We start from the raw sequence: 144,179 nt of genomic DNA, 5'->3' as shown, positions 1-144,179 counted from the left end.
AGAGTTGGTTTTGTGTTGGCATATTCTTCTAATTTCTCTTTGCTGTGGAAGCATCTAGTTTCGTTCTCGTATACAAATGAAATCTTTGCTGGGTAGAGTATTCTTGGTTGACAGTTGTTCTCTTTCAGTACTTGAAAGATTTTGTTCCACTCTCTTCTTGCCTGGAGCGTCTGTTCTGAGAAGTCGGCAGTGATTCTGATGGTCCTGCCCCTAAATGTAAGCTTCTCTTTGGTTCGTGCTAACCTTAGGATTCTTTCTTTGTATTCATTGGAGGGTAGCTTGATTACCACGTGTCTTGGGGAGGATCGTTTTGGGTCCACCCTGTGGGGAGTCCTCTGGCCTTCCTGAATTTGGATTGGGCTCATGTTCCAGGTATTTTGGAAGTTCTCCTGCATAGTTTCCTCAAGTACTGGTTGTATGCCTGTCTCTCTTTCCACTCCTTCTGGGAGCCCCATTATTCTGATATTTGACTTCTTGATGTTGTCGTTCATCTCTTGGATCGTCTTGGTTGCCTTGTGTAGTTGTGACTCTAGTTGGTTAATAATCTGCCTGTTTTCATTCTGGGAATCTTCCAAGTCCGATATCCTGTCTTCTGCTGCTGTAATTCTGTTGGCTAAGCTCTCAACTTTGTTCTTCAAGTCTAGGATCTCGTTTTTGAGCGATTTTGTTTCTGTGATTATGTGGTCTTTAAAATCTTTGAGCTCGTCCCATCGCTTTTCATTGTCTCTGAAGAGTTTTATAATTATTTTTCTGAACTCCTTATCAGAGACGTCTTCAATTTCTTCATCTGTAATCTCTGCGATTGACCAGGCTTTATGGTGGCTTTTTGGGGCGGAGCAAGCTGTGTCTACGTCACTAACTCTCTTATTTCTTCCCATATTTGTGGCCCAAGGTGTTGCTGGATTCTCACCCTAGTCTAGTGTTTGTTTTTGAGAGACCCAGGCACCAGCTTGCTGAGGGGTCTCCAAGCGCTATCCTGTAGAGATCCGAGCGTGCAGGCGTGGAGTAGCAGGGTGCGGGAATTTTCAAGGCACTTTTGGTGCGTCTCCAGTACACTGGACCACAGGGCGCCACTTCCAAGGCCCAGCAGATTCAAAGCGCACTCTCAGCTCGTCCCCTACACGTATGCGACCACAGGACGTGGGGGAATGAAGGCACTCTGTGTGCGCCCCCTTTGCGCAGGAACACAGGGCACAGAGGATTCTAGGTGCTTTTTCAGTGTGTCCCCAGTGTCAGGGACTGCAGGGCATGGAGGTTCCAGGCGCTCTCTGGGAACGCCTCCTGCACGCGGGTCCGCAGTGCCCTCCTGGTGTGTTTTCCAAGCACAGGACTGTAGGGCGTGGGTTGTTCCAGGTGCTCTCTAGAAGCGCCTCCTGCGCAGGTCCGCCCACCCCAGCAGCACGGGACCGCCCACCCGAGTGCAGGGGAACGCCTGCCCCAGCTCTTGCACAGGACTGCCCAGCCCAGAGGCACACCCGGGTCCGCACAGTCCAGAGGTGTGGGTTCCTGTGGGTCAGTACTGCCTAGCTGTGTGCCAGTCTGCAAGGCACGAGGGAGTATTCAGTGTGCCTTCTGCCTTTCTCCTCAGCGCACAGGACCGCTGTGCGTCAACTCCAAGACAGTTTTGGCAGTTTTAAGGCACTTGCCTTGTGTCCCCAGAGGCTGGAGTCGCCCGGGGGTGTGGGGGGGCGGAGGGGTGGGGAGATGAGTACCAAGGATGTTCAGGGTCTGTGCCTGCCGCTGGAGAGTTAACTCCCGGAGCCTCCGACCCACTGCTGCCCCTACCCAGCTCCCTCAAACCTCAAGTTCTTGCAGTCTGCCTCTGCCTCTGGTGAGGACTTTCACCGTGGGTGCTGCTCCTGGCGGCTGCGGAGGGTCAGGGTCTGTGGCGGGTATGGCGGCTGCCGGAGGTTTCTGTGGCTGCTGTGTCTCCTGCGGCTGCAGGGGTGGCTCCCAGCGCGGCTCCCAGCGGCTGTGACTCAGCAGGTCTGGAGTGGAACACCGTCTTCCCTGCCTTGTCTCGTTTGTTTTCCTGGTTGCTCTTCCGAATTTTGTGGATTTTTTTGGCTCCACACTGTCCTGGTAACTTCACGCTCCTCTCCCTGCAGGTCTATGCTGCTCCACTTACGCTTTTGTCGCGTTCTATCCCTGTCTGTGAGCTCCCTCACATCCATCTTCCTATGTCGGCCATCTTGCGAGTCTCTGCAGATGGTATATTAGTGCTTTTATTTGACCGGGAAGATGCTCTTCTGACTCTGCCCTCAGACCGGAGAGGGTCTTCCCAATAAGTAGATGGACTTGTCTGGACTAGGGGATGTTGGACTCTATGCTTGGCAAATTCTTGCAGGGAGGGAACTTGAACTAAACTTGAACTATGGTTATGCAGTGGGGTGGAGGAACCCACCATGGGGGGATGGTAGGGGGAAGAATCCCAGATTCTATGTAATTACAACACAATGTAATTAATGAATAAATTTAATCAAAAAAATAAAAAATAAAACATAAAAAGCTTCACTAGTTCAGATCCACCTTTCTGCACGTGACTTGGAAAAGTGGAGGATTTTCAAGTTCTTGCAACCTGCATCAGTATGGGAGACCTACAAGAAGCTCCAGGATCCAGACTTCAAAACAGCTCAGCTTCAGTCACTATGACCATTTGGGAATGAAAAAGCAGGTGCTAGGAAGCCCTGTACCTCCTTAAAACTGCTGGCTATGCCTTATAAATAAAAATGAATCTTAAAAAAAGAATAGTAGGTTTACACTAGACAACATAAAATTATACTGTAGGTTGGGGAATCCTTGGCTTCCTATTGTCAAAAAAAGAAGCAAAAACCAAAACAAACAAACAAGCAAACAAAAAAATAATACTATGTAAACAAAGCAAAACTCTAATATCATCAGAAAGTTAAGTATTTACCACAAGAATTCCTAAACCTTATTTAGAGTGTCAAGATTTGCAGCTTTTAGTTTCGCTTCAGTAAGATTCACCAATCCCCACAGACGTATACAAGAAGTAGAGATCAAATGTGACATGAATGATACCTCTCCCATACTCAATCCTGTTCCTCAACTGCTCTGTGAGACAAGGAATCTTACCATAAAATCCAATTCCTCTCTTGGATGTCCTAGACGGCTTTTAGTCATGCTCTTGTGTGAGAACTGTTTAGGTAGGGGAACACTTGAAAATGGATCCCAACTCCATGCTACTGCATAGGTTGCTTTCTACCTAGGCAAGTGTTACACTGCTGAGGAAAACAAGTACAAGTAGCTTGCAGAGATTTGGGCCTGGCTAATGCCAAATCTGTATTACCTATACCGGCATGCCAGGAAAATTTCTGATTTTTTTTTCATGATTAGTGAAGAATACAGAGGATTCCCAGCAGGCATGCATCACTCTGGTCTCTATATGGCAGGCAGCATTGTGACTGGCCTGGGAAAGAGGAACTGCTGAGTGCATTTTGACAAGGAAGGAATGACTTCTGGGGTCTTCCACCCTCCAGACCACTGAACTTGCAGGTAGGTGAGGGAACCAATATAGAGTGGTTTAGGAGTGGGGAAAACAGTAGGGCACTTCTGCATAAGGCCAAGGCACTGACACACATGGGGGATTCAGGCTGGGTTAAATGGCATTGTCCACCACCTGCTGGCACTCCCAAAAGCTGTGGCTGGGGAATATGACTGGCTAGGCTAGGTCACAGTGCCCATCTGCTTGTAGTGCAGGAGTTGCTACACATCTGGCTCAACTACAGAACACAGCAGAATGCAAGGAAATCAGATCTGGGGCTAGATTCTATAGGGAACATATGGGCTTACCTCTGTGGGACTACAGCACCTGCAGCTTGGGGGCAGTGAAGGGCCAAGCCAGGCTGGACCACATAAATCATCTTAAAGGAATCTAAATGACTCTTGTGGGAGCTGGGACTGGGAGATGCTACAAAAAGCCATTCTGCATCACTTACCAGTACATGTAAGGGCCAGCACTAAGAGCAGATGATGGCAACCAGGGTACACATAAGATCTGGAGCTGCGAGCTGGCCTGGAAGTGGAACTTAGGGAATGTTCCTTTTCAACTGCAGATCCCACTTGAGAGCACAAGTGTCAGGGTTGAGGGCAGGCCAGGTCAGGTAAGTCTGCAGCATTTGTCAGCATTTGTGTCTGCCTATGTCTGGGGAGAGGTCAGGCTGGCCAGGCCACAGATCCTGCCGCAACACACAGGAGCCAGTACAGAGTATGGGTCATCCAGCTGGGCTGGCTACAACACCTGCCAGTGGGAGCTGAGACTATGGAGGGGCCATGCCTGGCTGAATTGAAGCAACCACAATCTTGGCTAACACAAAAGATCCAGGCCTAGTAGAGTAACTCTCAGGACTCCTCATCTGGATTGTAACTCTCACTGGTAAACATGGCAACCAGGGCTGTGGGTGGACCATGCTGGGCAAGGCCCCATCATCCATCAACATGCACTGACTGGGTTTGGGCAGGCTGAACTGGGCTACACTCCATCAGTCACTGATCCTCAGGAGAGACAGAATGGTATGGGACAGGCAGAGCTAGGCTACAGCGCCTGCTGAGTCACATGAAAGCTTGGTTTGGGAGTGGACCAGGCTGTGTTAGGCTGTAGTACCCATTACTATGAACCAGAATGGATTCAGGTCAGTTGGGTTAAGCCAAAGTGCCCACTAGTGAGAGCCAGGACTGAGTCTAACCATGCCAGTCTGGGTAGCAACACCTGCCAACACATGAAAGAACTATTGCTAGAGCAGGCCTGGCAGGGTAACATGGGAAACACCCCTGCTGGGCACAGATCCTGCTGGTGAGCACAAGATCTGGTGCGAGAAACAGGCTAGACCAGGATGGGCTGAAGCACAGATTGGCATACATGTGAGCCGGGACAGTGGGTGGCAAGACAGGGTGCAAGCCAAGTTGGGTTGGACTGCAATACCTGCCAGCTCACGTGAAGGCTGAGTATGGGCTAGGTTGCTACACTGTCAGTGGGATCTTGGGCTGGGGATCGGCAGGCTGAGCCAGGTTGTAGCACTTGCTGGTGAATGCTGAAATTTGGGGCAGGCCATTTCAGACTGGACTACAGCACCTGATGGCACACAAAATTCCAGGGTCTGGGAGCAAGTCCAGTGGGGAAATTCAGGGCCTCCCTTGCTTACCTGCTGCCTCAGCTGAAGAGTGTGAGAACTGGGACTGTGGGTGATCCCATCCGGAATTGGGCTGGGCAGAGTTGGACTGCTACACAAGCTAACATGTGCCTGTACTGTTTATGAGTTGTGTTAGGCTGAACTGCAAAACCTTCCGGATGGCATATGATTCGGTGCTGTGAACATCCCTGGCTTAGGAACTATGGCCACTCACCTGCTAGGCTATATCTATTGCTGGTGAGCACAAGAACCAGGGCTGGAAGTGGGCCAGGCTGGACAAGACAGTGGTGACATTTGGAGCATGTCAGGGCTGGGTCTTTAACTGTGGCAGGCTGAGCTAAGCCACAGCATCCACAGGTGTTCATGACAACCAGATATGTTGTGGACTGAGCAGAGCTAGGCTGTAGCAGAAGATGGCAAAAACCAGGGCTGGGAGCTGTCCTTGTTGGGGTCTTTGGGGGAACTGATCAAGCAGTTGCATGCACTGCTGTATGTGTTGGTTGCAATAAGCGACATAGCACACCTGACCTTCACTGAAAGTCAAGAATCAAGAATGAGTTACTCCAAGTGAGGTTTCTTAGAGTACTCCAAAGAAACTACTAGATTCAGAAGCAGGCCTCAAGGAAAATCACAGGATATGTGGTGCAACTTTGGGGAACATGTGTTGGGACTGTGCTGCTTCAGTTGTTGATGCCTGTATGGTTGACAACATGTCCAGATGCATGCCTGTGTCATGACAGTAAGTTGCTCTAGGCCAGTAGTGGATATCAAATGACTCATCTGAGCATGGCAAACAGAACGGGTTGGACAATTCTGGCCAAGCATTGCAACATGTTCCTAGGTTTGTGGATGCAATAGGTGGACCTTGTCAACCATCAGACCTTGGACAGAATTTCCACTGGAGTAAAGAAAGCAACAATTTCTCAAAAGTATCAAAACAACAAAAATAACATCCTTGAGACATTCTTCCCAAATGTGGTTCTCTAAGGCATCATCAAAGACTGATCCCCATTCCTAACATCTCATGTAGTCTGACATCAAGGAATAAAACCTGCTGCTCACTCCACTGCAGACTCAGGACAAAACAAACAAACAAACAAGCAACACTGAAGCATATGTCACACACACATTCCTCCATACCTCAGTCTCTCACCCTAAGCAGAACTCTAATAAATGGACATGGATCCCTCCCAATGATGAACACTATTAAAAGGAAAATTAAAAAATGAGAAAGAAAATATAAATTTGATTTGGTGGTGTTCTGGTTTCTTGAGGCTTACTTGAAGAGGAATATCAGAGGGAAAATAAATGTCTATACTAAATGCCAATTTCACAGAAACCATGAGAAAAAGGGAAAGAAAGCTGTGGGGTTACTGGCATGTATGCCCTTCTCTGAAAATCATCATTCACCTCGTACAAGGCTGAGGATTCAATTCATAGGAGAGAGCTGAGAGGAGGGGAGTTCTGGGGTGGGAGCACTGAGGAGCAGAAGAACAGATTCTGAATCTCCACTGAAGCCTGAGGCACTAGATTGCTTGGTGTCTAGGATGCCTGTGCAGCAGAAGGGAGAAACAAAAAAGCCAACCAAACACACAGGGAATGATTTTCCACACTCCTCCAGCACTGATGCAGACTCAGAAGGCAAAGCTACCCCAAATCAGTGCAAGTAAACCTCTTCTTTCCTCAGAATCTCTAGAGTGTAGGCCCTGGCTGAGGATCTCATTGCACTTGGCAGCCATGTTTTTATAACCTATCTCAATTGAATTCTAACTAGACAGCATGGGTCAAACTGAGAGTCAATCAGCATCTTTTCTCAGGAACAGATGTCATTAAGCATTCCTACAAACAGAGATGGGGAACTGGATACATTAGCTGTCTCACAGAAATCAGTAATTACCGTCCTATTGCTGCCACTCAGGTTTTGGACAACTTCCTCTCTTATCATCAAAATAGACAAATGCAATGCAAGCCTCATTACTGTTCCAGATGCAAGACTACAGGAGAAATCAGATGGACAGCTACTCACAGATACAGGAGCACCAGGCTTGTAGCCACCAGAACCCAGGTTTCTAAGGAAAAGTCTGACATCAGGTCCGTTGCCACTCACTACTGCAGCTCTCTCCTCTGAGTGTTCTCTGCAGCTGTGTGTGCTGCTCTTTGCTGGGCTGTGCGTGCACAGCTACCCTGCCCTGTAAGCTGTGATCCAGTCAAGGTGACTGGAATATTTATGTACTGAGAAATTAGGTGTGGCTGGAACTGCAAGAGTAGATGATTTACTTTTGCCCTGCTTGCCATCTGGGCTCGCTCCAATTTGGCAGTTGGCAAAGAATCTTAGACACCCCTTGGTTATCTCTTAGGCTCATATTCTGTGTTATATCAATTCTAAAAAAAAATAATAAATGTTATTGATTTCCTAGTTACATCAGAAACACAAGTGAAACTATGATAGCAAATCTCCTCAAACTACCACTGTCTCTACAGCTTACCACATTTAAATAATCTGAAATTCACACAAACAACCTACACCAAGGCATCTTACTCATGAAGCTTCCTCTGACTGCCAAGAGATAGGAGTAGACCTTCTGCTACTCCTCCCTCAAATCCCAAAGCACACAGAAACCCTACTGGTAGCATCTTTCTTCACCAAACTCCTCAAACACACCAAGCACTCTCTCCTCCAGATATCATCAGACCCATACATTCATTTGTGTCACTGTCCTTATTGCCCTCCAGCATCACCATCACCTCCACCTGTGCTTTCATTACCACATCACAAGCATCTCAAAGCCATGCCCTGGTTCTCAATCTCTGTTATACCTCTAGTGTCTAGCACAGTGGGTGTCATCAGGTTGGTTGAGTCAGGTAATATTGCTAGACCCTTTATAACCATTCTCAGTGACTCTGTGGAGAACATTGCATCTTCCTGGATTATTACCACAGCAAGAGGAGCTATCAGGGCCTCAGTCCCCATGACTAACATGGTGGGTGATCCACTAGGATTCTGTTGCCACAGAGTTCCTGAAGTGTGGGGCAGATGGAATCTTTGCTGCCTTTGGGCTACATTAATTCAGGCTGTGTTCTGTGTACTCAGAGCCCAGCAATAGATTAATTAGATTTCATTCACTTGGATTCTCTATCTACAGGAAGCTCATGTACACCAAGAATGGGTGTGAAGTAAAAACACAAGAGAACAGGCCAAATATCCACATGGATCTCTACTACCTTGGCCATCAACGTTGTGGTAGATGTCACCGTAGGTAGCATAGACTACACCCAGAGTTTTAAAAAGATAACTCTGTATTTCTTCTTTGGGACTGAAGGGATAGAAAAACATACCATCCAACTTTCTAGTCAGTAGGAGGCATATTTAATGGATGGTTTCCATACCTTAATCTGATATGGAAACCAGCCCACAAAGGCTGGGAGAAGGCATAGGATGTCCCTTCTGTCCTCCTTGCACTGCTCTGAAGCCATTGAGCAGAGTCAAGTAGGACTTTATCATTAGTGCACATGTTCTAGCTCCTCCTGCAATGTCTCTCTAATAATAGACAACTCTTGCGCCTCTCCACAGCACTGCATGGCTTACAAAATATCTCACACCTTTCTTAATCAATCCTCATGGCAGCCCTAGGAGATAAGCAGTAGTGATAATGTGCTGGTTCCCACCTTTGCGGAAAGTCATGCAATTGTGTCAGAGGACATGGGTGTGAAATGAGCATTGCTCTCGGTTAGCAAGGCTATGAGGGATTCTTGGCTGCGTGGCAAATCCCGGAAGAATGTGTCTGGTCACCTCATTGCTGCCTCACCCCATTGTATGGATACTCAATCACCTGTCTGATATTTCATTGAATTCTCCTGAGGCTGGTGGTGTTGTTTTTCTGCAAATTTGAAATGATTCTTGTAACTGCTTTAACACCTGAAACTAATCAATCAGATTATGGTAAAAGCGTCTTTAACAACTTAAGTCAATGATACTCAGCTAAAAGCATACAATAATGTAATTGAGCCACAATGTTCCCCAACATCCTGTTACGTGCCAATCTTTGACCTGGAGCTTGCCATAATATAAGGATTGTTTTCCTCAAGAAATGTCTTGATGATATATTGGAACAGATGGCAATAATTGAGGTACAAAGAGTTTGTTTATTTGCAGGTTTCAACTGTTACAACACATGAAATGACACATTTTGGCTTCTCACCACGGAAAGCACAAAGCATATGGTGCATCTTATAAAGGGAGACTAATGTGAAACTTCAAAGAACAATGGCTTAAAAGTTGAAACTTATATTTGTACTTATATATAGGGGAAGAAAATAGTTTAAAAAGATAAAAAGATGTTTCTTGTAAAAGCCTTCTATTCATAGCAAGGCTTAGTTGCCCTGATCCTTTCCACTGCCGTTTAGCAACAACAACAAAAAAAGCAAAACAAAAACAAAAAACAATTGAACCAGTACTAGATCAGGTGATTTAAAATTTAATAAAGAATTTGTGATATACGTCTTTATAAATTCCTTTCATTTATGAGCTTTCTTTTTAATTTAGTATTTTTGATATTTTAAGTAATATTAGTTTAGGTTTAGTGAAAATTGATTTTGGATATAAGCAAACCACCTGTCACTAAATAACCACATGTGCTGCGAACCGTGGACTCTCTGGCTTCAGCTGGATGGCTGCAGGTTTAAATGAGTAATAGCTTACTGAAAATATTTTCCCTGAAGCAAAACAATAATGATGGTTTTTAGGATTATTTTTGTAATCATCCTTTTATAATGAAGTAAAAATGAAACAATTGAATGTTGTGCAAAAGCTCATGATGATTTGTGTATAAGTCATGGAGGGAACTTTCTTGAGTTGTCCAATATGAGCATCATGTCGTAGCAGTCCAAGTCGCCACCTCTTCTTGTCTTTTAGCTAATCCATGCATCTTTTGCAAGCTCTGAAGTCAGCTGGAGATGGTCTCCGGCACACTTTGTCATTGTGGAATCAAACAAATAGAAGAGAGACTTTCCCAAGCAGTTAAAACAAGAAGCCGTCGGCCAAAGAGGTAGCAAGCTAACACCCAGGCTGCTCTGTGTGGCGCCAGAGGCTTGTACACTGGGCATTTTGGCCTGTGGCCTGTGGCAATGGTGGCAGTAGGCAGCTGTGGGAGCTAACAACTCTGTGTGAGAGGTCCCAGACACATCTGAGGATGCCGCTTCACCACCCTCAGCCTCTCCCCGCTGGGCTCCATGCTGGGTGCTGAGGCAGGGAAAGGAACTCGCCTTGGGCACCATGAGAGCAGCCTTAGCTTTGTCAACACTGTCCTCCACCTCCGCAAGTCATGGGCCTCCCTCAATGTTAGTGGGCGAATCTGCAGGGGAGCAGTGGAGGCTGCTGCCCTCCAGCCTTGCTCCTACCCAGGGTTTGTACCCACTGTTGCATTGGAACTCCACTTTTTCTCTATTTCTCTATTTCTCTATTTCTCTATTTCTTTCTTCCTTTCTTTCTTTCTTGCTTGCTTTCTCTTCATGGTTAGCTGGTGGGAGCAGGTATCAGTAAGGGAAGACTTCTGGCACAAGACAGCATCAGCTCCTCTGGCTCCATCATATCTACAAGAGGACACTTCTGGATTCTGCTGAGGAAATTCAAATTGGTGTCCTGGGGGAGTAGAACATTGGGAAGACATTCTTGATCAACAAATTCATGCATGACATTTTAGACATCATATATCAGGCAATACCTGGCATTGTTTTTTCTTTCTTTTTTTTTTTTTTAAATCAGAAACAATGTATTTGGAGGATAGAAAAGCCAGGCTAATGTGTGGAATACTGTGGGTCAGGCACATGTTCATAGCCTCATTCCCAGTGACATCCTTGATTCTTTTGCAGGTATAGTAGTTCACAATATTACAAATGTTAATGGCTTCCAGCAAACTCCAAAATGGGTTGATAATATCAGAACAGAAAGAGGAAATGATGATATCATCATGCTAGCACAAATTAAAACAGATCTTGTTGACAAGAAGCAAGTGTCTACTGAGGAGGGAAAGAGGAAAGCCAATGAGCTAAATGCCATGTTTATTTAAACTAGTGAGAAAGCAAAATAAATGTAAAGAAGCTCTTCTGACTTGTGGCAACAGCTTTGCCTGAAATAGAAAATACACAGGACAGAATGAGGAAAGATATGATTGACATAAACCTGGAAAAGCCTCAGGACAGCCAGTCAGCAAATGCTGTTCCTGCTAATGCCGGCCACACCTTCACTTTACCCTGCTCCCAAAGCCCACCAATTTGTCCCGCTTCCTCTCATTGGCTGCAATGTGAATATTGATTTGACCCTCTCTGCTTCGGTAATAACATATGACAGCTCCTCATTGCGACCTGTCTCATGGAGATGATATCTTAGCATCACAGTTACTAAAGTCAGTGTCTTCATTATTTGTATTTTACAAAAAGACAAAAGGTTCAGCATAGTCCAGTGAAAAATTAGATACCTTTTCTTAATTTTTTTCCTTTTTTAATATGATCATGTACTACAAAGCCATGGAAATTTCAGCAGTAGTATCAGTATGGCTTGTTTAAGAAGCAATATGCTCACAGCAGCACTTGGCCTACCTCCTTGAGCTCTTCATGCTTTCCTCACCTTTACTTAGTCATCCCAGCCTGGCATTATGAAGGCCATCCTCTGGTCAACCTCCAGATAGGGCATGCACTGTGTAATGTCCTTCCTTTGCTTCAGTCCCTGCAATAGCTCACAACACCCACAGTTATATTTTGAATGCATTCAGCATTGCAAGACCACACTTGATCTGTCCAATGACTTACTAGTGTTGTTTCAGTCCACCTAGCCATGTGCAGACCATATTTGAAGCAAATGGCATCTTTTGCTTCCTTTCAAGTTGCCCAGAAGTTATAAGTAGATGTTTCCTTGCATGTGTTGGGTTTCGCCAGGCCATAGTGACCCAGTGCATGTACAACACAGTGGATTCCTATCTACATCTAAGGAATTGACCATGGCATCCTCTCCCTAGGAAATCTTATCAACTACCTCAGTATATAGATGGAGAGAGGGCCCCACTTGCAAACAATCACAGTTCCAACAGAAAATTCACAGTGACTGTCAATCCATGTAACTGAAAGATTAGAATGTATGACAAAGTAATCCCCTACCCACAGAGCCTATATCCCTTTGGGGTACCTGTTTGAGTTCAGCTATTCCACACCCAATCCATCTCCTTGCTAATGCATCTGGGAAGGCAGCAGAAGATGGTTCAAGTTTACAGGCCCTTGCAACCATGTAGGTAAACTATTTGAAGCTTGTGGCTATGGAGCTTCATCTGCCTCAATCCCAGCTGTTGCAGCCATTTGGAGAGGGAAGCAGACAACGGAAGGTCTCTATTTCGCCTTCTAATTCTACCTTTTAACTAAAAAATTAAAAATACCCAAGCCTGAGTGCACAGAAATATGAGAAAGAAAAGATTACACAGGGAAACGAATCTTAGAAATACACAGGCAATAAGGAAGCAGTCAAAATACAGGCCAGGCTCTGAATCTTGGGTTTTTGTAGTAAAAACACAGCACTGGGACTGTCAGAAACAGACCCGAATTCTGCAGGACTCACCACAATGTCCCTGCGCTTAGTAGGCACAATGTGACATGTCTCATACTTGTAAGCATTTGCATCAGAGATTAGAAAATCTATACAGGTGAAATTCACACACCATAAATCGAACATTTTAGGGGCTAGCATTGTGGTATAAGAGATTAAGTCACTATTTATAATACTGGCTTCCCACAGAAACACCTGTTCAACTCCCACTGCTACATTTCTGAACAAGCACCCCAGTGAAACACCTGAAAAATGCGACGCATGTGCTTAGGTCCATGATACACAGATGGGAAACCTGGATGGAATTTCAGGTTCCTGGATTTGGCCAAAGTCCTGGATGCTGAGGTCATTTGGGAAGGGAAAATGGTATATAAACTCTCTCTCTCTCTCCCTCTCTCTTTCTCTCTTTCTCACTCCCCTAACTCCATACTTCAAATAAAAAAAACCCCACAATTTTGAATTAATCATAAAAGTACCAACCACTGGAACTTATAAACCTCACATTTTTGGACAACCAAACTCTCAATCTCATTTCATATATGCACATCACTCCAAGAGAAAGTCCTGTTCCACTAAATGCTTTCCTCGCGTTCCTTCTCTCACTTCCTGGAAAGTAATACTGTGTGCTCTGTTCTGACAAGTCGGCCCATTCTGGACAGTTCACATGAAGATCAAACAACATGTGGACTAAGATGGCATAATATGTCAATAGTCATGCGTATGAATCGTAATAATGGTTACATGGTGTTACAGATTATGTATATATCATTTATTTTCCTTCTCATTAATTTATGAATATTTCAGGTGTCCTAACTTTTGACTGTTTCAGAATTGATTGAGGTGAGCCTGAGCATGTATTTTACAGTTAGACTTTTCCATTCTCTTCAGAATATCACCAAATATAGCATTTTTTGGATTACGTGGTATCTCTAGGCCTAATCATTTGAGAAAATAAAAACCATTTCCACATCAGTTGCTCCTCTTTACATTGTCACGGGCAAAAATGGACACCATTCAGATCAGATCAGCTCTGGATGTTGCAGTCACTGGGGAACAAACTAGTGCATGAGAATCATGTGTCTGAGAATCATGTGTCTGAGAATCAAGATGACAGAAAAGGATAAGAAAAGATTTAAACAGATGGAGAAATATTAGAAAGAAGCAGGAAGGGCACATTTCAGGAAATCAGAGAAAACAGACTGATGGTAGAGAGGTACCTGGAGACTGAATGACAACAGAAAGCAACAGAGACAATGATGTGCTCATATAGTGATCAGATACCCTAGCAGCAGTCAGTGAAAGGCAATCTGAACTTCACAGGCAGCCAGAGCTTCACCAGCAACAAAGTTCCACCCAAACTTTTTCTGGAGAGATCCCTGATCAAATAGCCATCAGATGCAGAACTTCACGTGTGGCACAACAGGCAACATTTTGTACACAATGGGAAAAGCTATGAGAATTGCAAAGACAACATTAAGCTATGCATCCATTTAGCTGGGAGGGAATACATTGATCTCTGTGCATTGCACTGATTCCACATCAAAAATAACACCGACTTTGACATCTTATGTTCAAACAAGACCAGCACCAACAACAGCCTAGTTCTTTATGACACCTTGTGACTCCCTATTCCTGGGACATACCCCAAGTGGAAGTGGGAGAAAGGTTGTATAGACAATGGTGCAGCATGAACAGGGGATCATAGAAGGTAGAGTGGTGAGCCTGGAGCGAGGGCTACAGAGACCATGGTGGAAGTCTAACGTGAACCCAGATGTGAAACTCACTGGAGGGAGTGGTGCAAGTGACAGGAAACAAAGAAACATAAATCAATTGCAATAAGTGAAACCGAACTTTAGAACAATGAGTGAAACAGCTTAGAATCCTGCCCGAAAAGGAGAAAAATCAGCTAACCAAAATTAAAATGACCAAAAACAAAATATGAAACAAAGGCACAACAAATGTTATTGAAGACTCCCCTACAAAGTGGACAAAGCATTTGTCAAACTCAGAGGTAACTGAGAGGTACATTGAGAAAAATGGGGAAAACAGAATTCAGAAAACTCATTACAAAGCTTCTTATTAACAAGGAAAAGAATATAAAGGAGTTCAAACAATTTAAGGAGTATATCACACATGAAATAGAAACACTGAAACTAAATCAAGCAGAATTATTGAAGGTGAAAGATGCAATAGAGCAAATTAAAGATTCACTGGAAGAATCTTGATTGAATTTGAACTGTAATACTGCATCAAGGTGGAGGAATCTACCAGGGGGGAGGGGATGGGGGAGGGGTGGGAGGATTCCCAGAGCCTATGAAACTGTCACATAATGCAAAATAATTAATACAAAAAAAGAAACTCCACCCTGCATCCTATTGGCAAATCAGACTATAGGGATATTCAAAGGCAATCAAACCTACAGGACCGCTATGGTCATGACCACATCAGTCTCCTGATTCTGCCCATGGAGTGAGTGCAACAACACTGTGAAGGAAGTGTGGCAGATATTACCACGGTGTATGGACCCTTGGAAGTGGCCTCCCGAGTGGACAGACTGCCAGAGTACTGTGACTCCCAGGAGGATGGCGCCTGGCTTTGCAGTGACCAATTTGTTTCCCACCTATACAAATTTCACTTTCCCAGGATGATAATCCTGTTCAATCTGTATCTGCCCAGCCCTGGAATGCTTGGGTATTGTGCACCAGTAGGGGTGGATGCTCTGCTATATCAGCTTTTGCATTTATTGATAAGGTTGTGATAAGAAACTTTATCTATAGCAATGATGCTTTGGGGGTTTGGGAAGAGGGTGTATCGGTTAATTGTAGTGCTAATGTTATTCATGATCCTGCTTATGTATGTATGCAATCCCCATTTATGTTTATTGTTTCTACGGTTTTGGACCAGTTGGATTTTTCAAGGTTTATTGTTTGCATGCCAGTGGGCAGGACTAGTGGGTCTTAGTTTATTGTTGGTTATTATTGTCATCTGGGCACCCACAGCTCCTAATTCGCTCATGACACCAACAACATCAGCAGTAATTGCTTGTTCGGGCAGTGCTAGTGCTTCACAACAGAGAACCCCCAGAAGTATGGCTGAGCATGCTGGACCGATAGTCAAAGATGGGTAAGTATCTGATAAGGCTTTACCAACCTAAGACAGGCACCGCATTCACAGCCACGTGGTTAGCCCATGACGGGTAAGGAGAGCCCTAACTCGGAACACCTAAGACAGGCGCGGTCCCTTGCTTATTAAAACAAAAAAGGGGAGATGTCGGGAGCACTGCATGTATGCCCTAAGATGGCGCTGAGACCTCTCCTCCCCATGGAGCTTGGCAGTACACAGGTCTCAGGAAGTGCCTTCTGATTGGCCCGTGGCTGTATGCTGGGCGCGTGTGCTATGTGTGATCAGAGCTATGATTGGCATGCCTGCCGCGTGCATCGGTGACCTTTAAGCTGATTGGACTAGGATTGTATTTAGCAGTGGGGGTTCCAGGAAGAAACAGGACAGGACAGGAAGAAGACAGAGACGGAGATGGACGGATGGACGGACTGAGACAGACAGGGTACGACTGGGACGGGCTGATGGACAGAAGAAGACTAGGGGCGATGAGGAGACTGGGGAGTGAAACAGAGAGAAACGGAAGAAAAACGGGAAGTAGTAGAAGTCGAGTTGACTGGCTGGGAAATGGACTGGTTAGAAAAATAAAGTTCCTCAGGAAACAGAGCCTGGAGTATCGGGTGGATTCTTCTGCGGGGCGGAAGACCCCGATAGGCCAAAATTAAAATCAAAAATACAGAGTCCAGAGGAACGTTTTGTTGTTCACTCATTTCTTTTTAAATTTCCAAATAAAAGTGATTTGAGGCAATTCTTGTGGATAAAACATGAAATTTTGTATTAAGGAGAGTTTTTTGGAGGGGATGTGTCTTTTGAACAGAGAATATGCCAAACAAATTATGTAATGTCTTAATTTCTGTGTCATGAAATCTGAGTGTGGCTTCCTGAGTATATGAAATGACTGCAGAATTTAGATAATTTTCATCAAATGTGCTGCCATAACTCAGATTTATTATTGGTAATAAATAAAGTCATTTATTTTAATTATTAAAGTTTATGAGATGTATTAATGTAGCTAAAATTATATGTAAATAACAAAAACGACTCTTTTCTTTAGCAAGCTGTAAGTGGTGTTTCTGGATGGTTCCTAAACTCCAATCTTTCCTGTTTTCTCCTTTGACAGGATTGGAATGTTGTTAGGAAAACTAAATAAGTGGTTAGAACAGGTCATGCTGGGCCCAGCTTGGTAGCCTAGTAGCTAAAATCCTCGCCTTGAATGCACCGTGATCCCATATGGGGGCTGGTTCCTATCCTGGGAACCCTGCTTCCCATCCAGCTCCCTGCTTGTAGCATGGAAAGGTATTCGGGGATGGCCCAAAGCATTGGGACCCTGCAACTGAGTGGGAGACCCAAAGAGGTTCTGGGCTCCTGGCTTCAGATTGGCACAGCACCAGCTGTTAAAGCCACTTGGGAAGTAAGTCAATGGACAGAAGATCTTCTTCTCTTTCAATCCTCCTCTCTGTATACCAGACTTTTCCAGTTTAAAAAAAAAAAAAAAAAAAGACATGACGTGCTAAATCTTAGGTTTTACTGGAACATAACTGAATACTATTTTAGCATTTAAGCACTTAAATGGAAAAGGTAAAAGTTTTACAAGCTTACCAAAAAAGATGTACTTAAACTGTAACTTGTAGACTCACTCAAAGCAAGCGAACATTAATTTTGTAGACAGCGATTGTTAATTTAAGGTCTGGACATGGGAGTTTCAAGACACCCTGCCCAAGGCAGACATGTGGCAGAGGAGCTTGGATGCTGCCTGGAAGCCCACAGCACTTTTTTGAGAGCCAGGGCTGAGTCCGTAAATGTCTCCACACCAGGTTGCTGAGAATGCACACCCTGGGAACAACTGAAATGGCTCAGCTAGTCGGGGCCCTAACAGTCTTGCTGGGGACTCCCACAGAGTGACTAGACACCAAAGGTCTTTTCTCTGAAGTAAAAATTTGGGATGGGTAAGCAGAAGGGCACCATATGAGTGACATAAACTTAGCCTGTATTCAGCCTTAGTTCCTAGTAACAGGCTCCTTGTCTTCTCTGCAGCTGCCCCCTTTCCAATGGGCCTGGAAGCTGTGCCCCTTCACTGCCCAGCCAGTACCAGCCCACAAGGTCACTATTAGCATTCCATGTGACTGGCAAATGCTGAGGATGTTGAGACTTTGGGGAGCCCTTATTTTCCATCTTCCTCCCCCATTTCCTGTCTTCAGCAGGCAGAATGGGATGATGCAATGTGCCATCGTGTTCACTGCTTTCTCTTCCTTTTTGTGTGCATGGTTTATCTCTATTAGGCTCCCAGAGAACACCCACAGGTACATTATGAGTGAAGCATGGTGGGGGGACAGTGTGCTTACAAATTGCCAGTCTCAAGTGGCAGTCTGGGCTGGCACAGTGCCATAGGTCCCAGCACAGGATCCCAATGTAGGGATACCGGAGAGCAGGGCACCACCTCTCAGGGTGAGAAGATGGATAGAAATATGCTCAGAGCCTTGTGTACATGCAGTGTATCCTGTGCCTAATCAAATGTCTGTGAAAATGGAAAGAGGAAATACAGTAATATAAAATGGGTTGGCAATTTCTGGTAGTATAATGTCCTTAACCAGTATCTCAAGTTTCAGAAACGATTAAGGGCAAGGTTTATCAACTCAGAAGAATCACGCATTGCACATTGTATCCTGGGGAATTTTCCTCTATTTTCTGCCTGACCTGTGTAGTCAGTTGTTAATTCCAGGAGTGTTTATGACATACTTGTACCTGCTGTGGGGTTGTTTAAAGCTAGGCCATGTTCAGCCTAAGCCATTTACAGTGTCTCAATTAAGACCTCTTATGCCATGACGGACTGGAAAGTAGACACCATGGGAGGAGCACCCAGCAGGGTGGGTGTGCACACCACATCTGGCAGACACCCATCCTGCCTACAGTCCCAGTGAGAGCAGTGACAGAAATCTGCATATAATGTAGGTGAAGGTTGGAGCCTCTGTGACATCTTCCTCTGTGACATCTTCCTCTGTGACATCATCCTGTGTATTGGTAACAGGAAGGGGTGTGCCAAAGATAGAGGTAGAGCATGAGAGCCCTGCGTAGAGCTCATGTCCTGGTAGGAGAGCTCCTCGGGAAGTGTATGTGGGGGTGCAATAAATGTGGGTGAGGGAGAAGCAGGGCTGTACAGAGAAAAGGTGCAGGTGGGGGGAGGTAAGGTTAGGGCAGGCTAAGGGCGGGCACATGATGGTGAGTGTGGGCACAGGAAGGCCAGGGTAGACACGGCGGGGCTAGGGTTGGCCAAGAGTGGGCATGGGCTGGCACAGGGGAGCAAAGACAGCCTTAGGGTGGATTGTGAGTCCTCTCCCACCCAGACATTATCACAACTCCAGGGTAATGGAGGTAAGGGAGGTGGGTAAGAGTGGGCACAAAACGGCTGAGGGCTGACTGAGGCCTGTCTTAGAGTGGGCTGAGGATGAGTTAGGATGAGCTAACTGTGGATAAAAGTGGGCTGGGCATGGCACAATTGGGCTGAGGAGGGCAAAGTTGGGAGATGCTGTGCTAAGGTTTGGCTTAGGTGAAAGATGAGATAGGGATGGCAGGGTTGATGGCAATAGGGCAGGCATGGCATGAGGCCCACGCCAGGGCAGTGAGGGAAGCATTGAAGCCAGGGGCTGATGGTTTCATTTGTAAGCCATTTGTGGCAGTCTTGGTAGTATGGGAGTGAGCAGGGAGAACTATGGGTACTTCTCTGCCCAGACAGATCTTCCCTTTCTCATTCCATGGCATAGATTTGAGTTTCTGGAAGTCATTGCCTCTGTTGACAAATTTTGGGCATTGGTTCAAAAATACTCTTGTGAAGTCTAATTTTTTCCCAAGATATGTTTATTTGAAAGACAATTTAAAAACTGATTGTGATCGTCTATCCTTCAGTTTACTCCCTACACTGCACCGATTGTCAGGCCTGGTTGACAAGGAAGCCAGGAGCCAGAATTCTTTCCTGGTTTCCAAATCTGTGGCATGGGCCAAAGTTACTGGATTTTCATCTGACAGGTTCCTGGTCACATGAGCTAGAGACTGATTTAAAATTTTGTATTTAGGCTTGAACTGGTATTCCTGTATGATATGCTGGGGAGCAGGAAGCTCCCCTGTGACGTTCTATTATCTAGTGGATTCCAATCCTCTAATTCAGATGGTGGGGTCCCACTTCTGGGCTTTGTGGACATCACACTGAGGATCACTACATGAGGTGGGCTGGGGACCTTACCTCCCCAGAGGAGGAGGCCTAGGCTTGCCAGGAGAGCATCATTTCTGGGAGCTAGTGTGCTTCTTGGGACTATACCTGGGAGGGACAGGTCCAGAGCCTGGCTGGATTGCAGCTATGAAGGAGTCAGTCATGTCTGCGTTTCTCTGGCGAAATGTTGAGTGGCTCTAAAAAATCATCAAAAGCAATCTTTTCATTAGGAATCAGCCAGAAACAAATATGCTTCAAAGTAGTGATTCCTAGACAATTACTGGCCTCCCAAAATTACAGTAGGTGGTGAGGTGCTGGCCTGGAGCTGTGTTCCTCTCCTCCCATACTGAGTTTGCAGTGCAACTGTGTGTGTGTGTGTGTGTGTGTGTGTGTGTGTGTGTGTACGTGGAACTCTCTGTTCAAACCAGCTCCTTTGCTCATTGTGCGTGTGTGAAGGGGATGGCAGAGAACACATGCAGTGTGTCTCCATCAGTAAACATGGCAAAACTTGGTAGGAAGAAAGAGGCAAAGTAGCATCTTTGGTGGCTCAAGGTCGGATGCCTTCTTAGGACACATATGGGGAGAACTTCCATCCTTGGTTGAATCTCCTACATATATATGCACCACATCCATGACAAAAACAAGGAGACAGGAACTGAGTTTTGATGTTTCATGTGGTGGCATGGACCCAATAACTTGTGCCGCTACTTGTCGACTCCAAGCATGTGTGTTAGCAGGAAGCTGGCACTGGGAGTGGAGCTAAAATTGAACTCAGGTACTCTGATAAATGATGGGGGTGTCTGTTGGCAACGCCCTTGTCGCCACGTACCCCGAGCCGAGTGGAGGGACTAGGGTTACAACAAAGACAACGCAGAGAGGCAACACAAGATAACACGCAGTACACAGAATGCCGATCGATGACAGATTGATTTTTATTGCAACTCCAGGCTTTCTTTTATACTCTCCCTAGCTCCTCCCAGTGTTTATCCAGTCCTCAAGGGGCCACCCTAAATCCTCGAGTTCCTCCCATTAGTGGCCACCCTAAATCCCTTGAGTTCCTCCCAGTGTTTATCCAATCCTGTTGTGGCCACCCTAAAGACCTTGAGTTCCTCCCAGTGTTTATCCAATCCTGTTGTGGCCACCCTAAATCCCTTGAGTTTTATCCAATCCCTTGGCAGATAACTTGACAAATAGGAAGCAGGAACTTGGTGGTTAAGCCAGTGGCTAGATGTATCAGGCCAAAATTGCTCATCCTGTTTCCCTCTGAGAAACAAGCTAAGCTGTGGAGTTAATCCTTGGGAGACCGGGGCCTGAATGTCCCCCTTTTTTTGTTTTTTTAATGGACGCCTGTCTTAGGTTGTCCAGCAATCAGTTGACGCCTTACCCATCATGGGGAGCCCCACCTGGGCAATCCCTGTCTTAGGTTGGTCATTAGCGCTGCCAGATCTTACCCGTCTCTGGCTGCCCATCACACCAAGTTCGCCAAACTTGAGCGCTAGGGTTTTCCACAGCCAAAACCATCATGGTTTGTCAAATAATGACCTGTTCCCAGGCTTGTTGCCTGCATAGGCGGCAAAGAAGACTAAACAGTACTGCAATCATGGCTATGACCATCAGCCCCATGGCCAAGATTCCGCTTTGTTCCTAAAACATCCATGCTGCCAGTTAAGTGCCATTTCACAGGGGTAACACATATATGATGGTAAATCAGGGAGCAGCTGGAGATCTGCATTTCCCATGGGCACGATACCAGGAAGTTGCCCCACTGCTGTCAGGGTCTTCTATCCTGCAAGAACATCATTAGGAGTGGGATCATGTTGAGTTGGAGCCAAGGAGATTTGTCGTGTAAGTCTCTCAGGAACCCATCTAGGTGTTTCTTCATCCTGGGGGAAAACACAAACGGAGCCTCGCCCCCACATTAGTACTGGATCTGGTCCTCGCCATTTATTTGTGGCCAGATCTTTCCATTTTACTTGGCCTTTATTCTCATTAGCAGGGCGAAGCCAATGGCGCTCTGCAGGAGCTACATCATTAGTGACAGTTAAAAAATTTAACACATAGATGGCAGATGCCAGTAAGGAATGGGGTGAGCTGCAATGCTCAGCCACATCCCCCTTCTTTATTTTTTCTAGATAAACTTTAAGGGTGCGGTTAGCACGTTCAACAATGGCTTGACCCTGAGGATTATAAGGAATGCCTGTTTTGTGAGTTATATTAAAATCTTGGCAGAACTTCTCAAAACCCTGGCTAACATAGGCCGGTCCATTATCGGTCTTGATTTGTTTGGGGACCCCCATATAGGCAAAGGCCTGTAAACAATGGAAGCACAAAAAACAAACCAATCATCAATATTATTCTGCAGCCATACCACCTGTTGGGAATCATAGGGGATGGATCCAATTAATACCTTAACTTTGGAGCAAACTAGAAAATTTTTGTCTCTTTTTGATAGTAGCACTGGTCTGACTTCTATAGGGCTAGTAACACAGCTCTTACGGTTCCAGAATTCCTCTACATGTCCAGCTTTACCTATCCATTACCTTTGTAAGTATTTCAACCGTTGCGTTGCTGAGCCTTTTAAAAAGTAACTAGCTCATCACCTACGTCATGAGCCACATCCTTATGTGGCTACATCAGTTGCTCGTGATCCCAGTGAAGTATAAAAGAGGATGTAAGCCGCGGAAGATTTCACAGAAGAAACAGAGATGTCAGAAACTTCATGGTCATCAAACTTGAACCACTGCTGTTTTGCTGCATTTTTACAGTAGGCAGTGTTGTGGCCTCCATCCAGTCCGCCGTAGTGATTTGAAACAGAAAACAAGTTATACTTCTTCAAGTTGTTCTTTGGGCCAATGACATACTGTGACAAGTCAAGATTTTCTAATGGGAAGTCCACAGATGTCTGTAATTTTTGCTTCCACCTGCCATCATAGGAAAAACGTTTCAGATGCACCAACAGCACAGGTGGCAGTTTCCAGATTTCTATCTTTTTTGAGGAGTCACGGCGAGCTCTGCAATGACTGCAATAGAATCTGTTGTTATCTGTAAGTTTCTCTTCTTTGGAAAATAATCTAAGGCAATCCTGAAGCGTACATTTACTTGTGGATGCTAGTGGTAGAGACAAATACATGAAGGCCTCAAAAGTCCTGGACTTTTTGTGACAGGTGAGGCAATGTACTGTGGATTTGAACTGACCCTGAAAAAGTGCGACAATAATAGATTCATTGAGCTGCTTGTGCTTCTGCCAAGCATATTCTGCAGCCTTAAAGTCATCAAGATGATCATTATTTTCTTCTTTATGTCTCTTCCGATTATCAGCTTTGTTTAGATCTTCATGGAGACCATCCAAGAGGAACAGGAGCAGTTCCTGGGAATCTTGCTGGTTGTACCCTGCGAACTGATCGTTGATTTTCCCAATGGTGATTTTAAAGTCTTTTGGACTGATATATCTATACTGCCCCATCCACAGAGCTTTCATGATTATTCCAAATTCTTTAGCCACTTCACCTTTATGCCCCAATAAATTTGACTGGTTAATATCATCCTGGTAACAGTTTCGCTTGAAGTAGTCCGCCAAATGCGGAGCATTACACAGGCACTGCAGTATTGAGTTCATGTAACAAGTGTTTCCTAGATTACAGAGTCCTGTGAGAGCTGGTCCAGAGCCTCCAAACACAGGATTGAGGTTCCGAATCTGAGAAGCAGAAAGTCTCGAGATCTCAGCTTTAGGATAGGATGTCGGCTTATTTTCCCAATTAACTGTTGGAGTCATTGTTGGCTTCCTTTTCTCTTCTTCCTGGATGACCTGGGATATATCTGGGGAGGAGTAGGAGTGCTTCAGTTTGGACGGTTCCCTATCCCATTTAGCAGGAATCTGTGGCTTGGCTTTACGAGTTGCAGGGGTGGAAGGAGGTGCAGATGAAGGAGCCATTTCCGGTGGGTACATATGAACAGTGTTGGTGGGTGAATGATAATAACGAAAGGTTCCAGTGATTGGGTCAAGAAACTTGGCCCAGCCAGAAGGCAGTCCTGGCACAATCCTCCCCATTTCTTCACTTCTTGCTCTTGTCAAAGGTTCTCGTTGAGCCTTGCCTGAACTTGAATCTCTGGTCACTGATGCAGGGGGCAAGTCTCCCGCCGACTTTTTCTGCACTTCAGGCGTTGTGCATCTTTTCCCCCTGTCACAGACTGGTTGGGAGTCACCTTGAAGATGTCTGCCCAAACCTTTTCCAGTAAAGTATCCCTGTCTATTAAGCATATTTGGCACAGGCTGAGAGGTCAATACAACATTCATGGCACTCAACAAATCTCGTCCCCACAGATTGATAGGAATATGTGGTAAGACATACGGCTGGAAAACTCCTGAATGCCCCTCTTGATCCTTCCACCTCAACAACCTGGCGCTTTTCTGTGGCTGCGAAGTTCTTATCCCTTGGAGAATGGTTGGGGTGGCCTCTAATGGCCAGGAACTTGGCCACTGTGCCTGGGATATAACTGTACTGTCAGCTCCGGTATCAAGTAAACCTGTGAATTTTCTCCCTTCTATTTCTAACTGTAAGGTGGGTCGGGTTTGCATGTCGGAGACCCAACATGCCAAGGGGCCAGAATGTCCAAATCCTTCTTGTCTATCTCTCTTAAGAATGGGGTTGTCAGTTGGAACCTTGGGGATCAAGATCAGCTGGGCAAATCTAGCTCCTGGTGGAATGATTATAGTGCCTTTGGCTTATTCTGCCATGACTTCTATTTCTGCGGGGGTATCCTCATCTATCACTCCTGGGAGTACTCTGATTCCATGCATAGTAGCACTACTTCTTCCTAGGATCAGCCCCAAGGTATTCTTAGGCAAGGGGCCCCTGACTCCTGTTTTTATCCGTTGGGGCCCCAGGAGCGGGGTCAATACCTCTCCAGAGGTGGCACAGAGGTCCAGTCCTGCGCTACCTGGTGTTGCTCTGAGGAGGGTTGAAATATCGGTGCTCCTCGCCATGGGAGAGGGACTCTGGAAGGAGTCTGCGCTGTTCCGGAAGTTACAGGTGTCTGCTGGGCTCCGTACACCTGAGGTTGGGGGGCCCGGAGCAGACCCCTGACCCCGTTTCCCGATAGGGGATTGCCTTGGGCATCATATCTGGACCTACAATCACTGCTCCAATGATAGCCTTTATGGCATCTTGGACAAAGATCTGGGACCTGCAAGGATTGCGGGGGTGATCTTCCTTGTCGCGGAATTTTGGGGCACTGTTTTTTAAAATGTCCAGGCTGTCCACATCTGAAACAGGTTTTGGGAGGCGCCCTAGGGTGGGGCTGAGGGTGTTGAACAGCAGCTGCTATCACTTGCTCAAGGGCATGGGTGGAGTCAATATGTCTGCAAATTTTGAGATAATCATGCAGGGACTTATCTCTGTGGGACCTGAGAGCATCCTGGCAATATTTATTAGCATTCTCAAAGGCTATGCTTAATTACTGGCATTGCTGGTTCCACGTTACCAAAGATCTTAGTAGCAACCTGCATAATACGGTCCACAAATTCTTGAAAAGGTTCTGTAGGGTCTTGCAAGACCTTGGAAAGCTGGTCTCCTGTATTAGCATTAGGCAAGGCCTTCCAGGCTCCAAGGGCTGCATTTGCTATCTGTGCATAAACTCCTAGGTCATAATTAACTTGTTGTTGGATGCCCTCAAAAGGTCCAGTGCCAGTAAGCATTTCAAGGCTTCGATCTGCATGTCCCCCAGCCGCGTTCTGCTCAGCAAAAAATCTGCACCTATCTTGAAAATCCCCTCTCCATAGGAGAAAGTCGCCACCATCGAGAGCAGAGTGGCACAATCGCATCCAATCACTAGGAGTAAGATTCAAACTCGAAAAGGATTCTATGAGTGCAAGAGTAAAGGGTGCCTGGGCACCATAATCTTCAACAGCCTGCTTTACATTTTTGAGGTCTTTAAATTGAAGGGGTTGATGCTCCCGGCGAGGGGGACCTCCTCGAACTGGGACCTCTATTACAGGGAAGCATCGAGCCCCACCCACAGGCTGATCAGTGAGGCCGCCACTCCTTGGCTGTGTGGAGTAATTATTGGTTGAATGGCCCGCGGCTTCTTCATCAGGAGGAGAGGTAGGGGTCACAAAATTAGGGGCATATGGTGGTGGTCTTGAACTGGACAATTTGCCAGAGGAACGTGCACCTATTCCTGCCTTCTTTAACTTTCTTTTAATGTCCCTAATTTCCCGCTTTAAGAAAACCTTCTCTTTATCCTTAATTTTCCGCTTTAAGAAAACCTCCTCATCTCGTTTGTCCTCACTCTCTTCCGAGGAAGAGGCCTCGTTCTCATCTGAAGAAGAGGCTTCAGTCTCCTCTAAAGAAGAGACCTCACTCTCCTCTAAAGAAGAGGTCTCACTCGGGGTGGTCTCACTCGAGGCCGCCTCATTCCAGGCTTCCAAGGACCGTAGAACTTCCCACCCCTGGATTGCTTCAAAAGTAGTCTGTACTTCTCTTAACTGTCTCTCAACTTTCACTTTATCAGTAAATAATGAATCACGGACTAAGCGCCACAAAGAAAAGTTAACAATGGGGAAATTATCTGGGTCTTTTTGTAAACAGGATTGTAAATTGGCCTTAACCTGTTCCCAATTGGGAATATTCAAGTTGCCTGAAACAATAAACCAAGGACTACTAGATTGAATGGCTTTAACAAAATTTCTAATCATTTTAAATTTAACTGGCATCCCCAGTTGATGTAGAAGTTCTTCAAGCTCGTTGGCCAATTTATCCCGGGAGAAGGCAGAACCCATTTTATCGTCCTTTTCACCGGATAAATTAAACACCAAGACCTAACTATACTTCAAAATAAATCTAAAACCTGACTATACTTCAAAATAAATCGAAAATTTACAAAATAAATCCAAAACCTAGCTATATTTCAAAATAAGTCTAAAACCTAACTGTATTTCAAAATAAAACTAAAACCTGACTCTATTTCAAAATGAAACTCCCTCTCCTACCAGTTTAGCAGAGACTTACAATACGTCCCACTTACCTGAATCAGCTGGCCAGCCTCCCGGGATGACCCTTCATCGTATCCTGTCTTTCTCAATCTCGGTGGAACCTCCAGATGTTGGCAACGCCCTTGTCGCCACGTACCCCGAGCCGAGTGGAGGGACTAGGATTACAACAAAGACAACGCAGAAAGGCAACACAAGATAACACGCAGTACACAGAATGCCGATCGATGACAGATTGATTTTTATTGCAACTCCAGGCTTTCTTTTATACTCTCCCTAGCTCCTCCCAGTGTTTATCCAGTCCTCAAGGAGCCACCCTAAATCCTCGAGTTCCTCCCATTAGTGGCCACCCTAAATCCCTTGAGTTCCTCCCAGTATTTATCCAATCCTGTTGTGGCCACCCTAAATCCCTTGAGTTTTATCCAATCCCTTGGCAGATAACTTGACAAATAGGAAGCAGGAACTTGGCGGTTAAGAAAGTGGCTAGATGTATCAGGCCAAAATTGCTCATCCTGTTTCCCTCTGAGAAACAAGCTAAGCTGTGGAGTTAATCCTTGGGAGACCGGGGCCTGCAGGTGTCCCCAGAGGTGTTGTCACTGCTGTGCAAAACACCAGTCCCAAACAGTTATTTACAAGGAACTTATGGAAAGGAGAAAGCCAGAAATGGTATGTGTGGGAAAGTGATACTGTCTGTCATGGTGCAATTCAGTGAAGTCATATTTATAACTATATACTAAACAGTGTGAAATCTTTATGTTTAAAATATGTAAAAGTTACAGAACAAAGACAAATATAGAGACGTATACACGCACACACCCTTCCAACAATTGGTTTATCTCCCAGATGGACACAATCAGTAAGGTTGGGTCAGGAAAATTCAGGAGTCAGAAGTTTGATTCAAGTTTCCCAGAAGGGTAACAGGGCCCAAGCGCTTGTGGCCTCCCCTGCTGCTTTCCCACAGCTATTAGCAGGAGACTGGATTTGAAGTGCAGTACCTAAGACTGAATTTAGCTGGTGCCCACAGGGACTGAGTGTCACAGGCTGTGATTTTAGCTGTCATGTCACAAAATTGGCCTCACACATACTCTTTCAAAATGAGGTTATTTACTTGACAGAGCAGAGATAGACACAGAGGGATATATCCTCAACCTGCTGTTTCACCAGACAGGACTGGGTCAGGCTGCGGCCAGAAGATCGGAATTCCATTCAAGTCTCCCATGTAGGTGGCAAGGGACCAAGCATCTGAGCATTCCTTTATTGCTCTCTCAGGCACACTAACAGGGACCTGGATCAGAAGTAGAGTGGCTAAGTCTTGAACAGATTAAAGATAGGGGATGCTGGTGACTTATATGGGTGGTGGTTTAACCTGCTGAGACAAAATACCAGTCCCCATCCACACAATGCAAATTTAAGGATTTCATTCTTTCATGGCTGAGTCAATATTCCGTTGTATGAATACAAAACGTTTTCTTTAACAAGTAATTTTGATGGATATCCATACTGACTGCATGCCTTAACTATTGTGAATTGAGCTGCTTGAAGCATGGGAGTGCAGGTGTAGTTTTCATATGCTGATTTCATATCCTTAGGATAGAGTTCCAGGCATGGGACAGGTGGATTATGGTAGAGCCATTTTTAGTTTTCTTAGCAGTCCACATATTATTTTCTATACTGGTTGCAATTAATTTATGTTTTCCCCTCCCCCAAACGTTTGTTAGGTTGCCTGTTTTTTTCTGCATAATCTCAACAGCATAATTTTGTGTGTTTAGAAAAGAACCAATCTGACTGAAGTGTGGTGATGTGTCTGTGTTTTTTTGTCCTTGTGCATTTCCCTGACTGCCTTCAAAAAAATATTTATTCCTATTTTTCCCCTTTTTACTTGAATTTTTTGTTACTATGGTGTTTCTTTTTAGTTTGTTTTATTTTGTTTCATTATTTATGATGATTACGTGGTTGACCAGGGTGGGAAGGTTTATGGAAAAGTGGATGAAATCAATTGTTTCCAAATTCCCTATTTCTTCTAGTGTCTGGGGGAAGGGGAAACATAAAGGGGGAAGTCATACCCAGCCTCCCAAATGTCCCAGTACCCAGGAATGGGGAACTGCCACCCAATATCAACCCATGATCCCGCTATAGTGCACGTACTGAGGGTTCTGACCAAGTGGCTTGGATAGTTCTGAAATGATGTTGAATTTGATGTTCCAAGAATGAGGCTCCCAATGTCCATTGGATGACACAGTTGACCTCAAGTCTCCTTTCACCCAGATTTTTGCTGTCATCATTACTGGGGTAGTTGTCCAATTTGCTCTGTTCTCCTTCTACTTTGACAGTACCAATTGGGCTGCAATATTCTCCATGTGCTTCTTGGTCTACATCCACTGCTCTGCCTCTTTCACTTGCATGTAGGTCCAATGACCAGCACCTGAAAATCCAAGCCCCACCAGATCCCCCACCTCTGGGGCTCACAAACCCAGCACCCACCTCACAGGTGGGCTCCAGGAAATGAGCCAGGTGACCCAAGCCCCACCAGATCCCCCGCCTCTATGGCTGATGATCCCAGTTCCCACTGACCCCAGCTGGCATGGCTCACCACACCTCAGCATCCCCAGTGTGAGTTGGCTGGTGTTGCGGTCTGGCCTGACCCCTCTGCACCCTGTCTTGGTTCTCCATCCCTGGGAATCATGAACTGAGCACCCACCTCACAGGCAGGCCCCAGGACCTGGGCCAGGTGACCAGACCCCTTTTGGATGCCCCACCCCCAGGGCTCATGAACCCAGCATCCACCTTTCAAGTTGTCCCAAGGACCTTGGCAGGGGACCCAAACCCCTCTGAATCCAACATCCCCAGGGCTCGTGAACACAGCACCCCCCTCAACAGGCGGGCTCCAGGACTCAGGCTAAGCGACCCGAGCCCATCTAGATTCCCCATTCCTGGAACTCATGTTTCCAGCACTCATCTCCCAGCTAGGCCCCAGTATCCAGATCAGGTGACACAAGTCATGGCTCTCCAACCCTTGGAATTTATGAACCCAGAAACCACCTTACTGGCAGGCCTCAGCTCCCAGGCTAGGCGATCAGAACACCACCAAATTTCCTGCTCCTGAGGCTCATAAACGCAGTATCCATTGACTCCAGGATGATATGGCTCACCTCACTTCAGCATTCACTATCATGCTGCACAGCCTGGCTCAGTCCAGCTCCTGCTGGTGTGCTGCAGCCTAACCCAGTTTGGCCCAAACTCTGTCCCATCCCTAGTGTGAACTGGCTGGTGTTGTGGCCTGACTTGGTCCCTTCTGTATCCTGTCCTGCTTCTCAGATTTGCGGGTGGATGTTATAAACTGGTTCAGTCTGGCCTGTCTCCAGACATGACCCGCATATATGCCAGCGGGTACTGTAACCAGGCATGGTCAGGGCTGCTCCTTGACTTGGTTCTTGTGCTCACCTCCAAGGACTGTGTCCCTACAAAAGAGTTTCCCAAGCTCCAGATCTTCTCCTAGTGGTATATCTCATGCATACCAGTGGGTCCTGGTGAGTCCTTGGCCCAAGTTTGTTCACCTCTTGTCCTGACAGGAACAGTGGCCTTGCTCAACCAGCTCATACCCATTCTGGTTTTTATTATTGAGCATTGAAGCTCAGCCACACCTGGTTTGTGCCTGAACACAGATTTCATGTGGTTCAGTGGGAGTCAAGTTTTAACCCAGCCCATTCTATATCCACCTTGGCACTCAAAAGTACCTGTGGGTGCTGGAGTGTGGCCCAATCTGTCACTCCCCAGACCCAGTCCGCACCTGTGCCAAGGAAGGCTGTAGCCATGTCCAGCCCAGAATGCTGCCTCCAATCCAGCTCTCATGCTCACCAGTGGGAAGTCCAACCCAGCTGGGCTGTCCCCTTAGCTCCCCAGCCAGGCCTGTTCCCATCCACAGTTTTTGGGAATGCCAGTGGAGACTGTGGTTGCGCAGGACCACCCCAACTCTTAATCTAAGCAGCTGGACTTGTATTTCCAAGCGATTATGCCCACATATGCCCCACAGAATCTTCCTCCAGACCTGGTTCTCTCAAGTGCTGGTTAGCGTCATGGCCCTGCTTAATGTAACCCATCCCTTGTTCCAACAGTCAGGTCTTGGATGCAGCCCTGCCAGGCAGGTCCTCAGCCCTAGTTTCTGCATGGACTGCAGTGTTCCATGCTAACAAGCCTAATTCAGGACTCCCATGTGGGCTGGTGCATTGGTCTGAGTCATACAGGTCTCTCCCCTCAAAATCACCAGGTCTCAGTTCCCTCACTTACATGCAAGTATAGTGGCCGCGTCATTGGGAGTCTCTCAGGAGTCATTCCACATTTACACATGCGGCAGCCTTATCCATGGTTGTTCCTAGACAGAATTTGTCACCTTCAATCCCTAGAGCTCATCACCCAGTGGCCAGTGGACTTCACAGGGCACCACGGGTGCCCTGGCCACCTGACCCAAGATGATGCCAACTGCCTTTTAACAAAGCTGTGATTTCTTGGCTTAGGAGGCTAGGTTTCTTGACCTCCTTAGATATTCTCTGTGTGAGTCCTTTGTCAGATGCATTGCTTGCAAATATTTTTTCTCACTCTGAAAGTTTTCACTTCAGTTTGATTTCCTTTGCTGTTTTTCCTTGGCACTCTTGCATCTGTCTTTGCCTAGGTCACACAAACAGGGAAACTGCTTGAGCGAAGGAGTTGGAGAGCTTTCTTGGGAGGAATCACCTGCATTGACAAGATTTTCCACTCTGATGGCAAAACCTTTGGGTTTGAAAATTTCCGCCTTCAGGAAGCTTTTCTATACCATGCTAAAAAGTCATCAAAAAGTGAGTGGGGTGGTGGTCTGGATGGGGCATGGAGGGAGGATATCCAGACAAGGAGAGTACACTGTCTGTCTGATGCTGGTAAGAGTCAGTTTCTTCCCCCAACCCCTGCCATTTTTAATATTTATTTTTTTTGAAAGTCAGGCAGAGAGGAGAAGAGACAGAGAGGAAAATCTTCCATTCGCTGATTCACTTTCCAAGTGTCCACTTCAGCTGGAGCTGTGCAAATCCAAAACCAGGTACCAGGAGCTGTTTCCAGGTCTCCCACGCAGTTGTAACATCCCAGGGCTGTGGGTGGTCCTGGACTACTTTCCCAGGCCACAAGCAGGGAGCTAGATGGGAATGTTTCTGGATGTAGGTTTAGGTCTTTTATCCATTTAGATTTGATCTTAGTGTATGGTGAGAGATGTGGGTCTATCTTCCAATTTCTGCAGGCTATTAGCCAGTTGTCCCAACATCATTCATTGAAAACACCTTCCCATTTGCTTGGATTGTCATCCGTTTTTTTGTCAAAGATTGTTTGGGTGTATCTGTGTGGGTTTCCATCTGGTGTTTCTATTCTGTTCCATTGGTCCTCCCTCTATCTCTGTGCCAATACCAGGCTGTTTTGATAACCACCACCCTATAGTATGTCCAGAGGTCCGGAACTGTTATTCCCCCTGTTAAGTTCCTATTCTTCAGGATGGTTCTAGCTATTTGTGGTTTTTGTGTGTGTGTGTTTCCAGATGAACCTTTGTATCATTTTTTCCAATTCAATGAAAAATGCTTTGGATACTTTAATTGGGATTGCGTTGAATGTGTATATTGCGTTTTGTAGTGTGGACATCTTGATGATATTGATTTTTCCTATCCAGGAACATGGGATGTTACTGCATCTTTTGAAGTCTTCCTCAATTTCTTTTTTAAGCTTACTATAGTTTTCTTCAAAAAAGTCTCCTATGTTTTTGGTGAGGTTTATTCCTAGACACTTGATACTCTTCTCTGTTATTTTGAATGGTATTCTGCTGGTTAGATCTTTTTCCATCTTGGGGCTATTTGCATGCACTATGGCCGTTGATTTTTGTTCATTAATTTTGTATCCTGCCACTCTACCAAACTCTCACATAAGTTCTAGAAGTCTCTGTATTGAGTCTCTTGGTTCTTCTATGTAAAGGATCATGTCATCTGCGAATAGTATAAGTTTGACTTCTTCATTTCCCATTTGAATTCCTTTAATTTCTTTTTCTTGTCTTATGGCCTCAGCGAGTACCTCTAGGACTATGTTGAATAGCAGTGGTGACAGCGGACATCCCTGTCTTGTTCCAGATCTCAGTGGGAAGAGTTCCAGTTTTTCTCCATTCAGTATGATGCTGTCATTGGGTTTTTCATATATTGCTTTGATTATGTTGTGGATTGTTCCATCTATGCCCACCCTGGTTAGGGTTTTTAGCATGAAGTAGTGTTGAATTTTGTTGAAGGCTTTTTCTGTGTCTGTTGACACTATTATATGATTTTTGTTCTTCAGTTTTTGGATGTGGTATATCACATTGATGGATTTCCGTATGTTGAACCATCCCTGCATTCCCTGGATGAATCTACTTGGTCTGGATGAATGATCTGTCTGATGTGTTTTTTGATTCTATTGGCTAGGATTTTGTTGAGAATCTTAGGTTCAATGTTCATCAGAGAGATCAGTCTGTAGTTTTCCTTCTCTGTTGGTTCTCTATCTGGTTTTGGAAATAAGGTTATGTTGGCTTCATAGAATGAGTTTGAAAGGCTTGTTTTCTATTGTTTTGAAGAGTTTGTGGAAGATTGGGGTTAGTTCTGTTTGGAATGTTTTGTAGAATTCTGTAGTGAAACCATCTGGGCCTGGGCTTTTCTTTGTTGGGAGATCTTTAATCATTGATTCGATCTCTTCCTCAGTTATAGGTTTGTTCAGGTCGTTTGTTGCCTCTGGGCTAAGTTTTGGTAAGTGGTGGGAGTCTAAGAACCTTTCCATTTCCTGGTGATCTTCTGATTTGTTGGAGTACAGCTGTTCATAGTAGTTTCTGATTATTTTCTTAATGGTTGTGGTGTCTGTTGGTATGTTTCCATTTTCATCCTTAATGCTAGTAATTCTCATTTTTTCTTTGCCAAATGGGCCATTTTGTTTATTTTGTTTATTTTCTTTATTTTCTTTATTTTCTATTTTGTTTATTTTCTCAAGAAACCAGCGTTTTGATTCATTCATTTTGTGTATAGATTTTTAATTCAATTTGGTTTATCTCCTTTCTTGTTTTCATGATTTCTTGTTTCCTTTTCTTTGTTGGGCCATTTTGTTGCTGTTTCCCTAATTTCTGAAGGGTTGTGTTTAATTCTTGTAATTGGTGTCTTTCCTGGGCTTTCACATAGGCGCCGATTTCTTTTTTTTTTTTAAGATTTATTCATTTTTATTACAGCCAGATATACACAGAGGAGGAGAGACAGAGAGGAAGATCTTCCTTCCAATGATTCACTCCCCAAGTGAGCCACAACAGGCCGATGTGCGCTGATCTGAAGCCGGGAACCTGGAACCTCTTCTGGGTCTCCCACGCAGGTGCAGTGTCCCAATGCACTGGGCCATCCTCGGCTGCTTTCCCAGGCCACAAGCAGGTAGCTGGATGGGAAGTGGAGCTGCCGGGATTAGAACCGGCGCCCATATGGGATCCCGGGGCTCTCAAGGCGAGGACTTTAGCCGCTAGGCCATGCCGCCGGGCCCATAGGCGCCAATTTCTATGATCGTACCACTCAACACTGCTTTGGCAGTGTCCCACAAGTTTTGGAATGTTGTATTTGAGGTTTCATTAGTTTTCGCAAAATTTTTTTGATCTCATTCTTTATTTCTTCTCTGACCCATTGTTCATTTAGTAGCATATTGTTCAGCCTCCAGGTGTTTACGTACTTCCTGGGGCATTTTGATTTATTGATTTCCTTTTCACTTCTTTGTGGTCTGAGAAGGTGCATGGCATGATTCTGATTTTTTTTAAGTTAGTGAGGCTTGCTTTGTGCCCTATCGTATGGTCGATTCTGGAGAAGGTGCCATGCACTGCTGAAAAAAATGTATATTCTCTGTCTGTGTGGTGGAGGGTTGTGTAAATGTGTACCAAATCCATTAGTTCTATGGTCTGTGTGAGTTCTATTGTTTCTCTGTTAAGTTTCTGTTTTGTTGATCTGTCTATTGTTGTTAACGGGATGTTGAGTTCTCCCACGATTATTGTGTGTGCATCTATGTCCCCTCTTAAATCCATCAGCAATTGCTTCACGTACCTGGGTGCACCTGTGTTTGGTACATAGATGTTTATAGTGGAAATCATTTCTTGTTGGGAGGTTCTCTTCAGCAATATGAAGTGTCCATTTCTGTCTCTTTTGATGTTTTTCACGTTGTAGTCTGTATCATCTGAGTTAGAACAGCTACTCCGGCTTTTTTTTCTCATCTATTGTTGTGAAATATCTTTTTCCATCCCTTCACTTTAGTTTCTTAGCATCTTGTTTTGTTAGATGTGTCTGTTGTAGGCAACATATGGTTGGGTTCTGTTTGTCAATCCATTCTATTAATCTGTGTCTTTTTCCACTCCTTCAGGAAGGCCCATTACTCAAATATTTGACATTTTGAGGTTGTCTTTCATTTCCTGTATGGACCTGTTGGCTTTGTTCAGGTTTGCCTCCAACTGTTTGAAGAGCTGCTGACTTTCATGCTGGTTGTCTTCCATTTCTGATATTCTGTCCTCTGCTGTGTTTATTCTGTTGGTTAGGCTCTCAATTTTGTGCTCTATATTGAGGATTCCCTTTTTGACTTGATTTATTTCTGCAATGACATGTTTTAATTCCTTGGACTCTTCCCAATGCTTCTTGCTATCTCTGATGAGTTTTATCATTATTTTCTTAAGTTCCTTATCTGCTAATTCCTCCATGTTTTCATCTTGTATCTCAGAGATTGAGATTAGTTTTTATTTTTTGTTTTTTTTTGGGGGGGGATTGCTTGATCTTTCTTCTGAGTCATTACCTTTTCTGATACTTCTCCTCATTGTGGTGTTATTTCTCATCATTTTGGGATTTTAGCCTCTGACTTACTTGTTCACAGCCACTGCCTTCAGTGCTGTAGTCTAAAGCGGCTGTGATCCAGATACTACTGCATGGAATATTGACATAAGCTTAATTCTTCTTGCTCTATTGGGGACAGCAGGAGATGGTGCGATGGGTGTTGGGTTGTTTTGTTTGCCCCGGGTTTATATCTCTGCAATCTGGTTCTGTTGCAGCTAGTTGATTAGGTGTTGTCTTGCTTGTGTCCATGGGGATAGAGCATATATAGGAGACTTTGTAAAGCTGGGATTCTTGACTTTGCTCTGGGTAGATGTAGAGCGTGCAGTTCCACTCCCTACTACACTCTCACAAATGTGCTCCCCCGTGTGGAAGCACACTGCTGTGCCCCGCTTGCCTGTGCCTCTGCCCAGTTTGGCAGACTCTGTTGAGTGGCGCCCACCTCTGGGACTGGAGCTGAGCACAGCAGCAAATTTCGCCTGAGTCTCCAGCCACTTGCTGCTTGGAGTCCACAGTCCCGAGGTGAGTCGGGAAGTTCTGTGGCCTGGCACTAGTGACAGGCTCCTCTCCCTGTTACACTCTCTCAAAGGTGTTCCCCTGTTGAGAGGCATGCTGCTGCGTCCCTGCTTGCCTGTGCCTCCGCCTAAGTTGGCAAACTCTGTTGAGTGGCTTCCCACCTCTGGGGCTTCTGCTGAGCACAGCAGGGAGTTCCGCCTGAGTTTCCAGGAGCTAGTCCGCAGGCCCGAGCTGGGTCTGTAAGTTCTGTGGCCCCGCCCTGGAGCAGGGCTCCAGTGCTCTATGCACTTTCTCAAAGGTGCTGTCCTGTTGGGGGGCACGCTGCTGGGACCACCCCCATGCTTGTCCTCTACCTCTGCACGGGTTGATGCCACTCATGTTCAATCCTACAGCCACCTCTAGGTTCTCCAGCACTCCAGTGGTCTGTGGCCCCCGCTGGTGTGGGTACTTGTTTTTCTAGCTGACCTTGTCTTCCCTGTATTTGTTGAGACTCTGCCGGCCTTCCCCGTGCCTGGGGTGACAGCTCACCAAGTTTTGCCAGGTGTGTTGCCTTTCCTTTTTTTCTTTTTCTGGCTGTCCCTCCAAGCCATGTGGATCTTCTTATTTCAGTGCAGTCCAGTGACCTTCCCGGTCCTCTCCCTGCAATTCTGTGTCTCCTGATTTGTTCTTCTGCTGGATCAGTCCCTCTCTCTCGGTACTCCACCTTATACCAGCTCTTCGCGGTCGGCCATCTTTCCTCTCCTCTCTGGACAGAAGATCTTTTTCTGTTTTTACTCCTCTGTGTATATCTGACGTTCTACTTAAAAATAAATCTTTAAAAAGTTAAATTTTTGTTTTGCAAAAAATTTGAGATTCACTCACAGTTTTTCCTTTATTTTTTTGATGGTCAATAAGTGAAGTTTATTAATAAACATGTCTACAGAACCCTTGTCTGAAAGGATCTCTTTTGTTTTGTATATCCAATCCATTATTCCCAGATAAAGGTTATCCAATCAGTTGTTTTTAATACAAATGATATCCAATCAATTGTCATCCTGCAAATGTCCATTCTTAATTTTGTAAATTAAGCTTGAATATAGGTTTTTCATAATACATTCTCCATAAAATTTTGAAGACAATTAGATGCATAGATTTCAATTTCTTGCATTAAAATATCTCAATTTCATTTTCCATGAACTTTAAAAATTCATTTCTTCATCAGAAGATAAAGAGAAAGAGACACAAAACTTGCATTCACTGGGTCACAGCTCAAATGACTTCAGTGTTCAGGGCTGGGCCATGCCAAAACCAGTAGCTTGAACTCCGTCTGGGTATCGTACACAGTACAGGGAGACAAGGACTTGGACCATCTTCTGCCTCTTTCCCAGGCATGTTAGCAGGGAGTTAGATGGAAGTGAATTAGCAGGGATCCTAACCAGTGTCAGCATTGCAGGCCTTGGCTTACCCACTGTCCACAATGTCAGATATTCCATGAATTTTTTGAAATACGTTTGTATCATGATTAGCTCCAGCCACCAGGACTTGGGTACCACTGGCTTCTTAAGTTGTAAGAGGCAAGGAACACCAGAAAGTATTTTATTTCATGGCCTAGGATTGTTTACTATGAACATGACAAGTGATCATATTTAAATTTTTTCTTAAAGATTTAGTATTACCATTGGAAAGCCGGATATACAGAGAGGAGGAGAGACAGAGAGGAAGATCTTCCGTCCGATGATTCACTCCCCAAGGGAGCCGCAATGGGCCGGTGCTGTGCCGATCCGATGCCGGGAACCAGGAACCTCTTCCAGGTCTCCCACGCGGGTGCAGGGTCCCAAAGCTTTGGGCCGTCCTCAACTGCTTTCCCAGGCCACAAGCAGGGAGCTGGATGGGAAGTGGAGCTGCCGGGATTAGAACCGGCTCCCATATGGGATCCTGGGGCTTTCAAGGCGAGGACGTTAGCCACTAGGCCATGCCGCCAGGCCCAATCATATTTAAATTTGAAATGCCAGTCATGCACTGTCCTTAAGACATACACAGATAATTTGGTAATATTGTTTCAAATAAATTTCAAACCAAACTCAAATCATTCTTCAAACATGTTTTTTGCATGCAATCAGTGTGATAAGTCCTCACAAAAAAATACATTATTGAGTGTTTGTTCAAGGACAAAAGTGACACTCAAGAGTACAGATTTGGCTTATTTCCAGGCAGCTTTAGCACTTTTTCATATGCCTGATAACCATTTGAATTTGTTCCTTTGTAAAGTGTCTGCCCATTTGAAACATCACTGAAGTACCACCTAATTCCAATAAGAATGACTAACATACAGAAAACCACCACCAACACTTATGGGGAAAAAGGAACCCTACTCCAGTGCTGGAGGATTACTGGCCGGTACAGCCTATATGGAAATCAGTATGGAGAATCCTCAGACAACTGACAATCTGCATATCACATGACCCAGCAATATCACTTCTAGGAATATATCCAGAACCTGTTACACGAGAAAGCAACTTGGACCCCTATGTTCATAGCAACACAATCAATAATCAAAAAAAAAAAAACAACCCATGGAAGCAAATGAAATGCCCATCAACAGAAAACTGAATTAGGAAACTATGATACATCTACTCCGTGGAATACTAGTTAGCTACTTATAAAAAAATGTATTTCTGGCCCGGCTGCGTGGCCTAGCGGCTGAAGTCCTCGCCTTGAAAGCCCCGGGATCCCATATGGGCGCTGGTTCTAATCCCGGCAGCTCCACTTCCCATCCAGCTCCCTGCTTGTGGCCTGGGAAAGCAGTTGAGGATGGCCCAATACATTGGGACCCTGCACCTGTGTGGGAGACCCAGAAGAGGTTCCTGGTTCCCGGCTTCGGATCGGCGTGCATCGGCACATTGCGGCTCACTTGGGGAGTGAATCATCGGACGGAAGATCTTCCTCTCTGTCTCTCCTCCTCTGTGTATATCTGGCTATAATAAAATCTAAAAAAAAAAAATGTATTTTGTGCCCAGCATGATAGCATAGTGGTTAAAGTCCTCGCCTTGCACGTGCCAGGATCCCATATGGGCACCAATTCTAAATCACGTGGTCCTACTTCGCATCCAACACCCTGCATGTGGCATGGGGAAGCAGTAGAGGATGGCCCAAATCCTTGGGACCTTGCACTCCACATGGATGAGGAATCCCTTCCCATGTCTATTGACTGACACCATCGACATTATAGTCTCCAATTGCCCAGATATTTGCTGTCATTGTTTGGCTGGGTATGGTCCATATGTTCTGTTCTCCATTCTCTGTTATGGTACTGCAGGCTCCAATGAGCTATCATGTCCTCCATCTGCACCAGGGTCTGATATACAGTACTTGTTCCCCTACACTGAGGAGGACAAGTTCCCTTAGGTAGGCTCATGGACCTGAGCCAGGAGACCAGAAGTCCCCTCAACTTGAAATCATGGATCTAGTGGCCACTTAATAGGAAGGCTGATGGCCCCAGGCCATAAAACCCAGCACCTGACCCCCATCATTGGAGCTCATGGACCTGGGCCCCCAACTAAGGTGGCTTGGTGACCTGGACCAGGAGACACAGGCCCCTAACGGCCCCCCAGCCAGGGGGTATATGCATCTATCATTTACTGCACAGATGGACCTAAGGACCTGGACAAGAAAGTCCATACCTCGCTGGACACTCCATCACCAGGGCTCATGGACCTGACACCCATTGTGTAAGTGGTTCGTAAGACCTGTGTCAGGAGACCCAGGGACAAGCCTGGCCCCAAAACTCTGAGACTCATGAGTTCAGAACCCACAATGCAGGTTGGATCAAGATGCAACCATGCAACCCAGGACCCACTGGATCCCCCACCTTTGGGGATCACAGACCTGGCTATCACCATGCAGGCTAGCTGAGTGACCTGGAACAGTAGATCGGACCCAAATTGGTCCCACACTCTTGAGACTCAAAAATCCAGCACCTACCGCACAGTCAGGACAAGGGACATGGACCTGGAGACCCAGGCCCCACTGGACCCAACACACCCGGGTTTCATGGACCCAACACCAACTGTTTTGGTGGACCCTAGGACCTGGGCCAGGAGACTCAAGGCCCTCTGTACCCTCCACCCCTGAGTCTCCCTGGTCGAGCACCCACCACATAGGCAGGCCCTAGGCCATGGGCCATGGGTCATGGACCCCTCACTTTCAGTACTCAGGGACCCTGCCCCCCATCATCTTGGTGAGCTTGGTGACCTCGACAAGGAGACACAGGTTTTTCTGGGACCTGAGCCTTGGGGTATATCACTTTCTGCACAAGTGGGCCCAAGGACCTGGGCCAGGAGACCTAGATCCTGCTAGAACCACTACCCCCAGGGATCACAGACATAACACCCACTATATAAGTGAGCCCATGTGCTTGGGCCAAGAGACACAGGGTCAAGCCAGAGCCTCCACACCTGAGGCTCATCAATCCAGCACCCACCACACATTTGGGCCCAAGGTCTGAGCCATGTGACGCAGGACCTGCTGTACCCCTCCACCCCCAGGATTCATGGATCCGACACCCACTATGTAGGTGGGCTCTAGGAACTGGGTCAAGAGACTTAAACACCTCTGGTCTGACATCCTTGGGGATCACAGATTCAGCACCTACCACACAAGAGGGCCCAAGGCCCTAGTCTATGAGGCCTGAGACCCACTGTATCCTCTTCCCTCAGGGTTCACAGACCCAATACCCACCACCTTCCAGATTGACATGGCTTATCTTTCCTCAGCATCCATCAGTGGGTACTTCAGCTGCAGATTCAGCCGCTAGTCCTGGCTCAAGTGTGAACTGGCTTGGTGATAAGGCCCAACTCAGCTCCTTCTGCACCCTATCCTGCTTCTTGGATCTGCCAGTCAACATTATGGACTTTCCCAGCCTGGTCCATCCCCTGACCTACCCACATTTGTGCTGGCAGGTACTGTAACCTGCTCTGGATTAGACTGCTCCTTGCCTTGGTTTTTATGCATACCTACAGAGATGCAACCTTACACTGGAGTTCGCCTAACTTCTCTATCCTCTCTCCTCCCAGTGGTAGATCTTGCACACACCAGAGACCTAGTCCAGTCCATTTTACACCCACCCTACTCTCACGAATACCAGTGGGTGCTAGAGTCTAGCCCAACATGGTCCTCCCCAAATGCACGCAACACCCGTGCTGAGGGATAGTGAAGCTATATACAGCCTAAACAATGCACCAATTCTAGCAGTTGCGTTGACTGATGGAATGTCCAGCCCAGCTGGGGCATCCCCTTATTTCCCCAACCAGGGCTAACTCATCCATAGTACTTGTATGTGCCAACAGATACTGCTGTTTCACATGTGTGAGCCCACACACTGCACTACAGATTCTATCCCCAGACCTAATTCACTCACATATTTGTCAACTTTATTGCCCAACCTCACACATTCTATTCCCTTTTCTGACACACTCTGGTGGGTTCCATGTTTTAGCCCTTCAAGCAGAGTGACCTTGTCTATGTAAGTTCTAGAAATTCATCCTCATCTGGACCTGAACACTAAGGTCCTTGCTAATTCCCACCTGTGTCATCTCTCAGAGTCCATATAAGCCTACACCCGCAAGATCCCAGAGCACATTGCCAGGTAGCCCGCAACATCACAAATGTGCCCCAGCAGCAGACACATGGCTAGTAGAGTTGAGCACCCATTACTCCAGTTTCAGAAGCACCTGGGCTCCCCCAAACAATATGGTGGTGGTGGGCAGAGCAGGATCCTATGTCTGTCCAGATCCACCCAAGATCTGCCCACAGTATAAGTACTGTGGGAAGAGGGGTTTCTCAGACCTTGGGACAAACTTAGGGTTTGTTCACTGCCTGGCAGTGATGGCCATTACAAAAATCTTACAAAAAAAACAAACAAGCAAACAAAAAAGAACTTCACAATCTGATATTTTATGCAACATGAAAAAAATAGTATATGCAACCTTATTTGAGAAACATGGCTCATACTTCTGAAAGGCATCAAGTATTACAAGATCTGGGGAACGGCCTCCAATTAGATCATCTTGGACTGTAAAGAAACTACAAAAGAAAGAAAAAGTTGTAGATGGGCTATGATTCATCCTAGTCTGTTGTAGGACATTATAACAACAGATGATGGAACATGTCAATAGGAAGTGATGAATCAGTTGGAGATACTGAATGATGGAATATACTGTAAGAATCAGCAACTCATGCAAAGTCATGTCCTCTTTCTGAGTGCATGTGCCCTACAGCAGCCATCCTCGTATACCCAATACAGCCATATGGGTATAAACTAGCATCCCTCTTAATGTTACTTCTAATAATCTAAACATTTACACATACTCTTCTGTCTAGTCAAGAATGAAATATGATTGTTTGATACTCAGAACACTGAAAAATATAAGTGCCTACCTTAAATATGCAATTCATAATCTAAATGAGTAATTGTCAAAATATCTAGTGTTGGGCCCGGCGGCATGGCCTAGCGGCTAAAGTCCTCGCCTTGAAAGCCCCGGGATCCCATATGGGCGCCGGTTCTGGTCCCGGCAGATCCACTTCCCATCCAGCTCCCTGCTTGTGGCCTGGGAAAGCAGCCGAGAATGGCCCAAAGCTTTGGGACCCTGCACCCGTGTGGGAGACTCGGAAGAGGTTCCTGGTTCCCGGCATCGGATTGGCGCAGCACCGGCCCATTGCGGCTCACTTGGGGAATGAAACATCAGACGGAAGATCTTCCTCTCTGTCTCTCCTACTCTCTGTATATCCGGCTTTCCAATAATAATAATAAATCTTAAAAAAAAAAACAAAAATATCTGGTGTTCAGGTTTACCATGCAAGGTTTCCTCTTAAAATTTTTATTGATTTTTAAAATTTAACATTATTATTATTATAATTTTATGGTACAGTTACATAGGTGCTGGGATTTCCCTTATCCCCACCCCAAGTCCATTCCCCCTCACTGAGTTACCCTATATTACTACTATAGTATAGTTCTTCATAAACAGTCATATGTCCATCATTGTGGGCATGGATAATAGCAGATAGCCCAACATCCTAATGTCAAGATATACTTAACAGTTTCATTGGGAGTCCATCTTTGATATGGAAGTAGAGATTCATACCACATACTATTTTCACATCTGGATATGATAGTCTCTATTACACAGTTACTGTTCTGTATATCATCTTAAATGAAAAGCCACAAAACAAAATTAACAATAGGAAAAAAAAAGAAATTAACAATGCCATGAAATTAAATAACATGCTCCTGATTGGCTAAAGTGTCATTGAAGAGGTGTGAAAGAAAATAAAAAACCTTGTTGAAGAAAACGATGCAATTGTATAATCTATGTATCAGTGATAAGTTTAATGAGAAAAAAACTGTATTGAAAAGATGAAATTTACAAAAAAAAAAAATAAAAAAAAAAACAGAAAACAGCAAAAGCCATGAAATAGTTTTCCCTTTTCTTTGTTGGTGAGATATGTCTTCTGAAGGATGCTAGAAGTAGATGGGTTTTCCTTCTCCACTGCTGGTGGGACTGCAGACTTGTACAGCCTCTATGGGACTCAGTTTGGCGAATATTCAAACAACTGAAAATCAACATACCATATGATCCAGCAATAGCACTCCTAGGAATATATCCAAAACATCTCCTACACAAGAAACCAACATGCACGCCTACGTTCATAGCAGCACAATCTACAATCGCAAAAACCTGGAAGCAACCAAAATGCCCATCAATAGAAGACTGGATAAAAAAGCTATGGTTCATACGGTATGTTGAATTTGAGTTGTTTGAATATTCTCCATACTGATTTCCATAGAGGCTGTACCAGCCTGCAGCCCCACCAGCAGTGGAGTAGGGTTCCCTTTTCCCCGCAACCTCGCCAACAAGTGTCGTTGGTGCTTTTATGAGAAACCAACATGCACTCCTATGTTCATAGCAGCACAATCAGTAATTGCAAAAACATGGAAACAACCAAAATGCCCATCAACAGAGGATTGGATAAGAAAGCTATGGTTCATCTACTCCATGGAATACTACTCAGCTATTAAAAAAAACAAAATGCAGTTCTTTGTGGCCAAATGGGCCAAACTGGAAACCATAATGCTAAGGGAAATGAGCCAATCCCAAAAGGTTAAATACCACATGTTTGCCTTAATTTAAGATGATATGATGTTATGTATAACATGTTATGTTTTGAATGTTATATGTTGTGTATAAACTAAAATTGAAGTATAGGTGAGGTGGTCACAGAAGGTGGCTGGGAACCCGCATTTACTTTTAACATATTGGTTACTCATTACTATGTCAATTAATTCCATAATGATGTAAATTTTTGCTGATGGTATGTTGGAGCTTTCAATTGACTGGGATGATACTCTGCTGGCTCTGTCATCAGACCAGAGAGGGTATACCTAAGAAGCCGTTGAACTTGATGGGACAATAAGATGCTGGACTCTATGTTTGGTATACGCTTGCAATGGGGAAATCTCAACTGAACTTGAGCTGTGGTTATGCAATAAGGTGCAGGAATCCACCATGGTGGGAGGGTTTGGGGAGGGGTGGGGAGAACCCAAGTATCTATGTAACTGTGTCACATAATACAATGTAATTACTGAAGTTAAATAATAAATAATTTAAAAAAAAAGCTATGGTTCATCTACTCTACGGAATACTACTCAGCTATTAAAAATGAAATGCAGTTCTTTGTGGTCAAATGGGCCCTACTGGAATCCATCATGCTAAGAGAAATGAACCAATCCCAAAAGGTTAAATACCACATGTTCACCTTAATCTGAGATGAAAAGATGACAACCTGAAAGATAGTACCTGTATATTGTAATATTAGTGCAATCTCTAACAACCTGTATCCAATGCAGTAAGATAACACGATATAATCTATAAACCAACAATTAATGTCAGAATACTTAAGATCTACATCGAAAAACTGTAAAACCTACTATACCCTCAATACACTATGTTAATTCGTAATGGGGAGAGAGTGCAGGGAAGTCTTTCAGGACCATGAAAAGAGTGAGGAAAAAGTACAATATAGTCTATCAAGATCAAATCTGATAATTCATAGACAACAGACTCAAAGCGGCACTAAACAATAGTAAAACTACTACACCAATGCATGAGGGTGGAATCGGGTGCGATCCTGAAAACCTCTTAACAGGAGGTCATGTGCGTGGAGCAGGGGGGCACTCCAGAGTGGAGCAGGTGGTAGGGAGGAAGCTTGGATCCCAACCATGAAGACTCCCAGACCTTCACCACAAACTATTAATATGAGCAACAAGGACTATATCCCAACTGCCAAGGAGGCCATAGGGAATTGGAGGCCCTCGGAGGCCAAGTACTCTGAGGTCACCCACCCCCAACTGGAGCTTCCGCAGGGGATGGAAGAAGTCCAAACTCTACCGTGCAGAAACCAACGTCATCGGAAGGAACCAGAAGCCCTGAGTGGTCCGCAGAAACAGAAGAACAATAAACATCCTTCGGGACCAGGGAGGAGAGCTTTCTCTGGCCCAAGCCTGGCTCCAACTCTGGACCCTCACCCTCCCTCGCAATGACCATCGGGATCACTCCGAAAACCCCTCATAGCAAACAAACAATCATACAAACTAAAAAATCCTAAAGTAAATAGACAAACAACAAAAAGTAGAGCTTGGCATCTGACAGGAAAGAGCTGGCGTGGATTGGCTCATGCCTCGCTGGGTGGGACACAAAGATTAGTCACTCCTCACCATGGTGTTGAGGATTTTCCTGCACACCACCCCCCCAAAAAAAATGTTCTGCACCTTAAATGTTGACAAATATCTTGTTAGAGTTACAAGCCAGTCTAGATTATCCTAAAATCTGCCAAGATCAGCAAAATTATACTTCAACACAACAAATGGCTAAATACTAAAATGAAATAGACACGAGACAGCTGAATGGTACCTTATAGCCATTTTAAGGTATATAGCAGGCGGTCATGTATATAAACTAAAATTGAAATGTCAATGAGCTAATCACAGGTTGTGGTTAAGAATTGCTTTTCTTTTTTTTTTTTTTAACATACTGGTTACTCAAAACCATGTCAATTCCATAATGTTGCAAATTGCTGTTGATGTTATATTGGAACTCTTAATTGACTGTGATGATATTCTACCAGCTCTAACAACGGACCAGAAATGGTCTCCCCAAGAAACTGTTCAACCCATCTGGACAATAAGTAGCTGGACTCTATGTTTGGTATATGTTTGCAAGGAAAGAATCTTGATTGAATTTGAACTATAATACTACACCAAGGTGGAGGAATCCACCAGGGAGGAGGGGCGTGGGGAGGGGTGGGGGGATTCCCAGAGCCTATGAAACTGTCACATAATGCAAAATAATTAATAAAAAAGAATATAAAAAAAAGAAATAGATGGGTTTTGTTTTTTAATTCAGTCTAGTGATCTATGATATTTCAGGAGGTGCTTAAGCCATTAACATTCAAGGTTAATATGAATGGGTGTTACATTGATCCAATCATTTTAGCAATTAGTGGTAATAAAATTATTCTTCTGTTGTTATTTTGCTGGGTTGTTCTTCATAATCATCTTTCATTTTAGTGGGTGCTACTCCTTCTTGCTTGTAGGACGGATTTGGAAGAGGCATATTCTTTTCACTTATTTTTTTTTTTTTTGCTGTGGAAGAATTGTATTTCGTTTTCAAACACAAATTTGGGCCGACAAATTTTTGCTTTTAGAATCTGGAATATGTAGCTCCATTCTCTTCTGGGCTGTAGAGTTTCCTGTGACAAGTATCCTGGAGTTCAATTGGCATTCCTTTTTTTGTCAATGGATTTTTTCATGTGCATATTTAAGGATCTTGTCTTTGTGCTCAATTGAAGAGAGCTTGATTATCATGTGCTATGCTGATGATTGTTAGTGGTCAAGCCTGTTGGGAGTTTTGTGCCCCTCCTGGATGTTGTTTCCCAATTCTTTCTCCAGATTAGGGAAAGTTTCACTTATTATTTCAGTAAATATATTTTTAAATCTCAGCTTTTCTTTCTTCAACTCTGGGACTCCCATAATTATTATGATGGCCCATTGAATGTGTCTTTCAATTCTTGGATACTTTTTTAGCTTGATCCAGCTCAGCTAAAAGCCTTTTCTTTATTTTCCCCTGGTGACAGGAAATCTCTTACTTCTTTCCTCTGCCTCCTTAATTCTATTTTCATGACTCCTCACTACACTTTTAATATGCTCCAAGGTATTTTTCATTTCTAATAAATCAAGTTTCTTTGGATTCATTAACAGTGTGACATACTCATTAAATATATTCCTTAAACACCTTTTTACAGGATTCTTGCTGTTAAGAAGCTTTATCATTCCATATGATCCAGCAATAGCACTCCTAGGAATATATCCAAAGCACTTGTTTCAGGGGAAACCAAAAACAAATGTAGTTCTTTGTGTCCAAATGGGCCCAACTGGAAACCATTATGCGAAGGGAGATGAGCCAATCCCAAAAGGTTAAATACCAAATACCACATGTTTGCCTTAATTTAAGTCTTTTGCTCCTTTACAGGGGAGTCTTCAGTAATATTCATTGTGCATCTGCCTCTTCTTTTGCTCTTGGTCATTGTACATCTGGTTTTCAGATTCTTCTCCTTGCTGCAGTTTTCTAAGCTCTGTCACCCTCAGGTATACAGTTTGATTTCTTTTTATAGTTGGTATTTGGCTCTTTGCTTGCAGTCACTAGTGTTGCTCCCTCCAGTGAGTTCCATGTCTGGGATGTTATGGTGGACTTCCACCAAAATTGGTGTATCCCAGTTCCTCGCTCACCAGTCTCCATCTCTTGGGATACCATGCTAAAGCTGTACCATTGTCTGTGCAACCATTCTCCCATTTCCCGTTGGAGCAGGTTCCAGTATTAGGGAGACATCACGAATCCTATGTGGCTACGTTGTTGGTGGTACTGATATACCGTAACTTTTTGGCCATTTTGTCTGAGGGCCAGAAGGATCTATTTTGACCTATAAGATGCCAAAGTTGATATTATTTTCCCTATTGGACCAGTGCAATGCACTGAGCTCAGCGCATGGACAACTCACTGTTGTCTCTGCAATCTTAAAGCCTTTGCCACATCATTAGAAATGACACCTGATGCACCACTACTAGAGTTCTTGGTTTGCTGGCCATCAAGTCTGGTGGATACCTGGACCTGTATTGGGTGGAACCTGTAGGATGCCATGTTGGTTCAGTTCACTGAGCCAAAAATTAGTTTACTCCCAGCTCAGTGCATGCACAGTCCTGTCTCGTAACCTTTGTCTCAATGCAAAATGGTGCATAATTCCATTCTTGTGGATGTGCTAGGATGTGAAATACACCCTGTCCCCACACTGCCTGTCTGGGATCTGCCACTCTGTCTCCGTTCCTGGTGAAATCAAATGAGCCAGCAGGAGTAGCAGCTCTTTATCTGGGTTCACTTCCTGATATTCTGGTGAATGTCCCTTTCCACCTTGTTGCCGGTGGAGTTCCAACTGCCACTGCAATTCAGATCTCCACTTGCCTAATGCTGCTGGGGTATCAGTCACTGCAATGCTACACCATTGTGTCTGCTGCTATCCTGTGCCTCTCAGTCCATTGGCAACCCTCTGCTGTTGTTCTGTTCTTTCCAATTTCCTGGAATGTGCCTTCTCTGCTTCACACTGGCTAATGTTTCTCCATCTGATTAAATGTGTCCTTATCTTATTCCACCATCTTGGTTTTTTGGGTTTACTATATACAATTTTTATAACATGTGTAGGACATCCATGACCATTGTGAAAATTTGAGGAGTTAATTAATGGATAGAAGTGCATACTGGTTCACTTGCTGTGTCCTACTTCAAGAAAAAATTTTAAAAATTTCCAATAAAACTAGAATAAACAAAAAATAGATTGAAATGTATATAAAGATATAGTTACATGGTTGTACTGGGAATCATTCTATCCTACTATCTAAGCCAACTATGAGGTACTTACTTGTTTTGCCAGATAGTTCGCAAAACTATCTTCCTGAAGCTAGTAGGTTGAAACTTAATATGATGAGAATATTTATGTTACAGAAATAGGTTATGGATTGGGGAAGTTTTTGAGAGAGACAAAATAATGCGACATGGAGAAATAAAAAAAAGGTCACTGACATCACTTGGTATGGTATCAGTTGAAGTAACTCATTTCTGGTTCTCTATAAATAAATTTGAGTTCCACATTTTGATCACAGAAGTAATCTAGAAAGGCGACAACTCGGTAGTAATGATCACTTCTAGCTCTCAAAAATCAGAGATGTAAGAAGTTATTTCACATCCAGCACAATGACCATGGGTTAATTTGAAAGCAGTTATTGTAAGATCAAACTAGTAGGTATAACTTTCAGAAGAAACTGCAAATACACATATACTTAAAAGTGTTCCCCACAGGGTGCATGTGTACTACAAACATAAAAATAAAACGTAGGAGATTAGGCCAGTAAGCACAATTTCACCAAGCAGTCTGACTTAATAAAATAGCTCTGGATACAATGACTGATTCCATGTACAAACGAACCTTTCCATGCTGAGACTCTGACACAGGGATATTGATGTGACTGGGGATCTGCCACTGTTCTACCAATAATGGTGATCCATTGACCACTCACTGGCTTTCTGGCATGAAATGTTATACTTCTCGTGGTCATGTCACTGGCTGGGAGAATTCACTCTGGCTACCACTGTCATATCTGAACACACATCTCTCTGCAATTTGGAAGAATTGCTCACTTGCCTGGAAAATTGCATGCATATTTTTGAACAAACCCTCCCTCAGAGGTTTCACACCACAGACTTCACAGAAATGCATGGTTATCTTTTTAGGAATTTACTACTTTACAATTCTGGTATTTAATCATCAGTTGCAGAAAATCCACTTGGTGCTGAAAGAAAATTTTAAAGACAAGATAACCACTTGTCAGAAATGCATCAGGAGCTCAAGACTGCAACTGCTCTCTGAGAAGACCCCTCACAAGTCCAGAGGTCTGACTGGAGTCGTGTAAGTCATCATCTCAAAACTATGACTCAAAATGCGAATTGTCATGCCTATCATTTTATACTAAATGTTGTCACTGACTCATTTTTGTATCACTTCTACAAACCCAAAATTCTTTATCACCCAAGAAATACAAAAACTCACTTTAAACCTACAACTATCAGGCTCAACACAATAACCTAGTGGCTAAATCCTTGCCCAAAATCCCTCATGGGTACCAGTTTGTGCCCCAACTGCTCTACTTCCCTTCCAGCTCCCCACTTGTGCCAGGGATAGCAACAGTGGAACCCAAAGCCTTGGGACCCTGCATTCACGTGGGGGGCCGAGAAGAAACTCCTGGCTCCTGCCTTTGGATTGTCTCAGCTACAGCCATTGTGGGCACTTGGGAAGCAAACCAGCAAACAGGAGGTCTTTCTCTATGTCTCTACTTTTCTCTGTATATCCACCTTTCCAATAAAATCAAGTAAATGTTTGATAAAAAAAAATCAGTCATAGTTACAGTCCCCAAAACTTGGCAAAAACAGTCCGTTCTCATGTAATATTGAATTTACCCCTTTATTCCTGAGGCAGTTTTCTTTAATTATTTCTACAGACATTTTCAAAAAAATCTGTCCCATCTTTGGTTTACCTAGTGATTCACACAGTTTCACATACTGCGGTGAAGAAAGGGTGGTATAGGAAAAAAAATGAAATGGAAATTTCATGTGGCAAAATTTGTGATTTCTCATTCAAATGAGTAAAAGTCATCAGAGTTCTCAACCAGGAAGCATTCCCTCCACACTTTTTTGACTACCAAGCTAATGGATGAACAATGGCACATTCAAACAAAGGTGCCATCACTGGAACCTAGAGCATCAATGGTCTTTTCTTTATCTTTGCAAGGACCACAAGAATGGATAAGATTCCCAATTACAGATGCCTACAAAGAAGGACACAATAATGTATTTAAAGAACTATTATCACTTCTTCAAAAAAAATGCAGGCCATGGAAGAAAAATGAGTACATCTAGATTCATTCTATGAAACTCGCAGCCCATATGGGCACTGTTTCACATCCGGAATGGTCAACCTCCCATCTAGCTCCCTGCTTATGGCCTGTGAAAGTAGTGGAGAATGGACTAAATTTTTGGGCTGGGCACCCATTCAGGAGATCCAGAGGAGGATCCTGACTTGTGGTTTCAGATTTATTCAACTCCAAATATTGTGGCTATTTGAGGAGCAAATTGGCAGATGGAAAATCATTCTCTGAAAATTCCCAGTTTTTAAATAAAGAAAGCTATATCACCACAACACGTGCGGTAGTGCCTTCAGTGTAGACAGAGATCAAAATAACAGAGAATTAGTCTAGAAATAAACTTTATTTTCATGATCCATTAAATTTTGTGAAAGTATTACAAACATTTAAGTAATGAGGCCTCCAATTCAACAAATACTGCTAGCAAATTGGACAGTCACACACACAAAAATACAGTCAGTTCTTTTTTTGTTTTGTTTATTTATTTTTTAAAATTAATTACATGCATTATGTGACACAGTTTTATAGGTACTGGGATTCCCCCCACCCCTTTCCAAACCCTTCCCCCATGGTGGATTCCTCCACCCTGTTGCATTACCACAGTTCAAGTTCACTTTAGATTCTTTCAAGGCAAGGGTATACCAAGCATAGAGTCCAGCATCTTATTGTTCAGATAAGACCAAAGGCTTGTTGGGGAGACAATCTCTACTCTGAAGGCAGAGCCAGCAGAGTATCATCCCTATCAATTAAAAGCCCCGACATAACATCAGCAACAATCTATAACGTTATGAAATTAATTGACATAATATTCAGTAACCAACATGTTAAAAACTGCAAGTACTTTTCCACATCCTGTGACCCCTTCATTGACATTTCAATTTTAGCTTACACACACCGGGTTCTGTACACCTTAAAATGGGTATAGGATACTATTCAACTGTCTTGTGTCTATTTTCATTTTAGTATTTAGCAGTTCATAGTGTTGAAGCATAATTTTGCTGAACTTGGCTTTTTTGGGGGGGCAGTCTAGACTGGCTTATAACTATAACAAGGCATATGTCAACAGTTTAGTTGCAGAACAATTTTAGGAGGTGTGTGCAGAGAAATTTTCAATACCCTAGTGAGGAGTAACCAATCTTTGTGTCCCACCTAGCAATGTATAAGTGAATCCATGCTGATCGTTTCCAGTCTGATTCCAAGTTTTCCTTATTGTTCTCCATCTATTCTAGAGTTTTGTTTGTGTGTTGTTTGTTTTGAGGGGTTTCAGGAGCGATCTTTGATATAGATCATAAAGAGTCTCACATTGATTGTTGGTTCATTGGTTACTTCACAATATCTTATTGCATGTGAGATAGGCTGTGTGAGTTTGAGATAATAATACAATTTGCATATACTGTTTCTCATATTGAGAGCATATCATCTTATATTAAGGTAAACATATGGTATCTAACCTTTTGGGATTGGCTCATTTCCCTCAGCATTATGGTTTCCAGTTGGGCCCATTTGGCCACAAAAGAATGCATTTCATTTTTTTTTTTAAATAGCTGAGTAGTATTCCATGGAGTAGATGAACCATAGCTTTCTTATCCAGTCATCGGGTGATAGGCATTTTGGTTGCTTCCATGTTTTTGCGATTATTGATTGTGCTGCTATGAACATAGGGGTGCATGTTGATTTCTCATGAAACAAGTGTTTTGGATATATTCCTAGGAGTGCTATTGCTGGATCATACGGTATGCAGATTTTGAGTTGTTTGAGTGTTCTCCATACTGATTTCCACAGAGACTGTACCAACCTGCAGCTCCACCAGCAGTGGAGTAGGGTTCCCTTTTCCACACATCCTCACCAACAAGTGTTTTTGGTGTTTTTGTGTATGTGGGCCAAACTTATTGGCGTTAGGTTTTATCTCATTGATGTCTTAAGTTGGATTTCCCTTATTGCCAGGGAACTTGAGCATTTTTTCATATGTTTGTTTGCCATTTGGGTTTGTTCATTTGTGAAATGTCTGCTCATTTCCCATGCCAATTTCTTTTTTTTTTTAAAGATTTATTCGTTTTATTACAGCCAGATATAACAGAGGAGGAGAGACAGAGAGGAAGATCTTCTGTCCAGTGATTCACTCCCCAAGTGAGCCACAACGGGGCGGTGCGTGCCGATCCGAGGCCGGGAACCTGGAACCTCTTCCAGGTCTCCCACGCAGGTGCAGGGTCCCAATGCATTGGACTGTCCTCAACTGCTTTCCCAGGCCACAAGCAGGGAGCTGGATGGGAAGTGGAGCTGCCGGGATTAAAACCGGCGCCCGTATGGGATCCCAGGGTTTTCAATGTGAGGACTTCAGCCGCTAGGCCACGCCGCCGGGCCCAACATGCCCATTTCTTGAGTGGCTTGTTTGTTTTGGTATTTTGGTTTCTCTGGAAATCTTTGTATATTCTGGAGATTAACCCCCTATCACCAGTATAGTGTGCAAAGCTCTTCTCTCATTCTGTGGGTTGATTTTTTACTTTGTTGATTGTTTTCCTGCTGTACAGAAACTTCTTAGTTTGATGAAGTCCCATTTGTTTATTTTGGTCTTGATTGCTATTGCTTTTGGTGTCCTATTTAATTGATCAGTGGGTATGCAACAAGGTGGAATATCCCACAGGGGGGGAGGGCAGGAGGAGGGGTGGGGTGATTCCCAGTTCCGACGAAACTGTATCACATAATACAATGTAATCAATGAATAAAAAAAAAAGAAAAAAAAAAAGAAAGACAGGGCCTACACCTAGCTCTTGCATGGTGTTTCCCACATTTTCTTCCAAAAGTTTGAAGGTTTCTGGGTGAAGGTTTAGGTCATTTATCCATTTACATTTGATCTTAGTGTATGGTGAGAAATATGGGCCTATGAAACTGTCACATAATGCAAAATAATTAATAAAAATATAAAAAAAATTTGTATGTAACACACTAATTTTTGGTCCTTACTTTGTTCTAGCATAGTCATTAAAAATGATCATTTCTTTGTAAAAAAAAAAAAAGAAAAAAAAGAAAAAAGACAAAAAGAAAAGACCTTCCCATTTGCCTGGATTGTCGTTTCTCTTTTTGTCAAAGATGATTTGGCTGTATCTGTGTGGGGTCCCTTCTATTGTTTCTATTCTGCTCCTTTGATCCTCCTCTCTATCTTTGTGCCAGTACCAGGCTGTTTTAGTAACAATCGTCCGATAATGTGTACAGAGGTCCGGAACTGTGATTCCCCCTGTTAACTTCCTATTCTTCAAGATAGTTCTAGCTATTCGTGCTTTTTTGTGTTTCCAGATGAACCTTTGGGTCATTGTTTCCAGTTCCAAGAAGAACATTTTGGGCAATTTGATTGGTATTTCATTGAATGTATACATAGTTTTTGGCAGTATAGACATTTTAATGATGTTGATTTTACCTATCCAGGAGCATGGGATTTTACTCGATCTTTTGAGGTCTTGTTCAATTTCTTTTTTTTTTAATGTGTGCTGGTACACCTTTTTAAGATTTCTTTGTTTTCATTACAAAGCCAGATATACAGAGAGAAGGAGAGACAGACAGGAAGATTTCCGTCCGATGATTCACTCCCCAAGTGACTGCAACAGACAATGCTGCGCCGATCCTCAGCTGGGAACCAGGAACCTCTTCCAGGTCTCCCACGTGGGTTCAGGGTCCCAAAGCTTTGGGCCATGCTTGACTGCTTTCCCAGGCCACAAGCAGGGAGCTGGATGGGAAGTGGAGCTGTCAGGTTTAGAACCGGCGCCCATGTGGGATCCTGGCGCCTACAAGGTGAGGACTTCAGCCACTAGGCCATACCGCTGGGGTCTCAATTTCTTTTTTAAGTGATTTATGGTTTTCTTCATAAAGGTCTCCTACATTTTTGGTTAGGGTTATTCCCAGATACTTCATAATTTTTTCAGTTATTTTGAATGGTATCTTGCTGGTTAAGTGTTTTTCCATCTTGGGGCTGTTCGCATACACTATGGCTGTTGATTTTTGTTCATTTATTTTGTACCCTGCCACTCCAACAAACTCTCATATAAGTTCTAGAAGTCTCTGTACCGAGTCTCTTGGGTCTTCTATGTAAAGAATCATGTCATCCATGAATAGTGAAAGCTTGATTTCTTCATTTCCCATCTGAATTTTTTTGATTTCTTTGTCTTATGGCCTCTGCGAGTACCTCTAGGACTATGTTGAATATCTGTGAAGATAGGAGACATCCCTGTCTTGTTCCAGATCTCAGTGGGAAGGGTTCCAGTTTTTCTCCATTCCGTGTGATGCTGCCATTGGGTTTTCATATATTGCTTTGATTATGTTGTGGATTGTTCCTTCTATGCCTACCTTGGTTAGGGTTTTTAGCAGGAAGTGGTATTGGATTTTGTTGAAAGCTTTTTCTGTGTCTATTGATACTATTCTGTGATTCTTGTTTTTCAGTTTGTGGATGTGGTGTATCACATTGATGGATTTCAAAATGTTGAACCATCCCTACATACCAGGGATGAATCCTACATGATCCGGATGAATGATCTGTCTGATGCTTTTTGAATTCTCTTGGCTAGGATTTTGTTGAGTATCTTAGCATCAATGTTCATCAGAGAGATAGGTCTGTAGTTTTCCTTCGCTATTGGTTCTCTATCCGGTTTTGGGATTAAGATGATGTTGGCTTCATAGATTGAGTTTGGAAGGGTTGCTTCTTCTTCTATTGTTTTGAAGAGTTTATAGAGGATTGAGGTTAGTTCTGTTCGGAATGTTTTGCAGAATTCTGTGGTGGAACTTTCTGAGCCTGGGCTTTTCTTTGTTGGGAGATGTTTAATCACTAACTCTATCTCTGCTTTAGTTATAAGTTTATTCAGGTCTTTTGTTGCCGCTGGGCTAAGTTTTGGCAGGTTGTGTGAGTCTAAGAACTTTTCCATTTCTTGGTGGTCTTCTGATTTGTTGGAGTACAGTTCTTTGTAGTGATTTCTAATTATGTTCTTAATGGTTGCAGTGTCAGTTGTTATGTTGGCTTTTTCATCTTTGATGCTGTTAATTCTCGCTTTCTCTTGTTTTTTTCTCTGTCAGTCGGGCCAGTTGGGTGTCTATTTTGCTTATCTTCTCAAAAAACTAGCTTTTGATTCATTGATTTTGCGTATACTTTTTTATTTCAATTTGGTTTATGTCCTTCCTTGTTTTGATGATTTCTTGCTCCCTATTGTGTGTGGGGCTCATCTGTTGCTGTTTTTCCAAGTCCTGGAGGTGTGTGCTTAATTCCTGTATTTGGCGCTTTTCTTGGGCCTTGACATGAGCTCCAATTGCGATGAGCTTACCCTGTTGCACTGCTTTGGTGGTGTCCCACAAGTTTTGGAATGTTTTGTCAGAGTTTTCATGGTTTCCATTTTCTTTTTTATCTTGTCTTTAATTTCTTTTCTGACCCATTGTTTGTTTAATAGCATATTGTTCAATTTCCAAGAGATTCTAAATTTCCTTGGGCATATTGAATTATTGATTTCCAATTTCATTCCATGGTGGTCTGAGAAGGTACATGGTATGATTCCTATCTTTCTGAAGTTATTTAAATTTGCTTTTTGTCCTATTATGTGGTCAATACTGGAGAAGGTGCCATGCACTGCTGAAAAAAAATGTATAATCTGTAGTCTTAGGATAAAAAGTTCTATAAATGTCTACCAAGTCCAGTTGTTCTATTTTTTTTTGTATTAGCTCTGTTGTTTCTTTGTGGAATTCTATTGTTTTGTTGAATTGTCTGTTGGTGTTAATGGGGTGTTCAGATCTCCCACTATTATCGTATGTTCATCTATATCTCCCTTTAAGTCTATAAGTAATTGTTTCACGTAGCTAGGCACGTTTGAATTTGGTGCATAGATGTTTACAATGGTAGTTACTTCCTGATTCATCAATCCTTTCACCAATATAAAATGTCCTTCCCTGTCCTTTTTGATGTTTGTCACATTGAAATCCATATCATCTGAAACTAGGATAGCTGCCGCAGCCTTTTTTTTTTTGTCCATTGGCATGAAATATCTTTTTCCATCCCTTCACTTTCAGTTTCTTAGTATCTTTTCTGGTTAGATGTGTTTCTTTTTTTTTTGAAATTCCAAACTCTTTATTATCACCACTATTTTGCTGCATGTATTTTTTTATGACTTTCAGTTCTGTATCCTATTGCAAAAGTTTCATAATGCTAAATAACCTAGAATGTATTCTTATTTTATTACACTCAACACTTTCAATAATGCAAATGCTTTGGAATTAATTACAAACATAGTTTCTTCAAATAAACCACCATACTTATTCTGTTGATTTATAATTGCACATATTTTAAAGCATACAATGCAATTTTATACATTTAATATTATGCGAAAAATGTTTAATCTGTTTTCATTGTTTATTCTTATATTATGGGTTCTTAAAATTTTTTCAAAATGCCTAAATAAAGTCATTATTTTTTCCCCTTTTTCATTTCTCCTTTACATGACCTGCAGATCGAAGCTGAGATTGCACTCAATATATAGATCAATTTAGGAAAATGAACTAGTCATGGTTAATATTATGTAGATAGCATAGCCATAAAAAGTAAGTTTCAAAAAAGTAACAAAATGAATGGATTATTTTCATAGAATGGTCAGTTCTTCTTGGGTTCTTCTTCACTGATGGCAGACCTATTACTAGAAATTCTTAGAATAATTGCAATCCATAGAGTCAGTTACTATAAACCGTTCTGTAAAACTGCTGTGGAAGTAGGTATGTAAGAGGACTTATAATAAAAAATGCATGGTCCATTATCCCCAACAGAAGTTACATTAAGGTGAATTACTAGAGCTGAGCTTGTGGAGGGTAGCTGGAAACCAGTCCTGCAGAAAGGCTTTGAGTAATGATCTAAAAACACAAGCCTCAGATTCTCCTAAACAGAAAACAAGAAGATGAAGTGTTTGTTAAGAGCCCCAGGTTGAGCTTTGTTCCTGGGTTGTTAATTCCTCAGTACGTCTGGCTAGAATCTTATCCATGATTGGGATAAAAATCTCAACAGACAGAAGCAGATGCTTGCAGTTGGATGTGAAAGATCACGTGGCAGGCCCTCACATGAGGGTGAAACGCGGAGAGCACCCTGCTGCAAGATTTTAAACATTTGGTGATCTTTTGTTTCTGAGCCCTTCCTTTTTTCATGCACCAAAACAGATTATTGAATCTTCCTGTTACCTTCATGATAGTTTAGTGACACGTAGGATATAGGATGTAAGCAGTCAATGTTACTTTTCTCCCCCAATTTAGGCTCCTGCAGCATAAAGTTAATACATCCCTGGTCTCTACAAAAACCCGTGGCATTAGACCGATTACAGACCATTGACTTTTAGGGTTTGCAGTTGTGTGAGACACATCTTCCTTCCCTCTGCTCTTCGCAGGTATTTTACTTGGCATTTAAACTGGCTTCCCACAGGAAGTCCTGGTGTTTTCATGGCCTCAACCTCAGTATCATCCCACATCATACCACCTTTTTTTTATTAAATTGATTCATTAATTACATTGTGTTGTAATTACATAGAATCTGGGATTCTCCCCCCACACTCCCCCCATGGTGGGTTCCTCCACCTTGTTGCATAACCATAGTTCAAGTTCAGTTGAAATTCCCTCTTTGCAAGTATATGCCAAGCATAGAGTCCAACATCTTATAGTCCAGTCAAGTCCAACTACTTATTGGATAGACCCTCTCTGGTCTGAGGGCAGAGACAGCAGAGTATCATCCCGGTCAAATAAAAGCACTAATATACCATCTGCAACAATTAACATCGTTATGGAATTAATTGACATGGTATTGAGCAGTCAACATGTTAAAAATAAATGCGATTTCTTAACCACTTTCTGTGACCCCACAGTTCAATTTTAGTTTATATACTACATATGACATAATATCCATAACATAACATAACATGTTGTGCTTAACATCATATCATCTTTAGATGTGTTTCTTGTAGGCAACAGATAATTGGGTCCTGTTTGATGATCCATTCCATTAATCTATGTCTTTTGATTGGTGAGTTTAGGCCATTTGTGTTAAGAGTTAAAATTGAGTGGTTGCGATTTTGCCCTGCCATGCATGTGTGTTTTTGTGGGTGTTGGTGTCTGTTTAATTTCCTCTCCTTGTGTGGACTTTAGTGGGGAGACCGTCCTCTTTGCCTTCTTTGCTTATGGTTTGTCTCCTTTTTTTCTGGATTTAGTGCATTTCTAAGGAGATTTTGTAGAGCTGGTTTTGTGCTGGCATGTTCTTCTAGTTTCTCTTTGCTATGGAAGTATCTAATTTCATTCTTGAATACAAATGAGATCTTTTTGGGCAAGTTATTCTTGGTTGACAGTTGCTCTGTTTCAGGATTTGAAAGACTTTATTCCATTCTCTTCTTGCTTGGAACGTCTGTTGTGAGAAGTCAGCTGTAATTCTGATTGGGTTTGCCCTATACGAGTTCTTTTCTGTGCTTCGTACCTGTCTCAGGATTCTTTCTTTGTCTTCGTTGGAGTGAAACTTGAGCACCATATGTCTGGGTTATGGTCTCTTTGGATTGTATCTGTTGGGAATTCTCTGTCCAGTTGGATTTGGGCTTGGCTCATTTTCCACGTGTTTTAGAAGTTTTCCTGTATAATTTCGTCGAACACCCTTTGCATTCCTGACTCTCTTTCCGCTCCCTCAGGAACACCTATAATCCTGATATTTGATTTTCTGAGGTTGTCTTTCATTTCCTATATGATATTGTTGGTTTTATTCAGACTTGTCTCCAGCTGTTTCATGAGCTGGGTACCTTCATTCTGCATGTCTTCAGTCTCAGAGATCCTCGCTTCTGCTGTATTTATTCTTTTGGTTTGACCCTCAACTTTGTGCTCTAAGTTGAGGATTTTGGTTTTGATTTGTTGTATTTCTGTGACTATGTGGTTCTTGAATTCCTTGAAGTCTTCCCAGTCTTTCTCATTGTCTCTGATGAATTTTATCATTTTTTTTAAAGATTTATTCAGTTTTCATTACACTCAGATATACACAGAGGAGGAGAGACAGAGAGGAAGATCTTCCGTCTGATGTTTCACTCCCCAAGTGAGCCGCAACGGGCCAATGCGTGCCGATCTGAAGCCGGGAACCAGGAACCTCTTCCAGGTCTCCCACGCGGGTGCAGTGTCCCAATGCATTGGGCCATCCTCAACTGCTTTCCCAGGCCACAAGCAGGGAGCTGGATGGGAAGTGGAGCTGCCAGGATTAGAACTGGCACCCATATGGGATCCGAGGGCTTTCAAGGCGAGGACTTCAGCCACTAGGCCACGCCGCCGGGCCCCTAATTTTATCATTATTTTTTAAAATTCCTTATCTGGTAGAACTTCCATGTCCTCCTCTCACATCTCCAAAATAGATATTGGCTTTTGGTCTTTTTTTGGTGGAGTGCTGGCTCTCTTGTCTGGATCATTACTTTTTCTGATACTTCTTCCAATTGCCTTATTGTTTCTTGTTGATTTGGGGGATTTATTCTCTGATTTGTTTATTCTCAGTTTCTGGTCTCAGTGCAGAAGTCTGGAGTAGGTGTGAGTCTGTTACTGCTTTTTGGTTTGCATATGGAAGAGAATTTGCATATGGAAGAGTACTCTAATGGACCTTGATCTTGGGTGTGTGGAGGGCTAAGGCAACAGGCCAGCACATGTGGAGCTTGGGACTGGCGGTTTAGGAGAATCTCAGATAAACATACAATCCACTCGGCTTCCAAAGACGGGACAGGAGCACTCATACACTCCTGGTCTCAATGATTGTGGATTGAATGGGGAAAGAAGCATGGAATATGTAGTAGGGAGGGCCACTCTGGGAGTATCTTGCAGGTGAGGAATGACTCCTGAGGAGCTCCCAATGACAGGGCCATTGAATCTATAGGTAAGCCAAGCAACTGTGACGTTGCCGTATACAGGGGAGAAGACAGAAGACCTTTATGGATCAGACCAATGCACCAGGGCACATGGGAGACCTGAGCTGGGCTTGTTAGCGTGGAGCACTGTCATCCACCACACACCAGCCTACACAAAAGCTAGGGCTTGGGGCATGTCTGGCAAGGGCTATATCCCAGGTTCTGACAGTGAGTATCAGAACAGGTGACAAGTCACATTAGGCTGGCCCATGACACAAACCAGCATGCAAGATAATCAGGTTCAGGGGTAGATTCTTTAGGGAATATATGGGTCTAACCATGTGGAATTACAAGTCCCACTGGTTAGCTTAAGAGTTTGGGAGGTGAGGGATTGAGATAGGCATGACCATGGAACCTGCCAACACTGGGCCTCTGTGAATAGGCTCAGGCTGAGCAGGTCCAGACTGCAGCACCCACATGAACATTATAAAAGAGGATGTAGAGCAGACAGGGACACAACATCCACTAGCTCAAACAAGGCTATGGTGAGGGTAGGGGACCAGATGTCTAGGCAAGGGCCTAATACCCTCTGGTATGTGTGACATATCTTGGAGCAGGCTAAATGGGAGAACTTGGGAAACTACGTTGGTAGGTCAAAGTGCCGAGTGGTGAACAGGTGATGCAGGTCTGGGCTGGGCAGCCTAGGCAAGATAGCTCCATCCACTGTCAAGTTTGTGGGTTGGTTTTGGATGTGGGTGGAATAGGCTGGCTGAGCAAACCTTAGCCTACTGGTGAGTGCAGAAACCAGGTTGGAATGTGAGTCATGCTGTGCTAGGGTATCATACCTACTGCCTTACATCAGCCAGGGATGGGAGCAGACTGAGCAGGGCCAGATTGCAGCACCTGCCAGCAAGAGTTAGGACTGTTTTCAGGCAACATCAGGCCTGGCTGTGGCAACCAAGCCTAAAGCCAAAGGCCAAAACAGGTGCTAAGCTGTACAAAGCTGGGCCTGGCAGAAGTTATTCTACCTCACTCTGACTAGGCTGCAGCTCCCATTGGTTTGCATGAACGCTAAATATGTGGCGGAAAGGATGTGACTAAGCTGCAATACACATTAATATGCTCAGAAGACAGAATTTGAGATTACTGACCCAGCCATTGGAACTAACGCTGTGTGCATAGGCTGATTTGGATGGCAGACTGCCAGACCCTGTATTGGCAATTAGGTCTGGGATTACCTTGGATAAAGTTTCTTTTGGAATCCCCCCAACTGAAGTGCTGGCTAAAAAGCTCCAACCATGGAGGAAATTGTAGGTTCCATGGTCTGAACATGGAATGTATGTGTCAGATCTGGGCCTCTTCAGTGGTTTTGAAGGAGCGGTGGACAGTATATTCAGATGCATATGGAGGATATGCCTTACACTGGAGCCTGCAGAGAACAAATGGTACCATAGCAGAGGATGAAAGATTTGCTTCTGGTCATACAGTGTCTGGGGGCAGCTTGATTTCACCCCTGAATCTCCTAGGCAGCCACGGGTGAGCTGTGGGCTAACATGGGCGCTAGAGGAGTCAGCCTGGGATCTTGCTCAGATGAACAGGGGACGGCAGAGTGGAGGGGGCCTGGGGTCTTTCCCTCACTCTCACTCTCTTCATTTAAAATTGAACAAAATTTAAAACAAGGCCCAAAATGGGTGCAGGAATTCCTTAGGCCAAGAAATTCTGTACAGAAAGCCATGAAGAAGAGACACAGGGAAAGGCCTCAAAGCATTTGTTTAGGGCTGATAACAAGCAATAAATCACTTGTACAAGGGACACAAACTACATTTCTGTACTGTCTTATCACTGAACTTCCAGTTTGCAATCGGGTGTCTGGAAACACAGAATCATTGTTGTGCATGCCCTGATAGGGAAAAATTTTTACTAAATTCCTTGGAATCCAACAGTACACCAAAAGAAATGTAATGCCTGTCCCTAGAACAGGGAACACAAAAAAGTACAGTATATACCAAATGTGCACCTAATTCAAAGCACATTTTTAAAGATTTTCTCTTACTAATTTGGCTTAAAATAAAAAGAGCACATGTGAATTTTGCCTGCTCCTGACTATATATCACAGAGATGTGAGAACAATGTAGCAACAATTCTTATTTTCATTGGCTTCACCACAGTTCCCAACTGTTGACACCTTTTTCCAGTTTGAAGTAATGACGGACTTTATGTTCAGAATTGGCTCAAAACAGGTTCACATCTGATGCTTCTCTATGAAAAGGCAAATTCACAGGAGAAAAACACATGAAATGCAAGAGGATGTAACATGTAGAATCTATTTAACCATAGTCACCTCTGGGCCCCTGGTCATTGGGAACAGCAATGCTCCATTTATTAAAATACAGAGGGGCACACTCAAGCAGGAGCACTTTATGACCTCACTCAGAAGAGAATGACTAAGGTAGGGGACACTGACCTTCCTTCTGCTGCTTTCCCAATGCCAAGGGTTCGTAAGGTAGAAGTATGTGTCCTGAATAACATCGATATCAACACAATGAGGCCAGGAGAGTCCCTCACTGCATTTCTGTGTCCAATCAGACACATGAGTCCACAGAAAGAGAAAAATCATCAAAATGCGTTTAAGGGATAACCCATAACTCTGCCACATGGCACAGAGATTGGGAAAGAAAAGGGACAGTTAGGGTGGAAAAGATGTCAGAGTAGTTCTTCAGTCCAGAAATACAAGTAGTCAAGAGTGTTGCCATAAAATTCTCTTCTTCACAACTCACAGGGCAACATCTCTGAGGCTGATAATGGGAATGACTGAAACTCATAAAGTTCTCTCCAGAATCCAGCTAGTCACTCTGAGCAGTGAACTCCAAGGATTTGATCTGGAACATTGAACTTACCACATTGTTTATGAAACTTATTGAGGACTCCAGGAAGAAATGATTTGATTAGCATACATCAATGATGCATAATAATGGGCCACACTCTGATGTCTCAATACATCTATACAGCATGTATTGATCAAGTCAGATTAATTAGCACTGACATTGTACACCACTGCTTTACACTTGGGGCCTTTAATCTCTTCTAGCTCTGTATTAAAAACAAACAAAAACAACTGTTAGTATGAACTGCAGTCACCCAGCAGAATGTGATGTGGAGCATTCACAATTACACCTTCCATCTAGCCATTTTGGGACCTGTTGTCCAATCTTGAAAAACACTACCTCTTCTAAATCTTCTCCACAACTTCACAACAATTTTTATAGGTTTTCTTGAAAATAGCCATTATAACTGGCAGGAGGTTACTTTTCACTGTAGTTTTGACTTGCATTACCTGGTGATTTGAAATATTAACAATTTACTCATATTCTTTATTCTATTTGGAGGTTCTTTGGAGAACTGTAATTAATTTCTCAGTTTTTGATCAAGGTACTTGGGGTTTGCTGTTGAGTTCCTTATATGATCTGGAAAATGATGAACAGTGTTTAAATATACTCTCCCTGTAATATACCTTAAGAATCAATCTGGAATTCCTGAAGTGGCATCACACAGTGTGTTCATGTGGATGTAAAATGTTAGCCATTGGTTCTCGCTGATTCAGTACCATAGATTGCCATTTAAACACCAAAAATGGATTAGAAGAAAACTTTATAAAGAGATTGGCATATTTAATGGATATTTATTCTAGTAAATACAAACAATAAAAAATAAAAATGTCACTACTAAGGCGACCTCATTTATTCAAATATTTTTATTACTATTGTTGATAAACTACTAAGAATGATAAATTGTGTGATCCAGCTAAACAGGGATGAGAGGACTAAAAGAAGATGAAGAGAGGTGATTAAGAACAACCAGAGAGTTTGAATCTACATATCTGGCACTGATTTAGTCAGCTCCTCTCTATTACACAAAAGAGAATACTCTGCACACACAGATGGCTCAATGTGCCTATTCCCTGCAATGCTTCTTTGTGTGCTACAGGTTAGTTACAACATTATTTCCTACATTATTATCAAAATGCATTAAAGTCTCTGGTGTTTTGCATGCATCTTCTATGAAGAGCAAACACAAAGTCCACAGATAATGAAGCTCAATGTACAGTCCGATTTCTTGAGACAACCTTTAGAATAATGGGCTTCTCCGGCTTGAGGAATCCTTGTGTGGTTAATTTAAGGGGCATCTGCAACAATGAAGTAATCATACAGAGAAGGAGAAAATTAAGCACAATCAATAACAAAATCAAAACAGAAAAGCTACAAGAATAACAATACTGAAAAATTCTAACATCATTCCTGACCATATGGTTAACACATTTAGAAAAGTCTCATGAAGTTAATTTGTCTATGTTGAAACGTAAATTACTCTGGAGTGGATAACATATTTCAAGTAAATAAATAATTCTGATCTTATGGAAAATAAATTGCATTTTGCAATTCAAAAAAAAATATGTGCTTTTTGTTTCTAACATTCCCTCTTATTTTCCAACTGTACTATGAATTGTAAATGCAGGAATTCTGAAGTTCTGAAGAGCTTTCATGAATCCTCTTAGCTCCATTATCAGGGATCCAGTCAATTAGTGTGGGAAAGCATGCAGTAGGTCTCGTCTCAGTAAAGACAAGGTGCATCAACTCCTCACAGACATGAGGAAGAGCAGTATGAAGATGACTGGAAGCCTGCCAAGGAGGAGGTATCCCATAGCACGTGTGGCAGAGACCTGCTTTTCCAAGTGATGATTCCATTTCTTCACACACTTATAATCTTACACACTGGATTTCAGTTGGTGACCAATTCTACCCTCCTAGGTTCCTCTGCAGAAAACATACTGAGGTCAAGGAGATGAATATTAAATGCAACTTAAACTCTAGACATAAGTTCCTTAGGGCCTTCCCTGGCAGGAATCAATGTGCCCATACTCTGTAATGACACTCTGCAATAGCTCAACACAGGACCAAATCCAGAGAAAGATGGAAAAAGATGAACCCTGGACAGCTCCTGACAACCACTGGAACTGGGATTGTTAGCAGCCATTCCACACAATCAGATGGCAGTTCAAACCTCTGTTACTGCATTTTCATGGCATTAACAGTTTGCATTTGAAGATAGAATCAAGAAGGCTATAAACTGAAACATCCTGGGAGAGGAATTAAAAACACCAAATCAAAAGTAATTGTAAAAATGCTAATATTCACCTGAGGGTTACGAAAGTATGTACTTCAGAACATCAAAATATAACAATTAATTTGCCTCCTAAGGCATAGGCAAAGTCACAGATTAGTTCTCATCTATCTTGATCGTCACATTGAAGTTCTGAAACAAACCTGACACATGTGATGCTGATGATCAAATATAATGAGCTATTGATTCTCACTGATTCTGTTCTATAAATTCTCACATTAATGGACATGAAGGCAGAAGATCATTGTTTACTATGAACATAACAAGTGATCATATTTAAATTTGAAATTCCATTTATACACATGCATTGGAGAAATACACAGATCTCTTGGTAATATTGTTTCAAATAAATTCCAAATCAAAGTCAAATCATTCTTAAAGCATGTTTTTTGCATGCTATCAGTGGGATGAGCCCCCTAAAACACATTATTGAAGATTTATTCAAGGACAAAAGTGACACTCAAGAGTATAGATTTAGGGCAGCATTCAGGGATGTAGGAAAAGCAGAACCAAACCTAATGATGTAATGACAAAATATTCTATTCGAACACAACAGTGTTCAGTTTTAAAAAAAAAAAAATGCCAGAAAAGCATTCTCATTACATGAAGTACACTAACCTGAGTTTCCTCACAAGGCTTGAAGGAGAAGTTCTGTATTAATCTGACAAGAGCAAGTTTTACATTTATGAGAGCAAACCTCATGCCAATGCAAATTCGAGGACCAGCTCCAAAGGGAAGGTATGTGTAAGGATTGATTTTGTCCTTGTTTTTCTTATTGAACCTGATTCCACAACAGAAATGAGCACACGTTAGTGATGTGTAGAACCACAAGAATCACTTAGTTGGAGTTATCAATTGGACCTTTGAAATGATTATGGCTTGGCCATTCAAATCTTACTGTTATTGAGCTTTAAGAGTTCTATATTCGAGAGCTGTTCCAGTTAGCAATTACCCTCACCACACAGGACTTTTCTGTCTTGTTGGTGAGATAATGTGAGTGCTATTTAAAAAGACATTTACCTTTGCACTTTAAAATTACATTGAAAGTGGTGATGAGATCACATTTTGGAACACATATGAGAAGTAAGAATGGTGGAAGGGAAAGCGGGTTCCTGCTTCAACTGACAACCATATGGACATATGTTAACTAAGGAAGATGATGCCTCTTAGTATCTAAACTAAACTACCCCTATTTTCTCTCTTCTCCAACCTCCTTCCCACCTGTCTTCCTCCTCATTCTCTTTCACCTTTCTTTCACTACACTCCTTATCCATAGTCTTATTCTCTTTCCAAATTCTCCATCAAATACTCCTTGACATTACTCCCCACCAGCATACTCCTTCTCTCTTGCCATAATTGTTTAAGTGAGATACTGACATGACATTTGATGCTATCATACTTCAATAACATCAGTGATATGTATCTCTTCAATCAGGTCATAAATTATTTGAATATATGGCCTGGCGGCGTGGCCTAGCAGCTAAAGTCCTTGCCTTGAATGCCCCGGGATCCCATATGGGCGCTGGTTCTAATCCCGGCAGCCATGCTTCCCATCCAGCTCCCTGCTTGTGGCCTGGGAAAGCAGTTGAGGACGATCCAATGCATTGGGACACTGCACCTACATTGGAGACCTGGAAGAGGTTCCTGGTTCCCGGCTTCAGATCGGCACGCACCGGCCCGTTGCGGCTCACTTGTGGAGTGAATCATCGGACGGAAGATCTTCCTCCTCTGTCTCTCCTCCTCTCTGTATATCTGACTTTGTAATAAAAATAATAAATCTTTAAAAAAAATTATTTGAATATAAAGCCATCATTTATTCATACAATTCCTGGATAGTTCATGGTATTGAGAAGATAATGTTTATATTGGGAAAAATGACCATGGGATATTGTTCTTTGATTTTAAAATAGAGCTACAGTTTTGTACAATATTCTTAGATTTCTAGTTTTTTTTTCTTTTTAAAGATTAACCTATCATTTTTATTGGGAAGTCAGATATACATATAGGAGGAGTGACAGAGAGGAAGATCCCCATCTGCTCTTTCACTCCCAAAGTGGCCACGATTGATGTAGCTGAGCCAATTCAAAGACAGGTACCAGAAGTCTCCTCTAAGTCTTCCACATGAGTGCAGGTTCATAACACCCTGGTCCATCCTTGATTGCCTCCCCGGACATTAGCAAGGAGTGAGATAGGAAACAGGGCTTCCAGACACTAACCAGCACTCACATGAAATCCCGGTGTGTGCAAGGCAAAAACTGCAGCTGCTATGCCAATGCACTGGGGCACTATTGGTTGCTTTGCTCACAATATCTTATCAACAGAGGGAGGGCAGTAAATATTTTAGTCGCAATAGCATATCATCAGAGCAAAGTAGTGTATGAGAGAGCTGACATAGGTGCTGGGTATTTGTACAAGTATTAGGCCCATGCAGATGCAGTAGAAGTGCCCCCATAGACTTGTATTTCTCTGTTACATATGGGAATATTTCAAACATTCTCCAGCTTCAACATTGATAACATCCAATGTTCTCATTGTTTGGCCCAAGCACTGACACTTAAAGGTTGGTGACTAAAGTAATCGAAGAGAACCCTATGTACTTATCACCGAACATGAACGAAGCTACAGAAAGTAGAAATCCTGGCCTCAGGATACAAAGAATTCATGGCTTTGAAAACAAAGGGTTATGTGAACACTAATTTACTTGACTTGTAGTTACCACATGAGCATTCTGTGCCATCAGTAGGGACAACATGCCCAGAATAAAATTTCTGTCAACAGAAAGTCCATCTGTATGTAATAAAAATGTCTGCATCCCAAGACTTCTGACTTGCCAGCCAGTGTTCTACAAATTTCTTCATTTTCCTTACCAAAACAACAATGGTAGCTGATCAACCATTTCCAAAGTGTACAATATCCAAAAATCTGACCTATATTACTACTTCCAAGAGTAGCAAACAGCTTTGAGAACCAGTGACTTCACACTGAAAGAAGGATTCGCTCACTGTTAAGTAAGTTTGTTGGCTGCCAGAAGATAGCAACTAGAACCAGGATCAGGGTACCCAGATTCTCCTGACCTGACTGACTCTTCTGTCCATCTGCAATGAGGACTTCTCATTAGCACAGCCTGTGGTTTTACAATTGCCTTACAGGAAGAGGCCACCAGATTCAAGGTGGAAAGCTTTTCTATAAGTACTGTGACATTTCACAGGCAATGTAATTAGCATAGGAAAGTTGGAAAGAATTTTTAAAAGACTGTACACCTAAAATAAACTACAGTTAATAAATTACAGCTAATGCAAATATTGCAAAAACTATATGAATATTTATAAGTATATACTTTCTATGTATATCAGTAGAAGACAGCATCCAGGATCCACAATAACACACAATTCACACACTCAAGTCCCTAATAGAAAATTGCATAGCATTTTCAGAGCCTCCTGTGTAATTTAAGCTCACCAGATGCAGCAACGCTTTGGATTTAAGGATGACAATAGTACCCTTTCTCCAGTTATCACTTTGAACAATTTTGAAAACAATCATTATCTTTCCATAAGAAAAGCTTCTAAAAATAATGGACACAAATGATTCTATTCTCACGCGTTCCTTGTCTTCACACAGATTTACCACATATGCTTGCACTAGATTGTTTCAGCATAGGTTCCCCTTTCCAGGGATCCTGTACCTTTCAGGGCGGAATTCACAAGGCTCTGTCCAGTACTTTGGATTCCGGTGGAGGACATACATCGGAATTGCCACAATTGTCCCTTTGGGAATGAATACCCCATTTATTTCAATGTCTTTCTTGCATGTCCTATCAATTCTGCTGCCAACTGGGTATAATCTGAATGATTCATTCACCACCATGTCCAGATATTCCATCTGCATGACAGCATCAGATGTGACAAGTGTCTGGGTAGAAAGAAACACATTTTGACAAAATGAGATTTGAAATTAGAACAGATGTGATATATACATTCAACGCAATCCCAATCAAATTGCCCAAAACATTCTTCATGGAACTGGAAACAATGATCCAAAGGTTCATCTGGAAGAACAAAAAACCACGGATAGCTAGAACCATCCTGAAGAACAGGAAGTTAGCAGGGGGAATCACAGTTCCAGACCTCTGGACATACTATAGGGCAGTGGTTATCAAAACAGCGTGGTACTGGCACAAAGATAGAGAGGAAGATCAATGGAGCAGAATAGAAACACCAGAAGGAAACCCACACAGATACAGCCAAATAATCTTTGACAAAAAGACAAACGACAATCCAGGCAAATGGGAAGGTCTGTTCAATAAATGCTGTTGGGACAACTGGTTGATAGCCTGCAGAAACAAAAAAATAGATCCACATCTCTCACCATACACTAAGATCAGATCTAAATGGATAACAGATCTAAACCTACATCCAGAAACCTTCAAACTTTTGGAAGAAAATGTTGGAAACACACTGGAACACTTAGGGGTAGGCCCTCACTTCCTAAAAAGACTCCAAATGCAGTAGAAATCGAGACCAAAATAAACAATTGGGACCTCATCAAACTAAGAAGCTTCTGTACAGCAAAAGAAACAATCAACAAAGTAAAAAGGCAACCCACAGAATGGGAGAAGATTCTCACACACGACATAGGTGATAGAGGGCTGATCTCCAGAATATACAAAGAGCTACAAAACAACCAAAATGTCAAAACAAACAAGCCACTCAAGAAATGGGCATGGGAAATGGGCAAACACTTCACAAAGGAACAAACCCAAATGGCAAATAAACATATGAAAAAATGCTCAAGTTCCCTGGCAATAAGGGAAATCCAAATTAAAACATCAATGAGGTACCACCTAACGCCAGTAAGACTGGCCCACATGAATAAAAGCACCAACAACACTTGTTGGCGAGGTTGCGGGGAAAAGGGAACCCTACTCCACTGCTGGTGGGGCTGCAGGCTGGTACAGCCTCTATGGAAATCAGTATGGAGAATATTCAAACAACTCAAATTCAACATACCGTATGATCCAGCAATAGCACTCCTAGGAATATATCCAGAACACTTGTTTTATGAGAAACCAACATGCACTCCTATGCTCATAGCAGCACAATCAGTAATTGCAAAAACATGGAAGCAACCAAAATGCCCATCAACAGAGGATTGGATAAGAAAGCTATGGTTCATCTACTCCATGGAATACTACTCAGCTATTAAAAAAAAACAAAATGCAGTTCTTTGTGGCCAAATGGGCCAAACTGGAAACCATAATGCTAAGGGAAATGAGCCAATCCAAAAAGGTTAAATACCACATGTTTGCCTTAATTTAAGATGATATGATGTTATGTATAACATGTTATGTTTTGAATGTTATATGTTGTGTATAAACTAAAATTGAAGTATAGGTGAGGTGGTCACAGAAGGTGACTGGGAACTCGCATTTACTTTTAACATATTGGTTGCTCATTACTATGTCAATTAATTCCATAATGATGTAAATTTTTGCTGATGGTATGTTGGAGCTTTCAATTGACTGGGATGATACTCTGCTGGCTCTGTCTTCAGACCAGAGAGGGTATACCTAAGAAGCCGTTGAACTTGACTGGACAATAAGATGCTGGACTCTATGTTTGGTATACGCTTGCAATGGGGGAATCTCAACTGAACTTGAGCTGTGGTTATGCAACAAGGTGGAGGAATCCACCATGGTGGGAGGGTTTGGGGAGGGGTGGGAGAACCCAAGTATCTATGTAATTGTGTCACATAATACAATGTAATTACTGAAGTTAAATAAAAAAATAAATAAATAAATAAAATGAATAAAAAAACAAAAAAAAAAACCAGATGTGTCCTCCATCCTGTTTAATGAACAGTGCATTCAGATGTGGAAAGTAGTTGTGAACAAGGAGATTTTGAGGACAAACCCCTAACCAGGCCCAGAAAACATGAGCATGGCCTTACAACACTCATGCTGCCTCATGTGTATGAAAGAGATAAACATTGGGCATGGTGTGGTTGCCTAATGGCTAAAGAACTCGCCTTGCATGTGCCGGGGTCCTCTATGGGTGCTGGATCTAAATAGGGCAGCCCCACTTCTCCTCCAGGTCCCTACTTGTGGCCTGGGACAGCAGTTGAGGACAGCCCAAGGCCTTGGGATTCTGCACCCGCATGGGAGACCCAAAAGAAGCTCCTGGCTCCTGGCTTCAGACTGGCTCTTTTCTAGCTGTTGCAGCCACTTGGAGGATCAATCATTAGATTGAAGATCTTCCTCTCTGTCTCTGCTCCTCTGTGTATATCCAATTTTCAATTTAAAAAAATGACAAATCATTTTTAAAAAGACAGAGTAGAACACTGTGCTTAAAAAAATATGCAAAGTCACAGTCACCTCTCAAAAAGAGGCTACAGCACTGCCAACAAAATGGAATATTAAAAGCAGAGAATCCCTTAATCTGCCTCAGAATTTTCTCCTCAAAAATGCTGGTTAGAAACTGCTTTGACCCCATATAAAATATTGGAAAGGGCCAGGCTTGGCATGTAGCAGGTGAAGCCACCACTTGCAATGACACCATCCCTCATGAAGGTCAGGAGGTATCTATTCCATTTTCATCCATCTCACAGATAATGATCTGGAAATGGCAACATAGTACATTCCAGGACTTTCTGTCCTGGTCACCATTAAGGGAGACCATCAGCAACTCTGACTCTTGCCTTCATCCTGATGTCACACTTGGCATTGTGTACATAAAGGAGTGGCAAGAAAATGAAATATCTCCCTATCCCTCCTTCTCTTTTTCCTTTCTCTGCATTTGTCTCTTAAAATAAATGAAGAAAGAAGTGGTTTTTCTAATTGTCCTACTAGGTACCCATTATATATATATTATATATTATATATATATTATATATATATTATATGTATTATATTATATATTATATATAATGGGTACATATATATATATATATATATATGACAATAAATTCAGGTCAAGTGAGGTTCTACAGAGAAAAGAAAACACTTGCACTCCACATATTATTTCTAGAACAGTCCCTCATGCATAGCTTAAGGCTGTGTTTATCTGGCCATCAAACAGCCATGCCACGCTAGATTCCAGGCTCCTTCACAATCGACAGCAGACACCCTGGATCATCTCATGTCTTCTTTAACACTGGTGGTGTGAATGGAGGATGAGAATGGCAGGAAACAGAACAGAGTCTGCCACCCTGGCCAGCCCTGAACAGCCCTGGCCAGCTTCACTCATGCAACAGCTCTACAAGACAAAATCTAGCCAAATGAAGCAGACCTAATGCCACAGACTTGAGTAACAAAGACTCCTTCTAGGTGCTATTGTGGATTCTTGTAACTGACACATAGGACAAACACTGATTTACAAAGTTGTTGTAGTTCTGTGAGTAGCACCTTCATCCCTTTTTCCCCATGAGTTTTTCTCTTTAGATTATTCCTTTACTGGTAAATGAAGTATCTTCACTGCATACTTTGCAAGCAGTCCCCTGAACAGTGTTCTGGAGGCATTCCATCAAGACTCTACTCCTGCCCCACAGTGCACCCATCCCAAGTACCACTCATTCACTCACCTTATTGGGAAAAGCTGCATCAACCTCCTGCTGCAGTTTCTGCTGAATATCAGGGTGAGTGGCCAATAAATACATGGTGAAAGAAAGAGTATTGCTAGTGGTCTCATAGCCAGCAAAAAGAAAAGCAATTGACTGGGCTACCAATTCTGTATCAGTCAGAGCTAACAAGAGAAGAAAAACATTTTAAGCAAAGTAGGTCATTGTGAATCACCCTATAGTAGATGAAAAAAATCCATATATGAACAGATGTTATTGTACATCAAGTTAAGCTACTGCCTACAGAGACAGCATTGCATTTGACTGCTGGATTCACGTCCAGGTTCCTGATTCCAATTCAGCATTGTGGTAGTGATTCCGGAAAGGAATAAATATATGGCTACACTACTTGTGCCCCTGAACATGCACAGTAGATTTCCAGGTTCCTGGATTATCTCTGCCCAGCCCCAGCCATGGCAGCCATGTGTGGAATCAACCAGTGATGGAGGAATACTCACTCTCTGGTTCCCACTTTAATTCTTATTTTAAATAAATAAATACTTAAAGGAACAAAAAGATTTCAAAAGTTTCAACATTCTTGTAGGAAAAAAACGTGTAAGTATCCAGCAGGCTGGCTCAATTGGCTAATGCTTCACCTCCCATTGCCAGCATCACACTGCCAGTACTTATTCCAGCTCTTCTACTTCCCATCTAGCTCCCTGCTTACAGCCTGGGAAATCAACAGAGTAGGATCAAAGGTAAGGGTTATGCAATGGCAAGGGAGAGTATGAAAAAGCCCCTGACTCTCGGTTTAGGATTGGCTAAACTCTTGCCATTATGGTCCTTAGAGAGTGAATCAGTGGTTCAAGTCTTTTCTGTCTTTCCTTTACTCTGTAAATCTGATTAGCATTTCCAATAGACATTTTTAAAAAGAAAAAAAAATAAAGAAGAAATTCAATGTCAACAGAGGAATGTTATTCACACAGAATCAGGAAAAAAATATTTCCTTGAGTTCACTTTATCCCAGCCTATCCCATGCACTGCTATCCTCTCTTTATTACACTATCCTTACCACCAATTCAGTTAGGTGATGTCAGGACAAAGCTTCCCTGTCACACATGCGCAGTGCAACCAGTACACCATTTGAATAATATGCGGTAGCATTGTCCTTAAGGAAAATACATTAAATTCTACTTAAAGTATTTGAAAACACTGAGTGTAAAATAATAAGACTTTACTGTGTAAAAACTAAAGGATGTTTCACTTACATATGTGTGAGTTAAATTATGGGGACAAGAAGGGGCTACAGATAAAATTGTGACATTTAGAATGTAGTCCAATGATGAACTGCACATAGGAGCTCATGAAAAATTCAGATTTCCAGCAACAATTACACAGGACAACATGGAAATTCTTTAGAATTCTGAAAATAAATCTACCATCTGACACAGCCATTTCTCCCTCTGAGCTTCCCATGCATTCTTGGTTACCTTTGTAGGAATCAACTTCCTTGGAATTCTGGGAGTTAATCAGGAGTTGCAGAAAGTCCACTCGGTGCTGAAAGAGAGGTCAAAGACAAGATAACCCCATATCAGAAGTCCATCAGGAGCTCAGCACTGCGGCTGCTCTCTGAGGAGACCACACTCAAGTCTAGAGGTCTGCCTGGAGTGGCCTGAGTCATCATCTTAATGCTATATCTCAAAACGATCATATGGTTGAAACCCCAAAACCTGGGGAAAAAAGAACATCCTCATGCAAGTAGCATCAGATTTACCTTTTTGTTATCTTTGAGACGTTCTTCTTTAATCTTTTCAACAAAGGTTTTCAAAAAATCTGTAACATCTCTGGGGTACCTACTGATATTCAATGCTTCACATACTGGGGTAAGGAAAGGAAAGAGTGCTACAGGAGAAAGAAAAACAGAAATTATAATGAAAAGCAAAATTTATGTGGCAAAATTACAATCTCTGAATCAGCACAGTGAAAGTCCTCAGGATTCTCAATAAGGAAGCATTCCCTCAGCATTTTCTTTGGTTTTCCAGAACAAACAATGAGCAATTGCACAACCACATACAGAGGCCATTGCTAGAATGAACCATCAATGGCCTTTTTTCCATTTTTGCAATGAAAGGGCCCTTGACTGAAACTCACTGGATAGAATGGCACAAGTGACTGCAAATGAAGAACAGCGTACTGAACACATTCCTTAAAATGAACTGTAGACCTATGGTGATGCAACTTAGAAAACAACCTAAGAGAAATCTAATCAGAAGTGCAATGACCAAGAGCAAACGAAGAGACAGGCACAATGAATATTATAATGCCTCCCCCACAAAAAGAAGTAAAAAATTTTATCAACTGTGAAGTAAACTGAGGAATGCATTGAGGAAATGGGAGCTAAAGAATTTTAAAATTGACATTCCTTTGCTGAGATGGTGAGGGGATGGGGATGGGAGTCTGAGGATATGGGCTTGGTAGGGGGAGGAGGACATATCACCAGTGGGGCACATGAAGGCCTTAGAGTTCACATCTAAGCAGGCAAGCAAACCTGGAGAATTCCTCATGTTCTTGGTGCCAGGTGAGGTGAGGATAGGGGCAGGCAGAGCCACAGGGCAACATGCTGCCCTGGTGTGCTGGCTGAACAGGCCTGGAATACTTCAATAGGCATGAATTATGGGTGGGTAAAGGGGTAAAGCAATAGGCTAGCACATGTACCAGGAGCTTGGGACTTCGGTGGGCAGGTAGAGCTCTGGACCACCACTCACTACGCTTGCAAAGGTTGAGCTGCAGAACACAGGCACTGATGGGCACAATGATTGTGGATTCCTTAGAGAAAGGGGTAAAGAAATATAGGGAAGGCAGGACCACTCAGGGAGTTTGTTGCAGCAAGAAATGATTCCTGAGGAACTCCCAGCAACAAGGCCATTGTACTTGAGAGCTGACCATATGGAGGGAGAGGCTAGGTCTGGGTCTGACTGATGGACTGCAAAATGGCAGAACTGAGTTGGGCTTGTTAGCATGAAACACTGCTGACCACCACATGCCAGCTCACACAAAAGCTAGGGCTAGGGTACTTCCTGGCAGGATTAGATCACAGTATCTGACAGTCAGTGCCATTATAGGGGAAGGGTAACATTAGGCTGGCCCGTGACACCAGCACAATAGAGAAGCAGGTCCAGGGGTCGATTCTGTGGGCGATATGTGGGCCTAATCCTGTGGGATCACAAGTACTGCTGGTTAGCCGAAGATTTGGGATAGTGCTGGGCTGAGCTAGGCATGACCATGAAACCTGCCAGCACTCATAGATAGTGGGGATAGGAACAGGCACAGCAGGTTCCAGTTGCAGCACCTGTACATGCACCACAAAACAGGGTATGGGGCAGACCAGGCCAAAACATTAACCAGCTCATGAAAAGGCTGGGATGAAAGGGCAAGCTATGCCAGGTATGGATCTATGCCACCTGGCATGTGTGGGGTCTACGTCTGGAATTGCACAAGGTGAGGAACTTTGGAAACTCCCCTGGTGGGCCATAGTTCTCGCTAGTGAACACATGTCTCAGGTCTGGATAATGGGCATGCTTTGCATGGTAGCTCCACCCAATGACAAGTGTGGAATGGTTTTGAAAGGCTGTGGAACAGGCAGGGCCAAGCAAACCTTAACGAAATGACAAGCGCAAAAACTATGCAGTAGTTTGGGTATTGCCAGGCTTGGCTATCATACCTATCAGTTTACATGAGGCAGAGATGGGAACAGACTGAGTAAGGCCTGGATGCAGCACTGCCTACAAAAGTTGTGAGTAGGGCCAGCCAAGTCAGGCTAGGCTACGGCATCTGAAGGCAAAGCGCAAGACAGGGGAGGGTATATACCAAGCTGGACCAGAGCAACGAGTGCCATGCACATCATCTGTGTCTGAGAACAAGCCTGGTTGCAGAGTTAAGGGGATGCCCAGGCTGAATAATGTCATATCTGGTGAGTGTAAGGTTAGAGTGGGGGCTGTAATCTGATCTGGACATGGCTGTAATGTACCTCGGCAAGGGTGTGGACTACATATGGTGTGTGACAGACTAGATTACAATTCAGAACCCACTGGTGCTCATGAGAACCAGGGTGGATAAAAGACAGCCATGTGTGAGCCATGCCTGGGTGTGGACCAGGCTTTGATGGGCTAAGCACCCAACAATGTGTGAGGTCAGGTCAGGAAAGGCCATTGTTCCTGTTAGGATAGGGCATATTTTAAGTTGGCTGGGCATGGAGCCACCTGTATGTGAGAGACCTGGCACTGGAACAGTATCTGAGGGAGGAGCTTAGGGAACTCCTCTGTTGGTACACAGTCCCTGCAGGTAAACACAAGATTCAATGCAGGAAGCAGCCAAGACCAGGCCAGTTTATGGCTCAGGTCTGGGGCAAGCCAGGATGGGCCAATTCATATGACCCTCTGGCGAATCTGAGCACAACAATGCAGTGTGGGTTGGACAAGTTGAACCACAATACCAACCAGTTCACATTATGGCCAGGACGGGAGGAGGAAAGCAAGGCTGAGCCATGGTAGAACACCAACTGGCAAATGCTAATGTGAGGGGCTCATTGCTTTATGAGAAACCAACATGCACTCCTATGTTCATAGCAACACAATCAGTAATTGCAAAAACATGGAAACAACCAAAATGCCCATCAACAGAGGATTGGATTAGAAAGCTATGGTTCATCTACTCCATGGAATACTACTCAGCTATTAAAAAAAACAAAATGCAGTTCTTTGTGGCCAAATGGGCCAAACTGGAAACCATAATGCTAAGGGAAATGAGCCAATCCAAAAAGGTTAAATACCACATGTTTGCCTTAATTTAAGATGATATGATGTTATGTATAACATGTTATGTTTTGAATGTTATATGTTGTGTATAAACTAAAATTGAAGTATAGGTGAGGTGGTCACAGAAGGTGGCTGGGAACCCGCATTTACTTTTAACATATTGGTTACTCATTACTATGTCAATTAATTCCATAATGATGTAAATTTTTGCTGATGGTATGTTGGAGCTTTCAATTGACTGGGATGATACTCTGCTGGCTCTGTCTTCAGGCCAGAGAGGGTATACCTAAGAAGCCGTTGAACTTGACGGGACAATAAGATACTGGACTCTATGTTTGGTATACGCTTGCAATGGGGAAATCTCAACTAAACTTGAGCTGTGGTTATGCAACAAGGTGGAGGAATCCACCATGGTGGGAGGGTTTGGAGAGGGGTGGGGAGAACCTAAGTATCTATGTAACTGTGTCACATAATACAATGTAATTACTGAAGTTAAATAATAAATAATTAAAAAAAAAAAAGGAAACACAAATTTTACATCACCAGAAGTTAATCATTTGCACTTACCCAGCTACTAGCTATACAGCTAAAAGATACCCACAGAACTGGAAAAAGTAGGATGCTGCACCCTTTGCCATTTCTATACCTGCAGGATCAAGGCATGTCTAAATAGCACAATGAGTGACATATGACTGCTTATTAATCAACATACTATTGCAATAATATAGGGGAAATCAGAGGAGTGAGGATTTGAAGAGGGGTAAAACAAATTCAAGGGTCTATGGAATTGTAGTATAAGATAAAAATTAGAAATTAATAAAACTGGAATAAACAAAAAATGATTCACACTTACACAGAAACTGTCAAGAGTGGTAAAAGATAAAAATCAGGAGAAATCTTACAACCAATTTATCTGTCAGGAGATTTATCTAAAATATAAAGATTTCTTGCAACTCAAAAACACAGAAAAAATAATTCAAGTATTATGACACTGGAAATTGAGTAGACAATTATTGAGAGAAGGCATGAAAATGGTAAATGTTGGTTAATGTGATTATCAATTTGAGGATGAACATTTAAACAAAAATGGGTTGTGAATTCGATTCACTAGAGAGGCTATATGACGAAAACGATGGAAGAGTCAAGCACTGGCAAGGAAGAGAAAAAGTTGGAACCTTACATACTCTAGGTGAGAAAGCAAAATTATACAGGTTTAATAGATAATCCTTGAAAGTTACTGAAATAGCTAAATAGAATTATCGCCACAAATTCTACTACTGAACTTACATTCAAAAGATTGAAATGGATATAAAATCATGAATTTAACATAAATTTTTAAAGAATGAACACAGTTTTCAAGCCAAAGCAATAAAAGTTCAAATGCCCAACAACTAATAAATCCATTGATTAAAAAAATGAAAAGTTACATAATGGAATAATGTTACTTGCTGCTACATAGAAATGATGTTATGACACACACACATCAACATAGAAAATCATTGAGAACCTAACAATGATTGAAATAAGCCAATCACAAGGGAACACGTATTACACAATTCCATTTGAACACAATTTAAGAAATAGTCACTATCTGGAGATAAAAGATTGGTGGTACAGGGGCAAGGAGTGATGAGGGAAGGAACAGAATTGCTGGAGTGACAAAAATATTCTAGAATTGGCAACAGTGATGACAACTGTACATTTAAAATGGATACATTGTTGCTTCTGCATTACTTCTCAAGACATTTTAAAAAGAGGAAGAAATGGTGCAATACTTACTGACTGAGAAATGTAAAGGACTAAAGAAATTAAGATTTAATAGCCTCCTGAGATTTTTTAAGAAAGGATCATGTGGGTTTCTAAGGGAATCAATGTTCACTCCAAACGATGTTGCAGTGATCACATCTATGCTGTATGCCTCAAAGATTCTGTGGAGAGAGATACAAGGACAATTAAAACCAGCAGCTACTTGCCATTCTTGAGCCACACATGTAGCAGGAAGTGCTGAGAAAGCACATGTCAAGCAAAACAGCAGAGAGCCAAACAATTCCTGGACCACATCTAGAGGCAGGCATTGAGGCTCAGTGGCTGAGGTTTAGTAAGCACATATCACCAGTCAGAATTCTGTTTCAAATCCAGCGACCACACTTCTGATCTAGCTTCATGCTAACACATCCCAGAATGCAAAAGATGGTAGTTTAACAGCTTGGTTCCCTATCACACATGCAGGACATGCATGCGTTCAAACAACCTAGTCTGGTGAACCAGCAAATGGAAGATAGCTCCCTCTCTACCTCTCTCTCTCTCTCTGTCTGTCTCATTGAGATAAACATCTTTATTTTAAAAAATAGAACTACCATCTAGATCATCAGAATGATCATTACTACTGTCATTCACATTCAAACATATCAAGGGTGGAAGATACAGTTGTCTTTGCCCTGGGTAGCAGGGACTCTAGTAAAATTAGAGATGCATCTAAGCTCAAGCAGAGTTAAAGACCATAATCACACAGGTTACAGAACTCTGTATTTGAATGTAAGACCTAAGCTTTAGCAGGATAGCTGGAATAATTCACTCTTCCCTGGAACTCATGAAGATGGCGCTCATCCAGGTCTTCCCTCACCTTAGAAGCTTTCTGGAAAGATGATTTTTTCCTAACACATTACTAAATATCAACACTCTGATCTGAATTACAGAATAATCAATCCTTCCCTTCATTCATTGACAAAGCTCTAAAATACACCCTCTTTTCCATCTCCAGAATCTGAGGTGGCCCTGAGGGTAGAATTCCCTTTAAAAGGTATATCCAAGGATGACTGTGGTTAAATATAATAACTCTACATTAAACTTATTAACAAGAAGAATTCATAACTGTGTGAAATGCTATCTGCTTCTCCAGGAATTCATAGTTTACAAAGCAGACTCCTGAATAATTCAAAGTTAGTACATTCTGACTGGGAGAGCAAAATTTTCAAAAATTTCAAATGATGCTAATTTTGATGCTGTATTTCATATGTTAGTCCTCTGTCCAAATAGCAGATCCACTAATAAATTCCAGCGAATGCACATTCTTGGAGATACCATGTAACAAATCAGGCACTTGCGTCATTCCACCCCCAGGTGAGACTAGATTGAATCCCTAGCTCTTGGCTTAAGCTTGGATAATCCTTAGTTGTTGCAGATATTTAGGATCAGGACACAGAATATATCTCGTTCTAGTTCTTTTGTCACACCAAATGAATATACATAATATAAATAAATATTCAAGTTTAGCTAACAAATTATTTTGTTGCCATCCCCAAAGGCTTTTCTGGGCCTTCTCTCTCCACACATTCAAGAAATTTGAAGTAAAAGATATACTTCAGTATTTAGCATTTTTCTAATATAATCAGCAATTCCATGAAGGCATTTTGGTTCTTCCCACACACAAACATACACACACTGGGACTCTCCTGGCATAGACCCTGCTTCCCGATTTGTACCAAATTCTTCCCTTAGTTCGCAATCCCAATTCCATACCATCTTAAACAAAACACAACAAAACAAAACAAAAACAAACAAAAAACTTCCACAGAATCATATTCCTTCTTTCTACACATGAATTTTGTCTCTCAAATAACCAAAGTGACAGCCAAGCTGGTAAATATTATGTGCTCTATTCCAAGAAAACCCAGTCTGTCCCCAACTTCCTTTATGTTGTGTGTGATCCTTTCTGGTGGAATCACTGGAGTTGTAACACAACATACACTCTTTCGTATGTTCACTCTAGGGATTCCCGAAGGAAAATTTCAACTCCATGCCATGTACTGAAAGAGCCCAGAACCCCACAAATACATTCTTACTTACTTGTTCAAATTGACAGGCTTGCCTTTCTCTGCTTCCTGACTCAAGTTTTTCACCAACACATCTCCATAATGGGCAATGATGGGTAGCATCTAAGTACACACACACAACACCAGCCACAGTGAGATGCAGAGATCCAGGTCACATAGGAAATAGTTTTCTAATGAAGCAGGAGTGACAAAATGACTCTATATACACCACTTCATCCACAATTAAAAGTAAATATTTAAGTCAAAAGGATTGAATTATCAAAGCAGAGGTAGCTCATCAACATTTTTAATGAATACAATTCTCTTCTAGATTATAAAGAGGAAAGATCAGTTTAAGGAACATTGGTGCCAATAAACTTTCCGCTTCAAATGGACTAGGATTGTCTTTCCATTTTTTTTCCAGACTCAGTTAAGTTTGTAATTAACATATACTAATTTATTACCTCCTTGATTTTTCCACTAGTGAAGGTTGGAGACAACAGTGTTCTTATTCTCTTCCATTCTTCATCCTTAGAATTGGTGACGGAGCTTTTCATAAATCCCATTGGTCCAAAAGGCTAAAATTCAAATAAAGACATTTTGCCCAGCATAAGTTCTGAAGATCATCACTGTTATAAATGTTTATTACACACACATCAAGCATTTCAAACTACTTAGTAGAAGTCTACCAGTTGGTATGCTAACATTATGTGCTCATAAATATTATTCTAAATGCCTAGCCTCATAAGAGAGTAGATGTAATGTGGTCTGAGGCATTTATTTTCCGTTTTCCTATAAAAATCAATTTGCCATATATCAGAGAATCTGTCATTCCAGGAGACTAAACAGAAACAGAAACATCCTCTAATATAGAGCACAACAGAAATGAATTGCTGGTGGACATCCAGATGGCCAAAAGAGCCTGTATGTTTCTTTGAAACAATTTTGTTTTCCACTCTGCCCTACTCTCTATACACAAAAACATGCACATGAACAACAACTGATAAAAGAAGAGAACTTTCCTTACAAAGTAAAAATACATTTCATTTAGGTTTAGATATTCTGCTTTGAGATATTTATTCCCCCACCAAACCATGAAATCATAGTATCAAACAAAGAACTAAACACTGAAATCCTGTTATTCACAGCACAATGGATGGAATGGAAGCTTATTATATTAAAACAAATAAACATTACACAGAAAAGCAAACACCAAACGTTTCTCTCATGTGTAGAATTTTTATAACACATTCTGAACAAAAAGGAGGCTTTGAAGCACTGCAAGAGGAAATAGAGAAGGATGTTGAATGGCAGGCACCATAACACTGTGTCGTAATAAGATTCAGCATTTGATACAGAGTGGCGCATCTATACTTCACAACAACTTATTTTTTTTTTTATTGAATGAAACACTGAAAGAGAAAAACTCATAAGCCCTGGCATAAAGAAAAATACAAGAAAATACAAGGAACAGTATCAGTGGGACCCCATAACTGCACCTACTGTGCTATTTATAATCCAGATGCCTGTTAATGGCAGAGGAAGGCAAAGGAGAATGACCAAAGTGTTCTGGTTCCTGCATCCATGTGGAAAACCAAGAAGAAGCTCCTGGCTCTGACCTTCAAATGGGCCAAACTCTGGCCATTGCAGCAATCTGGGAGTGAACCAATGGATGGACACTCATGCTCTGTCTCACTCTTGCTCTCTTTTACTTTATGTTTCATTCTTTCTCTCCTGCCATCATCTTTTTCAGTAACAGGCTTCTGGCATATTTAAATGAAAAATCCTTTACAAAATTAAAGTCTAAACATGTTAACATGTAAACATGTTCACTACCTGATCAGTTAATTCTACTTTTATTAAAATAACATACAGTAAAATAAAAAAATGTATTATTTGCAACCAAAAACCTAGTTTTTATGATCACTTTTTAAGGTAGATAATACCTCTGAGACTGCAAACCTATTGTGAGGCCAGTATTTGGCACTGCATGCTAACCTTCACTCATTGCAGTTCTGACATCCTATATCAACTCTTACATGCTAGATCAGCATTCTGATCCAGCTTCCTGCATATATCCTAGAGACACAGCAGTGAATGGTGAAGTCATCTTGTACCTGCACTTACATGGGAGACCCAGAAGAAACTCCTGGATCTGAGCTTTGATTAAATTTACTCTGGCCATTGCAGCCATTTATAGAGAACCAGTAAATGAGAGACTTCCCTCTCTGTCTCACCTTCTTTCTCTGTAAAGTCTGCCCTTCAATTACAAAATAAATAAAATCTTTAAAAAAATAAACTTATTTGCTATTCTGAAGAAATATGAGATTGCATGGAAGTCCATTTGTCTCACACCACAAAGAGAAAAGGAAAAGGACAATTATATCGACCATCCTCAGACTGGCCTAGCAATTCAAAATTCTAGGAAACATTTTCCAACTTGTAAAACTATACTTTGTTTTAAAATGAACATTTCCAATACTTGTGCCTAAAAAAACCTAAATACAGAAATACAGCAAATTTCTTCAACTTAATTAAGAAAAAAAACATGCTGTTATATAAAAAGAACAGAAGAAAAGACTTTCAGTCAGTACACAATGTAATGGGGAAACTCAATATTTCCCATTCCCATCAGGCAGAACACAAAACCAATACACAGAAATCACCTACATGTAAAAGCTTATGAAGACATCATACAAATACAATTGCAGTCACTTCTGATAAACATAAACAATTTAAGTAGAAAGTTTAACAGATACAGATATAGATATAGATGCTGATATATATAGAGAGAGATGATAGGTAGATATGTATATATATATACATATATACTGATAGCAATATGTTAATGAAAGGAATCCAAGAAACCTAACCTAACACAATGGAGAGGCATGCTATGGTCATAGACTGACAGACTCACAGCTCTAAGGACACAGACTCTAACACAGTTCATCTGTGGTTTGTTGTAGATAAAAATGAACTATCCTAACTTTGTATGGAATGACGAGAGACCAAGAACAGCTAAGCCAGTTCTGAAAAATAAAATGGGAGAATTCACTTCACATGTTAAGGGTTATTATAGAGCTACCATTACCAAGACACTATGGCATTATTGGAGGATTAGACAGAGTGATCAGTACAACAGAACAGATGATGAAACCTAGACCCACACAATCACTACTAACTGATTTTCAAAGGTGATAAAGCAATTTGAGGAAGTGAGTGAAGGAGTGTTGAAACAATTGGGTAGCACATAGTCCAAAATTAACACTACTCTAAACCTCAAACCTGACATAAATATTAGGTCAAAATAGATTATATGCATAAAACATAGCCATAAAATTGGAAAAAAACAGAAGTGCTAGGCAAATAATTTTTAGATTTGATATCAAAAGCACAATGAACAAAAGGCATGCATGAGACTGTCAATCATTTTTTTGTGAGTTAATTCTTGTATACCAGGGCCCTAATGAAGAACAACAGAACTAGATCTTTGTTATTTATGGGCAGTACAAGCAATAGTGAGAAGAGGGACATTGTCTCCTACATGATTGGGAGACACTCCAGTGGCACCATAATGGACTTGGGAAAATTCATGGAAGACACACATTGTGAGACTGGAGAGGATAAAAGAGGAGAGGGGAGAGAACTTGGAGGAAAGGGAAGAGAGACTCCAGTGCCAACTAAACTTTATCCAAAAAACAGTTTTAAAAATTAAAAATTTAAATAAATATTTTTTCTTTCAACTTTGAAAAAAATAAAATGAACATTAGGCAAAATCTAAGTAAAAAAGTAAAAATTCCTATAAGGAATCTATTAAAAGTAATGGATGAGATGCATGTTGTGGCTCCAACAAAATAGTAAGAGGGAATCTCTGTAATGAAAGAATTCTCATCTTGTTTGTGCTGCTAGTTACACAAATCTACATATCTGCTCCATGTGGCTAGCTACATATACACACACACATACACACACACACACACAGAGAGAGAGAGAGAGAGAGAGAAAGAGAGAGAGAGAGAGAAGTGAAACATGAAATCTGATCTGAATAATGTTTGTTTTCTACTTGCCCCTGGAGAAATACACTAATTACAAAATGAAATGAAAAACAAAATGAAACACACATGAAACTTCCCTGATAATTTTGGTACTATATAATATTTAAGAATAAAAGCTTAACAATTAATACTTAAACTTGAATAATAAGCATGCCTACCCGTCGGTTTGTGAAGCTGGAGTAACATTCTTCCAGCAGCACAGCTTTCAGCATGTCTGGATCAGTGATGACCAGCACAGGCAGTCGACCATCATACAATCTATTATGAGAAAACAGAAATGATTAAACACAGCAAGCCTAATGCAATAGCCACAACCAAGCCCAGGAACCACACTTGGATCCTGATGTCATGTTTCTCATACTCTTTTGTATAACACACAGCAACATCCTTTTTTGGTTCAAGTTAGAGTAGGATGTACAGTGAGATTCCAACCACAGAAGACACTTGTCTTCATAAAGGCAAGATCACTCAAGAAAAGTAAAATAAATTTAGAAACTAAACAGCTCATCATGAAAATCACACATATAGAAATAATACTAGATTGCTGCCATGGTGGCATAGCAATTGAAAATCATCACCGGAAAGGCTGCTCAACATTAAAATCAGCTCACAAGTAGCAGCCTGGGAAAGCAGCAGAAGATGGCCCATGTGTTTCTGATCCTGACATCCATGTTGAAGATTGAATAAGCCTCCTGACTCCTGCTTTCCTTGGTCTCATACAAGCTATTTGGCCACACAGGGACTCAAAACCCAAAGGGAAAATATCTCTTTCTCTGTTTCTCTTTGCCATTATGATTATGAAAACATAATCAATAAATATTTTGAAAGAATTTTAGGGCATTTCTTAGATCTAGGTTCAAAGAATTTAAAAGATAAGAGAATTTCAAATTTCACTAAGTAAAAGATAAGCTGAATTTGAGGTAAAGTTTCAACTTATGCATAGTTTGTTCATCATACACAATTTCAACAAACCCTTTTGTAATACTATGTATTTCATTATTTTTTCAATTTCCCATTTTGTTATTTTATGATACAGTTCTATAAATGCTTAGATTACCCTTCCACTATATTACTATGGTGAAGTCCTTCATAAACAGTCAGAAGTCCAACATTCTGCTATTTAAGTATCCTGATATTATATGTATACATAGTAGCAGAGAGTCCAGCATCCTGTTGTTATGGTATATGTAACACTTTCATTGTGAGTCCATTTGTGATTTTGAACTTGAGATGCATACTACATTGTGTCTTCATGTCTGGATATGATAGTCTCTCTTACACAGCTACCATACATACCTTTACATGAAATTCATAAAACAAGATGAAGAACAGGAAGAAAAATAGAAAATTTACAACAGCATGAAATCAAATAAGGGAGTGAGCATTTTCTTACTAGTGACGATGGCAGTCAGTCACCACATCCTATACTGCATTGGCTGAGTGCAAATTGAAGATCCAACCCCAGACTCCATATTATGTCAAAGAAGATCCTGAGGTACAGAAGGTGATCACATAGGTGGTTGCTTCCTGTCACCCTCATGGGAGATCTGGATTATGCTCCTGGCTCCCCCCACCTACCACCCCTAGCATTCTTTGGCATTGGTGGCATGAAACAACTAATGGCAGAGATGCTCTTCTTTCTGTATGTCTCGCAATTTTTAAAAAATGGTATTATGCAATTAAAACACAAAGGCAAGTGAATCATTTAAGACTGACAAATACTAAATCCTGCAAGGGGAATTTAGGATTGAGTGAAAAGAGGTCCAGTGCTGCATGTTCTTAGAACACTTTTGTAGGCCATGTCACCTCAGAAGCTCCTGGACCAGCTCTAAGAGTTTGATGAGACAAGATCTGAAATTAAAAAAAAATAGGAAGAGGCAAAGTCTTCTCCCATTTGCACATAGGTTCAGGGGGAAAAAAGCAAAGAACTTTGTATACTTATCTTTGCTAAAGCTATTGGTTTAAATTTTTGAAAACCAAAAAAAAAAAACCCATACACTTGCAGAGACTAATACATACATATAGGCATATATATTGCATAGATATGATGTATATATACAACATATTTACTTGTACCTATCAGTTATTCTCTCTTTTCTAAAGAATTCAATTCACTCATTCATTTTTTTGAAGGTATATTCCACAGAGAGAAGGAATGATGCAAAAAGGAAGATTTTCAATCTTCTGATTCACTCCCCAATTGGCCATAAATGCCAGAATTGAACTGAAGCAAATATGTGAACAGGAGATTCTTTCTAGTTTCCCATGTAGGTCAGGGGCCCAGTTTTTGAGTCAGTCTCCACTGCTCTCCCAAGCAGTCAGCAGAGCGTCAGATCGGAAGTGCAGCAGCTGGACACACACTGGAGTTCATATAAAATGCCATGACTAATAGGTGGAGAAATAACCATCTATACCACATGCCAGCTTGACCAATAATCATTCTTTCAAAATCACATTTTAAATATGATTTTTAGGTAACAGAATTTAGATACTTTGTTAAAAGCAATCAACATGCCTGTGGGAAACTTTCCATGGCCTATTCTGGGCTGTTTCTATCATGCTTCTTGCGCTTACCTGTAGGGACTGTGACCTGCCAGAAGAGTTGCCCAGGCTCCTCCATCAGAACCCCTCTCAGTGCCAGATTTTGCACAAACCAGGGGGTCCATGAGCCAGCACTACTCAGTTTACCTCCTGTCCTATCAGGAACAGTGGCTTTTTTTTGGCTGACTTTCAACCCATTTTGGTTCATGCTGTTGGATGTTTCAGCCCAGCCATGGCTCGTCCATACCCACATACGGCTCACAAATGGCTCAGTAGGTGTTAAGACCTAGCCTAGTCTTTCCCACATCTACCCTGGTCCTCCAGGACACCAGACTGTGTTGGGGTCTGGCCTGGCCTGGTGCATCCAGTCCCAGTCCACACTAGTGCCAATGGGAACTATGACTGTTGCCCTAAAGTTTCATGCCCCTGTTCCTGGATAGCACCAGGAATCCTGTCTCACCTACACTAAAGCTGGCCCTATTCATGGGTGTCCCCAAGCAGCTATTCCATATCATAAAAACCTCAGAGCTCGCCCAAAGCCAAGGACCCGCCCACCACCTCAGGGCCGTGGCTTTGGCCTGGGTCCCTGGCCGAATTCCACCTCCAAGGGGCGCCTCCTGCCGCTGCCACCCTGCAGAAGTTTCAGGCCGCCCCCCACCCTAAGAATGAAAAGTTTCCCACAGGCATACACTTGGCATGGGTCGGGGGCAGACCAGGCTGAATCAGTTCATGTCATCCACTGGCAAATCTGAACACCAGAACAGAGTGTGGGTCGAGCTAGGTTTGGTCGCGACAAAAACCAGTGCACAATATGGAATGCTAGGGTGAGGTTGCCTGTACTGGATGTGACTGCAGAACCCAACCAGCACATGTGAGAACCAGGAAGGGAGGGGGCAGAGCCAGCAAGGGTATTAAGGGGCTGGTTCCCGCACCAGACAGCTACTCCCACTGGAGAATGTGGGCTGGGATGGGGACAGACCAGACTAAGCAAGGCTACAACACCTGTGCGCTGCATGTGGACTAGATCAGGGGAAAGCCAGGCTGGGCTGATTATTCCTGCTGGTGCAAGCATAAATTATAGTGGGTGAGGGTTGTTTGGGCTTAGCTGCAGCATCAGCTGGCAGAAGCTGGCACTGGGGACTAATTCTGTCAAATCAAATCACAGAACCAACCAAAGAGTGCATAAACTGGGACTGAGAGAGAATGGGGAGGGAAATAGTGGGTTCCCCCTCTTGGGTCACTACTCCCATGGGAGGGCATGAAAAATAGGACAGGGGCTGAGGTGGCTAGGCAGAGAGGCACTCAACAACATCTGTGAGGGCTGGATAGTTGAGTTGGTTAGATGGAACTAAGCTTCAATATCCATTGACATGTACGAGAGCCAAATGGGATGTGGGACGGACAGGACTAGTCTGCTGCACATACTGGCAAACCAGGGTAGGGGGTGGGCCTGAAGGGGGTTATTGTGGGTCTCTCCAACTAGGCTGCAGCTCCCACTGGTCTGTGTGAGGGCCGAGCATGTGCTGGGCAGAACCAGGCTGGACTGCAGCATTGGTTCCAGTGCAAGTCGGGACTGAAAACAGTCCCAAACCAACAACTGCAACCACCAGCTGATTGGTGGTGATGGACTGTGCCGGGCCCTGTGCTTGCTAGAACAAACAAGAATCTGGTCTGGGAACACCTCAGACAAAGTTTCTTTGGAGATCTCCCCAATTGAAATGGCAGACTCAGAACCCTAACCAAGAAAAGAAAGAAGAAAGAACAAGTCAATCAACCACCTCAGCTATATGTTTGCAGCGAAATACTGGGCAAACAGAGTCTCTATGTTGGACTGTGTCAACCAGTAGATTCTTCAACGACCTCATAGTGCTTGGCGTGGCAAGACTGGCAGCGATTCATGACTAGTGAACTATCAAAACCACTTAAGCAAGTATCTCACAGCATGCCCCGCAACCAGGACTTGGGGTTGGTGGGAAACTGGGTGGGGCCTCTCCCTCAATAACCCCCTTTACCTCAGATATATGAAGGAAACAATATGGAAATAATAGTCTTACCAACTTCCCTGTAGCCCTTGAACCTTTTTACCATAATTAACTATGTCAAGATTGTCCAAAATATAATAACAAAAATAAAATAACCTTCAAAAAAATAAATAAAAGGAATCAACAGACAGAAGATATGCTATCACGTGGACACAATCGCATATTAGAATGTCCTGGAAAAATGTATTATACTCAATTATTGATCCAAAAGCAACCAAAATATAAAACAACCATGCCCTGTTCAGATTGGGGTCCCTTGGTCAACAACAGCTGAAAACGTTGATGACCTACAACATTTACACCAAATTCAGACACTGACACCTGGGGTATATGCAGTCTTTGGTAGAACAAGCCTTTACAACTTTACCCTGGATAAGCTTATGTCAAAAGGCTCTGAGCTAAGGTTGTCCCTTATACAGTGAGTACCTCACCAGAATGAGGAAGCTTTCCAAATACTCACCCCCACATATGTCCATATTTTTTAAAACATTTCATGTCTAAATCCCACACACCCTGTGAAGGTAAATGAAATGATATGTGATTATTATTGTAAACAGAGTAAACTTGATATCGATACATTTGAAGTAAACTGAACAAAATGCAATTACAACTAGCTTAATACTATTATACTTTAATTATTCAGAATCTCAAAATTTGCAGGTACCTGGGAGAAAAAGAGAGAAGACATTTGAAGTGCAGAATTCAAAGGCAATCTTGAGTTTCCCTAAATATTGTGGAAACCCGGTGGCTTAACCTTGTCTACGGATATGACACAACCCTTGTCACTGTGAAGAATTTTCCTGGGCCTTTGTGGTCTCCATAAATCTCCTAAGCCAGCAATTATTTTCCTCCATAAGCACTTGAGGAAACTGAGACTTGAGGAAAGCTATGAGGTTCGCAGGGATCCATCCACTCACTTCTCTAGATCTCATGAAATTTCTAGACTTCTGACAGAATTAAGAAGCTAAAGACATCAGTTAATCTCTTTTGTTGTCAAAAATGTAGGTCACTCTTGGGTATGTTTTTTGAGTAAGAAAATGCATTGGTGAAAGAATGCATGTGAACTCACCTTCCAGTTTTGGATCACAGTATGGGCAAGAGGAGCAAATATCACCTTTACACACAGAACCCAGCATACTATTTTTTAAAGATATATTTGTTCTTATTACAAAATCATATATACACAGAGGAAGAACTTCCATCCAATGATTGACTCCCCAAGTGATCACATTGGCCTAAGCTAAGCCAGTGTGAAGCCAGGAGCCAGGAGCCTCTTCTGGGTCTCCTGCAAGGGTGCAGGGTCCCAAAGATTTGCACCATCTTCTACTGCTTTTGCAGGCCACAAGCAGGGAGTTGAAGGGAAGCAGGGCCACCGATATTAGAACTAGTGCCCATATGGGATTCCTGTGCTACAAGGCAAGGTCTTTAACTGCTAGGCTACTTAGTTGTGCCCCGACCCAGGATCTTATAATAACTTCATATGGACGTGCGTTCCAGCATAGTAGCTAAGTCACTTCTCTTATATTTGAGTATCTGTGTCACATATCTGGGCCTGCCTCCTCACTTTAAATTTCCACTGTTACACATCCTAGGCTGCATGAGGGATGGCTCAACTAACAGGGTACCTCCATTCTACTCAGAAGACCTGGATTCAGTTGAACTTCTGAGCTTCTGACCCAGTGTAGTCATGGATATTGAAGGCATTTGCAGAGTACACAAGCACATCAAAGCTGAATCTCCTCTCCCCGAACTACTTGTTAACAAATAAATACATAAAATACGTTCAATATTCTGGTTGTAAATAGCTACATGCCTAATAAACTAAAGTTTCAAAGCTATGCATGGAGAAGAGACCAAACATTATTATGACCTCTGCTACAGTCAGGAAAAGTGGAATCTTGAGCATACAGCTTCATGAGTCAACATGGTGTCCACATGCTGCATTGTCCAAATACCAAGCTCTGCTTTATGTTCCTGAGAAAGTGCCAAAGAAAACTGAAAGTTCTGTTCATAATGCTCACACAGTGTAAATATCAAGTCACAGCTGAACATCGAGTGTTGATGAAACACAAACATTCCCTATTCAATTATGTATTTATTTTTACTGCAAAGTCAAACAGATAGATAGAAAGATAGATAGGAAGAGAGACAGAGATGAAAATCTTGTGTCTGATGATTCACTCCCCAAGTGACTACAATGGCCAGATCTTTGCTGAACCAAAACCATGATCCATAAGATCTTCTAGGTCTCCCATGTGTGTGCAGGGTCCCAAAGCTTTGGGCCATGCTCAACTGCTTTCCCAGGCCACAAACACAGTTAGATGGGAAGCAGAGCAGCTGGGATTAGAACCAGAGCCCGTATGGGATCCTGGAGCATTCGAGGTAAGGACTTTAGCTGCATGGCCACCATACCAGACTCCAAAATGCCCTCTTTTACTGAGGTAAATAGCATTTTGAGCCCAGACTAAACTTCTCCATCACCTGGAAGTGATCCAAACATCTGTCAGAACGTTAGTAAATTAAAACTTGTCAGGATTCCAGGATTCCGGACCGTGGGGCTGGGGGCAGCTTGCAATTCCCCACAGTGTGGCTGTGGCGGGATGCCCCTGCTGGACGGGATCATATGCAGGGGACTCAGGCCAAGGTCGCTGCCGAAAGGCAGTGACTGAGTCCTTGGATTGGGCGGCCAGTGCATCAACTGGTGCCAGGCTCTGCATGCTGGTGGCCCAGCAGCAAGCTCTGGGATTCTTGCTTAGTGGCACCCATGAATAAGGCCAGCTTTAGTATAGGTGAGACATGAATTCTTCGTGATTACCAATAACATGGTCAGAAAACTTCAGGGCAAGAGTGGGACTGAGACCTGATGATTTCAAGGGGAATATACAAAAGATCTATTTGGGCCAGATGGATTCACAAGCCAAATTAGGAATCCTGAGATGGGTTGTTAACATAAAGCATCACTGAATGCCACACACCAGTCCACACCAAAGCTGTGGATGGGGGTCTGTCTGGCAGGGCTAGGTACCATTACTTGACTGGGTGGTGGAATAGTGGACTGGTCACATTTGGCAGGGTCAAGACACCAACTAGTGAGTCAGAGAATTTAGTCCAGGGGTAAACTCTATGGGGGAAAGGTGGGCCCAATCCTATGGAAATACATGTCCCACAGGCTAGCTCATGAGCTGGTGTGGCGATGGGCTAAGCTAGGAGTGACCATGGCACCTGCCATCACTTATGGGTAAAGAAACCGATGGCAATCTAATGCAGCACCACCCGAAGGTGCATCCTAAAATAGGATGTGGGTGGGCCGAGATGCGACCAGAAGGGGGTGGACTGGATAGGATGAAGCAATCCTCAACTCACAGAAAACAATAGAAATCAGGAAATTAGAGTGGGTGAGGGTTGGTTGGGCTTTGCCACATCAGATGGCAGAGGCTGGCACCGAGGGCCAATTCTGTTAAGTTAAATGTCAGAACCACCTGGAGAGTGCATAATCCAGAAGTTGGACTGGCCTAGTAGACAGATACTGGACACCTCCTTCATGGTTAGCTACTCCCACTGGAGAGCATGAAAACCAGGACCGGCACAGGGGTGGCTAGACAGAAAGGCACCTGCCAGTATGTGTGTGGGCTGGATAGTAGGTTAGTTGAGTTGAACCAGGCTTCAATGCCCATTGACAAGTACCAGAGCTTAATGGGGTGTGGGACAGACTTAACAAGCCTGTGGTACATACTGGCATGCATGGGAACTAGGGAAGGGAGCAGGCCTGGTGGGGTGTTATGGGGAGACACCCCAACTAGGCTGTAGCTCCCACTGGTTTGCGTGAGGATGGAGTAAGAAGTGGGCAGGATTGATCTGGAACACAATACCCATTGGTTCAAGTGGATGACAGGCTTGAAAACAGAACGGACCCAGCGGAGATTGGTCACATTAGGCAGGGTCATGACAGTAACAAACACACTTGAGAACCATATCAGCGGGCCCGGCGGCGTGGGCTAGCGGCTAAAATTCTCACCTTGAATGCCCCGGGATCCCATATGGGCGCCGGTTCTAATCCCAGCAGCTCCACTTTCCATCCAGCTCCCTGACTGTGGCCTGGGAAAGCAGTCGAGGACGGCCCAATACATTGGGACACTGCAGCTACATCAGAGACCTGGAGGAGGTTCCTGGTTCCTGGCTTCGGATCAGCGCGCACCAGTCCGTTGTGGCTCAGTTGGGGAGTGAATAATCGGACGGAAGATCTTCCTCTCTGTCTCTCCTCCTCTCTGTATATCTGACTTTGTAATAAAAATAATAAATCTTAAAAAAAAAAAAGAACCATATCAGGGGGAAGATTCTGTGGGGGATGTGTGGACCAAACCATATGGAAATTCTAACCCCATGGGTTAGTTCAAGAGATGGAGTGGTGATGGACTAAACTAGGTGTGACCAAGGAGCCTGTCATCAATCACAGATTAAAGAACTGACAACAGTCTGGACTGGTCAAGGCAGTAGAACCCGAATGTGCATTCTGAATAGGGTGTGGGGTGGGCCGGGCTGCAATGTTCACCAGCTCATGCAAGGCCAAAAGGAAGGCTAGACTATGCCGGGCACCGGCCTAAAACCCAATGGCATGTATGAGAACTAGGTCTGGGAGGGGATCTAGTGGAGGAACTTGGAAAACTCCCCTGGTGGGTCATAGTTCAACTGGTGAACACGTGATTCAGATTTGGGGGTCAGACAAGCTGGGCAAAGTCGCTCCAACAACTGGTCAATGTATGAAATGGCAATGAAATGGGCATACTGGGCAAAACTGAGCAAACCTTTGCCCATATGTAAAATCAGAAACCAGGATGGAGCACAAGACATACCGAGCTAGGTTCTTGCACCTACTGGTCTACGTGAGCCACTGACACTAAGCCACAGTGTCTAAGGCAAGGGTCGGGACAGGTGAGAGGCAGCGCCAAGCTGAGTCAGAGCAACCATCTATGGCTGGGAACAGGACCAGTTGGGGAGCTTAGGCAACACCCTAGCTGGGTTGAGGTGCCCACCAAGGGGTGCATGGACTGGAAGAGAGGCTGCGTTCTAGTCAGGATACAGTTGCAGTCTCCCTTGGCACAAGTGTGGACTGGATGCAATGGGCCAGGCCAGACTGCAACACCTTCGGGTGTTCTGGAGGACCAGGGTAGATGTGGGATGGACTAGGCTGGGTCTCAGCCCTTACTGAACCATGTGTGAGCTGTATGGATGATCCGTGGTTGGGCTGAAACATCCAACAGCAAGACCCAGATTGGGTTGGGGGCCAGTCAGGAAAAGCCACTATTCCTACTAGGACAGGAGGTGAACTGAGTGGTGCTGGCTCATGGACCCACTGGTGTGCACTAAATCTGACATTCTGAGGGGTTCTGATGGAGAAGCCTGGGCAACTCCTCTGGCGGGACACAGACCCTGCAGGTAAGCACAAGACGCATGAAAGGAAACAGCCCAGAACAGGCTATCAAAATTATCCCACTGGCATACACTTGGCAAAGGTTGGGTGCAGATCAGGCTGAATCACTTCGCATCATCCACTGGCTAATCCGGACGTCAGAACAGTGTGGGTCGAGCCAGGTTTGGTTGCAACAAAAGCAGTACACAACACAGAAAGCCAAGGTGAGGTTGCCTGTGCTGGATGTGACCACAGCACCCAACAGCACATGTGACAACCAAGAAGGGAGGGGGCAGAGCCGGCAGGGGAATAAGGGGTGGTTCCCTTGTTGGACAGCTACTCCCACTGGAGAGCGTGAGGTGGGATGGGGGCAGACCAGACTAAGCAGGGCTACAACACCTGTGTACTGCATGTGGACTGGATCAGGGAAAAACCAGGCTGGCTGATTGATCCTACTGGTGTAATCTACAATTAGAGTGGGTGAGGGTTGTTTGGGCTTAGCCACAGCAGTAGCTGACACTGAGGGCTAATTCTGTCAAGTTAAGCCACAGAACCACCTGGAGAGTGCATAATCCGGGAGTGGGAGTGGCCAGGGAGGGAAATAGAGGGCTCCTCCCTCTTGGGTTACCACCCCCACGGAAGGGCACACAAAGTAGAACAGGAACTGGGGTGGCTAGACAGAGACAGCCAGCAACATCCGTGAGGGCTGTATAGTTGAGCTGGTTAGATGGAACTAAGCTGCAAAATGCATTGACATGTACAATTGCCGAATGGGATGTGGGACAGACTGGACTGGTCTGCTGCACATACTGGCAAACCAGGGTAGGGGGCGGGCCTTGCGGGATTTATCGTGGGTCGCTCTGACTAGGCTTGAGGCCACACTGGTCTGTGTGAGGGCCGAGTAGTGCTGGGCAGAACCAGACTGGACTGCAGCACCCATTGGTTTCAGTGGAAAACAGGGCTGAAAACGGAACTAACCCAGCAGTTGCAACCACCAGCTGATCGTGGCAATGGACTGTGCCCGGCCCTGGACTTGCTAGTACATACAGGAATCTGGTCTGGGAACACCTAAGCAAAGTTTCTTTGGGGATTCCTCAAATCGAACTGCTGGACTCAGAACCCTAACCATGAAAAGATAGAGGGCAGAATAAGTAAACCACCTCAGCTATGTGTTTGCAGCGAAAAACTGGGCAAATGGAGACTCCAAGATGGACTATGTCAATCAGTGGATTCTTCAACGACTTCATCATGCTTGGAGTGGCGAGATTGGCAGCAATTCATAACTGTTGAACTATCAAAACCACTTGAGAAAGATCCTCGGAGCATGCCCCACATCAGGGACCTGGGGTGAGTGGGAGACTGGGTGGGATTTCTGCCTTAAAATCCCCTTTTACATCAGATATATGAAGGAAACAATGCGGAGCTAATTGTCTTACCCATCTTCTTGTAGGTTTTGAAGCTTTTTACCCTAGTTATGTAAAGATTGTCAAAAAAAAAAAAAACATGTCCCCTGTGGAGAACTTCATTTCATAAACCACAAGAGTCTATGCAAATATGTGAAGAAAAACAACAGTTCAAATGACACTCACCTTGCGGTAACCCATGAGCGTCCCCAGGAAAGGTAGAGGTGTTGGCCCAGGAATTCCCAGCTTCTTAAAAAGGCCATGTGTAGAGGTGCCATATCTGTAAAGTCAAGGAGGAATCACGTCACAGGTGCTTTTTTTGTAGTTGACACCTGCTCAGATACCAGCATAGACAAGCTAGGGAGGTAACACATAGCCAAATGATTAACAGCAGATTCGTTATCTACTTCCTCATTACAACAACTCCACCAAGAAGTCGTAATGACTTGATAAAGACTCTGAAGTCTTCAAAGCCCCAATCCTGGACTGAGTCCCTGAAAATCTCCCCCAAATGACAATGATACTGAGAGGTTCAGGCTGGAATGCCCGCAAGTTATGTCATTCACTCAAACACAGTGAAGATTCCTGTTCTGGGTCCAAACTGGGGAAAATAATTTCTCTTTACTCTGAGTACAAGTTGTTGCATAACTGCCTCCAACAAATATGGGAGTCACTAAGAGTCTCTGATGTCATTATTCTTGCAGTTTGCTTTCAATTTTAGGCTTTACATTCTGTTTCTATAACCCATATCCTATTTAGGGCATGGTCCTTCTTAAATCTGCCTTGACACCATGTATATATACCATATATAACATTTTAATTTTATATAAATAATATATATTAGATATTACATACACAATATATTACATATATATTATATTGTTATATATTAAATATTATATGTTATATGTTATATATTGTATATTATATATTATATAGTATATAGTATATAGTATATAGTATATAGTATATAGTATATAGTATATAGTATATGTATTATATATATGATATATTACATATATTACATATATAATACATTACATGTATTACGTATATAATTTTTGTTTCAAATTCATGTTTGGGGGTACTGCCCTATATGTAAGATATGAACAGGGAGAAAACTACTCAAAATGAATTATCGGTATCCCCATTTCCACAAAATTAAAATTGTGTTTGCAGGTTTCATTGGCCATGAAAATGTGAGCAGTTTTCAGCAATGTAAGTATTTTCTTTTCTATTCTTTTTCTAATATTTATTTATTGCGTGGATTTACATATACCTTATTAGGTAGGACACAAATGATTAGTTACTCCCTCACTAGGGTATTGAAGCTTTCTCTGCACACCTCTCCTAAAACTGCTATGCACCTAAACTGTTGGCATATGCCTTGTTAGAGTTATAAGCCAGTTTTATAATCCTAAAAACTGCCAGGTTCAGCAAAATTATGCTTCAACACTATAAACTGCTAAATACTAAAGTGAAAATAGACACAAGATAGCTGAATAGTACCTTATTGTCATAGAAGCTGGTTGTATACAAGCTAAAATTGAAATGTCAATGAAGCAGTCATAGGATGTGGTTAAGAACTTGTATTTTTTTTTTAGCATATTGGTTACTCAATACCATGTCAGTTAATTCCATAATGTTATAAATTGTTGTTGATGTTATGTTGGGGCTTTTAATTGATCAGGATGATGTTCTGCTAGCTCTACCTTAAGATCAGAGATGGTCTCCCGAAGAAACCGATGAATTTATCTGGACAATGAGATGCTGGACTCTATGCTTGGTATAGGTTTGTAACGAAAGCATCCTGACTGAATTTGAACTGTAATACTGCAACAAGGTGGAAGAATCCACCATTGCGGGGGGGGGATGCATGGGCACGGGCACAGGGGAATCCCAGAGCCTATGAAACTGTGTCACATAATGCAATGTAATTAATTTTAAAAAGTAAAAAAAAAATTAAATAGGAGATTTATTTATTTTATTGGAAAGGCAGATATACAGAGAGGAGGAGAGACAGTGAGGAAGGTCTTCCAATGCTTCACTCCCCAACTGACCACAAGAGCCAATGCTGTGCTGATCCAAAGCCAGGAAACAGGAAACTCCTCCAGGTCTCCCATGTGGATGCAGAGGTCCATGGCTTTGTGCCGTTCTCGACTGCTTTCCCAGGCCACAAGCAGAGAGTTGGATGGGAAGTGAAGCTGCTGGGATTAGAGCTGGTGCCCATATGGGATCCCGGTGCATTCAAGGTGAGGACCTTAAACTCTACACCATCGTGCCAGGGCCAATGTAAGTATTTTCTTAAGACAATCTAGCTGATCTGAACTTGGGAATACGTGACTATGCATATCTTCCCTTAACTAACATTCAAGGATTCATACCCAAGTCATGCCTTCTCTCATGAAAACCACAATTACAACTGCTGATACTTACCTTGTAACCAGCACCAGGCATATTCACTCTTTTCAAGATGTTCAGTCACAAAGCACCAATTTTATTTCTTCTGCCTTTCAACCATTTCTGAACCAAAACCATGGAGACCAATGCACTTCAGGCTATACATACCTGTAACCTGGTTTTACTGTCATATATAGACTCCAATATTTGAGGTCCTGGATCCTTGTTAATGCTCACTACAGTGACACTGAGATAGCAGACCAGAGGAAGAGAAGCAGAAGAAGTGGAAACTACTTTAAGGCTGAAGCTGTAAAATCCACAAGGATGGCCACATGGTGGGAAATTTAGCAAGTGTTACCAAAGTATAAACTTTTTACAAATGATTTCACATATACAGCCACTATATTAGCAACAAGTCTTCCACTCTTCTTCATAGTAACAGGTGCATACATTATGGAATACAGCAATGAATGATGCCTCTCCCATACTCAATCCTGTTCCTCAACTGCTCTGTGAGACAAGGAATCTTACCATAAAATCCAATTCCTCTCTTGGATGTCCTAGACGGCTTTTAGTCATGCTCTTGTGTGAGAACTGTTTAGGTAGGGGAACACTTGAAAATGGATCCCAACTCCATGCTACTGCATAGGTTGCTTTGTACCTAGGCAAGTGTTACACTGCTGAGGAAAACAAGTACAAGTAGCTTGCAGAGATTTGGGCCTGGCTAATGCCAAATCTGCATTACCTATACCGGCATGCCAGGAAAGCTTCTGATTTTTTTTTTCATGATTAGTGAACAATACAGAGGATTCCCAACAGGCATGCATCACTCTGGTCTCTGTATGGCAGGCAGCATTGTGACTCGCCTGGGAAAGAGGAACTGCTGAGTGCATTTTGACAAGGAAGGAATGACTTCTGGGGTCTTCCACCCTCCAAACCACTGAACTTGCAGGTAGGTGAGGGAACCAATATAGAGTGGTTTAGGAGTGGGGAAAACAGTAGGGCACTTCTGCATAAGGCCAAGGCACTGACACACATGGGGGATTCAGGCTGGGTTAAATGGCTTTGTCCACCACCTGCTGGTACTCCCAAAAGCTGTGGCTGGAGAATATGACTGGCTAGGCTAGGTCACAGTGCCCATTTGCTTGTAGTGCAGGAGTTACTACACATCTGGCTCAAATACAGAACACAGCAGAATGCAAGGAAATCAGATCTGGGGCTAGATTCTATAGGGAACATATGGGCTTACCTCTGTGGGACTACAGCACCTGCAGCTTGGGGGCAGTGAAAGGCCAAGCCAGGCTGGACCACATAAATCATCTGAAAGGAATCTAAATGACTCTTGTGGGAGCTGGGACTGGGAGATGCTACAAAAAGCCATTCTGCATCACTTACCAGTACATGTAAGGGCCAGCACTGAGAGCAGATGATGGCAAGCAGAGTACACATAAGATCTGGAGCTGGGAGCTGGCCTGGGAGTGGAACTTAGGGAATGTTCCTTTTCAACTGCAGATCCCACTTGGGAGCACAAGTGTCAGAGTTGAGGTCAGGCCAGGTCAGGTAAGTCTGCAGCATTTGTCAGCATTTGTGTCTGCCTATGTCTGGGGAGAGGTCAGGCTGGGCCAGGCCACAGATCCTACTGCAACACACAGGAGCCAGTACAGAGTATGGATCATCCAGCTGGGCTGACTACAACACCTGCCAGTGGGAGCTGAGACTATGGAGGGGCCATGCCTGACTGAATTGAAGCAACCACAATCTTCGCTAACACAAAAGATCCAGGCCTAGTAGAGTAACTCTCAGGACTCCTCATCTGGATTGTAACTCTCACTGGTAAACATGGCAACCAGGGCTGTGGGTGGACCATGCTGGGCAAGGCCCCATCATCCATCAACATGCACTGACTGGGTTTGGGCAGGCTGAACTGGGCTACACTCCATCAGTCACTGATCCTCAGGAGAGACAGAATGGTATGGGACAGGCAGAGCTAGGCTACAGCGCCTGCTGAGTCACATGAAAGCTTGGTTTGGGGGTGGACCAGGCTGTGTTAGGCTGTAGTACCCATTACTATGAACCAGAATGGATTCAGGTCAGTTGGGTTAAGCCAAAGTGCCCACTAGTGAGAGCCAGGACTGAGTCTAACCATGCCAGTCTGGGTAGCAACACCTGCCAATATATGAAAGAACTATTGCTAGGAGCAGGCCTGGCAGGGTAACATGGGAAACACCCCTGCTGGGCACAGATCCTGCTGGTGAGCACAAGATCTGGTGCTAGAAACAGGCTAGACCAGAATGGGCTGAAGCACAGATTGGCATACATGTGAGCCGGGACAGTGGGTGGCAAGACAGGGTGCAAGCCAAGTTGGGTTGGACTGCAATACCTGCCAGCTCACATGAAGGCTGAGTATGGGCTAGGTTGCTACACTGTCAGTGGGATCTTGGGCTGGGGATTGGCAGGCTGAGCCAGGTTGTAGCACTTGCTGGTGAATGCTGAAATTTGGGGCAGGCCATTTCAGACTGGACTACAGCACCTGATGGCACACAAAATTCCAGGGCCTGGGAGCAAGTCCAGTGGGGAAATTCAGGGCCTCCCTTGCTTACCTGCTGCCTCAGCTAGAGAGTGTGAGAACTGGGACTGTGGGTGATCCCATCTGGAATTGGGCTGGGCAGAGTTGGACTGCTACACAAGCTAACATGTGCCTGTACTGTTTTTGAGTTGTGTTTGGCTGAACTGCAAAACCTTCTGGATGGCATATGATTCGGTGCTGTGGACATCCCTGGCTTAGGAACTATGGCCACTCACCTGCTAGGCTATATCTATTGCTGGTGAGCACAAGAACCAGGGCTGAAAGTGGGCCAGGCTGGACAAGACAGTGGTGACACTTGGCGCATGTCAGGGCTGGGTCTTTAAGTGAGGCAGGCTGAGCTAAGCCACTGCATCCACAGGTGTTCATGACAACCAGATATGTTGTGGACTGAGCAGGACTAGGCTGCAGCAGAAGATGGCAAAAACCAGGGCTGGGAGCTGTCCTTTTTGGGGTCTTTGGGGGAACTGATCAAGCAGTTGCATGCACTGCTGTATGTGTTGGTTGCAATAAGCGACATAGCACACCTGACATTCACTGAAAGTCAAGAATCAAGAATGAGTTACTCGGGCTTGGTGGTGTGGCCTAGTGGCTAAGGTCCTCGCCTTGTTCCCATATGGCCACTGGTTCTAATCCCAGCAACTCCACTTCCTCTCTGTCTCTCCTCCTCTCAGTATATCTGACTTTGTAATAAAAATAAAATAAATCTTAAAAAAAAAATTAAAAAAAAAAAAGAATGAGTTACTCCAAGTGAGGTTTCTTAGAGGACTCCAAAGAAACCACTAGATTCAGAAGCAGGCCTCAAGGAAAATCACAGGATATATGGTGCAACTTTGGAGAACATGTGTTGGGACTGTGCTGCTTCAGTTGTTGATGCCTGTATGGTTGACAACATGTCCAGATGCATGCCTGTGTCATGGCAGTAAGTTGCTCTAGGCCAGTAGTGGATATCAAATGACTCATCTGAGGATGGAAAACAGAACGGGTTGGACAATTCTGGCCAAGCATTGCAACATGTTCTTAGGTTTGTGGATGCAATAGGTGGACCTTGTCAACCATCAGACCTTGGACAGAATTTCCACTGGAGTAAAGAAAGCAACAATTTCTCAAAAGTATCAAAACTACAGAAATAACATCCTTGAGACATTCTTCCCAAATGTGGTTCTCTAAGGCATCATCAAAAGACTGATCCCCATTCCTAACATCTCAGGTAGTCTGACATCAAGGAATAAAACCTGCTGCTCACTCCACTGCAGACTCAGGACAAAACAAACAAACAAACAAACAACACTGAAGCATATGTCACACACACATTCCTCCATACCTCAGTCTCTCACCCTAAGCAGAACTCTAATAAATGGACATGGATCCCTCTCAATGATGAACACTATTAAAAGGAAAATTAAAAAATGAAAAAGAAAATATAAATTTGATTTGGTGGTGTTCTGGTTTCTTGAGGCTTACTTGGAGAGGAATATCAGAGGGAAAATAAATGTCTATACTAAATGCCAATTTCACAGAAACCATGAGAAAAAGGGAAAGAAAGCTGTGGGGTTACTGGCATGTATGCCCTTCTCTGAAAATCACCGTTCACCTCGTACAAGGCTGAGGATTCAATTCATAGGAGAGAGCTGAGAGGAGGGGAGTTCTGGGGTGGGAGCACTGAGGAGCAGAAGAACAGCTTCTGAGTCTCCACTGAAGCCTGAGGCACTAGACTGCTCGGTATCTAGGATGCCTGTGCAGCAGAAGGGAGAAACAAAAAAGCCAACCAAACACACGGGGAATGATTTTCCACACTCCTCCAGCACTGATGCAGATTCAGAAGGCAAAGCTACTGCAAATCAGTGCAAGTAAACCTCTTCTTTCCTCAGAATCTCTGGAGTGTAGGCCCTGGCTAAGCATCTCATTGCACTTGGCAGCCATGTTTTTATAACCTATCTCAATTGAATTCTAACTAGACAGCATGGGTCAAACTGAGAGTCAATCAGCATCTTTTCTCAGAAACAGATGTCATTAAGCATTCCTACAAACAGAGATAGGGAATTGGATACATTAGCTGTCTCACAGAAATCAGTAATTACCTTTCTATTGCTCTCACTCAGCTTTTGGACAACTTCCTCTCTTATCATCAAAATAGACAAATGCAATGCAAGCCTCATTACCGTTCCAGATGCAAGACTACAGGAGAAATCAGATGGACAGCTACTCACAGATACAGGAGCACCAGGCTTGTAGCCACCAGAACCCAGGTTTCTAAGGAAAAGTCTGACATCAGGTCCGTTGCCACTCACTACTGCAGCTCTCTCCTCTGAGTGTTCTCTGAAGCTGTGTGTGCTGCTCTTTGCTGGGCTGTGCGTGCACAGCTACCCTGCCCTGTAAGCTGTGATCCAGTCAAGGTGACTGGAATATTTATGTACTGAGAAATTAGGTGTGGCTGGAACTGCAAGAGTAGATGATTTACTTTTGCCCTGCTTGCCATCTGGGCTCGCTCCAATTTGGCAGTTGGCAAAGAATCTTAGACACCCCTTGGTATCTCTTAGGCTCATATTCTGTGTTAAATCAATTCTAAAAAAATAATCAATGCTATTGATTTGCTAGTTACATCAGAAAAACAAGTGAAACTATGATAGCAAATCTCCTCAAGCTACCACTGTCTCTACAGCTTCCCACATTTAAATAATCTGAAATTCACACAAACAACCTACACCAAGGCATCTTACTCATGAAGCTTCCTCTGAATAGAATGACCCTCTGCCAATAGATAGGAGTAGACCCTCTGCTACTCCTCCCTCAAATCCCAAAGCACACAGAAACCCTACTGGTAGCATCTTTCTTCACCAAACTCCTCAAACACACCAAGCACTCTCTCCTCCAGATATCATCAGTCCCATACATTCATTTGTATCACTGTCCTTATTGCCCTCCAGCATCACCATCAGCTCCACCTGTGCTTTCATTACCACATCACAAGCATCTCAAAGCCATGCCCTGGTTCTCAGTCTCTGTTATACCTCTAGTGTCTAGCACAGTGGGTGTCATCAGGTTGGTTGAGTCAGGTAATATTGCTAGAACCTTTATAACCATTCTCAGTGACCCTGTGGAGAACATTGCATCTTCCTGGATTATTACCACAGCAAGAGGAGCTATCAGGGCCTCAGTCCCCATGACTGGACATGGTGGGTGATCCACTAGGATTCTGTTGCCACAGAGTTCCTGAAGTGTGGACCAGATGGAACCTTTCCTGCCTTTGGGCTACATTAATTCAGGCTGTGTTCTGTGTACTCAGAGCCCAGCAGTAGATTAATTAGATTTCATTCGCTTTGATTCTCTATCTACAGGAAGATCATGTACCCCAAGAATGGGTGTGAAGTAAAAACACAAGAGAACAGGCAAAATATCCACATGGATCTCTACCACCTTGGCCATCAAGGTTGTGGTAGATGTCACCTTAGGTAGCATAGACACCCAGAGTTTTAAAAAGACAACTCTGTATTTCTTCTTTGGGACTAAAGGGATAGAAAACATACCATCCAACTTTCCAGTCAGTAGGAGGCATATTTAATGGATGGTTTCCATACCTTAATCTGATATGGAAAACAGCCCACAAAGGCTGGGAGAAGGCATAGGATGTCCCTTCTGTCCTCCTTGCACTGCTCTGAAGCCATTGAGCAGAAGTAGGACTTTATTATTAGTGCACATGTTCTAGCTCCTCCTGCAATGTCTCTCTAATAATAGACAACTCTTGCGCCTCTCCACAGCACTGCATGGCTTACAAAATATCTCACACCTTTCTTAATCAATCCTCATGGCAGCCCTAGGAGATAAGCAGTAGTGATAATGTGCTGGTTCCCACCTTTGCAGAAAGTCATGCAATTGTGTCAGATGACATGGGTGTGAAATGAGCATTGCTCTTTGGTTAGCAAGACTATGAGGGGTTCTTGGCTGCGTGGCAAGACCCGGAAGAATGTGTCTGGTCACCTCATTGCTGCCTCACCCCATTGTATGGATACTAAGTCACCTCTCTGATATTTCATTGAATTCTCCTGAGGCTGGTGTTGTTGTTTTTCTGCAAATTTGAAATGATTCTTGTAACTGCTATAACACCTGAAACTAACCAATCAGATTATGGTAAAAGCGTCTTTAACAACTTAAGTCAATGATACTCAGCTAAAAGCATACAATAATGTAATTGAGCCACAATGTTCCCCAACATCCTGTTACGTGCCAATCTTTGGCCTGGAGCTTGCCATAATATAAGGATTGTTTTCCTCAAGAAATGTCTTGATGATATATTGGAACAGATGGCAATAATTGAGGTACAAAGAGTTTGTTTATTTGCAGGTTTCAACTGTTACAACACATGAAATGACACATTTTGGCTTCTCACCACGGAAAGCACAAAGCATATGGTGCATCTTATAAAGGGAGACAAATGTGAAACTTCAAAGAACAATGGTTTAAAAGTTGAAACTTATATTTGTACTTATATATAGGGGAAGAAAATAGTTTAAAAAGATAAAAAGATGTTTCTTGTAAAAGCCTTCTATTCATAGCAAGGCTTAGTTGCCCTGATCCTTTCCACTGCCGTTTAGCAACAACAACAAAAAAAAGCACAACAAAAACAAAAAAACAATTGAACCAGTACTAGGTCAGGTGATTAAAAATTTAATAAAGTATTTGTGATATACATCTTTGTAAATTCCTTTCATTTACGAGCTTTCTTTTTAATTTGGTATTTTTGATATTTTAAGTAATATTAGTTTAGGTTTAGTGAAAATTGATTTTGGATATAAGCAAACCACCTGTCACTTAATAACCGCATGTGCTGCGAACCGTGGACTCTCTGACTTCAACTGGATGGCTGCAGGTTTAAATGAGTAATAGCTTACTGAAAATATTTTCCCTGAAGCAAAACAATAATGATGGTTTTTAGGATTATTTTTGTAATCATTCTTTTATAATGAAGTAAAAATGAAACAATTGAATGTTGTGCAAAAGCTCATGATGATTTGTGTATAAGTCATGGAGGGAACTTTCTTGAGTTGTCCAATATGAGCATCATGTCGTAGCAGTCCAAGTCGCCACCTCTTCTTGTCTTTTAGCTAATCCATGCATCCTTTGCAAGCTCTGAAGTCAGCTGGAGATGGTCTCTGGCACACTTTGTCATTGTGGAATCAAACAAATAGAAGAGAGACTTTCCCAAGCAGTTAAAACAAGAAGCCATAGAGACACATGCATGCCGTCGGCCAAAGAGGTAGCAAGCTAACACCCAGGCTGCTCTGTGTGGCGCCAGAGGCTTGTACACTGGGCATTCTGGCCTGTGGCCTGTGGCAATGGTGGCAGTAGGCAGCTGTGGGAGCTAAGAGCTCTGTGTGAGAGGTCCCAGACACATCTGAGGATGCCGCTTCACCACCCTCAGCCTCTCCCCGCTGGGCTCCATGCTGGGTGCTGAGGCAGGGAAAGGAACTCGCCTTGGGCACCATGAGAGCAGCCTTAGCTTTTTCAACACTGTCCTCCATCTCCACAAGTTATAGGCCTCCCTTAATGTTAGTAAGCAAATGTGCAGGGGAGCAATGGAGGCTGCTGCCCTCCAGCCTTGCTCCTACCCAGGGTTTGCACCCACTGTTGCGTTGGAACTCCACTTTTTCTCTATTTCTCTATTTCTTTCTTCCTTTCTTTCTCGCTAGCTTGCTTTCTCTTCATGGTTAGCTGGTGGGAGCAGGTATCAGTAAGGGAAGACTTCTGGCACAAGACAGCATCAGCTCCTCTGGCTCCATCGTATCTACAAAAGGACACTTCTGGATTCTGCTGAGGAAATTCAAATTGGTGTCCTGGGGGAGTAGAACATTGGGAAAACATTCTTGATCACCAGATTCATGCATGACATTTTAGACATAATGTATCAGGCAATACCTGGCATTGTTTTTTCTTTCTTTTTTTTAAATCAGAAACAATGTATTTGGATGATAGAAAAGCCAGGCTAATGTGTGGAATACTGTGGGTCAGGCACATGTTCACAGCCTCATTCCCAGTGACATCCTTGATTCTTTTGCAGGTATAGTAGTTCACAATATTACAAATGTTAATGGCTTCCAGCAAACTCCAAAATGGGTTGATAATATCATAACAGAAAGAGGAAATGATGATATCATCATGCTAGCACAAATTAAAACAGATCTTGTTGACAAGAAGCAAGTGTCTACTGAGGAGGGAAAGAGGAAAGCCAATGAGCTAAATGCCATGTTTATTTAAACTAGTGAGAAAGCAAAATAAATGTAAAGAAGTTCTTCTGACTTGTGGCAACAGCTTTGCCTAGAATAGAAAACACACTGGACAGAACGAGGAAAGATATGATTGACATAAATCTGGAAAAGCCTCAGGACAGCCAGTCAGCAAATGCTGTTCCTGCTAATGCCGGCCACACCTTCACTTTACCCTGCTCCCAAAGCCCACCAATTTGTCCCACTACCTCTCATTGGCTGCAATGTGAATATTGGTTTGACCCTCTCTGCTTCAGTAATAACATATGACAGGTCCTCATTGCTACCTGTCTCATGGAGATGTTATCTTAGCACCACAGTTACTAAAGTCAGTGTCTTCATTATTTGTATTTTACAAAAAGACAAAAGGTTCAGCATAGTCCAGTGAAAAATTAGATACCTTTTCTTAATTTTTTTTCCTTTTTTAATATGACCATGTACTACAAAGCCATGGAAATTTCAGCAGTAGTATCAGTATGGTTTGTTTAAGAAGCAATATGAGGGCGGGAAGATGGCTGACTGCAGAGAGCTGGTGTAGGTTGGAGTAGGGAAAGAGGGGAACTGATCCAGCAAAGAAACAGGACAGGAAACAGAAAATTGTAGGGAGAAGAGTGAGAAGGTCACTGGAGCTCACTAAAGCAAGAAGATCTACACGGCGTGAAGGAACAGCCACAAAAAGTGGGAAAGAATATACAGCACACTGCAGGGAACTTGGTGAGTCACGATCCCAGGCAGGGGGAAGGCGGCAGAGACTCAACCGTCCCAAGGACAGAGGCGGCTGGAAGGATAGGCACCCACACCGACAGGGGCACCAGTCCTCTGGAGGGCAGGAGCCCCGAGAGGAGGCTACTGGACTGATCATTGGGGGCATCATCCCCTGCAGAAGTGGAGGACAAGCAGGGGAGATTTCCCAGAGGCTTGCCTCCCAGCTGCTCAGCGGCTTTGGGAGAGTGCAGAGGGAACAGGAGCAGCGCTGTGGGACTGGGGCTCAGAGATTCCCGTATCGGCTCCGAGCTGTGGACTGGCTGCTGGGGAGTCCAGTGGATTCTGTTGCTGGGCTCGGACTGAGCTCCAGAGGCTGGGCAACGCCCGGCAGGGACCTCACATCCTGGGTGGAGGAGCAGACTAGTGGGGGCACGTCTGCGTGTCCCTCACAGTTCTATGCCTCTCGGTGACCCGCTTTCACCCTTGAGAGAGTGCAGCTGAGGAAGTGGCTTCTCTAGGGCAGAGTCCCCTGCTGGGCCCAGGTGAAAAGGCCAGACCAGAGCAGGCTCCACAGAATTGGCCTGACAGGTTCTCCCAGCAGGAGCCCGCTCGGAAAGACCTGCCTGCAGTGTCAGTGGAGCAGCGCCTCTGAGTGGGAATCCCGGAGAGCGCAGTTCGGCACTGGGACTAGCGGAGATTTCTAGCCCAGCCAGCCCGGAGTTGGGGATTTCAGGCTTCGATCAGCAGGGGCCTCTGCTGTGCTAACTTCAAGCCCTGAAGGAGAGTCTCGGCTCAGCACTGAGGCAGAAACCCCCGCTGTGCTAGCCCCATGACCCAGAGCCGAGGCACGGCTCAGCAGAGTGAATCTGTAGGGCACCGCCTTTGAGAGGGAGCCACAAGGGAAGGGGCCTGGCACTAGGGCTGGCCCACAAAGCCTCCTGACCCAGCTCGGGGCTGTGACCTACACACCCTGAAAGTAGCTGGTGACTCAGGCAGTATGCCCTGCTGGGCTCAGCCAGAGACCCCAAACCAGAGCCAGCTCAGCTGAATCGATGCTAAAATCCCAAAACAACAAGAAACAAAAACACAATGAGAAGTATCAGAAAAAGCAATGGCCCAGAGGAAAGATCAAGCACTCATTCCCAATACAACCAAAAACTAATCCCAATATCTGAGATGCAAGATGAAGACATAGAAGAGATACCAGATAAGGACTTTAAGAAACTAGTGATGAAATTCATCAGAGACAGTGAGAAGCGTTGGGAAGAGTCCAAGGTATTCGAAAACCATGTCCCTGCAGAAATAAATCAAGTCAAAAAGGGAATCCTCGATATAGAACACAAAATCGAAAGCCTAACCAACAGAATGAACACAGCAGAGGACAGAATATCAGAATTGGAAGACAATCAGAATGAAAGGCAGCAGCTCATCAAACAGTTGGAGACAAATCTAGAGAAAGCCATAGGTCCATACAGGAAATGAAAGACAACCTCAAAAAATCAAATGTTAGAATAATAGGCCTTCCCGAAGGAGTGGAAAAGGAGACAGGCTTGCAACGGGTGCTCAATGAGATAATACAGGAGAACTTACAGAACACTGCAAATATAAATCCAGCACAAATCCAGGAAGGACAAAGGACCACCAGTAGATATGATCCAAACAGATCGTCACCCAGACATGTGGTCCTCAAGCTACCCTCAAGTCAACATAAAGAAACTATTCTAAGACAAGTAAGAAAAAGTATAAGATTACTTTCAGGGGAAGGAAAATCAGAATCACAGCCGACCTATCAGAAGAAACGCTCCAAGCAAGGAGAGAATGGGGTAAAACCTATCAAATCCTGAAACAAAACAACTGCCAACCAAGAATAATGTACCCAGCAAAGCTCTCATTTGTGTTTGAGAATGAAATCAAAAACTTCAACAGTAAAGAGAAACTGGAAGAATGCATCAACACGAAACCAGCTCTGGAAAATCTCCTCAGGAAGGTGCTAAACCCAGAAAGAAAAAATGAAAACCAAAATCAAAGATGGCAAATGGGAAGACCTCCCCACTAAAACACATACAAGGAAAGTCAAGCAATCAGAAACTCTAATAAGTCAAAAATACACACTTGCACACTTACACACACTCATGGCAGCCCAAAATCAATTTCTCTCAATATTATCTCTAAACACAAATGGCCTAAACTCACCAATCAAAAGGCATAGATTAACGGAATGGATCATCACACAGCACCCAACAATCTGTTGCCTACAAGAGACACATCTAACCAGAAAAGCCTGTAAGAAATTTAAAGTGAAGGGATGGCAAAAGACATTTCATACCAATGACAAGAAACAAAGGCTGGAGTAGCTGTTCTAATCTCAGATGACCTAGACTTCAAGCTCACAGACATCAAAAAGGACAGAGAAGGACATTATATATTGGTGAAGGAATTGATACATCAGGAAGTAATTACAATCGTGAACATATATGCACCTAATTCCAATGCACCTAGCTACGTGAAGCAATTACTTACAGACTTGAGGGAAGACATAGATACACACACAATAATAGTGGGCGATCTTAACACTCCGCTAACAACTATAGACAGATCAACAAAACAAAAACTCAACAAAGGAACAACAGAGCTCATACAAACTTTAGAACAACTGGACTTAGTAGACATCTATAGGACATTTTATCCTAAGACCACAGATTATACATTTTTTTCAGCAGTGCATGGCACCTTCTCCAGGATCGACCACATGATAAGACACAAAGCAAATCTAAATAACTTCAAAAAGATAGGAATCATACCATGTACCCTATCAGACCACCACGGAATGAAACTGGAAATCAGCAATTCAAAATGCCCCAGGAAATACAGAAACTCTTGGAGGCTGAACAATATGCTATTAAATGAACAATGTATCAAAGAAGAAATTAAAGATGAGATCAAAAAATTTATGGAAACCAATGAAAACCCTGACACAACATTCCAAAACTTGTGGGACACTGCCAAAGCAGTACTACGGGGTAAACTCATCGCAATTGGAGCTCATGTCAAGGCCCAAGAGAGGCGCCAAATACAGGAACTAACCACACACCTCCAGGAATTGGAAAAGCAGCAGCAGATGAGCCCCACACACAACAGGAAACAAGAAATCATCAAAACAAGGGAGGAAATCAACCAGATAGAAATCAAAAAAACCATACACAAAATCAATGAATCAAAAAGCTGGTTTTTTCAAAAGATAAACAAAATAGACACCCCGCTGGCCCGACTGACAAAGAAAAAACAAGAGAAGGCAAGAATTAACAGCATCAAAGATGAAAAAGGCAACATAACAACAGACATTACAACCATTAAGAACATAATTAGAAATTACCACAAAGCACTGTACTCCAACAAATCAGAAGACCACCAAGAAATGGAAAAGTTCTTAGCCTCACACAACCTGCCAAAACTTAGCCCAGAGGCAACAAACGACCTGAAAAAACCCATAACTGAAGCAGAGATTGAATCAGTGATTAAAGACCTCCCAACAAAGAAAAGCCCAGGCCCAGATGGCTTCACTACAGAATTCTACAAAACATTTCGAACAGAACTAACCCCAATCCTCTACAAACTCTTCAAAACAATAGAAAAGGAAGCAGCTCTTCCAAACTCATTCTATGAAGCCAACATTACCTTAATCCCAAAACCCGACAGAGATCCTACAGAGAAAGAAAACTACAGACCTATCTCTCTGATGAACATTGACGCTAAGATTCTCAACAAAATCCTAGCCAAGAGAATTCAAAAAATCATCCGACAGATCATTCATCCGGATCAAGTAGGATTCATCCCGGGAATGCAGGGATGGTTCAACATAAGGAAATCCATAAATCTGATACACCACATCCAAAAACTGAAAAACAAGAATCACATGATAGTATCAATAGACACAGGAAAAACTTTATACAAAATCCAGCACAACTTTCTGCTAAAAACCCTAACCAACGTAGGCATAGATGGAAAAATTCACAATATAATCAAAGCAATATATGAAAAACCCAACACCAGCATCATACTGAATGGAGAAAAACTAGAACCCTTCCCACTGAAATCTGGAACAAGACAGGGATGTCCGCTTTCTCCACTGCTATTCAACATAGTTCTAGAGGTACTCGCTGAGGCCATAAGACAAGAAAAAGAAATCAAAGGAATCCAAATGGGAAATGAAGAAGTCAAGCTATCACTATATGCAGATGACATGATTCTTTATATGGAAGAGCCAAAAGGCTCAACACAGAGACTACTAGAACTTATACGAGAGTTCGGTGGAGTGGCAGGGTACAAAGTTAATGAACAAATATCAACAGCCATAGTGTATGCAAACAGCCACAAGTTGGAAAAAGATCTAACCAGCAAGATACCATTCAAAATAACAGAGAAAAACATGAAGTATCTGGGAATAAACCTAACCAAAAATGTAGGAGACCTATTTGAGGAAAACTACAAACTACTGAAAAAAGAAATTGAACAAGATCTAGAAAGATGGAGTAACAGCCCATGCTCCTGGATAGGTAAAATCAATATCATTAAAATGTCTATATTGTCAAAAGCAATATATACATTCAACGCAATTCCAATCAAATTGCCAAAAACATTCTTCACGGAACTGGAAACAATGATCCAAAGGTTCATCTGGAAACACAAAAAACCACGAATACCTAGAACCATCCTGAAGAACAGGAAGTTAGCAGGGGGAATCACATGGCAGTGGTTATCAAAACAGCGTGGTACTGGCACAAAGATAGAGAGGAAGATCAATGGAGCAGAATAGAAACACCAGAAGGGAACCCACACAGATACAGTCAAATAATCTTTGATAAAAGGACAAACGATAATCCTGGCAAATGGGAAGGTCTCTTCAATAAATGCTGCTGGGACAACTGGTTGATGGCCTGCAGAAACAAAAAGATAGACCCACATCTCTCACCATATACTAAGATCAAATCTAAATGGATAAAAGATCTAAACATGCATCCAGAAACCTTCCAACTTTTGGAACAAAATGTTGGAAACACACTGCAACACTTAGGGGTAGACCCTCACTTCCTAAAAAAGACTCCAAAAGCAGTAGAAATTGAAACCAAAATAAACAAATGGGACCTCATCAAACTAAGAAGCTTCTGCACAGCAAAGGAAACAATCAACAAAGTAAAAAAGCAACCCACAGAATGGGAGAAGATCTTCACGCATGACTTAGGTGATAGAGGACTAATCTCCAGAGCATACAAAGAATTACAAAACAGCCAAAACACCAAAATAAACAAGCCACTCAAGAAATGGGCATGGGAAATGAGCAGACATTTCACAAAAGAACAATTCCAAATGGCAAATAAACATATGAAAAAATGCTCAAGCTCCCGCCAATAAGGGAAATTCAAATTAAAACATCAATGAGATACCACCTTATGCCAATAAGGGTGGCCCACATGAAAAACACCAACAACACTTGCTGGCGAGGTTGCGGGGAAAAAGGAACCCTACTCCATTGCTGGTGGGGCTGCAGATTGGTACAGCCTCTATGGAAATCAGTATGGAGAATATCCAAACAACTCAAAATCGACATACCGTATGACCCAGCTATAGCACTCCTAGGAATATATCCAGAACACTTATTTTATGAGAAACCAACATGCACTCCTATGTTCATAGCAACACAATCAGTAAGTGCAAAAACATGGAAACAGCCAAAATGCCCATCAGCAGAGGATTGGATAAGAAAGCTATGGTTCATCTACTCCATGGAATACTACTCAGCTATTAAAAAAAACACAATGCAGTTCTTTGTGGCCAAATGGGCCAAACTGGAAACCATAATGCTAAGGGAAATGAACCAATCCCAAAACGTTAGATACCACATGTTTGCCTTAATTTAAGAGGATATGATGTTAAGCATATCATGTTATGTTATGGATATTATGTCATTTGTAGTATATAAACTAAAATTGAACTGTGAATGGGGGGTCATAGAAAGTGGTTAAGAAATAGTATTTATTTTTAACATGTTGACTGCTCAATATCATGTCAATTAATTCCATAACGATGTTAATTGTTGCAGATGGTATATTAGTGCTTTTATTTGACCGGGAAGATACTCTGCTGATTCTGCCCTCAGACCAGAGAGGGTCTTCCCAATAAGTAGTTGGACTTGTCTGGACTATAAGATGTTGGACTCTGTGCTCTGCAAATTCTTGCAGGGAGGGAATTTCAACTAAACTTGAACTATGGTTATGCAACAAGGTGGAGGAACCCACCATGAGGGGAGGATGGGGGGGGAGAATCCCAGATTCTATGTAATTACGACACAATGTAATTAATGAATAAATTTAAATAAAAAAAGAAAGTAATAATGATGGTAGAAGAATTAATAAGGTACTTATTTGGGACAGAAATTCTTTCCCTAATGCTCTCAGTACTGTTTCTTTAATATTTGTGATAGTATTGGATCCTGGAAAGTTATAACCACTAATTATAAACTGGGATTGGTTTAACGCACATCAATCCATCTTTGGAGTGAAAAAGAATGATTGCTAGTTGTACTCAGCAGAACTTTCTGTTTGAACATATTCTAATGATTAATAATAACATGTTAGTAGATTTCAATGGATTAAAGCAAAAAGTTATTATAAAGATACCTGGTAATGACATTCATGTAACATATGCTTGAGATTTAATGCTGAATCTTTTGAAAGTTCATGTGTAGATTACTGGTTTATTTCTGACACTCATGACTATAGCCCCAATTGTGAACTGCTCTCATCTGTGTACCTTAACTTCCACTAAAAAGTAATTATTCTGGCTTGTTCATTTTGATGTGTTCATCTCTTTCTTTATGGTGCTCCATTGCATTCCTTGCCATAGCAGTTTACTTTGGTTCAGGAGTTAATTTGATTAATATCATTGAATGTTTATCACTATTTTGTTCTACAATTTCAACAATTTCACTTCTTGTTATTGTATATGAAATAAATATATTACTTCTTAAAAAAAAAAAAGAAGCAATATGCTCACAGCAGCACTTGGCCTACCTCCTTGAGCTCTTCACGCTTTCCTCACCTTTACTTAGTCATCCCAGCCTGGCCTTATGAAGGCCATCCTCTGGTCAACCTCCAGATAGGGCATGCACTGTGTAATGTCCCTCCTTTGTTTCACTCCCTGCAATAGCTCACAACACCCACAGTTATATTTTGAATGCATTCAGCATTGCAAGACCACACCTGATCTGTCCACTGACTTACTAGTGTTGTTTCAGTCCACCTAGCCATATGCAGACCATATTTGAAGCAAATGGCATCTTTTGCTTCCTTTCAAGTTGCCCAGAAGTTATAAGTAGATGTTTCCTTGCATGTGTTGGGTTTCGCCAGGCCATAGTGACCCAGTGCATGTACAACACAGTGGATTCCTATCTACATCTAAGGAGTTCACCATAGCATCCTCTCCCTAGGAAATCTTATCAACTACCTCAGTATATAGATGGAGAGAGGGCCCCACTTGCAAACAATCACAGTTCCAACAGAAAATTCACAGTGACTGTCAATCCATGTAACTGAAAGATTAGAATGTGTGAGAAAGTAATCCCCTACCCACAGAGCCTGCATCCCTTTGGGCTACCTGTTTGAGTTCAGCTATTCCACATCCAATCCATCTCCTTGCTAATGCATCTGGGAAGGCAGCAGAAGATGGTTCAAGTTTACAGGCCCTTGCAACCATGTAGGTAAACTATTTGAAGCTTGTGGCTATGGAGCTTCATCTGCCTCAATCCCAGCTGTTGCAGCCATTTGGAGAGGGAAGCAGACAACGGAAGGTCTCTATTTCACCTTCTGATTCTACCTTTTAACTAAAAAATTAAAAATACCCAAGCCTGAGTGCACAGAAATATGAGAAAGACAAGATTACACAGGGAAACGAATCTTAGAAATACACAGGCAATAAGGAAGCAGTCAAAATACAGACCAGGCTCTGAATCTTGGGTTTTATACTAAAAACACAGCACTGGGACTGTCAGAAACAGACCCGAATTCTGCAGGACTCACCACAATGCCCCTGCGCTTAGTAGGCACAATGTGACATGTCTCATACTTGTAAGCATTTGCATCAGAGATTAGAAAATCTATACAGGTGAAATTCACACACCATAAATCAAGCATTTTAGGGGCTAGCATTGTGGTGTAAGAGATTAAGTCACTATTTATAATACTGGCTTCCCACAGAAACACCTGTTCAACTCCCACTGCTACATTTCTGAACAAGCACCCCAGTAAAACACCTGAAAAATACGACCCATGTGCTTAGGTCCATGATACACAGATGGGAAACCTGGATGGAATTTCAGGTTCCTGGATTTGGCCAAAGTCCTGGATGCTGAGGTCATTTGGGAAGGGAAAATGGTATATAAACTTTCTCTCTCTCCCTCTCTCTATCTCTCTTTCTCACTCCCCTAACTCCATACTTCAAATAAAAAAAAACCCACAATTTTGAATTAATCATAAAAGTACCAACCACTGGAACTTATAAACCTCACATTTTTGGACAACCAAACTCTCAATCTCATTTCAAATATGCACATCACTCCAAGAGAAAATCCTGTTCCACTAAATGCTTTCCTCGCGTTGCTTCTCTCACCTCCTGGAAAGTAATACTGTGTGCTCTGTTCTGATAAGTCAGCCCATTCTGGACAGTTCACATGAAGATCAGACAACATGTGGACTAAGATGGCATAATATGTCAACAGTCATGCGTATGAATCATAATAATGGTTACATGGTGTTACAGATTATGTATATATCATTTATTTTCCTACTCATTAATTTATGAATATTTCAGGTGTCCTAACTTTTGACTTTCAGAATTGATTGAGGTGAGCCTGAGCATGTATTTTACAGTTAGACTTTTCCATTCTCTTCAGAATATCACCAAATATAGCATTCCTGGATTACATGGTAACTCTAGGCCTAATCATTTGAGAAAATAAAAACTATTTCCACATCAGTTGCTCTTCTTTACATTGTCACGGGCAAAAACGGACACCATTCAGATCAGATCAGCTCTGGATGCTGCAGTCCCTAGGGAACAAACCAGTGCATGCAATTCTGTGTCTGAGAATCAAGATGACAGAATAGGATAAGAAAAGATTTAAACAGATGGAGAAATATTAGAAAGAAGCAGAGAGGGCACATTTCAGGAAATAAGAGAAGACAGACTGATGGTAGAGAGGTGCCTGGAGACTGAATGACAACAGAAAGCAACAGAGACAATGATGTGCTCATATAGTGATCAGATACCCTAGCAGCAGTCAGTGAAAGGCAATCTGAACTTCACAGGCAGCCAGAGCTTCACCAGCAACAAAGTTCCACCCAAACTTTTTCTGGAGAGATCCCTGATCTAATAGCCATCAGATGCGGAACTCCACGTGTGGCACAACAGGCAACATTTTGTACACAATCGGAAAAGCTATGAGAGTTGCAAAGACAACATTAAGCTGTGAATGCATTTAGCTGGGAGGGAATACATTGATCTCTGTGCATTGCACTGATTCCACATCAAAAATAACACCGACTTTGACATCTTATGTTCAAACAAGACCAGCACCAACAACAGCCTCGTTCTTTATGACACCTTGTGACTCCCTATTCCTGGGACATACCCCAAGTGGAAGTGGGAGAAAGGTTGTATAGACAATGGTGCAGCATGAACAGGGGATCATAGAAGGTAGAGTGGTGAGCCTGGAGCGAGGGCTACAGAGACCATGGTGGAAGTCTAACATGAACCCAGATGTGAAACTCACTGGAGGGAGTGGTGCAAGTGACAGGAAACAAAGAAACATAAATCAATTGCAATAAGTGAAACCCAACTTTAGAACAATGAGTGAAACAGCTTAGAATCCTGCCCAAAAAGGAGAAAAATCTGCTAACCAAAATTAAAATGACCAAAAACAAAATATGAAACAAAGGCACAACAAATGTTATTGAAGACTCCCCTACAAAGTGGACAAAGCATTTGCCAAACTCAGAGGTAACTGAGAGGTACATTGAGAAAAATGGGGAAAACAGAATTCAGAAAACTCATTACAAAGCTTATCAAGAAGGAAAAGAATATAAAGGAGTTCAAACAATTTAAGGAGTATATCACACATGAAATAGAAACACTGAAACTAAATCAGGCAGAATTATTGAAGATGAAAGATGCAATAGAGCAAATTAAAGATTCACTGGAAATTCTCAATAATAAAATGAAGGATTCAGAACAAGAAATCTTATATTTGGAACTATCTTTTTCACAATTGGGAAACAATCAAAAACCTGGAATTAAAGCTGGATCACACTAAAAATTATTCAGAGTTAAAACACACTACTAAAAGGCCAAATCATCCAGCTGGTCTGTTTTATTTGCATAGGAGAAGTGACAGAGCAGCAGATCTCAGGTGGGCAGTGCAGAAACAGAATATATTTCACAGCCCAGTCAGCCTTCTAGACCAGAATTAGGCACCATTTTGTTTAAGGAGGCAAGGGCCACGCACAGTACTGCTCATGCATTGAGCTGTGTGTGAACTCATTTCTGATGCAGTGAACTGCAACAACATGACATCCTATAGGTTTCATCCAAGATAGGTTGAAGTATACCACAGACCTGATAGCCAGCAGATCAAAAACACTAATAGTGGCAGAACAGGTGCCATTTCTTGCAGAGTGACAAAGAACATAAGAATGCAGGGGACAGCAATGAATTGTGCATGCACTGAACTTGGCAAGAAATCATTGCACTGGTCCCACAAAATAATACCATCTATGGCATTATACAGGTCAAAATAGGTCCGTGTGATACTCAGACCAAATGGCCAACAGGTTCTAGCAAGACCAGCATCACCAACAACCTCTTTATATAGGACACCATTTGTCTTCATAATCCCGGGACTTGCTCCACCTGGGAGTGGAAGGCAGGTTGTTCAGACAAATTTTGCAGCCTCAGCACTGTATCCCAGGAGGGAAGGAGACTGGTGAGCCAGGAGCTAGGGCTACAGAGACCATGGTAGAAATCTAACAAAAGAGTCCAGACCAGGAACTTGCTGGAGGTAGTGGCACAAGTGACTGCAAACAAAGAACCCAAGCACAGTAAGTAAAATTGAACTGTAGACTTGTGAATGGAAGAGCTTAGAACCCTGCCCCAAGGAGAAGAATCTGCAAAGCAGTACAATGACCAAAAGAAAAGAAGAGACAGAGGCACAATGAATGTTACTGAAGACTTCCCTGCCAAGGAGCAAAAGTTTTTGCCAACCTCAGAGTTAACTGAGGAATACATCAAGAAAACGGGGTATACACAATTCAAAACACTTGTTATAAAACTTCCTATCAACAACAAGAAGCACGTAAACCAGGCATTCAAGTAATTTAAGGGATATTTCACACTGGAAATGAATAAAATGAAAGTTGAGTTATTAGAAAGGAAGAATAGTGTGGAGCAAATTTAAAGTACAGTGGAGGGCCCGGCGGCGTGGCCTAGCGGCTGAAGTCCTTGCCTTGAAAGCCCCGGGATCCCATATGGGCGCCGGTTCTAATCCTGGCAGCTCCACTTCCCATCCAGCTCCCTGCTTGTGGCCTGGGAAATCAGCCGAGGATGGCCCAATGCATTGGGACCCTGAACCCGCGCAGGAGACCCAGAAGAGGTTCCTGGTTCCCGGCATCAGATCGGCGCGCACCGGCCCGTTGCAGCTCACTTGGGGAGTGAATCATCGGGCGGAAGATCTTCCTCTCTATCTCTCCTCCTCTCTTTATATCTGACTTTGTAATAAAAATAAATCTTAAAAAAAAAAAAAAGTACAGTGGAGAGTCACCAATATAGAATGAAGAAGGCAGAAGAAAGAATGTCAAAATTAGAAGAAATTTCCTTTCACGAGGGGGAAATAAACAACAACAACAACAATAACAAAACTGGAAGCAGAGCTGGATCAGGCAAAAAAAAAAAACTGTTCAAGAATTGAAAGACACTACTAAAAGACCAAATACAAAAGTAAGGGATTCGCATAAGTTGCAGAAATAGAAGCTGAGTTTACAAATATATTTAATGATATAATAAGGGAAAATTTCCCAAGTCTAGAGGAAGGATTGGGAAACAACATCCAGAAGGGGTACAGAACTCCAACATGGTTGACCAAAAGCGATATTCATCAAGACACATGATAATCAAGCTCTCTTCAATTGAACATAAGGAAAAGAACCTTAAATGTGCATGTAAAAAAATCAACTCACATATAAAGGATTGACAAGTAAACTCACAGACCTCTCACAGGTAGCTCAACAGGCAAGAAGAGAATGGAGCAACATAGTCCAGATTCTACAAACAAAAAATTGTCAGCCCAGCTTTCGTTTGTGTTTGAAAATGAAATACAATTCTTTTTTTAATTAATTTTTGATCATCTTACTTAGTTGATTAGGGTACAAAGGGTCAAGGGCTACAGGGTGAAAGTGGGTAATACCATTGTTTCCACACTAATATTATCATTTTTCCCTGTATCTGGGGTTAGGGGAGAAATAAATGGAAAAGCCCCACCCAACCTCCCATCCATCCCAGATCCCCAACAGGCAGTGCACTCCGAGGGTCCTGCTCAAGCAGGTTTGATAGTTAATCGGTTCTAGATTGCTGCCAATCTCGCCATTTCAATCACGATGAAACCTACTCAGAGATCACTGGCTGACAGTCTCTTCATGGTTGGGGTTCTAAGATCAGCAGTTCAGTTGGAGGCATCTCCAAAGAAACTTCATCTGAGATGATCCCTGGCCTGATCTGATTCTTGCGCAAGTTTGCTAGTACAGAGTCCGACACCATTCGTCACACCAATCAGCTTATGCACATGCTGGTTGTTGTGATTGCTGAGTCTGTTCTGTTTCCAGCCCTGTCTCCCTCGTGAACCAACAGGTGTTGTAGTCCATCCTGATCCTGCTCACTTTATATTCAGTCCTCACGCAAATCAGTTGGAGCTACAGCCCAGTTGGGGTGACTCCCCATAACTGCCACCAGTTCTGCCCCCTACCCTGGTTCCCATGCTTGCCAGTATGTACTGCAGGCTTGTCCAGTCTGTCCAACATCCCATTTAGCTATCTCACATATCAATGGGCATTGAAGCCTCGTTCAACACAACAAACCTACTATCCAGCCCATACATCTACTACCAGGTGCATTTCTGTCTAGCCACCCTGGCCCCTGTCCTGGTTTTTGTGCTGTCCAGTGAGCATGGTAAACCAAGAGGGAGGTGCCCACTATTTCCCTTCTAGGCCACTCCCACTCCCAGATTGTGCACTCTCCAGGTGGTTCTGGCATTTGACTTAACAGAATTAGCTCCCAGTGCCAGCCTCAGCCAGCTAATGCTGCGGCTAAGCCCAACCAACACTTATCCACTATAATTAATGTTATAGCCCTGCCTAATGTGACCAGTCTGCAGATCCATCATCATGTCAGGTAATAGGATATCCTGCTAGACAAGCCCCAACCCTTAGCTTTTGCATGAACTCGTGCTCAGTGGTCAGCATTGTTCAGTGATTACAAGTTCTTCAAAGGAAGAGTTACTGTCATTGGGAATCTTTAGGATTGACTCAGATCCCAGAAGCACAGTGGGATCAAACTGAAGCTACCTAAGCAGTGATTCAAAGAACCAAAATACCAGAGCTCCCCAGCCGGATGGCCAGCAGACAGAGCCTGGTGCCAAATGGTGCACTGGCAGCCTGGATACAGCTCACCACGTGCTCATGGTGGCTGGAGTCGGCATCTGAGCAAGACACCCCATCCTGAGGCCCATCAGCAGCTGGGAAGCTGCTGGGAGTTTAAACCCCCAGGCCCAAGGTCGAGCCCCTCCCCAACCCCATTCACCACTTAATGAGGGCAGTGGGTGGGCTCCGGACCTACCCAGTCACAGAGAATTACCCCCTCAGTGTACTCACCCCAAAGGAAGCAGCCCCTGAACACAAGCAGGCCCAGGAACAGCTCACCATGTGCACATGGTGGCTGGAGTCGGGATTCGAGTAAGATGCCCCATCCTGAGGCCCACCAGCAGCCAGGAAGCTGCTGGAAGTTTAAACCCCTGAATGTGTTTCTGAATGGCAACTTCCAGAAGAAGCAGCATGGGTCTTCCAGTGTCAAAATTCTTCCACTTGGGTCATTAACTTCACATTTCATTAGTGTTACTAGCAGATCTCCTGGAAACCCTTTTTGTCACTCCTCGGCCAATGCACTTTGAGCCCACTGTGATGAAATCAAACCTGTTCAGCAACCACCATAAACAAGGATGTAAATCCTCACTCAATGAGCCAAGTACTCCATGTCCAAAAAGAAGTTCAGCGCCCAAACCATTTTCAGCTACCATTGAGCACAACTACTCTGGCAGAACATATGGCTGCATGTGCATGTGACACTTAGGGAACTCAGTGTGCTTCTGAATGGCAACTTTCAGAAGGAGCAGCACAATCTTCCAGTGCGAAAAATCTTGCCTTTGACTCATTAACTTATCATTTCATCAGTGTCACTAGCAGATATCTGGGAAAGACTGCTTGGTCATTTCTCGGCCAATGCATCTTGAGCCCAGGATGATGAAATCAAGCATGCTGAGCACCCACACTAAGCAAAGATGTACATCCTGACTCAATGAGCTAACAACTCCACATCCAGAGAGAAGTACAGCGCCCAAGCCATTTTCTGCAACCACTGAAAACATCTGTTCTGGCAGCACATATGCCTGAATGTGCATGTGACACCTAAGAAACTGAGCTCGCTTCTTAATGACAAATTCCCGAAGGAGCAGCACAGGTATTTGCCGCTGTCCCACAGCGATGAACTTGGTGCATGGAGCAGATTAAAAACACGCATGGACCCTGACTGATGGTCAAAGCTGAAGTTTATTAGTGGCATCAGAGTTTATACACTGAGGGTCATAAAGGATAAGGGTGGAGGTATTGAGCTTAGCAACAAAATCCATGAACTGTTTCTGTACTCTTGTTTGGAACTCCTTTGGTCTTGTATATTCCACCACGTGTTCTCATACACATGCTGTCCACTCAACTGTTCTTATACAAATGATATCCAATCAGGTATGCAAACGGTAGCCATTTGGTTGTCCTCCTGCAAATGTTACCCAATCAACTGTAATCCTGTGCTCCCTGACCTTCTAGGGCCACATTGTTCTGCTACATAACACAGCTAGGGTGTTGCCTTAGCTCCCCAACTGGGCCTATTCCCAGCCTTAGATCATGTGAAGGCCAGTGGTTGCTCCCACTCAGCTTGGCAGAGCCCCCCACTTGTCCTGGCCCCTTAGATGCTGTGGCTTAGCATCCCTGTCTCATGCAGACCAGTAGGTGCAAGGACCTACTTGGCAAGACCTGTGCTCCAACCTGATTTCTGTTGTTTCTTGTGAGTTAAGGTTTGTTCGGCCCTGCCCATTCTGCCCCCTTCCAGTGGCAGCCTTGCCCACCCCATACCCTGTTTTAGGATGCACATTCAGGTGCTGCTGCCTTGACCTGCCCTGACTCTTATGGTTTCCCTTACCTGTGAGTGATGGCAGGTGACATGGTAACACCTAGCTTAGTCCATTGCAACCCCAGCTTGAGAGCTAACCAGGGAAACTTGTATTTCCACAGGGTTAGGCCCACACAATCCCACAGAGTCTACCCCAGACCAAGTTCTCTCACATGTTGGATAGTGTCTTGACCCTGCCAAATGTGACCACTCCACCACCAAGCCAGGTAATAGTACCCAACACTGCTAAGGAGGCCCCCATTCTCAGCTTTGGTGTGGGCTGGTGAGTAGTGAACAGGGATGTTCTATGCTACCAGCCCATCTCTGGATTCTTAAATGGGCTGGAGAATCTGTCTAACCCAAATTATCTTCTGAATACTTCCCTCCAAACCACTGGGTCTCAGTTGCCTCGCATGCTTGAAAGTTTCATGAACCTATCACTGCGAATCACCCAAAATTCATTACTCACCTACACTAAAACAGGCCTTAGTAATGGCTGACCCCAGGAAGCAACTAGATATCTTAAAAACCCAAAGTTCACCACTGGGCAGCCAGCAGGCAAAGGGACACCCCCCACAGGCGCCACATTGCAGGGAGCTGCACTTGCCCCCAACCCCAAGGCCCGAACCCCTCCCAAACTCGCCCAGCCAAAAGATCTTAGTGGGAGGGCAGAGCTAGGAATTTTAACCCAGTTCTCAAGTTCCCTCATGCGGACTTACCCTGAGGGAAGAGCTCTCTTGGGTCCTGGGGGAGGCCGAGGACTCGTTCACTGCCTTTCAGCAGTGTCTTTGGCGTGAGTCCCCAGCTTTGGGTCCGACCCGGCAGGGGCATCCCCCACCATGAAATACAATTCTTCCACAGTAAAGAAAACTTACAAGACTATGCCTCTTTCAAACCTCGCCTATAAATGATTAAGGTTTTCTCTTCACAGAGAAAAGGAATAGCACCCAGCAAAACCAAATACAAATGTGAAGAACATCTCAGTAAAATATCAACAGAATACTAAATCAGTGAACAATCCATTGCTAGTATGACAGAATCAAATTATCACCTATGTGTATTAACCCTGAATGTAAATGACTTAAACTCATTAATCAATGTCATAGATTAGTAGAGTAAATTTAAAAACAGATCAATCTATTTGTTGCTTACAAGAGACACATTTCACCAACAAAGATCAGCAGAAACTTTATCTCATGCATTTAGATTTTTTTGTTAATTTTGTCTCGTCAGAAGACTTTTTTCTGATTGAATTATTCAATACTCATATGTCATACAGTGGAATAATTTTCTTCAAGGAGGTTCTTGATTTTCGTTTTTGTTTCTTCAATGACACATTAGTCATTTAGTAACATGTTATTTAGCTTCATGGTGTTGTTAATTTCTTTTTTTTTCTGTTATTGATTTTGTTTTGTGACTTTTCATTTAACGGGATGTATAGAAACTATGCAATGGAGACTATCATATCCAGTGACGGGGATACAATGCAGTATGCTTCTCTACTTCCAAAGTTGAACTCCCACTGAAATTGTTTACTATATCTTGACAATAGGATGTTGGACTCTCTGCCATTGTCTTGCCTGCAATGATGTACATATGATTGTGCATGAAGAACTCTGCTCTAGTAATGATATACATTAACTCAGTGAGAGGGAGGGAGTTGGGTAGGGGATAAGGAAAATCCCAAAGCCTATGGAACTGTATCATAAAATGATAATAATAAAAAAAAAGAAGTAAAAAAAAAAGAAAGATGTATCTAGACACATTTAAAAAAAGATGTGAATAGAAATGCTGCGAAGATCTTTGTACACACCTTTGACAAGAACCAGGGCCAATATTTGTCAGGCTCCTGCACAAGATGCTGTGGGAGTAGCACTGGGGTGGTGCTGGCTTCAAGGTGGTGCGTTCAATGCTGTGACCATGGACAACTGCCTGCACAACCTGAAGCTCATGCCTTGGGGCTGGCTGCCCCAAGCCAAGGAGACCTCCAGCAAGTAGAGGCAGCAGAGCTTGTTTTGGCTCCTGATTCAAAAGTTTGCTACAGATCCTATAGAAGAGCAGTTCCCCATCCTGAGCATAACTTTGCACTACAATGCCAACAGGAATGTGGTGGAGGAAGAGGAGAACTCGTTCAACTACTAGGAGCGGCACTATCTGATCTTCACGGTGATTGAGAAACAGCTGTGGTTATGCAACAAGGTGGAGGAATCCACCATGGTGGGAGGGTTTGGGGAGGGGTGGGGAGAACCCAAGTATCTATGTAACTGTGTCACATAATACAATGTAATTAATGAAGTTAAATAATAAATAATTTAAAAAATTTCTATGGGTGCTACCAATGACCCGCTACTATGAGTCCCATTGCAAGCAGAAGGACTGGCCCGCCCACAGGAAGGGCTGTCAGGAGCAAAATTGCCGCTGCCTGCAGGAGCTGGAACCCGAGCGATGACTGGGCTGTGGGGCTACTTTTTGGTGTGCCATGAGACTGGAGCCTGGACTGAAGGCACAGATGAAGCATGTGCCAGTCCAGATGCAGGGTTTGGGTACCCCCTGATGCCCTCATTATTTATATGTTAATATGTTTGCAAATACATGTGCAGTTTTTTGGGGGGCATGCAGAGGGAAGAGCAGAAGTGATAAAATACTTTTCTGAGGTCCTCAGATGGCACAGGGCCAGGCATAATTAATTAATTAATTAATTAATTCCCTTTATTCCTTCCTGTTTCTGAGGGAAGTGGGAGATGAAGGGAGAAGTCACACCCAGCCTCCCAGCCATCACAGGGTCTCTGATCGGGGGTAGGCTCTGAGGACACTACTCAGGTGGTTTTGATAGTCCAATAGTCTGACTTGCTGTCAGTCTCGCCACTCCAAACATGATGAAATCACTCCTGAACTCACTGGCTGACAAAGTTCACCTCAAAGTCTCTGTTTGCACCACTATGCACTGCCAATACATGGCTGGGGTAGTTGATCAATGCACTCCATTCTCCATCCTCTGCTATGGTACCAGATATCTTCTGCAGGCTCCAATGTACCACCATACCCTCTATTTGCAATTGGCTATGCTGTCCACTATTTAGTATAATCCACTGAGTTTGCCTGGCACTGACTCAAGCACTCCACAGTCAGACCATGGAACTTGTGATTCTCTCCATGGTTGGGGTTCTGAATCTAACAGTCAAATAAATGTCTGAGGTGATCCCAAACCTGATTCTTACGTCTGGTACAGTTTGTCACCCCAATCACCGTATGAAGAAACACTGATGGTTGCAATTGTTGGGTTGGTTCTGTCTCCAGCAATGTTTTCTACGCAAACCAATGGGTACTGCAGCTAAACTTGGTCCACCACACACATGGACACATAAACCAGTGAGAGCTGCAGCCTAGTTGGGGCAAACAGCAATGACGCACACCAGATCCACTACCCTGCTCTGGTTCACATGCTTATCAATGTGTACAGCAGACCGGTGCATTCTTTCTCACATCTCATTTAACTCTCATACATGTCAATGGGCACTAAATGCTAGTTCAAACCAACCAGCCCCACTATCCAGACCACACACATGATGGCAGGTGCAACTCTCTGTCTAGCCATGCCTGCCTTTAGTCCTGATTCTCAGCCTCACCAATCAGACTGGCAACCCAGAAGAGAGGTACCCATTGTTTCCTTTTGGGCTCACTCCTACCCTTGGATCTTGCAATCTCCAGGTGGTTCTGCAGTTTAACTAGACAGAATTTGCTCTCTGGGTCAGTGTCTGCAACAAAGCACAGACAACCCACACCCACTCTGGTTTATGCATGTACCATTAAAAACAGTCAACCTAGCTTGGCTTTCCCTCAATCCAGTTCATAGGAGGCAAAATGGTATTGTTGCTGTCCCCAGACTGGTCTGTCTCCAATCTGACATTCATACATACCAGTGGTAGTAGTATCCAGCGGAGGAGCTCCATGCATGTCCTCCCTTACTGTGTTCATTCGCTCCCGACTCCTCAAGTGTCACATGTGCGGATTGAGAGCTGTAGCCCATTTCAGCATGACCCACTGCACCTCAGCATTTTCCAGTGAGTGCTGTAGCCCTGTCTGGCTCAGTGCCACCCCCAGTTCCAGCTCATGATGGTGGGGCATACAGCCTAGCTTAGCCAAGGGAGCCCCCCGTCTAGACCCTAATGTGAACTGCCTGGTATTGTGGTCTGACCTGACTTGTTCCACACCCCATTCTGGTTCTTGGACTTGCCAGTGGGTGATACGAACCGGTCCAGAATGGTTCACCCTGTAACTGAGCTAAATGAATGTCCGTGGTTACCATTCCCTGGCCTGATATGGCCCGCTCCTTCTCTTGGTTCTTGCTCTCACCTGCAGGGACTGTGTCCTGATGGAAAAATTTCCCAAATTTCTCCATCAGATTATGTCTCAATGCTAGATCACATGCACATCAGAGGGTTCATGGCCCAGCCCAGCTTAGTCCACCTTCTATTGTAGCAGGAACAGAGACCTTTCTTGACTGGCACTTATTCTTTCCTATTCTTACTGTTGGATACTACAGCCCATCCTAGCCTTGTCCATATCCAGATACAGCACGCTTGTGGCTTTGGAGGGACAGAGACTTAGCCAACCCCACCCTACACCCATTCTGGTTCTCACAAACTCCAGGGAGTGTTGGATTCTAGACCCGTCTGTCACACCCCAGACCCAATTGACAGAAATGCCAAGGGAGACTGCAGCCATATCCAAATCAGATAGCTGCCACCACTCCAGACATCATGCTCACCAGTGGGAGCCACAACCCTGCCAGGGTTTCCTCTGAGTTCCCCAACCAGGATTATTCCCGGATGTCCAGTCACAGATGTCACACGAGCCAGTGGTTGCTCTGCTCTCGCTTGGCATAGGCCCCATCTGTCTTGGCCTTTGCCTTTGGATGTTGCAGTCTGACCTGTACTCTCACTGGTGAATGCTACAACCTGTGCCTACTCAGCCTGCTCCCATCCCTGGCTCTTGTGAACTGGAAGAAGGTGTGGTAGCCTAGCCCAGTATGATCAGCACTCCAACTTGGTTTCTGCACTTGACAATTGGCTAATTTCTGCATGGCTCTGCCAGATCTGTCCCCTTCCAAAACAAGCCCATGCATTTGTCAACAGATAGATCTACCTTACCCAGCCTTCCCAACACCCAGGCCTGGATCATGTGCTTGCCAGCAGGAGCTATGTACCATTGGGGGAGTTGCCCAGGTACACCCAACTGGCTCACTTTCAAACCCAGATCTCTCACTTTCCAGCATGTTCCAGTCCCCCACCTTGCACAGTCCACCCCATCCTTCCTAGCCTTTGTATGAGCTGGTGGATGAAACAATCTGGCCTGACCTACTCTTTCTCATTTTAGTGTGCTTATGTGAGTGCTTCAGCCTGTACCTGCTGAGCCTGTTCTCAAGTCCAGTATCTGTAAATGTTGACAGATTCCATGGTCTCACCTAGCTCAGCCCCTCACCACCCCAACTGTTAAACTAACCTGAGGGCCTTGTATCTCCACAGGGATAGGCTCACATACAACCTACAGTATCTAACTTCAGACCTGGTTCTCTTGCGTGATGGTTGGTGTCATGGAGCAGCATGAGACTTGTCCACTGTTCTGACACTCACGGATACGTACCGGGATTTAGCCCTGCCAGATAGGCCCCAAGCTCTAGCTTTCATGTGGGCAGTGTGTGGTAGTAAGCAAAGACCTATTGTTAAAGTGGAACTCAGAACTCTCATGTGGGATGGAGCATCAGTCTGAACCAAAAAGGTCTTCTTGACCACCTACTTCAAACCACCAGGTCTCAGTCCTCTCGCTTACCTGCATTGACAGTGCTTTTGCCATTTGTAGTCTTTCTGGAGTAATTCCTGGCCTTCATTTACTGTGTTCTGCCACCCCCCAAAACACACACACACTGGAATTTCCCACTCCTGTGGAGAACGTGGGATCCAGGTCTGGCCTGAAATTTTTCTTTTCATCAACCTTTCTTAACTGATGAATCATACCTGGTCAGATAGTACCTCTTCTAACTCTATCCTTGGCAAATATTTGCAAAGAGGGAATTTCAACTGAACTTAAACAATGATTATGCAACGGGGTGGAGGAACCCACCAAGGGGGGAGGGTAGGGGGAAGAATCCCAGATTCTGTGTAAAACAACACAATGTAATTAATGAATAAATTTAATAATAATTAAAAAAAGATAGTACCTCTCCGAGATTCCGGAAAAGATGGCCGACCACAGAGAGCTGGTGTAGGTTGGAGGAGGGAAAGAGGGGAACTGATCCAGCAGAGAAACAGGCTAGGAAACAGAAAATTGTAGGGAGAAGAGCGAGAAGGTCACTGGAGCTCACTAAAGCAAGAAGATCTACACGGCGTGAAGGAACAGCCACAAAAAGGGGGAAAGAATATACAGCACACTGCCCTTGGAACTTGGTGAGTCACGATCCCAGGCAGGGGGAAGGCGGCAGAGACTCAACCGTCCCAAGGACAGAGGCAGCTAGAAGGATAGGCGCCCACACCGACAGGGGCACCAGTCCTCTGGAGGGCAGGAGCCCCGAGAGGAGGCTACTGGACTGATCATTGGGGGCATCATCCCCTGCAGAAGTGGAGGACAAGCAGGGGAGATTTCCCAGAGGCTTGCCTCTCAGCTGCTCAGCGGCTTTGGGAGAGTGCAGAGGGAACAAGAGCAGCGCTGTGGGAGTGGGGCTCAGAGATTCCCGTATCGGCTCCGAGCTGTGGACTGGCTGCTGGGGAGTCCAGTGGATTCTGTTGCTGGGCTCGGACTGAGCTCCAGAGGCTGGGCAATGCCCGGCAGGGACCTCACGTCCTGGGCGGAGGAGCAGACTAGTGGGGCACGTCTGCGTGCCCCTCACAGTTCTATGCCTCTCGGTGACCCGCTTTCACCCTTGAGAGAGTGCAGCTGAGGAAGTGGCTTCTCTGGGGCGGACTCCCATCCTGGGCGCAGCTGGAAAGGCCTGACCTGAGCAGGCTCCACAGAATTGGCCTGACAGGTTCTCCCAGCAGGAGCCCGCTCGGAAAGACCTGCCTGAAGTGTCAGTGGAGCAGCGCCTCTGAGTGGGAATCCCGGAGAGCGCAGTTCGGCACTGGGACTAGCGGAGATTTCTAGCCCAGCCAGCCCGGAGTTGGGGATTTCAGGCTTCGATCAGCAGGGGCCTCTGCTGTGCTAACCTCAAGCCCTGAAGGAGAGTCTCGGCTCAGCACTGAGGCAGAAACCCCCGCTGTGCTAGCCCCATGACCCAGAGCCGAGCGAGGCTCAGCAGAGTGAATCTGTAGGGCACCGCATTTGAGAGGGAGCCACAAGGGAAGGGGCCTGGCACTAGGGCTGGCCCACAAAGCCTCCTGACCCAGCTCGGGGCTGTGACCTACACACCCTGAAAGTAGCTGGTGACTCAGGCAGTATGCCCTGCTGGGCTCAGCCAGAGACCCCAAACCAGAGCCAGCTCAGCTGAATCGATGCCAAAATCCCAAAACAACAAGAAACAAAAACACAATGAGAAGTATCAGAAAAAGCAATGGCCCAGAGGAAAGATCAAGCACTCATTCCCAATACAACCAAAAACTAATCCCAATATCTGAGATGCAAGATGAAGACATAGAAGAGATACCAGATAAGGACTTTAAGAAACTAGTGATGAAATTCATCAGAGACAGTGAGAAGCGTTGGGAAGAGTCCAAGGTATTCGAAAACCATGTCACTGCAGAAATCAATCAAGTCAAAAAGGGAATCCTCGATATAGAACACAAAATCGAAAGCCTAACCAACAGAATGAACACAGCAGAGGACAGAATATCAGAATTGGAAGACAATCAGAATGAAAGGCAGCAGCTCATCAAACAGTTGGAGACAAATCTAGAGAAAGCCATAGGTCCATACAGGAAATGAAAGACAATCTCAAAAAATCAAATGTTAGAATAATAGGCCTTCCCGAAGGAGTGGAAAAGGAGACAGGCTTGCAACGGGTGCTCAATGAGATAATACAGGAGAACTTACAGAACACTGGAAATATAAATCCAGCACAAATCCAGGAAGGACAAAGAACCACCAGTAGATACGTTCCAAACAGATCGTCACCCAGACATGTGGTCCTCAAGTGAACACAAGGAAACTATTCTAAGACAAGTAAGACAAAAAGATAAGATTACTTTCAGAGGAAGGAAAATCAGAATCACAGCCGACCTATCAGAAGAAACGTTCCAAGCAAGGAGAGAATGGGGTAAAACCTATCAAATCCTGAAACAAAACAACTGCCAACCAAGAATAATGTACCCAGCAAAGCTCTCATTTGTGTTTGAGAATGAAATCAAAAACTTCAACAGTAAAGAGAAACTGGAAGAATACATCAACAAGAAACCAGCTCTGGAAAATCTCCTCAGGAAGGTGCTAAACCCAGAAAGAAAAAATGAAAACCAAAATCAAAGATGGCAGATGGGAAGACCTCCCCACTAAAATCCATACAAGGAAAGTCAACCGATCAGAAACTCTAATAATCGCAAATACACACTTGCACACTTACACACACTCATGGCAGCCCAAAATCACACCCTCTCAATATTATCTCTAAATACAAATGGCCTAAACTCACCAATCAAAAGGCATAGATTAACAGAATGGATCATCAAACAACACCCAACAATCTGTTGCCTACAAGAGACACATCTAGCCAGAAAAGCCTGTAAGAAATTTTTTTTTATAATCTATTTTATTGTGTTGTTGTTGACAATCTTTTCATAGTTAACTACAGTTAAAAAAAAAAAAGAAAAAGGTTCAGGGGTATAGGGAAGTGGGCAATACTACTATGTCCATATTGTTTCCATCTTGAATCTGAGGTAAAGGAAGATATTGAGGGAGAAGCCCCAACCGGTTTCCCGCGCACCCCGAGTCCCAGATGTGGGGCATGCTCTGAGATATGTGCTTGAGTGGTGTTAATAGTTCTCCAGTTGTGAATCGCTGCCAGTTTCGCTCGATGAGGTCGTCCACTGATTGATATGGTCCATCATAAAGTCTCCGTTTGCCCCATTTTTCGCTGCTAACATGTAGCTGAGATGAATGATTGATCTGCTCTGTCTTCTGTCTTTTCTTGATTAGAGTTCTGAGTCCAGCAGTTCGATTGGGGAGATCTCCAAAGAAACTTTGAGGTATTCCCAGACTAGTTTCTTGCATGTTCTAGCAAGCACAGGGCCCGGCACAGTCCATCACCCCGATCAGCTGGTGGTTGCAATTGCTGGGTTGTTTCTGTTTTCAGTCCCTAGTTGCACTGGAACCAATGGGTGTTGCTGTCCAGTCTGGTTCTGCCCAGCACGTACTCGGCCCTCACACTAACCAGAAGAAGCTGCAGCCTAGTTGGGGCGACCCACGATAACCCTCACCAGGCCCGCCCCTGGTTTGCCAGTATGTGTAGCAGAAGACCAGTCTGTCCCCCATCCCATTTGGCTCTGGCACTTGTCAATGGGTATTAAAGCTTAGTTCTATCTAACCAACTCAACCATCCAACCCTCACGGGTGTTGTTGAGTGCCTCTCTATCTAGCCATCCCAGCCCCCGTCCTAGTTTTCATGCCCTCCCACAGGAATAGTGACCCAAGAAGGGGGAACCCACTGTTTCCCTCCCAGGTCTCTCTGTCCCGGTTTATGCACTCTTTAGGTGGTTCTGTGATTTGACTTGACAGAATTAGTCCCCAGTGCCAGCTTCTGTGGCTATGCCCAAACATCCCTCACCCACTCTAATTTATGCTTGCACCAGCAGGAATAATCAGCCCAGCCTGGCTTTTCCCTGATCTAGTCCACATGCAGCGCACAGGTGTTGAAGCCTTGCATAGTCTAGTCTGTCTCTATCCCAGCCCACGCTCTCCATTGGGAGTAGCTGTCTGGCGAGGGAACCAGCCCCTTAATCCCCCCGCCAGTTCTGCCCCTCCCTTCCTTCCTGGATCTCACGTGTGCTGGTTGGGTGCTGCATTCATATCCAGTACAGGCAACCACGCCCTGGCATTCCATAATGTGTACTGGTTTTGTCGCGACCAAACCCAGCTCATCCCACACTCTGATCTGGTGATCGGATTTGCCAGTGGTTGATATGGACTGATTGAGCCTGGTCTGCTCCTGACCCATGCTGAATGTGTGCCAGTGGGAAACTTTCCATGGCCTATTCTGGACTGTTTCCTATCATGCTTCTTGCAATTACCAGCAGGGACTGTGTCCTGCCAGAGGAGTTGCCCAGGCTCCTCCATCAGAACCCCTCCCAATGGCAGGTTTTGCGCATGCCAGGGGGTCCTTGAGCCAACCCAACTCAGTTCATGTCCCGTCCTAGCAGGGACAGAAAAGCCTGTAAGAAATTTAAAGTGAAGGGATGGAAAAAGAGATATCACACCAATGCACGAGAAAAAAGGCTGGAGTAGCTGTTCTAATCTCAGATGACCTAGACTTCAAGGTGACAGACATCAGAAAGGACAGAGAAGGACATTATATAATGGTGAAGGGACTGATCCATCAGGAAGCAGTTACAATCGTGAACATATATGCACCTAATTCCAATGCACCTAGCTACGTGAAGCAATTACTTACAGACTTGAGGGAAGACATAGATACACACACAATAATAGTGGGCGATCTTAACACTCCGCTAACAACTATAGACAGATCAACAAAACAAAAACTCAACAAAGAAACAACAGAGCTCATACAAACATTAGAACAACTGGACTTAGTAGACATCTATAGAACTTTTTATCCTAAGACCACAGATTATACATTTTTTTTCAGCAGTGCATGGCACCTTCTCCAGGATCGACCACATGATAGGACACAAAGCAAATCTAAATAACTTCAAAAAGATAGAAATCATACCATGTACCCTATCAGACCACCACGGAATGAAACTGGAAATCAGCAACTCAAAATACCCAGGGAAATAAAGAAACTCTTGGAGGCTGAACAATATGCTATTAAATGAACAATGTATCAGAGAAGAAATTAAAGATGAGATCAAAAAATTTATGGAAACCAATGAAAACCCTGACACAACATTCCAAAACTTGTGGGACACTGCCAAAGCAGTGCTACGGGGTAAACTCATCGCAATTGGAGCTCATGTCAAGGCCTAAGAGAAGCGCCAAATACAGGAACTAACCACACACCTCCAGGAATTGGAAAAGCAGCAGCAGATGAGCCCCACACACAACAGGAAACAAGAAATCATCAAAACAAGGGAGGAAATCAACCAGATAGAAATAAAAAAAAACTATACACAAAATCAATGAATCAAAAAGCTGGTTTGTTGAAAAGATAAACAAAATAGACACCACTCTGGCCCATCTGACAAAGAAAAAACAAGAGAAACCAAGAATTAACAGCATCAAAGATGAAAAAGGCAACATAACAACAGACATTACAACCATTAAGAACATAATTAGAAATTACCACAAAGCACTGTACTCCAACAAATCAGAAGACCACCAAGAAATGGAAAAGTTCTTAGCCTCACACCACCTGCCAAAACTTAGCCCAGAGGCAACAAACGACCTGAAAAAACCCATAACTGAAGCAGAGATTGAATCAGTGATTAAAGACCTCCCAACAAAGAAAAGCCCAGGCCCAGATGGCTTCACTACAGGATTCTACAAAACATTTCGAACAGAACTGACCCCAATCCTCTACAAACTCTTCAAAACAATAGAAAAGGAAGCAACCCTTCCAAACTCATTCTATGAAGCCAACATTACCTTAATCCCAAAACCAGACAGAGAGCCTACACAGAAAGAAAACTACAGACCTATCTCTCTGATGAACATTGATGCTAAGATTCTCAACAAAATCCTAGCCAAGAGAATTCAAAAAAATCATCCGACAGATCATTCATCCGCATCAAGTAGGATTCATCCCGGGAATGCAGGGATGGTTCAACATAAGGAAATCCATAAATCTGATACACCACATCCAAAAACTGAAAAACAAGAATCACATGATAGTATCAATAGACACAGAAAAAACTTTCGACAAAATCCAGCACAACTTCCTGCTAAAAACCCTAACCAAGGTAGGCATAGATGGAAAAATTCACAACATAATCAAAGCAATATATGAAAAACCCAACACCAGCATCATACTGAATGGAGAAAAACTAGAACCCTTCCCACTGAAATCTGTAACAAGACAGGGATGTCCGCTTTCTCCACTGCTATTCAACATAGTCCTAGAGGTGCTCGCTGAGGCCGTAAGACAAGAAAAAGAAATCAGAGGAATCCAAATGGGAAATGAAGAAGTCAAGCTTTCACTATATGCAGATGACATGATTCTTTATATGGAAGAGCCAAAAGGCTCAACAAAGAGATTACTAGAACTTGTACGAGATTTTCGCAGAGTGGCAGGGCACAAAGTTAATGAACAAAAATCAACAGCCATAGTGTATGCTAACAGCCACAAGTTGGAAAAAGATCTAACCAGCAAGATACCATTCAAAATAACAGGGAAAAGCATGAAGTATCTGGGAATAAACCTAACCAAAAATGTAGGAGACCTATTTGAAGAAAACTACAAACTACTGAAAAAAGAAATTGAACAAGATCTAGAAAGATGGAGTAACAGCCCATGCTCCTGGATAGGTAAAATCAATATCATTAAAATGTCTATATTGCCAAAAGCAATATATACATTCAATGCAATTCCAATCAAATTGCCAAAAACATTCTTCATGGAACTGGAAACAATGATCCAAAGTTTCATCTGGAAACACAAAAAACCACAAATAGCTAGAACCATCCTGAAGAACAGGAAGTTAGCAGGGGGAATCACAGTCCCGGACCTCTGGACATACTACAGGGCAGTGGTTGTCAAAACAGCGTGGTACTGGCACAAAGATAGAGAGGAAGATCAATGGAGCAGAATAGAAACACCAGAAGGGAACCCACACAGATACAGTCAAATAATCTTTGATAAAAGGACAAACGATAATCCAGGCAAATGGGAAGGTCTCTTCAATAAATGCTGCTGGGACAACTGGTTGATAGCCTGTAGAAACAAAAAGACCCACATCTCTCACCATATACTAAGATCAAATCTAAATGGATAAAAGATCTAAACATGCATCCAGAAACCTTCCAACTTTTGGAACAAAATGTTGGAAATACTCTGCAAGATCTAGGGGTATCTCCCTACTTCCTAAGAAGGACACCAAAAGCAGTAGAAATTGAGACCAGAATAAACAAATGGGACCTCGTCAAACTAAGAAGCTTCTGCACAGCAAAGGAAACAATCAACAAAGTAAAAAAGCAACCCACAGAATGGGAGAAGATCTTTGCGCACGACATAGGTGATAGAGGACTAATCTCCAGAGTATACAAAGAATTACAAAACAGCCAAAACACCAAAATAAACAAGCCACTCAAGAAATGGGCACGGGAAATGGGCAGACACTTCACAAAGGAACAATCCCAAATGGCAAATAATCATATGAAAAAATGCTCAAGCTCCCTGGCAATAAGGGAAATTCAAATTAAAACATCAATGAGATACCACCTAACACCAGTAAGACTGGCCCACATGAAAAACACCAACAACACTTGTTGGCGAGGTTGCGGGGGAAAAAGGAACCCTCCACTGCTGGTGGGGCTGCAGATTGGTACAGCCTCTATGGAAATCAGTATGGAGAATATTCAAACAACTCAAAATCGACATACCATATGACCCAGCTATAGCACTCCTAGGAATATATCCAGAATACTTGTTTTATGAGAAACCAACATGCACTCCTATGTTCATAGCAGCACAATCAGTAATTGCAAAAACATGGAAACAGCCAAAATGCCCATCAGCAGAGGATTGGATAAGAAAGCTATGATTCATCTACTCCACGGAATACTATTCAGCTATTTTTTTTTAATTATTTATTATTTAACTTCAGTAATTACATTGTATTATGTGACACAGTTACATAGATACTTGGGTTCTCCCCACCCCTCCCCAAACCCTCCCACCATGGTGGATTCCTCCACCTTATTGCATAACCACAGTTCAAGTTCAGTTGAGATTTCCCCATTGCAAGCGTATACCAAACATAGAGTCCAGCATCTTATTGTCCCGTCAAGTTCAACGGTTTCTTAGGTATACCCTCTCTGGTCTGATGACAGAGCCAGCAGAGTATCATCCCAGTCAATTGAAAGCTCCAACATACCATCAGCAAAAATTTACATCATTATGGAATTAATTGACATAGTAATGAGTAACCAATATGTTAAAAGTAAATGCGGGTTCCCAGCCACCTTCTGTGACCACCTCACCTATACTTCAATTTTAGTTTATACACAACTATTCAGCTATTAAAAAAAAACAAAATGCAGTTCTTTGTGGCCAAATGGGCCAAATTGGAAACCATAATGCTAAGGGAAATGAACCAATCCCAAAAGGTTAGATACCACATGTTTGCCTTAATTTAAGGTGATATGATGTTAAGCATATAATGTTATGTTATGGATATTATGTCATATGTAGTATATAAACTAAAATTGAACTGTGAATGGGGGGTCACAGAAAGTGGTTAAAAAATCGCATTTATTTTTAACATATTGACTGTTCAATACCATGTCAATTAATTCCATAATGATGTTAATTGTTGCAGATGGTATATTAGTGCTTTTATTTGACCGGGATGATAGTCTGCTGACTCTGCCCTCAGACCAGAGAGGGTCTACCCAATAAATAGTTGGACTTGACTGGACTATAAGATGTTGGACTCTAACTTGGCAAATACTTGCAAAGTGGGAATTTCAACTGAAGTTGAACTATGGTTTTGCAACAAGGTGGAGGAACCCACCATGTGGGGAGTGTGGGGGGAGAATCCCAGATTCTATGTAATTACAACACAATGTAATTAATGAAGAAATTTAATTAAAAAAAAAGATAGTACCTCTTCAAGGATCCAGGCGGGTGCCCGAGCGGCTTGACCCCGGGCAGCCATGCGGCCCGGGTACTCGGGTCCCCGCCACGATTCCAGCCTAACACAGCTAAGCTTTCCACCACGCACATGTGTACATGTGGTGAGAGGCTCTCGGACAGCTTCCTGATTTGCCGGGGTCCTGGTTTGATGGCCTCCTTTTGAGAGTGGGGAGGTTGTCCTGGGATCCTGAGGAGCGGATTGGGAACGCCTCAGCGCGCCATGCGGCTGGAGCGGGGGAGGAGCTAGCAGTATCCAGGCGGGGGCCTGAGCGGCTTGACCCCGGGCAGCCATGCGGCCTGGGTACTCGGGTCCCCACCACGATTCCAGCCTAACACAGCCAAGTATTCGAGAACCATACTCGGGGCTAGAATGTGTGAGGCATGCGTTGACCAATCCCCTGGAATCTCTGACCCCATTGGACGGTTTAGAAGGGCCGGTGGAGTCTATGCAGCAGGCATGACAGTCTATGGGGTGCGCTGGGCTGACCCAGAGCAACCTCTGACATGCTTAACACTGGCTGGCAACAGGCCTGGTTGGGGAGCGTGGCGGAGGCCTTGGCTGCGTGGAGCCTACCACAAAGGGGCGCAGGAACTGGAATGGGGCTGAGTTCTGGCAGGGTCACAGTTGTAATCCCTTGGCACAAATATCGATTTGGACTTGACGCACCATGCCGGATTAGACCGCAGCACAGTTTGGTGCTCCGGAGGACCAGGATAGATGTGGGATGGGCTCGGCTAGGCCTCAACCCCAACTGAGCCATATATGAGATATACGTGGGTATGGACGAGCCGTGGCTGGGCTGAAACTCTCAACAGCAGGAACCAGAATGGATTGAAGAGCGGAGCTGGCCAAAGGACCTGCTGGTATGCGTGAAGCCTGACACCAGGAAGGAGTCGGAGGGAAGAATCTGAACAGTTCCTCTGACAGGACACTGACCCTACAAATAAACGCAAGAAGCATGGAGGTAAACAACCCAGAAGAGGCTTTGGAATGTGACCCACTGGCATACACTTGGCTCTGGTTGAGGCAGACCAGGCTGAGTCAGTTCACGTCATCCACTGGCAAGCCCAAGCGCTGAAACTGTGTGGGGGCCTGGCCGGGTTTGGGTGCAATAAAAAAATTAAAAAAAAAAAAAAACAGTACAAAACACAAAATGCCAAGGTGAAATGGCCTGTGCCAGTAGGGAACGCAACACCCGACCAGCACACCTCCCACTGGTTTAGGTGAGGGACGAGAGTGTGATGGGCAGAGCCAGGGAGAGCTGTGATACTCATTGGTTCTAATGGAGGTCGGGGCTCGGAATAGAACCAACCCAGGGGTTAAAACCACCAGCTGATCGGAGTGATGGACGGTGGCGGGCACTGTGCTTACTAGTAGTACATGTAGGAGCCTGGACTGGGAATGCCTCAAAGTTTCTTAGGGGATTCCCCTGAACAAAATGGAGGAATCAAAGCACTAACCAAGAAAAGATGGAAAATGGAGTAGATCAATCAACCACCTCAGCTATATGCTTCCAGCGGAAAACTGGACAAGGGGAAACTCTAAGATGGACTATGTCAATCAGTGGACTCTGCACCAGCCTCATCATACCTGGATTGTTGCTGATGATATGTTGGAGCTTCTAATTGATTGAGGTGACACTCTGCTGGCCCTGCCTTCAAAACTGAGAGAGCCTCCCTAAGAGGCCGTTGAACTTGAACTGGACAAATGGGATGCTGCACTCTGTATGGTGTGAGCTTTTAATTAGGGAATCTCAACGGAACTTGAGCTGTGGTTATGCATCAAGGTGAAGGAAGTCACCATGGGGGAAGAGTTTGGGGTGAAGGGGGGGGGAATCCCAGTACCTATGAAATTGTGTCATGTAATACAATGTAATTAATGAATAAATGAATATTTAAAAAAAAGATAGTACCTCTTCATGTTATCAAGAGATTCTCTATTTTCATTCTATCTTTACATGATTTCAGGAAAAAATCTGCAGAAATAAGCAGTGCTTTCAAGGAATCCTTGGTCCCAAACATTTTTTGAAAGTGTTATACTTCTCCAATTGTGGACAATAACCTAGGCTGAATTGTACCTAGGTAAGTCTTGCACTGCTGTGAGAAAACATTTAATAGCTGGCAGGCATCCTGGGCATGGTTAATGTTAAATCTGTGCTAACCACATCAATGTGCCTATCATATCTTTTTTCTAAAAAATGGGGGTGGGAGGGTAAGGCAACTGCTGATTCCATGTGCACCTGGAGATGGGAAGTCTGTAGGACCCAGGTTCCTGGCCTGAAGCCTCAGGCCCAGCTGTGCAGTAGTTGGTGCCAAGTACATGAGTTTTGGGGGAAGGGGTTAAGGCAGGGAGTCTGGCTCACCTGATCTGGGTCTTTTGGCATACCTGCACAGTAGGTGCCTGGCTCATGAACTCCAGTGTGGGTGTCCAGCAAGGTCTGTGTCAGGAGGTCCAGAGCACCCTACTCAGTGGAAAAGATGGAGCAATGAATGGCAGGCACAGGCACACACCAAACATATGGCAACCCATCAGGGCCTTCACAGGATATCTGGTACCATAGCATAGGGAAGAGGGTACAATAGTTCACACAACTATTCCAACCAACTGATGACAGCAAATGTAAGGGCGAATGGAGACTCTCAGGTTGACTATGTCAGACAACAGACATTGTAAGGATTTCAACAGCCTTAGAGCAGAGACTGACAGCATTTCATAACTACCAAAACCACTTAAGAAGAACCCTTGGAACATGCACCATATTAGAGACTTTGGGTTGATATAGGGTAGCTATTCCCCATCGCTGGGTCCTGATATGGTTGGGAGTCTGGGTAGTGAGAACCCTACATACCCATTTTCCCAGATACAGGAAGAAGAAGAAAAAGAAATTTGCAAAGAAATGGTCTCACCGACTTTCCCCTAACCCTTGCTCCTCCCCACCCTGATCAACTTGCAAGCATCATCAAAAATGAACATTTAAAAAATGTATACTTAATCAAGCTAAGTCCTGTTATTTCTCTCCCTCACACTCCTTCCCCTCAACCCTCTTTTCCAAGCTATTTACTTTGTAATGTGGTACTGCTAATGAGTTCCAGAATAAAGAAATATTAACATGCTATCCCCTAAGTGTTGGAGATCAAAACTCCTGTATCAAAAGGAATATAGTTGGAGTCATTAATAAGTAACTCCACATAAGCAACTCTTCCTTCTTTCCTTAATTCTCTCCCTCACGACAAGACCATGGTCCTCAGTGCTTGATCAATGCAACGTGGTGGACTTTGAGCAGGCCTGCATCTCTTTGTTCATGTATCCCCATGAAAATGACCTGGATTGACCTAAAAGAACCAAAATACTCCTTCTTTCATAAACAACCACTCTTTAGGACTGTCTACCTCGGGTCTCTCGAGGGTTCAAAAATACGCACCCACTCCTATTCTCCTGATGTTGTGGGCCATACATTCCACTCAGACTAGCATCAAGGGCTACTGAGAAAAAGATTTGGCATCAGCAAAGAAATGGAGCAGCTTGAGGTCAAAAGTACAGACTTCCAGGCTCAGGGTTCTAAGTCCTAGATTGATTTTTGATTGCTCAACTAAGATTGCA

At 43.3% G+C, this 144,179-nt stretch overlaps 2 protein-coding genes and 3 pseudogenes across 2 annotated transcripts; 3 read left to right on the top strand and 2 right to left on the bottom strand.

Annotated features, from left to right (window-relative positions):
* Nucleotides 1–5,868: 5,868 nt before the first annotated feature.
* On the top strand, nucleotides 5,869–11,460 carry LOC131483160 (ras-related protein Rab-6A-like; annotated as a pseudogene).
* An 11,153-nt stretch (nucleotides 11,461–22,613) lies between these two features.
* On the bottom strand, nucleotides 22,614–24,251 carry LOC131483206 (ubiquitin carboxyl-terminal hydrolase 8-like; the record flags this gene model as incomplete). The annotated part of the gene is made up of 1 exon (XM_058680650.1): nucleotides 22,614–24,251. A coding segment is annotated over one exon (1,575 nt), but the record flags the coding sequence as incomplete, so codon positions are not given.
* Nucleotides 24,252–65,426: 41,175 nt separating this feature from the next.
* Nucleotides 65,427–105,474, bottom strand: LOC131483159 (cytochrome P450 3A6-like). Its single transcript, XM_058680492.1, has 13 exons — nucleotides 105,337–105,474; nucleotides 98,329–98,422; nucleotides 91,793–91,845; nucleotides 86,908–87,007; nucleotides 83,156–83,269; nucleotides 82,726–82,814; nucleotides 80,659–80,807; nucleotides 75,840–75,967; nucleotides 75,556–75,622; nucleotides 74,090–74,250; nucleotides 70,197–70,423; nucleotides 67,130–67,292; nucleotides 65,427–65,516 (listed from the first exon to the last, which is right to left on the bottom strand). The coding sequence occupies exons 1-13, from the start codon at nucleotides 105,396–105,398 to the stop codon at nucleotides 65,427–65,429; spliced, it is 1,497 nt and encodes a 498-aa protein (XP_058536475.1). The 5' UTR covers nucleotides 105,399–105,474.
* Nucleotides 105,475–108,362: 2,888 nt separating this feature from the next.
* LOC131483158 (ras-related protein Rab-6A-like) lies at nucleotides 108,363–119,614 on the top strand (annotated as a pseudogene).
* Nucleotides 119,615–119,807: 193 nt separating this feature from the next.
* On the top strand, nucleotides 119,808–128,074 carry LOC131483157 (zinc finger MYND domain-containing protein 19-like; annotated as a pseudogene).
* Nucleotides 128,075–144,179: the final 16,105 nt, after the last annotated feature.

The sequence above is a fragment of the Ochotona princeps genome, chromosome 24, assembly GCF_030435755.1.
Source record: "Ochotona princeps isolate mOchPri1 chromosome 24, mOchPri1.hap1, whole genome shotgun sequence".
NCBI lineage: Eukaryota > Metazoa > Chordata > Mammalia > Lagomorpha > Ochotonidae > Ochotona > Ochotona princeps.
Note: the sequence above shows the minus strand (reverse complement) of the source record. Positions and strands in the feature narration are given on the sequence as shown.

Excerpts from the sequence above, each read along its gene's own strand:
- LOC131483159 (XM_058680492.1), bottom strand. The coding sequence starts at position 105,398 with ATGTCAGACTTTTCCTTAGAAACCTGGGTTCTGGTGGCTACAAGCCTG. Across the intron at positions 75,968-80,658 it reads TCCTTTACATTTCTCAGTCA|CACTCTTTCCTTTCCTTACC; the intron begins GTAAGTATTGCA and ends TTTCTCCTGTAG. Across the intron at positions 67,293-70,196 it reads TGTGAATTCCGCCCTGAAAG|GTTCAATAAGAAAAACAAGG; the intron begins GTACAGGATCCC and ends TTGTGGAATCAG.